We start from the raw sequence: 139,536 nt of genomic DNA on the forward strand, positions 1-139,536 counted from the left end.
TCTCAGCCCAAATCTGTAGTGGAAGGATAAGAAGAGGTTGGTGCAATAAACAACAAAAAGAAAAACCCCCAAAAATTTCAGCAATGCAAGATCAAACAAACAAAAAAATCCCCTGCTCTGCCATGCGGCTGCGACTCTCCCACCGTGTTACACGCCAGCCCAGCAGGGATGAAGGTTCCCTTCCCTGCTTTCCACAGACTTTGTGAATGCTGTTTGCTTCCCAGCTGCTCAGGCAGCAGCATCCACATGGTCCCTGGCTGGCCTGGGCTCCTGGGGAAGAAATGCAAAAGCTGAGGTGCACAAATTAGGACCCTCATCGCTTGCCAGAGTGGAGTTATTGCACCAGTTTCACTGGAGCACAGCTGGGAACAACACTTAACCCCCACACTGGTTTGTAAAGAATATACCATTTTCTGTATACTAGCAAAAAAAAACCCTGCAATTATATTTTTAATAGTCTGGGCTCTAAGACACAGATTAAACCCACAGCAAGTTAAATGGTGCAGCTGGTGCCCTGTGAATGGCCAAAGCCTTTTCTAACCGCTCTGTCCGCTGGGCGGGGCCATCCCAAAAAGCAGAACCTTAGATGTGTCTGTGCAATGGAAAATAACTTTTTTAGTTTATTTTCTCACACCAGGAGTCCATCCGTTTATTCTTTTTTTTTCCCCAGGTTCTGACCCAAGGTGTACAGTTAGCTCCAAAGTGTATCCGTGTTTGTATGTCAAACCCATCTTGCAAAGGAACAAAGGCTTTTAAATTGCAAAAAGGAAAGTGAAGTAATATACTGTACAGATCGCTGTAAAATTGAGCTGTAGTGTAAGACCTTGTGCTTTAGAATTCACTATTGAGGAACTCAAACATGTATCATATTTATTTATTCTGGTAGGTAAAAGAAGAAAAAAAAAAATAAAGAGTTTATATTCATTTCTGAAAAAATGCAGCATGATGCTATGTACCAATTGTGCCAGTCCTGCTTTCTGTAAAATTATTGCCTGTTTTCATACTCCGCTAATAAAAAGGAAAAAAAAAACAAGAAAAATGCATTTTGTGAATCATTCATTAACCTGAGGCTGGGGCCACACAGAAGAAGCTGCACAAAAAGGTGCTGAATGACAGCTTCTTGCTGTTGGGGTGGACATCTCCAGCTGGGGTGGCAGGTGAAAATCCCCCTTGGCCACAGGACACCACTGCAGTGGCTGCAGCACCTCTTGTCACCTTGCTGCACACCCCAGGGAAAAAATTCCTGCCTGGTGAGGTGAAGATAGGAAAGACCTGGCCAGCCAGCACATCTCTAAAGACAGGGGTGCACAATAAATGGGACCACTCTCAAACAACTGGGCTTTCCATGTGATTTTGAGGAAGTTTCTGTTCTTTTGGTGGAGGACTTGTCCCCTTTTCTACACCAAGCCATGGGGGCTGTGCTCCAGGAGATGGCAGAAAAGCTTCTGCAAACTTGTTCCTGCACCTCCTGTTCCTTCAGGGTTACTTTGAACCTAAAAGGTGAAACTACTGGCCCAGTGATTTCGTGAGCTTTTCACCTTGGTATAAGCCCAATTTGATGCCTGGTAAAGCAGATGAAAAAAAAATATTTTTCTGAGTTTATCAATATTTTCCTGAAGTCATCTGATAACCAAGCTCTTGAAAAAAAAACCCAAACTATTCCATTTCAGAATGTCATCCCCCATTAATATGATTTCCCAATTTCTTTTCTCAACTGTAGGAATAATGTAAAGGGAGACACACAGAAGGGAAAAAGTAATCTGGATGGAAATGCAAGTGCTTTTGTAACAGTGATTAATAACATTTTAGACATTCTCAAGAAAAGTGGCTTTTTCTTAAGCCAGGCAGAGAACCAGAACAGTGGGAATGTGGGCAGAGACTGGGAACATCCCTGCCTGCAAAAATTGTAGTGCTGATAGTTGTGACCCAGTTCCATCAGTGCCTTTGAAGACCATTTGATCACATGTACCCAAAATATCAGCCAGCCACAACTGTCCTACACTGCAGCCATTGCCTTTTTTTTTAAATCCACAATAAGGAAAATATTAATCATTAGATCTCCTTTTCCAGTTACAGGTCTGCTTTGAATATTAAAAACCATGTGGGTAGGGAGTGTCTGTGACCATCAAGGACACCAAATTGCTTGGTAAATTCCTGCCTTCACAAAGAGGGGAAGAAATGGGTGAACTGTGATCATGTCCTTGCATGTGGTTATCTTCCATTAATAACTCAATTTTTCCCTCACGCAAGGTTGATGAGGTAAAGTCAGCCAAGTCAGCCACCAGCTAAAACTGAAACCCAAACTTGCAGGAAGTTTAAGGTGGTGCTTTGGCCTTGAAGACCATGTCCTAAAGTTATCAGGAGGTTTGTTCCAGAAAAATACAATGTGAGGGGAAAAATAAGATTTGAAAGAGCTCCAGAGCTCAGTATTAACTGCACATGTGGCATTTTGATCCATTTCCATAAGGCATAACATAATATTTGCTAAAGAAGGAGGAGGAGGAAGGGAAAAAAAAAAAAAAGACCAGAGTTAATATTCTCCTTCGGATTCCCCATTTGCTGATTACTCTGCAAGCTGTGTAATTGGGTGTCTCTGGCAATATGATGAAATGTGCCACAAACATCAAAAAACGGTGCTATATTAAATCTGCTTTTCATAATCTCTTCTCATTTCCCAGACCTGAGACATTTTATTCAATTTTTCCTGACTAAGTTGATATGTAAAGCCATATAAACATATCAATGCAAATAAATACATATATATTTTTCAAATGCTTATCGAAATGCACTCATTACAAAGATTTGCATCAAGGCTCTCTCACATGACTGCTAGCCAAAGAAATCAATTTTTTTTTTTTAACATTGTATTATTTTTAAGAATAGTTTACAAAGGTACGGGCTACTTCTTCGTATTTCATTAACAAACCAAACTCTAGCTATCATGCTTCAGCCTAATCTTACCTGATTAGAAAATCATTTCCCTATTTGCATTAAAGGCAAAAATCTATGCAAAGTCACCATAATGTTATTCAAGCCCCAGAAGAGCAGTGAAGAACCTATTATACACTGGGGCTGCCTCTGTTTTCAGGAGCTGCAAGTCCAGCAGGGACCTCGCTGGTGTTTTATTTTAACCTGCTGCAAGGCACACGTCAGAGAAACCCATCTATTAATAATGCCTAAGTGGCTTAAACACCTGCAGCTTTTGTCTGTATATCACTTGGGGCTCTTGCTTACATTTTAACTGGTGTCTCCATGCTTTGCAGTCCCTTTTTGGATAAAAGCTGGCTTTTAGCTCAGCCCTGGCAAATTCTTCAGTACTGACCTTCCAGTCTCTGCCAGCAGCACCCCCAGGTGAGGATGGGGGATGATGGGGATGGGGATGATGAATCCCAGCCTCTCCACTGTCAGACTGCAGCCTGTTCTTTGCCTTTTGCAGCTGATGAAGGAGGATATTTCCATTCCCGTGGTGCAGGGAGAGTGCCCAGCTGCAGAAATGGAATGCAGGATTGCATCTCGCCTGCACCAGGCTCACCAGATTAGACACAGAGCCTGGAAGGTGTTTAACTCTCTGACTTCCATAAAAATCAGCAGATGTCAGGGAAACAGTTTTCTCCAAGCCCTGATTTACCAAAGACCCATCCAGGTGGCTCAGCCAAGTCCAGTTAGCCCCAGACTCACATCCATGTTGCAGGACTAGGGGCAGGGTGACCCTATTGCCCCCTTGCAGCCCTAATCCCACTCCTCTTTCACAAAGCTGCACCCCAAGTTGTTTTCCTGCTGGGAGCAGAGAAATGCTGGGACAAGGCAAGTCCATTTCTCAGCTGTGCTTTTCCTAGAAGCCACCAGAGCAGAGATCATGTTTACAGACCTTTGAGCTTCCAGCAGCATCCACTCTGCATGGTTTTCCAAATCACCATCCCGACGAGTGCTGAGCAGGGAATGCAGTGGCCTAAAGCAAAGTTAATTCACTCACACACAGAGCAAAAAGCAAGGTACAGTACAGGTTTCCCTCAGCTTGCCTCTCTTTCCAGCACATTCTCTCTGCATTAGTAAGGTGAAATATCAGTGTGGGACTGCACCATGTCCACGAGGAAACACATGGGCAAACTGATACACGGGAGGGTGAGGTGGTTTCAGCAGAACACACCACCATCAGGAAGCCCAGCTGAGACACCTGTGATTCCCAGCTGACTTTTTATCATTTTTGTACAGCAAACTTTACAGCACCCCTTATTTCGAAGGCAGCTGCAAGCAGTTTAGTCTGACATGCAATACTTATGCTAATTTTCAAATTATTTCTTTCTTATGGAGTCAATGGATAGGTCACGAGCATCACAAAGGCTCTGTGAGTTAAGCCAAGTGTCATCTCAGTGGTTTGGTGGCCATGGCCAGTGTGGCTCTTGGGGGCAGGAGACAATCTCTCCAATGACACCATGAAAAGAAGCAGAGGAACACAAAGCAGTTTCAAAGCCACCTCAAAATCTCCATGCAGGTCTCCACAGCTGCACTGGGAAACACGAGGAAAACTGAAATACCCCGTGTTACCCTGGAAAAACCTTTGCTGATGGATTTTCATGTGTACAGTCTCATTCTTTAGTTAAAAAATGAACTCTCCTGTAACAAGATAAATCACTCGCCTGGTGGAAGCAGCTCAGCTCCCTCCAGCTCGGCCTTGTTGAAGAAAAAAAAAATACTCAGAAATTATTTGTCAGCTTCAGTTTTGCTTCATGTCACCAAAAAAAAAAAAAAAAAAATCTTGTCTGATACCTCACGTAATCCAGTCCTCTCTTCCCCAAAGAGAACTGGGAGCTGTTCAGTAAAAACTTCTTGGGATTGCCCTGTGCAGACCACCAGAGGTGAAACTCTTCCCCTGAGAGATTATCTGCTGTAGAGGGACCCACATGTGGAATTAAGGACAAATTTATTGCTGTGTCAAGAGAAGAGAGAAGCATCACAGCTTCCTGAAGACCAGCCCTGCTTCACCCCAGCAAACCAGACAACATATTTGCCTCATCTCCCCAAAACAGGCACCTTAAAGGAGAAAAAAAAAAAAAAAAGGCCTCTGATCCACTCTGATCCACTCTGAAACATGAGCTATCTCTCAAACCCTCAATAACATCTTAATTTCCTTTCCTTGCTCTCTGTGCTGGAGATGATTACACAGGCAGGAATGTTTCTGAAGACAAAAAAAAAATTACATTAGTGGGGAACAATAGAGGGCAGACCTGGTGGAGCAGAAGTGAATTAGTTTTGCCTTCAGAGACACCCATGGAGAAAAGAAAGGTGTCTGAGTTACCTCAAAGTAATTCCTCTGCACACAGAGCTCGTCTAAACAGCTTAAGCAAAGCGAGACGAGAGATGTGCTTTTGATTTCAGCTCCATTTCCCAAATTTTATTTGTTTGCTTTGCTTCCACCTGGGTTTTTAAGTCCCTGCACCTCCCAGGACGTTTGCAGGGCTGTCACCTGCAGGAATGTGTCATGTCTGCATCAGGGCTCAGCACAGGAGCCAGGGGTGGGAGGGGGCCTCCCCTCTGCCCACGTTCCTGCAGCTTTCAGCAAGAACCACTGCACTTTGCAAATAAAATTTAAGGACAAATTTGACCTGGGGTATCCAAAACCAGCAGGGAGGCCTGAAGGGCAAGCAGGGGAAAACTGGAAAGCAAGGAAAGGAGACAAGCCTTTTATACAGAGAATCTGGAAGGGTTGAAATCCCAAATAGTTAGAATTTTATCTAAATGCCTTTTAGCTCCAAACACATTATCACATACTTTTCCCCATTTCACTTCATTTTTAACTTTAAAAAAATCAACCACATACTTCTTTTCAGCCTGAAGTGGAATCTTGCTAGTGGACCAATATTTTTTTGTTGTAATTTCCCAACAATACCTGCAAAAATCTCGCCCCCTCAAAAAAACCCCAAACCCCCAAACCTAACAACTTGCTTTTCATTCATCTTTACTTGAAAAAAATGCTGAGGTTAAGCCCTCAAAGCCTGAATCAGGACCTCGGCCTAGGCCTTCCATTTGGCCTTTAAAACACTGCTTTTTTGGCACATTTCTGGGGGCACGAGGGGCTCCTACCTCTGAACTTTCAGACTGTCAGGCCAAACAAAAGTGAGCACTGCTCTCTTTTTCTCGAGGGTGAAGTGGAACACACACCAGCCAGGACATTGCCTCGTACATTGAAAAATTCCTGTGCTGTCACGCTTAACTAATAAATTATCGAGCTGTGTAAACAGGGCCAGGGATGCTCTTTATTTATTTATTTGTTTGTTTGTTTAAAAGGGGGGGGGGGAAATAAAAGGTAGCTTGTCCATAGGTTGCTTGCAAAATGCGTGTCAAGTGGTGGGGGGAGGAAAAATCAACAACAAAGGAGCTAAAAGAGAAAATATTAAGAACCCCAAATTGGGTGAAAATTGCTTTCTGACAGATATCACCTATTGCAAATGAGACAGAAATACAAGTAATCTTGTAAAATGAAAGCCAAGGACAGACTTGTACCTGCCTTAGATGAATAAGTATCCCATTATCTTGAAGAATGAGGGCCCCAGGCTGTGATTATGCCACTATTGTATTCTAAACAGCATGGTTTGTCAAAGGGAATAAATCCTAGCAAAATCAAATAAAAAAAAAGGGATCCAATTTGAGGGCCAGCACACGATTTATTATTTTGTTTAATGTCGCCCTCTCGATGTTACTGATTATTGGGCAAAAAGCACCGTGTTTAAGCATGTGTTTAGAGCCTCCTGTCCCCCTCACAGGCTCCCAGTTGTCCCCCTGAATGTCACCCAGCACTGGCCAGCTCTTTGCCTCTGCTGATTGCCACCACCCAGCTCAGCAGCCTTAGAATGGCTCTAGATGGCCACGGCCCAGGCCAGCATCGTGGGGAAAGAAAGTCAGTATTTGGGTTTCTGCTTGGATGAGTCTCGTGGTGACACTGAGGGATGGGGGAAGAGCACTTTGCACCATGCTGGCAAAACAAGCAGGAGCTAAAGGCAGATGGTTGCATCAAAAATGTATGGGGTAAAAGGAAATTTCACACCAATCTTCTTGTCCTTAATGGATTTGGGATAACAGTCTATCTCCCAGAGTATCTGGAAAAGGTTTCTCCTCTTCCAAAAGTGCCACTTCTTGTTTTATGATGTCTCAAGCTTGATTAAAAAAAAAAAAAAAAAAGGTGATTAAAAGGACCAAAGAGGTTATATATGTTTTGCAGTGTTCTGTGAAATTCTTGATGTTGCTTTACCTACTTGAGTCACAGGGGAGACTGGACATGAACCTGCCTCTGCACAAGGGGGAGGCTCTGCAAAAATCTCTCAAAAACTGGGATTTTGAGTATTAAGGAGCCAGATCCAGAATCACAGAATCATTTAGGTTGGAAAAGGCCTCTAAGAACACTTGGATCAACCATTGCCAAGTCCAGCCCTGCTTTGCATTCTGATGACTTCCAAAAGTTGGAAAAAGTTTCTGAAAGTTGGAAAATTCCTCAGAAAGCTGACCCTGACATCTCCCACTTGCACTCAGGAGTGGATGTTCAGGAGAAGGTGGTACAATCACAGGCAAGTGCAAACAGAAAAGAGGGAGGCTCTTGGAAATATTTCTGGGCAGCAGTTTGCTGAGGAAGCTGCATTCCTGTAGCCTGGCTCACTTCAGGCAGTTACTGCAATTTCTTGACTTATCTTTGATGGGGCTGTGATTTCCTCAGCTGTGAGAGGAAGGCAATAACACTGCCCTTAACTGGCATAATCTATTCACTGTGTATAAACCCTTGAGTTACATAAAAACCACTGAGCCAGGAGCAGATGGAACATGTAAGTGACCCCTGTGGACATGGACCTCAGAACACCCTTTGCCCAAAGAGCCCTTGTGATGATCCCTTCTCCTCCCATGAACCCTACCTCCTTCAAATCTCCATGAATGAGCAGTGGTTGTTCATATTCTCGTACTTTAAAGGAACAAGGGGGCTTGGAAATGTAAGTTTTAAGTCCAAAAATGCAGCAGTTTGTCAGGCCCTCGGGGTAGGAGCTCTTAGGGTGTGAAAGTAGATTGCCCTCACACAACAAGGGCTGATTCCAGCAATGAGTGAGCTGACAAAGTCTAGGAATAATGGCAAGAAATGATGGATTTAAAGAGTCAAAAATAAAGCGGGCGCATTTTATTTAGGCAAAGTTACAATTGAAATCAATAAGAACTACAGAATGTTGCCTTGTAATTTGACTTGAAAGCATTATTTGTTAAAGACTACGAAAAACAGAGGAATTTTAAAAGTCTTAATTTATTTTACATCATTTTTGTGTGGACTATTTAACTTTCCTGAACCTCATTGCTTCTGGTAATGTCACTCAGTCTCTGTTTCTCTCAGGTTTCATAGTATTGCCAGCCACAAGCATAAGGAAAGTTACTCTCAAGTTTCTAAAATAATTAATGAGACTTTGTCATGTACATAAAGGACAACTTGATTTCTGTAGTCGGCTGTCAAATTTCTGTAAATCTCAAGGGAAAAACTCATTTAAAAGCAGAGTTGTTTTCATATTCACAGGTGTCCAGGAGCTGGATTTTAACCCCTTTGGCTTTCACTCCCCAAACAGTGCAAATTCTGGGCAGCGAGTTCCTCTTGCTGGATTTTTACAGCTTCTGCAAAGTTCTTTCTCATCAGCAGGTCTCCTGACAAAATTTTCCTGATGCTTTCAATCAGGCAAGGGCTCTAGAAAAACCTCATTATAGAATAGCTACAGGTAGTCATGATCCAGAAAGTTAAAAAGACAGAAGTTATTCCTTTCCCCAGCTATTTTGAGCAGCCCAGAAATGACATTACCTGCAGGACTTCCTTTTCCAACACAAACCAGGAGCAATGGCAAGGTTTCTGTTTGCTTTGTGCAGAACAAGTGAAAAACATTCCACATCCACAGAGTCAAACAAAACCCAGATTTTCCTGCAAGAATCTGAATATTTTACCAGAAATGCTGCTTTTCTACTGAAATTTACAGATCTGAGAGTGCTCACACAGGTCCACTCATCATGTTTCAGGTAGGGAAAAGTGAGGACACAGGTCCCTTCAAAATCTTCGCTATCACAAGGTTCTAAACTGTAAAAAGACAAAAGCATCTTCCAGGTGGAAACATCAAAAGCCTGCATGTCCTCAGCTTTCTGAAACGAGCACACAGGGGAATTTGATACTGCCTGATTCCATTCCCCAGGAAAGCTCTGTGTGTTTGTGGTTTTGTTTTATATGAAAGTAGCTTCAAAACTTTCCAATTTTTTTTTTCTCTTTTGCAACTATTTTTGCATCTTGGTTTTCAAAACATGCTTTGAGTTTTCAAAATACACCTTCTGGTTTCCCCCTCCCCTCCTTATTTCAAAATTGTTCTGCTTTTCTGCAACTTCTGTTCCCTATCACCTGGAATGTTCAGAAGGAAGCCCCAAATATTTCCAATTAAGTTTTCACCAGGACTCCAATACCACCTTAAGAAAAGAAGGAGAAAAAGAAAAAACAAAAAACCCCAAAAAAACCCAAAAACAAAACAGCAACTAAAATGCTCAGTGAAAGCCATGAAATCCCATGCTAGGAAAAAAAAAAAAAAGAAAAAGAAAAAAAATAAAGAAATCAAGAAACCGAGCTTGGGACTTTCAAAATTATAGAGATGTGCACCTAAAAATCCTCCAGCCATTTCAGCATGAATTCTGCATCACCACTGCTTTGGGTTTTTTTTAATTTTTTAAAAAAATGTTTCTTATTTTTCCCAGGCTGCCGTGCTGGCTGCCCATGAGACCCGCAGCAATGCCCTGACCCCCTCTCCCGGCTCCTGCGCCGTGGGGCGATGCCCCCCAGAGCCCACCTCCCCATTCAGGGCCACGATTATGCTCTCCCCAGCACGCTGAAAGCCCTGTGAGGAGGGGAGGGGAAGAGGGGAGAGGAATCCAAAGGCATTCTGGCACCCCGGCCCGATAAGAAACTTTAGCCCCATTCAGCGACTGACAGCCGCTTGTAGAATATGATCTTAATCCTGTTTCTAACATTCTCTCGCCCTTCGGCCGCCCTATTCCAGGCTGTATTCTTCCAACCGTCGCTCCAGCAAATCCCCCAAAGAGAATTACTGCGGGGAGATAAACATCAAAGGGAAATTCAAGAAATCTACAGTAGGTTCACACAGTGGGGGAAAGAGGGGCAGGTGGGGGCCGGTGGAGAGGGCTGTCTCTCCCCTCGCCCTGGTTGCATTCCTCTCTGCAGAGCAGCCCCCCAAACCTGCTCAGCAGAGTGCCATTTTTAGGATTTTGGGGGTTTTTTTAGCCCATTTGAGGCTTTTTTCCTTGGGAGTAAGAGAGCCTGGTCATGCAGAGCTCTGTACAATGCGTGTAAGAAAACACCCCTTCCCCAGAGCAGGGCATCACCTAAACGAAGATGGAGGTGGGAGAAGGGAGAGGACATTTTCCTGGCAGGAAGCAGAAATGGGAGAACCAATGGATTTGCCCAGCAGCACTTGAGAAATCTGCTGTAGGAATTAAATGAGTGAACACTATTTGGGAGCTCCCAGTAATTCCCATCAGGTGCAGGAGCCTTCAGCACTCAGAGACACAGTCCCGTGGTCTTCCCTAGAGGACTTCCAGCAGGTTGCCAATGCCAGCCTGGAAGGAGCTTCCCTGTGAGCCTGTGGGAAGCCATTCTATTTATCACAGAACTGTGGGTCTCCTCTGATGTGTAACCTCCAGGACTGAGGAAAAGGTGGGATTTTTACAGCGTCAGTCTTTCCATCCTGTCTCACTTCAGTCCTCCAGAAATCAGGACGCTGCTCTCTGCTTACTGTGCAGCTGGTGGAGAAAGATGAGCTCCTACCACCCCCAACTTCACATGCTGCCTCCCATGACCGAGGTGACACCTGGACCAGACGTCCTCCAAAGATCCCTTCTAACCCAAATTACTGCTGTAAACACTGTGATTCAAGAGGAACTGACTTACAACAGGGCACAAAAAAAAATCAGGCTGTTAAAGAGAGTGCAGAAAATTGAGATGGCTAACTTATTCCCAGCATTGCAAAAGCATCCCCTTACAAACTCTCCTGGGGTCTTTCCTTCCTGCTGGCCCTAGTTCACAGATATGTTCACACCAACTCCACCAGCACTTTCCAGCTGTGAAACTTGGGTAAACACAGCCTTGACCCGGTGTTGGCAACAGCCTGGCTCCAGGCAGGAGGTGGGTTTGAATTGCTCACAGGTCCCCTAACCCCACCCAAACGTGCTCCTCAGTTCCCAAATGTCGAAAAAGAGATTTTATTCTGGGAAGGGAAAAGAAGAAAAAAAAAAAGTGCTGTCTCAAGAGGAGCACTCTGAGACTGTGTAGCAGCTTCCAGGAGGTAAAAATCTGATGAGCTATAAAAGAATAGAGAGACCTAAAAATAGAGCTCCCACCACCCAAGCTAAAGGATTAACTTTCTCTTAGGGAACAGGACAGCCTTGACCTTGAGCAGGGCAGAGATGCCTGGCTTGCTACTGCTGTCTCTGCTCATTACATGAGGTTTGGAGAAAAAGCTTCACATTCTTGGTTCTGGTTTTCCTGTTTGTCAAGGGAGGCTGAATATCGTTGTACATTTATTGGTGCTGTAGATTCACAGCTTGTCACATTTACCCCAGATCTCAAGGGCCTACCTGGACTGTGATGAATCATCTCCAGTTAAAAGGGGAAGAGCAATGGTGGAGTCCTTTCAGCTGTTTTCTCTTGCAATTCTATGTCAAAACCTGTTTTATTTGATGCAGAAAACCTTTAACTATGAAAGAGTGATGAAGACGTCCACCTTACAATAGTTATTTTGCTTTCTTATAACTCATTTTGTGGTTTTGGCATCTCACCTTTGCAGAGAAAGTTGGAGGCGGGGGTGGGTGGGAGGAGACACATTCCTCATTTCCATCACATTCAATAAGAAAGAAAAAGTCACAAAAGAATGTTCCATGTCCAGCCTACACAACCCCTGTCACAGATTTTTGGTGTAACTGCTTGATTAAAGCCATACAACACCCACGAGGTACTCTTACAGTACAACCCTGAGAGAATCCACAGGATATGGGAATGCTTCTTCTTTCTGCTCATCTCTGGTTAAACCTGAGATGGAAAAACATGTCTGGTTTTGAGAACCAGTTCAAGAAAGATATGTATTAGCTGGAGGGAGTCCAGAGAAAAAATAATGAGAATAACAGCATTCATAAAGAAAAATTAAAATTATTGATGTTGTGTAACCTGGAAAGAGAAAGCAAAGGGAATTTCAGATACATGGGTGCTGTAACTACATAAAGGTCTCTTAAGGGCAGGAACTAGTCCCTTTATTATGTTCTCAAAGAACAGGGCAAGATCCAGGCATAGAAATACAATCTTTGAATTTTGCTGGTCAGAATACATCCAGGGCTTTCTGCCCTGTTAGAATTTCCTAGGTCTCATATCTCCCTGGGATGCTCTCTCTCTCCCATGTAATTTGATACATAGGGAATAGTTATTTACTTCTCATATTTTGTGTGGCCTGAGGACTCAGCTATTGCTAGACTGGTCCCCAAACCTTTGTTTCAGCCTCATAATCTAGACTGTCACTCTGCAAGTCACAAACCAAAGGACCTCAGTGAATTGACTCCCCCTTGAAACAGGGAATCCATCCTCCAGTCTAAAGTCTGCCAACAAGGAGGTACCCCCCACCTCACCTTCAGCAAATAATTACTGTGGTTAATTACCCTCTCAGCCCATGTTAATCTCACTATGAGATCCTGTCTCATCCTAAGGCTCATACCTCCTTCTCGGGTTGCTTGAGATTTCACCCCTGATTGCTGATGGCATCCATGGTCCTGATGGATATGAAAAGCTCAGATAGATCAGTTGCACAGGGAGGCTTAAGTGTTTCCAAGACCATAATGAAAATTCCTTTCAGTAGAAACTGTGACCCAGAGATGAAACCCAACCCTCAGTGGGAGACTTCTGATTTCACAGGAGACAAAAGCCAAACATGATAAAAAAAAAATTGTCACTCTCTCAGAGAATGGGAATTTATCATTCAGGTGGGAAGAGCTCCATTAGCCTCCACACATTGGTTTACTTAGGGATGTTTTTCTTGGGATTTATTTTAAATCAACAGAATGGGTTTGGGAATACTTTGTGTTGGGCTCGTGTGGACAACAGAACAACCAAAACCTTGTGCGGTTTTCAGTGTTCAAGGCTCCTTGAGCACAAGGCATCCCAGAAGTGTTTATTTGGACTTGAGGACTAGTTTGTTGAAGATTAGGGAGATGGAGTGGTGGCTACACATCACCCACTGAGATGGTACCACTAGGCAGAGGAAACAAGAGGGGCAAGTTTATCCTGTCCATGGGGATGGGTAATCCATCCACCTCGGCCTTGAACTCCATGGCAACTGCATTCTCCAGAGTCTGCTCTACAAGTCCAAGAACCATATCCATGCCTGCCTTGGTGTCAGAGTGTAGAAGCCCAGATCCAAAAATTCCATCACATGGAAAAGTGTAAAGATATCTGGGTATACACATTGTTATTTGATTTCACCCATGAAAATGTTAGCTCTGATTTAGATTTAATATGCCTACAAAAATCTGTGCTTAAGAGAAAAAGAGTCCATGGAAATCCTCATCCCCACCCCCATGGGCTACCACAGTTTTAACAGAGAGAAGAAGAGCCCAGTCAAGGGCCATGGGGATGCTGTCCCCATATTGGTAGAGCAGCTTTGTGGTTTAGAGTCCCAATTCACTTAATTTCCTTGGATTTGTCTCGTGACATCTCTGCTTTATCCCTCCTCAAGCAGGGCAAGCAGGAATGTGTCCATATTCAAAGTGCTGTAGAAACGGGTTACAAATTTGGGCATTCTCTGTGTCCAGAACAGGAGATGTTTCTGTATGGCCAGGCTCAGGACTGATCCTGCATGCTCAGGCTGAGCATCACTTCCATGGCCAGATGAGTGCCAGGATCCCACCACATTCCCTCCCCTTTCCCAGGGAACAAAGATGAAGAGGAGAGCTGGAGGAGCAGGATTTGTGAGCTGCAAAGTGCCCACATGCCACACAATGTGATCACAGCCACAAGGATTTGCTCATGCTGGGGAGGCTCTTGCCCCTTCTCCATGCCAGACCATTGCAAAATCAGCTTCTGGGAGGATTCTGCTTCTCATTTATTTCTCCTGGGTCTGTCCATGCTTCCCCCCATTAGCTTTGCCAAGTTTTAGCTCATGCTGCATTCTGAAAACAGTTCCAATTAAATGGCTTTTCAATCAGTTTGATCACAAGCACACTTGCCAGAAGTGCGGCACGTCCATGAAATCAGGAATTTCCTGCAGGACAGCTACTCTCTGAAAAAAAAAAAATGGATTTTTTTCTTGGGAAATGATCAGTTCAGAAACTATTTAGCCTTGTAGCCAACATTTTTCTTTTTATTTCTTCCAGAATTTGGAGTAGATTCTCCCCCTCCCCCAAAAATTTTGTTCTCAACAAAATATTTCATGGATAAAAAACAAACCAAAAGCAGTCTGTCCTGGCTTGGAGTTCAAACAGGCAGGACTTTTCACACAGCCCAGACCTGGGGCTTGGAAATACTCTGGCTTCTTGACAAAGCCATTTGGTAAAGTAGCTCAGAGTGCCCATGTTTGTCCAAGGCACACCTCCAACACTGCAGAGGCAAACCCAGTTTGAATAACTCCTAATACAGACCTGCTGAGACTTCTCTTTCCAGTAAATACTTATTTTTGTTAGCAGCAACTATGCAAGACACGTACTTTTGGGACAGGCTCTTTCCCCTTTTCTCAGCTTCTTGAGGACCAAGTCATGCCTTTATGTGTTTTTTTTTCCCTCGTTCCACACTCACCAGTCCAGAGGATGGCTGCGATTTATTCGAGAAACAAGGGTGCACCTGGTGGTTATTCCTCAGACCAGATTGCTGTGAGATAGCAGAGCTGGGCTGTGCTCCCCCCCTGCTCCTGATGAGGAGAGATTAGATGGGGAAGCCTGATAGCCTGGCTCTGGAAGCGAGCAAATGAGCAACCCTAAATACCTTCCTGGACCCAGTGACCGTAAGTCCTTGCTGGTGACTGGTCCTTGTGGGATAATGCCAGGAATAGGCATATTAAGCACATGAATGTCAAGTCCTAATTCATCTCTCTAATGTTGTACAGTAGCAGGACTGTACCCCCCTGCTGTGGTGTAATTTCACGCTGAGGAGTCTGATGGGGCTTCCTGCAGACTGATCCTTTATGGATCAGAAAACTCACTTTCTCTTTGTGTTGGAGGGTCCGCAGATTATCTTATTAACCACATCCATGCCAGCTCTGATAAAACAGGGGCTCTGCCTCTTCTGAGGACTCTTTTTCGTGCTGCTTTTCCCCTCCTGTGGGTTCACATCACAGAGGTGAAGAACATTAAACCCAAGCCTCTACCAGCAGGTTTCACACTTGCATCAGCAAATGGAATATTTCGCATTTTCTCAGTTTAGATGCAACACTGACCCGGCTTGAACCCTAAACCAGTTTAAGGAGCTTGGTGCATCCACATTAGGGCCCCTGTATCCCCTTTCCAGGTTCCTTTCACCTCTCCTTTCCCCAAAAAAAGTCAATGTTTAAACTATTTGGGACGATGCCCTGCAGGTACCACCTGCCCCATAGCAGCAAGTTTGAATGCAGGAGTGGGTCCACCTCAAGTACTGCTTTCTGTAAGACCTGGCCACCTGGAGGAAGGGCTTCTTCTCTTCCACCATCTCAGTCCACCAGACTGCCTCTTCACACACCTCTCCAGACCATGCCATGGGGACAGGAAGACGTGGCAGTGAGCAGTTAGGATGTTCTTGTGGCCTCTGAAGGTGTCAGGCACTGCAGAGAGGTCAGGAAAAGGCTGCAGGAGGGAAGGCAGGACTGCATACATTCTCAGACACTCCTCAGGATGTGGGCTTTTCCAATCTGACAAGACAAAAGCCTTCTGCTTTCAGCACCAGACCACGGCTGCCTCCCCGAATGATGCCAGAGGGCCACCCTGTAGCCACAACCCAGCGTGTAACAGGGGATGATAGTTTATAATCTCATTTTCTGGGCTGGCTGCCCTTCTGGTGCCCCTCATGCTCCATGTAAATCATCTGGAGTCTGATTTCTTTGGCTTGCAGGGCTGCTCTTTCCTTGTCTGCTTCTAAAGGGCTCCTGGCTCAGCAGGGACCTTGTCATTGAGGACAGTACCAGGACAGTCCCACCAGAAAAACTGCAATTCAGTCTTGCTTGGACAAAATGCTGCAGCCAGGGCCAGGCTCCCATCCACATGCAGTTCCAGCAGACTGGGGTAGCTCTGGCATGTTCCCATCTCCTGTTCAATGTGTATGCACTTCCCAATCCAACAGCACCACGTCTTGAATCAGGGTTATCCCACTGTTTTTTGCTTCACCTGATGCACTTTAAAAAGTCAGTTCAACAGAGCCCTCCGTGGATTTCAGTTATTTTTATGATATTGTTCCTATCTAGTCATGTTGTGTTGAGCTACAGACCTGGTGGCAAGTTTGCCACCACCAACAGCCTTTTGCAGCTAATGAAAAATAACCTGCTTCTCATCTGCAGAAAATAGCATCGCCTGGGTCTTACCATGGAAAACTATTTAATGGCTCTCCAAGCAAAAAAGTCCTTCCCTGTCTACAGGGCTGTGCAAGTCTCCTTCCAGCTCTTACCTTGCTGCATTGCCAAGCACCTCAACTTGCAAAGCAGAGCCACAAACTGTCCCATTTCTCGGCAGGGAGGCAGAGTTCCATTTGTTTGTAGAGAAGGGAAAGCCACTGATCCCAGGCCAGCACCTTGCACACAGCCAGAGCATCCTCAGGAGAGCCCAGGGCAGGAGCCCAGCCTGCAGCTGCCTCTCCCTCTGCCACAGTGGCATGGTCAGAAAAAAGGGATCTGTCAGAGGGGTGTTGCTAAGTCAGGGGCTGGCTTTAAGAATTTGATCATTAATAGGGTGTTTGGGTTTTCAAGCAGGGTGAGTAGTGAAGGATTTGTTTAATTTAATTGCAATATTCTTCTTTTTCTTATTTTATTTTCCCATAAGGGAAGAAACAAATCCTTCTTTTCTACCCCAGCTTCCCTTTACAGCAATATGGCAAATGGACAGTAGTAAGAAATATCATCAAATTCTCCAGGAAGACCGAAGTATTCTTTTTTTCCTTATTTTGATTTTGGGGTCTTTTCTTTTCTTTTCTTTTCTTTTCTTTTCTTTTCTTTTCTTTTCTTTTCTTTTCTTTTCTTTTCTTTTCTTTTCTTTTCTTTTCTTTTCTTTCTTTTCTTTTCTTTTCTTTTCTTTTCTTTTCTTTTCTTTTCTTTTCTTTTCTTTTCTTTTCTTTTCTTTTCTTTTCCTTTCTTTTCTTTTCCTTTCTTTTCCTTTCTTTTCTTTCCTTTTCTTGCAAACAACCTACTTAAGAAACACCCTGAGGAAAATGTGTTACTTACTTGAACCCTGTATTTCCACATTAACAATCTGGCAACTCTCCTTTGCCCACAGAAGCTGGGTCAGGTTTGGCTTGGACTTGGGACATTAAGGCTCTTTCCAGATAAGCCTATAAAGGTGATGGGGAAAGGCTTAAGAAGGTGACAGGGAAAGGCTGGGGAAGGTGATGGGAGAAGGCTTATGAGGTGTTTGAGGCTGTGTGGGTCCTGAGACCCCACTGGATGGGAAGCAGCTGGCAGCTACGAGGAAGGGTCCCCAGCCACAGAAGTACAGCTGAAGCCATCACTAGCAGAGATCAGGGCAGATCACAGGTGAAGCTGGAAGGGAGGTCCCCAAAGGACATGCCAGAGTGAAGAGCTGCCCACTTGCTGTGGGACTGGAGCAAAAGCCATGGGAGAACTTTTTCCACTCCGTGCTTTTTCTGCCCACACAGCTGCAGGCAGAGTTAAGGGGACAAGTGGGGATGGAGCATCCCTGTGGCACAGACCAGGAAGAGCCTTCATCCTGCAAAGGGGAAGATTTTCAGCCTGCATAAATGCAAAGCCCCCTATTCTGCCTGGCACAGTAGGTTTCCCTGAGACTCAGCCCATGCCTTACCGAAGGACCTTTTCCAATCCGCGAGCCGACGGATCCCAGAGCAGAAGGGAGGACTGTTTGTTTAGACCTATGTGGGTTAGGCAGCTCAGACTTTATTCTTGCACTTTGATAGGTTCCTAAATGAAAATCCAATAATATTTTAAGCAGAACGAGTTCCCATGAAAGTCATTTCTAAATCGCCCGGCTCATCCTACCTGTCGGCTGGATTCTCCATCCCCACTGGCCTAAGCCCGGTGTAACTGCTGGCCCTGCTGCCAGCACTTTACTCCAGGGGCTGAATCCGGCCCTGCTGCCTTTAATGAACATGTAAATAGACAGGAGGCTGCGGAGCAGAGTCACCCTGCAGTCAGGAAGTTCTCCAAAGCAGCTCGGGAGAAATAATACTTTATTCCTGGCAGTGCAAATAACTGATAGGGACTGGCTAAGAAGGGTTCATGCAAATACTCCTGAATTAAGCTCCGTCTGAAGTTAGAAAGGAAAGATGATAAACACACCCGGCTTTAAAACTGCAAAATATGCTTTGCAGGCATGAAACCGGAGGAGTAACAAAACTATCTGACATCACATTTAACAGCAAAGCATTTCTTATTCTCAGGGATGCAGTTACCTAAACTAGAGTCCCACTGAAGAGTCCTACTTATTATTTACATTTCTAAATCTTAAAACCATTAACAAAAGCCACTTAATTCAATTACTTTCCCTGAGCACTGATGCTATTACATTATTGTCACGAAGACGAGTTTTGGCTCTGATTTTCTCTTTTTTTTTTTTTTTTCTTTCTTTAAATTCATTCCTCTTTTCTCCACGCCGAGTGGCTCCCGCCACCTCCCCGTCTTTCTCTCCCCCGATGTCATTGTGTAGAACTAATGGGGTAAACTGAAATGGTATCTGTCCTCATTGACAGGTTTATGAGAATTTAATAAAGCGTGGCGCGGATAAAATGAGATATTACAAGGCCACACAAAGCTGATTGACTTCTCCACGTCAGCATTTTTATTTGGTTATTTATTTATTTATTTATTTATTTATTTATTTATTTTCAGCACAGGGGTGATCTCACCAGTCCTTTGGTGGTGCTGGCCCAGGAGGGATGAGAGGGGAAGGCAAGATGCAGGCAATGGGAGGGGCTGATCAATCCATGGAAGGTGTTTGCTGTGGGCACGGGCCATGATGCTTTGTGGCTTTCCAATGGCTCTGGGAAGATGACAGGGCAGGAGTCACCAAGGGCCTCCCCACCACTGCCCTGCACATTTCTGCCCTTCAAGCCTCCATGGTGATGGGGTGAACTCACCAAAATCAGCTTGGCATGGGCAGGGCTCCCCAGCACTGCTGCACCAGGGGTCTGAACCAGGGACCAGCTGCTGGTGGTACAGACCCTGCAGAGACTCGGCACAGACAGGGCAGGGGTGCACTCCTGTTGTGCACTGTGTGTCCCTGCAGAGGTGACATCTGTGGTGATGCTCAATGGACCCTCACAGACCACCTGAGGGCCCACCTCAGACCACAGGGATGTTTGCACTGATCAACACAGAGCAACCCCAACCTGCAATAGGGCCCAGGAGGCCATCACAAAGATGCCACCAACCACATCCCTCCAGGCATGGTCCTGCCCCGTGCCTCAGCTTCCCCTCCTGCCCTGTGCCTATCTTGCTTGTGTAAATGTAAATTGCAGGTCAGCTGGGGGGCCTGCACAGATGAAACCTTCTCCCTGGGAAATCAGTGTTTACATCAAAACTGTGCTAGCTTCCATCCCAGGGCAAACAAGGAGAGCTGTAAATCTGGGCTGTGCTGTAACTGGCTGCCTGTCTCCCTCTCCTGGCCTGTTCAGAAAGTAGGGATCTCGAAAAGGAGAGAGAGAGAGAAAGAGGAAAAGGGAAAGAAAGAGGAAAAAGGAAAAGGAGAAGGAAAAGGAGAAGGAAAAGGAAAAGAGAAAAAGGAAGAGGGAAATGAAAAAGGAAGAGGAAAAAGGAAAAGGAAAAACAAGAAAAAGGAAACCTCAATGTTTGTGTGTATTTTTTTTTTTGCCAGGCAAGCAAACCCACAATGCCAGTGGCCAAGGAGGTTTGCATTCAGCCCAGTCACTCAAGGCCCAGGACCCTGCGATGACTCAGGACCCCATTTGAATCCACACTACAGAATAACATCACTTTTGGGGAAGATAGTCAGGTTTAAACTTGGGCCAGCCCCTGTTAGCCTCGAAACCTGGGCCAGGGGGCTTCAAACACAAATATTATCAAGTGTTTCCCCTTCTCTGCAATGTGCATTCAGAGAGGGTGGAGATTGCTCACTCAATTGATTCCAATGTCAAGCACTGGAACAGGCTGCCCGGGGAAGTGGCTGTGTCACAAAAACTGGAGGCCGTTAGGAGATGTGCAGATGTGGCACTTAGGGATGTGGCTTCGTTGTGTACTTGGCAGTGCTGCATTAAGTCTTGGAGTCAGTGACACCAGAGGTCCCTTCCAACCCAAATGATTCTGTGGTTCTCCTGGAAAGGGCAGGCAGCCTGCCAGAGTTGAGGCACGGTCCTGGCCACAGCAACAAATCCTGGCAGCAGCAAAGCTGACAATTTGCAGGATCAAGTTCTGCTGGGATACTCTCCTTAGCAAAAGCAACGTGGTCCCAATGGATGAACAGCAGAACTTCCAGCACTTTATAAGAACACTTAAAACCACCTGAAATCAAAGTGCAGCTCCCCACAAAAGCTCGGGCTGTCTCATCACCCAAATAGCCCGAAAAGGGCTTTCTGCTTCTTGCAGTACTCCAAGTTCAGAGCATATACCACAGGGCTTAGGGCACAGAAGTCTCCGCGTACGAGATTCCTGCCAGGCCAGCAGCTCAATCCCGCTCTCTGGTGGCTACACCCGAAAGGCCAAATGCATGCAGCAGCACAGCAGCGATTTCTCCTCGGTGCTGCAAGGAACGCTCACCTGGTGTTCCCCCAAACGCCCTTTGCCCTTTATTCATTTAGGTCAAGGTTGAGCTCGGAAGGCAGCTGTGCACAAGGAGATGGAGACCACGGAAGGTTTGACATTCCCTGCTCGAGCAGAGCGTGGGTCCATCATTGCAGGGAGCCCATGGGCTCTGTAAAGGGGCTGGAACCATCACACTTCTTTTAAAAGCCCTTCCAAAGCCTTGTATCATGGAAAACATCCTGCTGTTCTGCACGCACTGCCCACAGTCCCTGATACAGCTTTTCCTACAATGCCCCAGCCTGTAAACATTCCCCCCAGTATCGTGTCTCCCTTGAAGGGCCACAGCGTGGGGAGCAAGCTGGGGACAATTTCTTCTGCATTCCTTCACCCCACCCCTGCTGAGATGTGCCCATGCTCCCAGCCCCACAAAAGGGCAGCACAATGGGCTGTTCCAAAGCACATGGCATGAGCAGATGTCCCTTGGGGACAACACCTCTACCCTTCCCACCATCCCCACCGGTTTCCCAGGGCTGGGCAATGACTGCCTGTGACCCCAGGATTGGTTTTATCAATTGATTGCACCTTGAAGCAGCATCCTACAAAGACTGGACTCATCCCTTGATATTCTGAGGAGCATTTAATCATCTTCTCCATACTGGCTTCACCCTATAAAGTTTTAAACAGAGATTACCCCCACTCTTCACTCTGTAATGCACAATAAAGAAAAAGGATGTGTGAAACCTGCCTCCCTGCTCACCAGCTTTGTTGCCCTGGCCCTGCTCCCCCTGCCCGAGCTGCTCAGTGTGTAAGTGTCCGTAAATCTGTGGCAGTACACACAACACCCCCATCTCCTGCTCTCCTCCTCTGAGCAGACAGAGTAATTACAGTGCAGCAGTGCCAGCACGAGGCATTTCTGCTGATGAATGCACTCAATCTAAGCACAGTTTTATGTATCATTAATTCCTTTAGTGTTCAAAAAATAACTTTTTTGATGGCAGATAATACTGTAATCACTCATGATTGCCAATAAAATTATCTTCATTGAGCTGTGTAAAACAACTACAGGAGTAAAACAACTACAGGAGTGATGTTACTCACTTAACTTTTTTTTTCTTATTTATTTTTTAATGCAAAGCTGTTTGGACTCAGATCCCTGTAACACAGACAATGTTAGAAATAAGTCCATACTCCCTCATTTATATAGAAAGGAGCTTTTCAGAGGCTGTTGCTTAAGATGCCTTCAGCAATATCAGGGATCTCCCAAGGGGTCCTTCCCACCCTAGGGATCCCTCTGTTATGATCTCCTCTGTTTTTCCTTCAAACTACCATGCAACAGCTGCTATGTAAACAAGGAGCAAGAGAGTTTTGCAGACGAAAGTTGATGTGCAAGTCCTCTCCCAAGGCAGCTCCTCCTCCACTCTGCTAGTGGAGAAAATGCGTGAGCAGTTCCTAATCTGCTTCAGAACAGAGCCCACAAAGCTGGCAACAAACCATGTGTTCGAACTGATTGTGGTAACTCACACACTCCAGCTTGAAGATTTGGGAGCAACCAGCCCTTGCACTGACAGAGCTCTGGGCAACAGGTAGTGAGGAGGACAAGCACCTTTTCAAGGCAAAAGTGACTACAAAGTGAACAATAAAAGCATCATCGAGTGAACGACTTGGTTGAAACATGCAGTTTTCTGACAGGGACAAAAGAAATCACATGGCACTGCCTCTTGCCCAAGCTGCTGAACAACCTTCTTGCAGGGGTTAAACAGCTCTGAGTGGAGCTGCTTCACCTTCTTGCAGGTCATGTCGACTAACTCCACTCGAGAGTCAGGAACCAACAAGGAGAGGAGAAACAAAGCAAGGAGGACTGCTGGCTGTTGTAAATGTAGTTTGGATCTTCTTCCAGAGAGCCAGATCCCAGGAAGCAGGTGACTGGCAATTGGAGGCAGGAACAGGTTGTTAATTTCTGTGAAACAGTCTAAAAGCAGCAGGGTGAAATGGAAAAACAGAAGTGTAAGATTCTGTTGAATAACAAACAATTTCTTATTTCCTCCTTGGAAATAAGAAGAGTAAATGAAATCAGCTGTGGGAGGCCAACAGGAGATGCTTCTTCCCTACAACACGCAGATAAACCATGGATGTCCCTGCTCCAGGACGCTGGGAGTGCCAGAATCAGATTGCTTCACACAAGAAACATTTGTGTGAGCACACAGCTATTAGTCACTCCAACATAATCCCTAGCCAAAGGAGCTACAGCATTCCAGATGCCAGGAGACAGTGCTAAGGAAAACACCACTGTGTTTATCATGCTCTTAGCACTGCTCTGGTGTCAGGTGAACAGGAACCAGCTGGTCCTTCAGCCCCAGCCAGTCTGGCTGACCATGTGATTTGTCACAGACAGAAGATGACAACTTTATGCCCTTCCTTTGGTAACTGCAGGGTTCCAGCATCTCGGGGGTGTGGTGGCACCCACCCAGTCACAACTCTGTGGACACAGGGAGGTATATGAGCAATGGGAAAAGAAGCCTTCACAGATCCAGCAGATCTTTTCGTCCTCCCTTAGCCACGGGCTCCAGCCCTGCCAGGCAGTGGACGAGGAGCAGGAGTAGGATCAGCCCTCAGTTCCAGCAGTCCAAGATTCAAGTCCCATTTGCAGTAGCATATGGGCAGCCCTATGGACATAACAGCAGGAAAGTGCTCATCTGGCAAGGAGACACCAGTGTCCCAAAGGGACATCAGGGTGTCACTTGGCCACAGGCCAGCAGCTGGCTGCCACCTCAGGCCATGGGGAACAAGACCAGACCCATTTTACCTCACTTAGCCAGTCCCAGCCACCATGTGCACACGCTGGAGCTCCCCGTCCTCTGCTCTGTGTCCTCCACTGGCCCATCTCTGCTGGCAGCTGGGGCACAGCTGGACCTGCTGCATTTTGGGATTTCCCATGCCCTGAGTCATCCTCAGCAGAGACCCAAGCCTTACCACTGCCCTGACTGGTGCTTCAACCCCTCTTATTTGCCTTCAGACATTTCTCCAGGAAAGGGAAGAAGAAGAGTCTCCAGCAGCAGCTCCTGGGGGCGCAGGTGCTCCAGGCATAACTCTCCTACTTCGTTTTCTTCCCTTTCACAAACTGAACTGCAGAAGTTGAAAATTGTTCTTGCACAAGAGATTTAAGCAGGACTTAAATTAGGGGGAAGAAGGCTGGAGAAGTAATTTTGTCTTCCACAAGAACTAGTTTTAATTTCTGTTTCTCCAAAGTCGCCCACCTTTCTTGTTTTCATGTTGAAATAGCTCAGTGGACATGGTTTTACAACCTGCCAGGGAACAGCCCCGTTTTGGCATTGTGCTGCTATGGGGTGAGATCACTGCAGGAGAGTGGAGCCTCCAGAGTGAGAAAGAAGGAAAGGGGAGATTGGGATCACAGGCATCATGTGCTCTGCCAGCTTTGACCTGATTACATCCTCCTGATTCATGGGAAGGGCACTCCTGCCAACCCACTTCTCTCTTGTGAGCCAACTGCAGTGCCTTTGAGAGTTTGCAATCTTGTGTAACTCTCTGAGCCCCATAATCTGAAAAAGGGCAGGGAGGGGGAAAGAAAAAAAGAAGTTAAAGGAAAAAAATCTGCTGGAAAAACTGCTGTTCCAGCATATGATTTCCTTGATGCAGATAACAGGCAGCTGCATATTCTCAGAGCAAGAAGACATGGAGTTCATGAGGACTGAGTACATTTGAGGCTTCAAAACTCTTCAGCAAAGCACCCCAGGACACGGAGTATGTCTGGCACACCCCCGGACACTGTGGATGCACAGCATAGCAGCTCCCTCCAAGGGTGCCAGGTTCCAGAGGAGCCCTGAGATCCTGAAGACTGAAAGAAATAAAGCCTGAGAAATAACACCAGGAAAATCGAGTCTGGGTGCATCTAGCTCCATCACATTTTCTAGCTCAGCATCTGCTCAGGGGTGGCTTGGGAATAGCCCATCCTGCTGGGAAGTGAGAATACAGCCCAGATTCTTCCCAACAGCTTTTTCACAATCCTACGGGCAGTGTCTAAACCGGATAGCTTGAAATATTTTCTGACAGACTTCTGTAAGTCACGGAGGGTTTTTTTTTTAAGGACAGACCCCTTGTGGGGCTGGCAATGAAGAAATTCTTTTGGAGTTTCCCTCAACACGGAGTGCAAGGCCGCAGAAAGCAGGGATGCCAGATAGCGCTGTTCGAAGCTGCGGCACTTTGCACAGCAGAGGCACACCCGTGCTCGGCCAGGGACAAGTGAACTCCGCTGGGCACAGCCTGCGACATTTACTGTTTCTTTTTCCCCACACAGCCGCTTGGCTCCAGGAAATGCACAAGAGTCGGGTACCTTTGGGACTCCCTTCCGTGCTGCCTTGATTCTCCAAGCCAAGACTTTTCAGCCCCAGAGGGGCTGAAAAATTACGGCGAGACCAAAGCCTTCCCGGGCGAACGGAAAAACCCATAAACCTTATAAGATAGAGACCACCCAGCACAGGGAGGAGCGAGCTGTCATCCAGCAGCTTTTCCTGCTCCCGAACCTCCCCCTCCCTGCCCGCGCTGCGCTCGCACGGCAGCAAACTGGTTAAACCCCTGTCCGGCTCGGAATCCCGCCCAGGTTTTGGCTCGCTCTCCCACGGGCGGGTGCCCTTGGCCGGCCGGGCCGGGCGGGGCGGAGCGGGGCGCGGTGGCTCGGGGTGCCGCTGCCGCCGCCGCCGGTGCCGGTGCCGGTACCGCAGCGGCGCCATGCGGGTGCCAATGCCCGCCCTGCTCGGCGGCTCGGTCCTGCTGCTGCTGCTGCTGCGATGGCGGCGGCGCCGGGCGCTCTGGAGGAAGGTGGCGGAGGCGCAGGAGCGGCAGGAGCTCAGCCTGGTGCGGATGGAGGCGGCGGCGCAGCGCTTTCGGGAGCAGGTGAGCGCCGGCAGCCGCGGCCCCCGCTCCATCCCCCGGGGGGGGCTCCTCACCTGGGCCCCCTCCCCATCGCCTAGCCTGCGAGGGGCGGCTGCTCGCCCGCCTGTCAGGTGCTCTCCCGGCTCCTTCTACGGACCCACGGGGATTTAGTGTTGTTATTACTTTCCCTTTCTAAGTCAATGTGTGTGTGTACCCCTCAGCATCGCAGCGATCGCCGCTGTCGCAGGGATGGGGAGGAAACGCTGTGTGGGGCAGCGGGAGATAACCCCGCTGCCGTTATCCCGATAACAGTCACGGGCAGCGAGGAGGGGAAAATCCCTGTCTGAAAGCTCCCCGTCGCCGTGGCGGGAAGCTCAGGCTGGTTGAGGAGGCAGCAGGAAGAGGCGACGGGGGATGTGTTATCAGCAGAGGCCAAAGTGCAGCCGCAGCTGCAGGGGTAGGGCAGGGATGCGATGGTGCCCCGCGGTGCCGGCAGGCAGCCCGGCCTCGGGCTGGAGCAAAGTCGCTCAGGTTCAGAGTCCAGCTCAGACGCGTGAGGTTTGATACATTTTTCATGATGTTTGGTAAGTGGTGAAGAAACTTCTGCTGATCCAAAAATTACCAGCCATGGGGCTCCCTGGTTTTTGCACTTCCACGTGCAAATATCTTACAGTGCCAGGAGAAGAACTGGCTCTGGTTCTGGTTTCATTCCTTGATGGAACTATTTGTATAACCATGACGCCAACTCCCACTGTAATTCAGCAAGAGTGTTGCACTAAGCTGCTCCCCCCAGCCTGGCCGTGACCTGTCTGAACAAGGCCGTGTGAATGGCTTTATTTTAATTAGTAGGTCTTTGGTGTGACTGGTCTGAACAGGAAGAAAGACTGAGAAAGCCAGGGCTAATATTGGCCATGAGGGTTTCACACCATGCCCACAGGTGTCAGGTAGAGCAGGATGTGGTCTTGAGGCAGATACCACCTTCAGTGACTAAATGGCAGATATTTTTTGGGTGAGTTACAGAGGGGACCAAGGAGGAAGGAGGAACCCATCAGCTGAAGTAGAAGTGTGACATTGCCTGTTCAACCTTTCCCGTAGCATCCTTCCGTGAAGGTGGTCTCCGTCCTCTCTCTGCCTCTGCCAGAGCTCTCCAAGAAGCTCCGAGATGGCTCCCTGCCTCTGGACCACGTCTTCTATGCCTACGTGGGCAAGGTGAGGAGCAAGGGCAGCAGGGCAGCATCTCACCCATGGTGGAGATGGCTGTTTTTGGGAGGAGCACAACACAAGGTTCAAACCTGGCTCAAATGCTGCTGAGCTGACACTGCTCACTAGTTAGTGGCTTTCTGTGAGTGGTTAGAGAGCTGGATATCTATCTGGCTGCCATAGCTCTCAGCTTGGTTTGGAGGAAAAAGGAGCAGCAAACAGCACCTGCAGAGCCCATGCCTTCCTGGGAGAGCCCACACCTTCCCTAGGGCAGGTGTACCTGTAGGGAAATGACAGTGTGCTGCTGTTGTCTCCCCTCCATCTCCAAATGGGTTGTTAAACCTCAAAAAGTCAGTTTTCATGTTCATTCTCTACTTTTGCCCTAATGTTATGATCACTTCCTGGGTTCCCTCTTAGGGACTATCATTTATGCCACCCCAGAAGCTCAAACAAGAGAGCAGTCTGTGGTATTCATCTGAGCTGAGTGCCTCCCTTTAGCACACACAAGCTGGTACTATGGCCCCACTGTGTCCATCTTGGAGTTTGGCTTGAAAAGTAGCAGGAAGAGCTGCCCTGATACCACCTGTGCAGATGGGGAGGAGGAAGAGGCGGGTGTCCTTTGCAGAACAGTGGTCACTGTGCAGTGCCATGGGCTGTGACTCACGTGTGGGCTTGTCCTGCTTTCCCCAAGGCCCTCCAAATTGCCACAGAAACCAACTGCATCACAGAGTTTCTGCAGGAAAGCGAGACCCAGCTCCGCAAAGCCAAGCTGATGGAGAAGCAAGGTCTGCTCTATGGCGTGCCTGTCAGCATCAAAGACTCCATCGACTGCCAGGTACCTCCAGCACAATTCCACGGTATCCTGAAATCCCTGTGGGTTCAAGTTTGGGGAGGGGGGAGCTTTGACCTCAGCACCTGGCTTGACTTTGTCATAGCTGATGTGGAATGGGCTGCCTGGACAGGGGAGGGGCTTTGCTGTCTGTCTCCCATGTGAGCCAGAGAAGTATGGTCAGATTTGCCATCAACACACCTTTAAATGTGTGTGTGATGGGTGAGTTGCTGGAGGTGCATTTATGCGCTTAAAAGTGTGGATAAAAGTATGGGGGCAGGGAGAATTGCAGTCCTCCAACTGGAAACCTCATTGTCCTCTGTTCCCAGGGTCATGATTCCACGTTGGGGTTCATAAAAAACCTCAATAAACCCGCAGCAGAGGACAGCGTGGTGGTGCAGGTGCTCAAGAGACAGGGGGCAATTCCATTTGTCAAAACCAATGTCCCCCAGTCCCTCATCAGGTAGGTGGGTGCTCCCTTCCCTCAGCATAGCAGCAGTGCTCTCTTCCTCCTCTCAGGGGAGGGTTTCTATCTGGTCTCATTCTCATTTCCCACTTCTTTTTATATAACAACACCTGGTCTCCATTCTTTGTGTCTATAAATTTCACTTTAAAAAGTAAACACATTTACACCGAGGATAAAAATTATCTCTAGTTCCACATGAAATCAAGAAGCAGAAGAGGAGGAAGAGAGGAGAGAAACTGTTTTTATCTTTTTTAAAAGTAACCTCTCAGAGATGACCCTATTAACTCTAAAATGCAAACACATATTCATGGAAGGGGAAGCCAGTTAAGCTAAAGGCCTTAAATTATTCTGCTCCCAAACCTCCTACTCTATCTGGCAAGACTACCCTTGGTGTCACTGATATGTGGTGTGCTCAGGTGTGCTCTGCTGGATCGACAGCCTTTTAGTGTCCCTGTGTCCTGCCAAGTGAGCTCTGACAAAGCTCCTCTGTGGGTGACCATTGCCCAAGCCCTGTGAAATGCCTTCCTTAAGGTGATGTGGTAATGGCTGGCCACAGTTCAAAAAAGCCACACAAAGACGTTGCCCCAGGGATTATCAGACTTTGCACCACTTTCTGGGGAAGTCCAGTGTCAGATATCTCTGCAGTTGGCATTTGGCCTGTGCTCAAGCAGGGGCTCAGCTTTGGGTGACCTGTGGCACTGGCTACCTGAACAGGAAGACTTCCCAGGAGGGTTGATGTATTTGTGCTGCCAGAGGTTCTCTCTGGGATAGGTTTAATGTCAGTGAAATAATCTGTCAGTGAATTCAGGTCCTGGGATCACCAGGAAAAGGCTCATGGTCTTCATGACCACAGTAAACTATGTCAGTGTAACAACTAGTGAATTACCTGATTGCCTTCTCAAGGTCTCTAAGTGGTGACTGGGCTCCACAGCAGCAGATACCTGAATTCCTCATTTGCAATATGTCTCTCTCTCTTCAGCTATGACTGCAAGAACTTAATCTTTGGTCAGACCCGCAACCCTCTGCTGTACACCAGAACCCCCGGAGGCTCCTCTGGTGGAGAGGGAGCACTTGTAGGAGGCGGTGGGTCCATCTTGGGCATTGGGACAGATGTAGGAGGGAGCCTGCGTTTTCCTGCTGCCTTCTGTGGGATCTGTGCAATCAAACCCACAGGGAAGAGGCTCAGGTACTGTGAGAAATGCAGCGACGTCTCTGGGTGACAGCCACTCTACCAACCACTGTGCTGGGATGCTCCTACTCCTGTGGGCAAGGGAAACTTGGGAAGAACTGGGAAGAGCCTGTTTATCCCTCCTGCCTGGGCAATATCTGAATCCTGTATGGAGGGAAACATTGGTTGCCCCAGAATGGAGGTGGGGAAGCCTCTTCATCTGCATGCTGAGGGGATGGTTCTTCCTCACTGGCATGGCCTAAACCACTCAGGCTTAGACTTTGTCTCTTGAGCTTTCTCTTGGCACTTCCTTCAGCCAATCTTCACATCTGCAATTTTAATTAATACTTGCTACTGCTTAAAGCCTTTTTCTTCAAAGAAAACTACTCAGCTGCTGTATTTTGTTTGTCTCTTTTCTTTACAGCAAGAGAGGAGTAATGGCTGGAGTCGTTGGGCAAAAGGCAGGTAGGAGTTGATGCCCATCCCCCAGCAGCAGGGCAGGGGTGAGGAGGACCCTCAGCTGGTTTTGGGGCACTTTCTCCATCACATTTAGAGAGAAGCAGGTTCCCTCTCAGGGATTTTTTTTTAAATTACGTGAGCTGAGAGGAGTTGTTTGTGTAGCATAAACCACAATGCAACCTGTTACCCACAGGGTGTGGCCTTGTCTGTCACTACTTCATGAGGGTGGGATTAGCAGCCAAAGGGAGTGTCTGATGTTGTCCTCATGTTGTGATTGACAAAGCTTTTTGTTTATTTTTTTTTTTAGTCATGAAATGGAGATGTCAGGGTGCACATTAATGGATGGCAACTCAGTCCATAATGATGGACCTGTGGGTGGGAAGTCACTTGTGGGCTTCCCCTGCCCAGTTCTTAAAGAGGAACTCTTGTCAACACTACACTAAGACAAAACAATGCCAAGAGGTCCTGGTTGTGCAGAACATGCCCTTGAAAGACCCTCAGCCGTGAATGCTCTCTTGTGGTCTCTTCCAGTGGCTGCAGCAGTGGGACCACTGGCAAAAGACGTGGAGAGCCTGGCGCTGTGCCTGCGGGCGCTCCTGTGCGAGGACATGTTCAGCCTGGACAGCACAGTGCCACCCCTCCCCTTCAATGAAGAGGTACAGAGCCTCCAAGGGGCCAGAGATCTCTGGGGAGAGCTGCAGCCTGAAAACACCTGACCCACGGGTGGGCAGCTGGGCAGAGCCAAGTGCTGCTTTCCAAACTCTCCCCGTGGCGTGGGTGTGCTGCTGGCTCCCCTGGCAGCCTTCCAGCCAGCATCTCCCTCTCCCTGCAGGTGTATTCCAGCACAAAGCCCCTCCGCATAGGCTACTATGAGACCGATTTCTTCACCATGCCCAGCCCGGCCATGAGACGCGCCGTCCGTGAGACCAAGCAGCTCTTGGAGGAGGCTGGCCACACGGTAGGGGCTGCTTGGACAGGGGGACAAGCCCATCCCGTGTCTTTTGACTCAGCAGTTGTTGCTCAAAGGGAAAACATTGTTTTCAGGGAAGGATGGAGGTTTTCCTGTGGGCTTGTCAGGAAATCCTCGGCCCGCTTCAAGCCCTCAGTGGCGTCTCCCAAACAGTGCCTGTGCCACTGATACCCTCCTCCATTGTCCCTCCAGCTGGTGCCCTTTGAACTCACAAATGTGGACTACGTGATCTTTAACTACTGCGTCAGGGGAATGTTCGCAGATGGAGGCAGCTCCTTTGTCAGGAAATTGTAAGTGTGGCCTGGAATGGTTTGGTGGGATTGGTGCCTGTCTATAAAAATCCTCCCTAGGGTCTGGCTGGGCTTGGGATACAGGTAGCAGATATAGTGGATGGAGGTAGTGGCTGGTAGGCACTTAACATTAAGTGATTCAGCTGTACCTTGGTTCTCTTTGGGATTGTTACCAGCCTTGGAAGGAGTCTGGGAGCTGATATCCTGTAAATGCTGTGAGAATCAAGTGTTGCCCAGCAGAATACAGCAAACCTCCTTTTGTCACTTAGATACGCTGTTCAGAGGGGTTGCCCTGGGAAAAGCTGATCTGCTGTGATTGCTTCCTACCACTGCTCAGCTAAACCCCCCCTCTCCCTTTCAGCAAAGGGGAGATGGAGAAAGGCGGCATGGGGCTGTTCTTCTGGCTGGCAAAGGCACCACACTGGCTGAAAACTCTCCTCTCCTGGATTTCCAAACCTTTCGTAAGGTCCATTTCTTTCTAGTGTAGACAGAGTTAAGCTGTATGTGAATAACTTGTCTCCCTTTGCAGTAAGGTTTTCTCATAAAGAAGTCTCTGGGCATTGTTACCTGGCTGTGGTCAGACACATCTCCAAACTGGAGTGATGCTATTTCTGTTCCTTTTCTCCCCACTTTGGGGAAAATCCACAAGTCTGGCCTGAACACTGAGGAAACAGCTTCTGTTTGTGACTGAGCTGTCTCAGAGGACACAGCTGGGATTCATTTTTTTTTTTCACTTTCTCCTGCTTAGGTGCCTCGATTTTCAAGTATCATAAGAAGTATGAAAGAAAAGTGAGTAAATCTGAGCCTGAGCAAATGTGTGAAGATTTGTTTTGCAGCAGTGTTTGCTACATTATTGATGCTGCTGCAGCTGCATGTGTCTGAGAGAATGCAAGGCAGAAAATGCAAGGGTGGGAGCAAACAGAGCAATTTGTGTCAACACCATAACCCTGCTGGGTGTGGAAAACTGTTTGGAAATTGAGAGTGGGAATGAGAGCAGGGTCATAGCCTTTTGCTTAGGAAGAAGATGAAGCTTGTGGGAATGAAATATGGTGTTGGCTTCAGCCTTGGTTAATGCATCCATCATCCCAAGAGGTAGGGATGCCATAAGGCAGAAAGAAGGTGTGAAAGAAGCCTTTCATTGGGTTTGTTTCCTTTTACAGCACAGTGGATGAAGTCTGGAGCCTTCATCATGAAATCGAGGTAAAGTATTACAGTTTGGGGTTAAATGGTTTTTGTTTGATTTCTCTTTGGGAAGAGGCAGATTCAGCACTCACCAAGGACAGGAGATGATCAGGTCTCTGGTGATGTAAGGAGGGAACACATCACTCCTCAACAGATCTCACTTGGATGTGCAAGTTCTCAGCACATTTAAACACACAGACAAGTTCATGATGCCAAATCACACCTGAATTTTTGACACCTGCATATAAAAATGTAGGTCATCAGACTTGCCTGTATTTCCTTTCTGGTTTTCCAAAAACAAAAACCCATGAGTCAAGTCACCATGTGCCTGTACAGTCAGTCTTTGCCCACCTCCAGTTTACCAGGGAGAGGGTGCTTTGCAAGCTGGGAGGAATATTGTCCAGGCAGCAAAGCATTGCTGGATTTTACATCAGGATCAGGCCTGACGTAGCCTGTTTGCTGCTCCCAGAGAAGAGCCAAGAGTCCAGCTGAGTGCCCAAGGACAGCCTCAGCCAGCAGCTGTGGGACAGTAATCCACCCCACTGACCACCAGCACATTTCCTCCTCAGGACTTTTGCCACCAGTTCATTTCGCAGTGGAAGAAGCTGAATCTGGATGTCATGCTGTGCCCCATGCTGGGCCCGGCTCTCGGCATCGGCTACCCTGCCAAGCTCTCAGGTAGGGCACTGACAGGGGACCTTTGCTGTGCGCTGTGCCAGTGTCCATGAGCATTCTTCCTGCTTCCCTCACATCCCCAGGGTGCTGCCAGCAGCAGGAAGAGCTCAGCTCTTGGGACAGCTGCGGGCCAGCCCACGGGGTGCACCTGAACAACCCCCCGGTGTAGTGGGAGCCAAAGGGCCGATTTCCATCCCTCAGCCCCTGAGCTCCCAGTACGAGCGCCCCATTAGCTGGAATCCTGCATCCACAGAGGGGTGAAGGCTTTCCCTGTGTGGGCTGGCACTGCAAGCTCCCCCTCTCCCCCAGTGGCAGTCAGCTACACCATGCTCTACAACGCCTTGGACTTCCCTGCTGGCGTTGTCCCTGTCACGCTGGTGACGGATGAGGACGAGGAGCAGCTGAAGGGCTACAAGGGATACTATCAGGACTGGTGGGACCGGACCCTGGCGAAGGTGAGTGGTGCCATGTTCTCCAGGGGCACGAGCTCCCCCTTCCCTTCCTCTGGACATCCCCAGTCCTCTCCCTCTCTCTGTGCCCCAGGCTTTTCGCGGCAGTGTGGGGATGCCCGTGGCCGTGCAGTGCGTGGCCTTGCCGTGGCAGGAGGAGCTGTGCCTGCGCTTCATGAAGGAGGTGGAGACCCTCAGCCTGAAGAAGAACAGTTTCTTCTGAGCCCCGGGTGCTCAGCTGGAGCAGGATCCCAGCTAACGGCAGCGTGGACCGTCCTTTGGTGTGGCCCACAGGACTCTTGTTCCCCTCAGTGAGGATGCAGTGGTGGCTGGGCTGGCTGCTGGATTTGGGAGCAAGGGGAAAGCAAGGCGAGCTCTGATGTGGTGGAGCTCTTCCAATCATTGTCCTAACACAGTACTTTTTATTATCTGAGTTATGTCTGTTATTTCAAGTCTGTGTTTGTGTGGGGTTGGGGTGGATTTTAATCACCCCAGGGAAATACAAGAACGTGAACTTTCTCTTACAAATGGGGAAACTGGGGCACAGGCACTGGTTCTGTCTGAGATGCTCAGACTACTACTTGGAGTGCTGTGGGAACAGGGATTTTCCCCTCTGTTCTCACTTCCCTGAGGATGAAATCTAGCATTTTCCCTAGCACAGACCAGTAGTCAGAAGGGAAAGCTGAGCCTCCATGCAGACTCTGGCAAGCAGGGATGGAGCTGGCCCACTTCCCACAGGGCTGCTGGCACCCTGCACAGCATGAAGGAGAAATCATGGAATTGCAGAACAGTTTGTGTTGGAAGGGCCCTTAGAGATATCTCCTTCCAATTCCCTTCCACTAGAACAGGTTGCTCAGATGAGGCTCTTTGTCCAGCTCTTCAGCTGGCCAACCCCACCCACTCGGGTCTTGAGCACTGCCAGGAATGAGACATCCACAGCTTCTCTGGGCAACCTGTGCCAGGGCCTCACCACCCCCAAGGAAAGAATTTCTTACATCTCACCTAAATCCACCCCCTTGCAGTTTGAAGCCTGCATTGAGCAGCGTGCCACAGCAGACAGCCTGCCCTGCACATCTTCTCCTCCCGTTTGGCCCATGCCAGGTTTTCCAGCAGGATTTTCCAGCCACTGGCAGCCCCTATCGCTGGGGTTGGCAGCACAGGCTGCTCCCAGCAGGTTTCCAAGGATGTTCCAAAAGGAATACCACAATGCAAAAGTGTTTTCCCAATGCGGGAATGCCAAAAACAAATTGTAAAAAAGCTCTGGCAGGATTAATGTTTGGGTTTTTAATGTATTATCATAGTTTAAACCATGCAAAAGCATGAAGTGTTTTCAAGGGCTTGGGATAGTGTTTATCACAGCCAAGGAGAAAGCAGCCCCCAAGGACCCCCCAGTTCTTTATCAGCAGGCTTAGGAGGGAGGGAGCTCCAGGCATCCCATGACTGAATGCAATGTAAAGCCAAGCCCAGAAGAGCCTGGCTGGGGTTAGAGGTGCTTTCTTCCCACACAAAAAATGCTGGATATGTTTGTTTTAAAATTCAAGCCTGGAGGACTTGTCCCAGGAAAGGCATTGCCACCTGCACCCCTGCTCTCAGAGCCAAGCACCACATCACTGCTGGTTTAACCACTCTCTCCCTGGCGTGGAGGTGAGCAGGGTGCAGAAGTCCAAACCATGGAGCCACCAGTGAACCTGGACCTGTAATTATTCCTCACTGGAAGCCCTGAGGGAAGACCTCCAGCAAGCCATGCCCATGACCATGGGACAGTGCACCAGGTGAGGCTGGAGCTGCTGGGTGGCCTTGGGGACTTGAAGCTGCCACAAGGGCCAGCTGCAGGCTGCTCCCAGCCCAGCCTGGGCAGCAAGAGGTTGGTGTGAGTGGCAGCACTGAAGGCTGGGATGGGGCAATGAAGACCAGTCAGGGGGGAGAGGTTGGTGACATCCTCACTGAGCTGTTTGGCTCATTTTGCTGCCCGCCCTGTCCAAATAGGGAGGATCCTCCTCAGTTTTCCTGTCAGCAGTTTCTCTGCAAGGTCTCACGTCTTCCTCAAGCTTGCTCCCTGCTGCCACAGGAATAATCCCACAGGACATGTCTGTAACAGGCAAGAAGGTAACACGATACAGCAGCACAACCACTGGCTTCAGTTCCCAAACGAGACCCCTCCACCAGAGAGCAATGGTTACTCTGGACACTCTCCCCTTACAAGCTGTGCTGACTGGAGCAGAGCCAGCATCTCTCCAGAAGTTAGGGGGGTTGCCTTGCCTCTTGGCAATGAGCTCTCAGAGGCATCCCCTGTCCCTTCCCTGCAGGCTTGCAGGTGCTTGAGAATTGAGAGAAGCTTAATTTTTTCAGCCTCTCCTTTTTACACTAAGCCACAGAACAGTCCTGGGCAAGGGGCAGCTGGTACAACTACATGGTCCAGCTCCTTTGCATTCTGCTGGCTGGAGGATGGGTTAGAAACAGGAGAGCAGACTCTGGATCCATCAGAGGGGATTTTCCAAAAGTGCTCGCCCTCTGATTCAGGTTGCCAAAATGCTTTTTAAAGGGGCTTTTCTTGAAAATGATACAGAGCAGTTACTCCTTGAAGGCACCTTCAGAGAGTTCCTCCCACACTGCATTTCCAGAGTCACTGTTGCACCTTCATTCTCTTGATTTTCCTGAGCTCCCATCTCTCCACAGGAACACCTTGACTCCCTACATGAGGATCCCCAGGACAAGCAGAATTAAGTTTTCCCAGGTGGTGCTGCCTGAGGGACAGGGATGATGGCTGAGCACTGCTTGCTAATGGGCTTAAGTGTTCATTAATTACTACACGTGGGTATAGCAGGGCCAGCCCAGAGCTGGGCTTTGCTGGCATTCAGCTCTGTGTGAAGCCAGGTACAGCCACAGCCACTGGCTGGGGGAGACACAGCCTTGGGGACACCCCTGCCTTGGGGACACCCCCCAGGCTGAGGAAGCTGAGCACTCTGCTTTGCAGCCTGACTCACAGTGCTGCTCCAGCAGCCAGACCCTTTCAAAGTCCACGGTCTGCAAAGTCCATTCCTGGGCTTTGTTAAAGCAACTCTGCTTCAGAGCTGATCCTGCACAGTAGGCAAGAGCAGAGTCTGCATTCATCAGCAGTCCGAGGAGTAGGTGGAGAGCCAGGTGTCTGCAGCTGGGCTTAAGAGACAGAAGTCATGACCCAAGAGCAACTGTGGCAGGTCCTGGATCCATCCTGGGGAGACGTTCGTGCCCTCTGGGCTCTGCTGTGCAGCTCAGCTGCAGCTGTGGTGCTTCTGAAATGGCTGGGAAGGAGGCAGGTCCAGCAGAAGATGGATGAGGCAAGGAAGTCTTGGCAGCTGGCCCTGGAGAGAATGGAGAAGGCAGCTCACAGGCTTAAACAAGAGGTAAATTTGGGGTAGTACAAGGAAGGGATTATAATTCAGATAACCAAAGAAATGGGGGACATCTGATCAATCCCTCTGTGAATGGTGGCTGGGGCACGGGCATGTTTTGGAGCATCACCAGCCCAAGGTTTTGTGAGGGTCATCACCTTCCATTGCCTCAAAAGGCCCTCCCACAAAAGACAGTGTAAATTAAGTATTTCTTAGTACAGTCCCATTGAGGAAATCCTGAGGATGAAAGAAAAATTTGAGCTTGGGACTTTCTCAATCAGGTCACCACCCCACACCTCCCACACCCATTCTCCTCATCCATCCCTACTGCCAAGCCTTTCCTCTCCCATCCTCTTTCCTCTGCCCCTCCATAGGGATCTGTCTGCCCCATCATCCTCAAAGTACAAGGGGTTCCACATCCTTCCAACATCTGCACATCAGTGACCAAAAGCCATTTCCTCCTGCCCATGTCCAGGTAAAGAAGCACCTGGATTTTAGGAGGTCAGGCCTTTAGAATTATCTTAAACCTAGAAGAAATACCTCCTGCTATTCTTTTCTTGGAAGGGAGGTTGCAAACAGCCCACATGCTTTTTTTCCCCGTTGATAATGATAAATTTTGTAGAACTTTAGCTGGTTGAACTGCTATTCCGTGAGTTAGAGTTAGAAGGGGAGTGAAGGCCTGTAAGAGAGTAAACAGAGACAGGTCTAACCACCCTTACAGGTTCATGCAACTCTCCAGTCAAGGTGCAGCTTTCTGCCTGTTTTGGTTCTGGTTTTATGAACTAAGACTCAGCAAATTCCCCATCTGTAAATTCTCCACTCCAGCACACACAGTGCTCTGTGGGAGGTCTGCATGTCTACAGGGCATATATCCTAGAATTTTCCACTCAAAGTGATTGCTGGGCAGATGTTAGAATTGAGTATTTGCAGCCTTAACCAACCTTTTCTGTGGGTTTTTTTTTTTCCCTCTGTACCCAATTCTCCACCCTTTGCAGAACCCAGACACCCAGACCTCGCAAATCCTCTCGTTGACAATGGTGGAGCTGGCAGAGAAGCTGAAGGAGGGGTCCCTGTCCCCAGAAAGGGTCCTCTACTCCTACATGGACAAGGTGAATGATACCTCCAGCATGGCAGAGATGCTGCAGGGCTCTCCTACAGTGGGATTTCCAAATTAAAATCAGCTCATTTGCTGAGAGAAGCAGCAGTGCTGGGGATTACAATTTTTGGTACTGTTATGTCTGAAGGGTGCCTTACAGTCAAATAAGCAGGACAGAATCCAGGGCAGAAAAGCATCTCAGAAATAAACATATAAATTTTATAGGTAAGATCTCAGTAACACTGAAATTTTGAGAAGGTTGAAAATTCAGCTTGAAAACTCAATATGTAATGTCTCCTTCCATGCATTCATCTGTGTTGCTGCTCTTCTCTGTTCTGGAGAGGCTTTGGAGGTGAATCAGGAGGTGAACTGTGTGACAGACTTCATTCATGGATGTGAGGATCAGCTCCAGAAACTGAAGAAGCAAAAGGAGAAGGGGCTGCTCTATGGCATTCCCATCAGCATCAAGGACCACATTAACTGCAAGGTACATCCCCAGTTCCTCTGCCTTTTGCCGTGGGTCTGGGAACAGGCCAGGATGTCCCATCCTCATCAGGACTGGCTAAGAGTTCCCTCAGACAAGGATGTTCTGAATCCAATAGTGTGGGACCAGCAAACCTGCCCTTCTTATGATTAAAATTTTGGGTTCTGCAGCAACTTGTAACTTGTTCTGATCTGGTTTTTCCTGGGATAGTCACATCCTGTTTTGCCTCTGAGAAAAGTTAGGTGGGAGCTTTGCCACAAGAGGCATGACAAATTAGGTCTGGTTTTGTCACAGCTCCAAACAGCATCTCTCCTGCACTAAAAAGAACTTTGTTTCCCATCCCCAAGGGCCACATCTCCTCTGGAGGGATGGTGAAATTTCTGGGCCAGGTGAAGGAAGAAGACAGCGTCATTGTCCAAGTTCTAAAGTACCAGGGGGGAATCCCATTTGTGAAAACCAACATCCCACAGACCATGATAAAGTAATGCCATGTTTGCCTTCATGGAAACACCGTGACACGTGCCTCTTGCTATCCAAGCTAATCGAGCATGTTAATTGCCTCCTTACTTTGATCTAAAATGATTTATCTCATATTTGATGCCTCTTCCTTCTTAAATTCAGCTGTCTCAACAAATCTACTTCATGCCAATTCTACCTTAATTCCACACCCATCCCTGCACGGTGCTCTATGCCCTGCATTTATGGTTTGCAAAGGCACAAGTACCTCACTCACCTGCTGATCTTTCCCCAGCTACGACTGCAGCAACCCCATCTTTGGGCAGACATTGAACCCTCTCAACCCCCAGAAGAGCCCCGGGGGCTCCTCGGGAGGGGAGGCAGCTCTGATCACAGGGGGAGGCTCCATCCTGGGCATGGGCTGACATGTGGCTGGCAGCATCTGCCTGCCCTCCAGCTTTTGCGGGCTCTGCAGCCTCAAACCCACAGGCAACGGGATCAGGTGCATCCCAGCTCCTGTCCTCTTCTTCCACACACTGTGGAGGCTGCAAGGTGTCCCCCACAGTGCATCAAACTGTATTAGTGCCCGTGGTTTCCTCCAGGGTTAAGTTAGCATTGAACTTGCTCTGTTAATAACACGAGATGACTTCAGTCTGTATCACAGCAGCTGAAAGCAAATACTACAGGATGATCTCCTTTTCAGATGTTTGCCAGCCCTTGCTTTGCTTGTAAGAGTTTTCTGTTTATCAGAGGCGGTTTGCCCATAGATAAGGAGTTAGTTGCAGCAGGGAAATGAGATTAATAAATACTGTCCCTAGCATCTTCCAGACCATGTAGGTCTTCTTCATAGCCTAGAAGGTGTTGAGTCTTTGCAGGAACTTTTGCCTTCCTAGATTTGGTTGAGGGCAAGTGGGAAGTTTGCACCTCAGCATGGTGACCTGCCCCACAGCCTGCTGCTAATCTGCTTCTCCCATTATGCTCCCAGCACACAGGGAGTCATTGGTGCTCTCATAGGAATGCAATCAGGTAAGTCCATGATGATGTTACTATGCCAAACCTTTGCCTCTTCCATCTCCAACCACTGAAATGCCAGCAAGCGTGCTTGCTCTGCTCTGTGCCTCACGGCCAGCCAAAGCAGTGACCTATTAAAACAGCAATGATAGAATGGAATCAGGACTGCAATACGTGGCAGGAGAGGTGTGAGATGTGCATGCCAAAGGCCTGGGATGTCTCACTGGAGATGCTGCCAGGAGAGTGCCAGGCAGCATTGGTGGGAAGGCTGCAGCCCTCTCTGCTCGGGATTGCAGAAGCCTGGCCCAGGAGGTCATTAGGCTCGTTAGGCTGCCTCTGCTCTGAGACAGATCATTCCTGCTGGACCTCCTTGCTTATTACACTCATGCACTTCTTCTCCCTGACCTGAAACTCCCCCATGCTGGAGCCCCACCAGTAGCTCTGTGCCAGCACCAGCCCACGTGGCTGCAGCGACAGGCCCTTTGTGCTCACAGTGATGGGCATGCTGGGGCCCCTGGTGAGGGACGTGGACAGCCTGGCCCTGTGCATGAAGGCTCTGCTCTGCCAGGACATGTTCCAGCTGGACCCCACCGTGCCCCCCATCCCCTTCAAGGAGCAGGTAAGGCTCAGAGGCGCCCCCATGTCTCCACCTGCCCAGCAACAAAGAACAATCTCTGGAAATTCCTAACCCGGTTTCATGTCCAAGATAGCAGAGGACACAGGGAAGCACACAGCTTGGTGGGCAGAGCACACCCAGCACGAGTGACCCCAAGAAGCAGCCACACAGCAGGGTTGGCAGGCAGGAGGTGCTGTGGAAAAGACCATACCAAGAATCACTGCTGCAGACCTGTGTTCTGGACAGCACTGCTTCTCACCAGCCCTGTTCCTCCCATCATTCCCCCAACCCAGGAGAGCTCAGCTGGCGCCTCCCTGAGCCCTGGGAGCAGCCCAGTCTTGCTCTTCTCCTGGATGCAATCATGGCTCCTCTGCTCACAGGATTACACCAGCTCAAAGCCTCTTTGCATCGGGTATTACGAAGGAGATGGTTACTTCCAGCCCTCACCTAGCATGAAACAGCCCGTCCAGCACACGAGGAAGCTCCTCCAGGATGCAGGGCATACGGTGGGATTCCATGCCTGTGGTTTCCTGGAGCTGTTACCCTGCTCCTAACAAAGTCTGGATAAATCACTTTCCATCTCCACTTTTGCTCCCTGTAAAAGGGAAAGGCAATTCAACAGCTTGTTTTCTAAACTGGAGTGATCTTGCTTGTATTTCTGGCCTAGCAGATGTGATAATTATGCTCGGATATCTCCATGTCACCCCAAACACTGTTGTTTCCATCGTGCTTGGTGTTCCCATAAATACCAAATTCAAAACAGTTTCAGTGATCCCTCAGCTGTTAAACACAGCTTGTAGATTTCTTAGTGGGTAAGTGGGAAGGAGGTTGGAGCAGTTGACCCTCCAGGGACTTATTTTAGCCTACATTTTTCTGTGGTTCCACCAGTGGAAATTTCTATATGGTAGCTGCTCCAATGATGCAAAATAATTTGAAGATTTAAAATTGGTGGTTTGAAGTTTCTAAGAATTCTTTTCTAAGAATGTGGAGGAGTGGAGCCTCTGCCAGGTCCCAGAATGTATTAATGCCTTGCATAGGGCTAATGGGAAAGGACAGCAGGCAGATGAAAATGAGGCCTTGCTGTCCTAGAGCAGCAATGGAAGGTGTAAGTTTCCCACCACTTCCCACTGACCTCTGGTGACCACTGATGAGGCAGGGAGGCTCACAGAGGGCTCTCTGAGTCTTTCACCTTTGCTGCCTCTTGGACAGGGATGGTTTTCTTGCAGCTTGCTCCCTTTGCCCCGCCAAAGATTGACTACATGGTGGATGAGCTGTTCACCAGAGGGATTTTCTCAGATGGGGCCGCCCACCTGGTGGACTGCTTGTGAGTAAAACCCCATTGCTGTGTGGGCTGTGAAACCTGCAACTGTGAGGCCAGTGGCTGCATGCAGAGCACACAAAGTGAATAATGAGCAGCAGAGGAGCAGTTTCTGGCAGGGTGGCTCTAGCACGAGCAGCAGGCAGCTCACACACACAGCTAACATGCTGGGTGCCCACCCAGCCACTCTCTCACCTCAGCATGCCCAGGGCTGTGCGTGGCCCCACACTGCAAAGCCTCTCAGAACTTTTATGGCCCTGATGACACAGGCAGTGAAGTACTGATTTATCTGTCCCTTTTACCATGAGCATTTATACCTCAGCATTTATTGCTCAGTGTTTTCTGTTGAAACTGGCAGATTTTTTCTTCTAGCAACTCCCCTCCAAGACAAACCCTGCCTTGGGAGCAGCGCTGTTGCTCCTATTGCTCTGTGACTTGTCTACAGGTGACTTGTCCTCACTTTTTCACTCTCTGCTCTTCCAGCAAAGGAGACATTGTAGATCCCAACCTGAAATTCCAGTACAATACTTACAGGCTTCCTGCTCTGGTGAAATCCTGGCTATCATTTTGAAACCCATAGTAAGTGTGTGGATGTGTCTCACAAGGTGGGGAGGTTTCCACATGCAGGGAGGTAAGTTTTACCACCCAGGAATGCTCGGCTGCTTCATGTTAATTGCCTGATGGGCTTCATAATGAAATACATTTGATTTTTAAACCCAAGCTGAACTTATCAAGTGAGTCTGACAGCCTTTTGTGGGAGTTTTGCGTGGGGCGGTTGAAATATGATCCTTTCTCAGAAAACCTGTGAGCATACAGCCCTTCCAGCAATGAGCTCCAGGAGAATGGATATCACTAGCGAGGATCTAAACAGCATTCCCACATCCAGAAGATGATTTCCAGGACTAGTAGTGTGGTCTAGTGCCTTATTTGTATGAGTTGTAGTGATTAAATGTGTAAATTATTGTGGGAGTAAACCCTCTTCACTGGAACTGGCCTGTCCTTCAGAGCCACTTCTGCTAGGCTGCCCAAAATGCAGTCACAGGGTAACCAGCTATTCCAGCTGCATTGTTGTTGACTAATCCCAAGGTTTTCTCTTTCCTCCAAAAGTACCCACGAATTGCTCGGGATGTCAGCGCTCTCTGTGGAGTGGGGTAAGACACACTGGGGTAGCTGTGGAGAAAGGGGATGTGCTTGGCTGTGCCCACCCACTCACGCAGGTCGATGCCAGCTGGCTGTGCAGAGCCCTGCCACGGGGCTGTGTGGCACAGGCTGAGCCAGGTGGGTGTGTGCTGCCTCTGCACCGCCTGGGCTCAGCACTGGCTTATCCAGGGCTTCTCAGCCAGATGGTGCTTTAAGAGCTTAAGGATCCTCAGAGTCACAGGGCTAGGATGATTCCCTGGAGATCAGCACAGGGAGATAAGGGCTGTTTTCCCTATCTGGGTGGTACCCAGAGCATCACATGCCAAGTTAATGCAGAGGTCTCTGCCTGCATGTGCAGCGTGGTGTGAGGTGCCTGCACCTCCAAAAGAGGCACAGACAGACCAAACTGGTAGCAAATGAATTTAGAATACTGATTTTTATCCAGCTCTTCTGGCATGCTTTAACAAAAGCTCTTTTGGTGTACCTGTAAGCATGTGTGCACCAGGGGATCATGGGTGGTACCATTGCTTGTTCCCAGAAGGATCATGCAGTTACCTTAAAAATGGGCTGTCTGTGCATTTTCTTAGTTGTTTTCTGTTGCTACAGTCACAAAGCCCATTAATTCTGCCACCTTTCCAGATCTGCCAAAAACCTCTGGGATCAGCATGGAGCAGTGGCAGTAATGTGACTTTATTTTTCTTACTATACTGAGAGGTCTCCAAAGTTTCTAAGCAATTGCTTTGCACTCAGTGATGGATTTGGGGTTAGAAATTATTCACTATAGTTTGCCCTGCACTGTCTAAGCAAAAACAGCATAGGAACAAGCCACTAAAGATGAGCCTTCACTTTGTCTTTTCTGTCTCTTGTTGTGAATTCTTCATATCAGGTATTATTACTGTCCTGACCTAAGGCCATGCTTGAACTATCAAGCAGAGATATTAGAAGTCAAAAATTTTGTATATGAACTCTGTGACTTAGGTAGCTTCCTTATGAACTCATTTGAGATCAGGAACCTCAGACAGGAAGCTTTTTCCTGGACAACTGCATCCAGTGCTGCCACAAGCTGACCAGGTTCCTCTTTTAAACCAGCTGAGTTTTATGCTTCAATTTGGTTTTATTGACTGCCTCCTCTTATCTCTGCTCTGATGGTTGGAAACCATCTTGTTTCCTTTGCTCTTTACTCCCTTCCAGTTTATCCTTATTTTATTTTTGTCCTTGGATTTAAATAGCACCTCTCCTCTCTGGTATTTTCCGCTGTCTCTGTCTATTTATAGAGAGTATCCTCTTTCAGCTGGTGTTTTGCAATGCTGAAGAGGCTGTTTTGGTGTCCTCCCACAAGCCAGGATCTGTGTTCCCTGGGACACCCTCTCAATCCTCCCCGAGGAGAAGCATCCCCCCAGCCTGCACCACCAGCCTCTGTCAGTGCCACTCACTCCATGGATGTGCACTGTGGTCTGACAAATTATAGGGCAGAGGGAAAACTCCTAAAAAGCTGGCTGGTCACTGGTAGGAGTGCTTGAAAATGAAATGGGAGTCGGGTTTTTTTAAGGTGAAAACAGATTCCTCTCCCATTTCTGAAAAAAAAACCCCAGAAAGCCAAACCCAACAAATAAATATAAAAAAACCAAGACAAATCAACAAAACACACAAAAAGAGCCACCACAAAAACAAACAAACAAACAAAAACCAAACCAAAAAAAAAGGAAAAAAGAAAACATTTTAGAAGATTTGATGGCTTCAGAGATATTTTGAATTGTTGCAGTTCAATGAAATCATATTCACTTGTTTTCATCTACTGCAAACAAGAGCTGATTCAAAACTTTGGCTAGTGACCAGCTTTTCTCTCAGGGAAAAAAAAAAATCAGGTTAGCTGCAGTGACTGTATTTCCTGGAAACACATCTCGTTTGTTGAACTTTCAGCAGGAAGGATCTCAGACTGCAGGTGGAAATTGAGGTCAGACTAAAAAATAGCCCCAAGGCCAGGCCTTTTGTGAGAGAGCTGGAAGACTCTTGTACAGAAAACTTGCTGTGAAAGGGTTGTGCAGGACAGGGGCTGGGCCATGGCACAGATGTGTGCCTGCAGCCAGAAAACGGCTGCAGAAACAACTGTGGGTCCATCTGTGTCCCTTTGCTAAGACAAAGTGGGGCATTGCTTTGGGGATGGATTCACTCATTGCCTGATGCTCAGCAAAGCTGTGGTAAACCAGACGACAAATCTGGGTCTCTCTTGGAGCTGCAGTACAATTCTGAAGCTGTGCCTCCTGTGTTGTTGGGGATATCCTGGGGCTTGCCCAAATGTCTCTTGCTGCTTCCTTTCCTTACCTGTATCCTCATGCAGAATGAAAGAAGGTTTTGTGGAAGTATTTTGGCATCGTGTTTTTTAATATTTATACCAGAATAACCAAAGCTTTTAGGAAATGTGACTTTTTAGTCATCCAAACAAACTGCTGTTGATCTCTATTCAATATAATTCTAAAACAAAGCTGTTCTTGGAAAGGATTGGGTTAATACTCAAATAAATCAGTCCTGAAACACACACCTAGCATTAATGTCTAGGTCTGGGCAGCACATGGTATTCTGACAGGAAACCTAAAAATGGAAGAACAAGCTCCCTTGACCCTTTCAAAGCACCGTTCAGATTTTATCTTAAGCAATGTTTTTGTTGTATCCAGGAAGGCTTTCTCCCTCCTTTTCCTCTGTGTCAGCATTGATCTGCCACTGCTGTCCAACAGACACATCTGTCATCTTCTGTGCCTTTCCTTGCAGGCTTACCACACTGAGTTCATGGCCAAGCAGAGGCAGCTGAGGCTGGATGTGATCCTTTGTCCCGTGCTGGGCCAGCCTTCAACCAGGCTACGCTGGGAAGCTCTTTGGTAATGTCTCCTGAGGAGCCTCTGCACACGCCCACGGTTGTGTTTGTGGGCAGAGCTGCAGCAGGACACTTCAGTCCCGTGGACATTCCCCAAACCATGCACAGTGCTGGCTCTTCCCTCTTGGAGAAAGCAAAGGAGAGGCCTCTGGGTGGGTCTTCTCACACCTCCACCTCATCTGAGCTGAAGATGCTTGGATAATTCTGGGGCAGCACTAAGTGGTCCCTCTGTCCCAGGTGTTTATTGGTGAGTTTTCCCTGTTTTTCTGCTGCAGAAAGCCCCAGAGCTGCTCCTGCAGCAGAGAGTGGCAGCAAGGACAGCTGTGGTAGATTTTGGTACAGGACCAGGCTCTTTTGGATGCAGCTGTCTCACATTTCCCAAGACTCTGCAGACAGCAGGAAGGCTCAGTGTGTGTGACATGCAGAAAAAGGCCTTTTTTAGAGCTTCCAGCAAACAGTCAGGGTCCTCCATCCCTCTAGCAATGATCTTTTGGGATCCAAAATCCCCATGGTGATGTTACATAACTGGACATCAGGAATATCTTGAAAAGATAGCTGGGATTTTCCCCCAGGGACAGATGCAGACTCTGAACTGGTCCCTCGCAGAGCACATCTGATCTCCACACAAGTGCCAGGTGAAGGCACAGGTCACTCTGCTCTCTGTCACTCAAACCTCTCCATCAAAAGTCCCTTTGAGGCAGCATGTTTTCAGGGCCTCCTCTGGACCAGCAACTCCAGTCTGCAATTCCTGCAACTCAGGTTACCATCTGAAGGTCATTGCTGGCCCAGCACATTAAATTTTGCCATTTTGCACGCTCTGCTCCAGCTGCAAGCTCCTACACCAATCTGTACAATGTGCTGAACTTCCCTGCTGGGGTGGTGCCGGTCAGCACGGTCACGAGAGCCGACAAAGAAGAACTGAAGCACCACCGAGGGCACCACGGAGACCCCTGGGACAAGAGGCTGAGAGAGGTCAGCAGGAAAAGAGCTCAAGTCTTAGAACCTGCAGAGAGACACCTCTGGGACATGGTCCCAAGGCTTGTCTACATCTCCAGTGAGAGCGCAGACGAGCTAGAGCTTGTTTAGCAGCGCAGTTTGCATCCGCTGTTTCAGCAGCCCGTGGTGCAGCAGGGCTGGTGTTTGTCAGCCTGGCAGCTGTGCCCTCGCTTGCCTTCCTCTGCCCTCCCTTCCTGCAGTGTCCCGTGCCTGCCCGGTGCCCTGACTCAGCACAGTCCTGAACTTTTGCAGGCTGTGCAAGGAGCCGTGGGGCTGCCCCTGGCCGTGCAGCGCGTGGCTCTGCCGTGGCAGGAGGAGCTGTGCCTGCGCTTCATGAAGGAGGTGGAGGCTCTTGCCCGTGGCATGAAGAGAAACCTGTGATTTCTGGGAGCCAGCCTCCAGTGTGATGGCTTTTCATTCCCTGCCCTTCACTCCAGCCACCTTTTACTTGATATGAAGCAAAGTAGATAGTGAGTTGAAAACTCTAAATTAATGTTTTAATAAAGTGGCACTAAATTCTGTTTAAAAATAGTCAGCAAAAATCTCGTCTCAGCCTAAATTGTCCTTCATTGTTAGAGTTAAATTGAGTCAAAAAAAAAAACAAAAGAAAGGAGTTAATGCTGCACCAAAGAGATCCAATAACAACAGTTTAATATTATTTGTTGTATGGTGTGAGACCAAAGAGCTTTTTATTGCAATATTTTACTTCCAGCTGTGGGCAGGAGATGTTTGTGGGAGAGTATAACCTGGTAAATGCAGGATTCCCTCTCTGGCTGTGCCATTGTTTGGCCAAGAGACTTTTTGGCAAAGACTTGCAGTCAGTCAGCCCATGGGTTTAAATAGCTGCCAAGAGAGCTCTCCTTCACAAACTTGTCCCCTTGCTGGACTCATTTGCTGTCTAGATCTCCACACCATCCAGCACTTTAGCTGTGCAGAGTTGTACTGTAAAGCTTGATGTTCTCTGTTTAACCAAAAGCTGAGAGAAATGTTAACTGGTCTGTCATCACTCCTGTTCCTCATTATTTCTTCCAGTTAAGCAATGGGAAAAGGTGGGGATTTATTGCCTACAAACACTTCAGGGAAAATGAGAAAGCATTTCTGTGGCTACACTTAGGCCACTCCACTGTTTGGTGCTTCCAGCAGCATTATGACAATAATATGCTGTTTCTTGACTCATCCTTCTCTCTCAAGGTGGAAGAAGAGGCTGGAGGACAAAGGGGGAATGATGAAGGAAATGCTTTGAATAAGCAAATGTGTGTTGAAATAAGGCACGATCATTAGCAATGATCATTAAGGTGACTCCTTCCCCAAGCCTGCCGGAACAGAGAAGGGGTGACACTGCCCTTGGTATTCATCTGCCTGCCTGGGGCTGTGCAGGGATGCTGCAGTCATCCAGCTGCCTCCCGTGGCCAGCAGCAGGTCTGAGTCAGGCAGGGAGCAGACAGTCACGCAGCCTGAGTCACCACCCTCTGACCCGTGCGGGGCCGGGAGAAGCTCCGTGGCACACCCTGCTCCGAGGAGATGCCCTGCCTCTGCAGGATTGCTGCTGGGGGCACCAGCCACGGAGCCCCGGCCTGGGGGCAGCCTGTGGAGTGACCGTGACCCTCTCAGGCCAGGAGCAAAGGGTCTTTAGCTGTCCTCTCAAAGGGCAGATGGGAGTTCTCCATTAAATAAGAAATCTGGCCAGGTAGCATCCCTGGCTAGACCTGAGCATGCACAGACCTTGTTTTGCAAGGAAAGGTCTGTGTCCTTCACTGCTGTATCCCTCCATATCTTTGCAAGGCTGAACCAAGTGAAAAAGTCCTGTTTCTAAAAGGAATTTCTCCAGGCATACTTGTGCTCTGCATTCCAGCTGCTCCTTGTGGATGGCTCTAGAAGGGGTTTGCTGTTCCTCCAGCCAGTCACTAGATCTCAGGATCCTGCAGCACTCACTCCCAGACCCAGCAGCCAAAGGGAATTTCTCCCTGTGATCCAGCAGATGCTGAAGTAGAGAGCATGGATGCTTAGATAACACTCACCTGGCACTGAAATGGATGAGGTAGAGAAGACATCCAGAAGAATGTTGAAAAAGTGTGAGGGAAATAAGATACATGTTTGGACGTGTCTTAGTGGTCTGTTGAGTAATTTACAGATGAGGTAAATGCCTCAGCTGGGCAGACAGCAAAGCACCTTCCTGGGTAAAATGTAAGGCCCTTCTCCTGCCAGGCTGTTCATGCCATCAGTTGCCATTGCTGCATAAATGTAGGGGAAAGTGGGGAGGGTGATGCTGACAGCAGTATGGTGAAGTCAGGTGCTGAAACACTAGCAGAGAAAGGCCTTTAGCAGGGCATAACTTCAAGTTTTCAAGAGAGTTCTTCCTCCAGGCCTCCTCTAAGCTGGAAAAAGAATGTCAGCCCCTTCCACACCCACCAGCACAGTGCTGCTGCTGCAGCTCCTTCACCAGGAGCTGTTGGCTCGGGCTGTGCAGCCCTTGCAGCCCTGCACCGTGTGTTTGCAGAGTGCTTGTCCAGCTGCCTAGCACCGACCAAAGTCCAGGCTTTGGTCTGTCCCAGAGAGTTGTGTACAAATGCTGCCTGGGCCAAAAGGGCTTTGCTTTTACTAGTTTCTTTCATCTTCAGCACAATATCCTGGTTGTGGTGTTTGATCCTTTTTTCTCCTCCCTCTTGATTTTAATAATTTAAATCTGCCCTCCTTGATCCACATTTCATTCTGTGGCCAGATAAATAACCAAGCAAGGCTGAGAGATTGAGGCATCAGAAAATCCAGGTTTTTTATTTGGTTTTACTTTATTTTGCAGGACTTTTTCTTTAGTTTGCAGTTCACATTGTTGCATAATCACAATACCAGGAGCAAATAAAACGCCCTAGAAGGACTTATACCAACAGAACAAGAGTGGTTAGAAGGGGTCAGTTGTCCCCTTAAAGTATCCAAAGTACACAGAGCTCTCTATGTAGTAGGCAGTGGCAGAGAAAATTAGGGACACAAACATTCCCAGGATCCCAAATATTCACTTCAAAGCAGTTTCAAGGAAGGTGGTAGTTGAAGCAGCTTAAAGCAAATGTTCAAAAAGCAGGTGAAACAAAACGCCTGAACATAACAATGCTCACCCTTGAAACACACAAAAAAAGCAAGAAATATGGTTGGTAAATCTTTCACTCTGAAACAGCTGTTTACTGCACAAATCCTCACCCCTCCAAGTAGGGTCTCAATCTGCTTGCTCTTTGTTGTGTTTCCTTTCCTGTTACAGTTCACCAGCTTCCTACACTCCCTGCTTGCCCATGGGAGACCAGTGAAAGCCCAGCTTCCTGCTGTAAGATTTGTGCCCAGTCACGGAGCAGCTGGGAACATCCCAGTCCCTCACCATCAGGGCACTGCTGTCACTCAGTGGGGACAGACCTGTGCAAGACACCAGACATGATGGAAGAAATAGGAATGCTCCTGGACTTCTGGTGAACGACTAACAGCTCTCTGCAGCACCTTTCTGATCATGTCTCTGCCCTGCTGGATAAGTTCTAAGTAGGATTCATACAGCTTGGCTATGGAAAATCTGAGGGAAAATAGTGCAATACCCATAAAAGTGGGGAAAATGTAGGGATGGTCAGAAGAGAAAGCAGCCCCTGCTGTTGGAGGTCTGAGGGTTGCCATGGGAGTTCTCTCTTCCCATCCTATCACAGTTTATTCAGGAAAAGCCAAGAGGGTCCTGGCTGAGCAACATGAAAAAGGGTTATTAGGACAGACCCTCACCTCTCAACTGATGACCTTGGTGTTTGGAAAGTTGCAGCTTTGGTAGGGGAGAGTTTCCTAGCAGCTGTTATGTTCTGTGAGTGCTGGTGGAGTTGGACTGGAACTGAGGAAAGTGTTATGCTTCCAATGGATATTCCAGGCTGAAATGAGTCAGAAACTGGAGCGTTCCCAGAAAACATTTATTCAGCCCTCTGAGCCAACTTGAACAAATTCCCCAGAGGGGTCCAGCCCATTTCACTATGATTTCGGTATTTTGTAAAATACCTTCAAAATTCTTTCAGAGCAGCATAGTTAACGTGCCTCATTTTGCAAATAGTTCTAAAAAGAGCATCAGAGTGTTTGGTTGCAAATACATGAACACAAGACACAGCTGTCAGGATTTATTCTTTGTCATTTCAATCAAAAGGGGGTCAAAGCTAACAAAAATGTTTCTTACCAATTTAGGGAAAAACCAGTTCAGTTATAAGAATTTCGGAAAAGACCCAGCCTGCTTGAGAGCTGAACCTGCTGAGAGTGAATCAGTGCAGTTTGGCTCTTGCAAGCAAAGATGGTGCAGGTCTTGCTGGGGACAGGAGGGGACTCTCTGACTTGGTTTAACTGCCTTTTTTCAGGGATGGTCAAAGTGAAGGGCATGTTGTGGATGCCACAGTGAAATCCCAGACCAGCTCTTACAGGCCGACTCTCCTCGTGAAAAGGGTCATGGCTTTCATCTGAACTCCACTTGTGGGTTTGATCTTGGTCTTGGATCAATTCAGGTGACAAAATCAACATGGAGAAGTGAATATTGACCTGCGAGTCAGGCTGGTCTGTCTCCTCTGCTGTGGACTTGAGATTTGACTTGGGGCATGCCTCTACTTCCCTCCTTTAGGTTCCCTCGGATTTGTGGCCTTGTGGTTGCAGGAGGAGCCACACCTCGGACTCAAGAAGGATGTGGAGATGCTGGCACATTGATAGGAGAAGGGTTTTCCCCAGCAGCATCCGGCCATCTGGAAGTGCAGCTGTGCCTGCTGAAAAATGTGCCCTTTGAAATGCCAAGGCAGTCCAGACACAGCTGTGTCTGTCTGTGTTAAACATTTACCAAGTGTCTAAAGGGCAGGGTCAGGGCACACATCCCAGAGCACAGGTGGATGTGGGAAGCAGATGCCCTGACACTTGCCAGCACAGGGAGAAAACCCTCCCACATCTACTCAGCCCATCACAGAGGTTGTGGTGCTGTCACACAGGCAAAGAATTAACCTCTGGCACAGATTCCTGGAGGCTGGATGAGGACTGGGACAGGGCTGGGCACTGCTACTGCTACATGCTCTGCTCACATCATCACTCTGCACCTTCTGGAAGCTCCTGCTGCAGCCAGCACCATGGAGCAGGAGCAGGATGAGCTGCAGGCATGTCCCCAAGCCCCAGCTCTTTCCACACCAGCTGTGCCAGAGCTGAAGGGGTATCCCCCAAGGAAGGGTGCCACTGGAATGGACACAGGAAAAGACAGCTCAATTTGTTACCACATTGCTGCCAGCTCCAGAAAGTTTCCCCTTGAGGACACCGAAGCCAGATTTGTTCAGAGTCCATAAATTTCTCTAGTTAAGAACTGAGATAAGAACATTCCCAGCTGACACAAATTGTGACAGAAAACAGCAGTAAACTCTTACAACTGCTAAAAACAGACATGACAATGGAAAACTGAGCACTAGAGTTCCACTTAGCCCTGAAGGGAGAGGGCTCTTCAGCCTCCATTCCATATCCAGTTCCACACTCTGCTGGAAGCTTGCAAAGCTCTGTAATGCACAATCCATAGCTGCCCAAACACTTTTCCCAAGGAGGGGACCAATAGGGAGGATCCACCATCCAAAAGCAACAGAGGAGATTGCAGACAGACCACGGCTGATGTTGTCTGGGCTGTTGCCTTCAGCTCAGGGTGTTGTTCTTGGTGCTTGTAGTAAGAGGCATCTGTGCTGGAAAGATGTCACAACCAGCCTTTCCAATATCTGGTGGAAATAGTTTGCTTCTGGCCTGCAAGCCTGTGGGATTTTCCACTCCTAAGGCAATAGCAACGTGCTTTGTCACAGGGTGGGACAGCCTTTCCTTCTGGTGCATGAGGACACCACAGCAGTGCCAAAACATCCTCTGGTCACCGTGGCAGCAGCAGAAGGGACTTGGTGAGCCCAGGGTACCCCACAGCTAAGCATTCCCTCAGCATACCACTCCCCAGCCCTGTGCAGGGAAGCCTTGCTATGTCAAGCTGGTTTTCCTCTTCTCCCATTGTCCTCTCAGGCTACACAGGAAACAGGAGAGCTGCAATTTCCTTGCTGCATTTGTTCAATTGATCCTACAGTCCTCCCCAGCAGAGAACTTCCCACAGTCCAGAAAGCCCCTATAAACCCAACACCCCAATGAACACAAGGTTCATTGGCCACACTTTACCTTCTCCATTTCGTGGTTAATCATTTTCACTGCACACTCCACCTACAGTAGCTTTGCAGGGGCCAGCTTTAGACTGAGCTATCTGAACTGTTTGCTGACCCAGGATAGTGATGCTGGGGGGAGGGATGGACCTGGGGAGTCAGGGAAGGTCTCCTGCACCTGCCTTGCTTTTCTTCCTCACTGCATCCTCGGAGAGCAGAAGTGCACATGATGATCCAGCAGCAGCTGAGCCAGCTCCTGCCAGAGGGGAAGGTGAACACTTCTGCTGCCCTCACCCTGCTCGGCAGCTCCGTGGCAGCCCTGGTGGTCTGGAAATGGCTGGGCAAAAAGATGATCCAGAAGAAAATGGAAGAGGCTCGGAGAACCCGGGATGAGGGTATGAAGAAAATGGCAAAGGCTGTCCAGCAGTTCAGGGAGCAGGTAAGCCATCCTCCTCGGGGGGCTGAGTCCCACTGGGGTGTCTGCTGATGCTGGCCTTCAGCTCCTCCTTCCAGCTCATGGCCCCATAGCTTTTGTAAAGAGATGTGCCAGCAGCCCTCAACAAGAGGAAAGGCTGCCTTGGGAGAAAGGGAGATCACTGCCCTCCTCAAGCTGGATGAGTGTGGTGGGAGTCTACAGCTTGGGGAATGTGAATTACTCACTGAGAAGAGGTTTCTGAACAGCACAGGTGATGATGCACTGGATCTTCATTGATCCAAACCCCAATTCTTTAATGATCTGGAAATGTCTCTTTCCAGTTATGGGTAGAAGCAAGAAAGCTTTTTCCTCTGCTTAACTCTAAGTTAGCACATCTGTTCACACCCCTCTACCCTTGGCTCTAAAACTTGGCTTCTGGACAGCTCCAGGGGTGTCTCCAAAAGCAGCATTCTCAGTCAGTGGCACCTCCCATCAGGCTGCCCAGAAGGTGCCTGGTCTAACTTTACACTAATGAAACACAGGGTTTTCAGTGTCCCCTGGGAGCAACCAGGACATGACCTGGGGGTGAACGAGCCAGGCATCCACCCAGCATAGCCCTGAGTTCTAGTGCAACATCATTTCTAACCACCTTTCCTTTCTGCTCCATTCACTTCTCAATACACACTGGGTAAGCCAGCTCATGTTTATGCAGGTAACACACCAGGAGATAAAGCATACCAGCTACAAGTGATACATATATCTACAACCTTTTTTCTAAAATATATGATATAAAACCTCTAAAAACCTGGTGGCACTGAGAACTGCCAGTCTTCTTTACCTGAGTAAAGACACCTGTGAGTTCCTGCTGACTTTCTTTTTTTGGTCAAACAGTTTGATGGTCTTGAGCTGTTAAATGTTTGCTCTCAGCCCCGGCTCTCCAGCACTGCCTGTACCTGTTCTGAGGGATGAAAGGACAGCCTGAGACTTGTGTGCAAGGACTTTGGTACCTTCTGTCCCGGGCAGTGTTTGTTCAGCTGAGGTTATGTCTTTGTCAGTGGCTAGGTCCCACTGTGCCAGGAGGAAGGCACTGCCATGTCCTCTGCTGCAGTGGATGGACGAAGCCCTTCGACACCTGGGACCTGGGTTCCTGTGTTTGCATCCTGTTTGTGATATCCAAACTCAGGATAAAACAATTGGCAGCTCAAGGTCTGAATCCCCACATGCAGGATCTGCCTTTCCAGCAAACTCTGTTGATAATGTTGACAAAACTTAACAGCCTTATCCCCTGAGCCAAAGGGTAACTTGGGGGAGGCCTTTGAGCCTATTAGGAGAACTTCTAGGGTAATGTCCTGCAAGAATTTGCCACAGGTTTAGAGTATGTCTCACTGCTTGGGGTGAGCAAAAGGGGTTTCTCCCATGGTACTCTGCAGCCCTGTGTTAATCTGCCCTTTCCCTATAGTCACTGCCCTTTGCCCTGCCCTTGTACTGCCCCTGTGCCCACAGACCATTGGCCCTTGACCCCATACTTAACCCAGGACATTGCACTGTTTTCTCATCTTCTGTCCCCGGACTCCTTCAGCGTGGCTCTACAATAAACCTTGCTGGAACTCTTACAGACACCCTTTCTGTCCTTCTTTGCTGACCTAGCTGTGGTGTGAGTGTGGATTGAGTGACTGCCTGTGCCTGCCCGAGCAGCTTTCTCAGAAGACGCTTTCGGGAGGTAGCAGCAAACACCATCCTTTTTCCATGCTGCTACATAACTGGAGTTGCTGCCCTGGATCCTCCTCATCTCCCCTCTGCAGGTCCCCAGTGTCCAGACAGATGCCATTCTGTCCCTGCCCCTGCTGGAACTCACTAGAAGACTCCAGGAAGGGTCTCTGTCCCCCAGGACTGTCCTCTACACCTACTTAGAGAAGGTGAGTGTCCATCCACAGTGAAATGGACAAAGCAAATCTTTTACATTCTCCATGCCATGGTGTGTGTGCTGGTGGCTGAAAAGGCTCATTGGAGCTGGATTATGACCAGCCTTTAATATAGCAGATATTAAGAGAAAAACATGCTCTGTCTCCTGGGTCAGATCCTTTGAGATGGCTTGAGCTGGGCTTCTCTGGGGAGGGGGTTATTCAGGCTGTATTTTGTAGACCAAGGCAGCTGCTGAATGCAGCTGTGTGATGATGCTGTTCTTACCCATCACCTGTTCCTCCACACGCCCAACAAAGGCCCTGGAAGTGACCCAGCAGACAAACTGCTTGCGACACTTTATCCCAGAGTGTGAGGAGCAGCTCCAGGAAATAGAAGGGCACAAGGAGAAAGGGCTGCTCTACGGCATCCCCGTCAGCATCAAGGACCACATCGGCCACAAGGTTCTTCCCTTCATGTTTGTGGATGTCCCAGCGTGGGCCGGGCTGGGTGGTGAAGTGCTGGGAGATGGAGAATGGGGAAGGGGCCCAATTCTTCCCTGCTTGCACCACAGGAAACCTGCTGTCTCTGAGGCAGCTGCAACCCAGTGGGCACTCACTCACTCACTCACTCACTCACTCACTCACTCACTCCCCACACACCCAGTGGGATGTGGGAGAGAGAATAGAAAGGGTAAAAGTGGGTTGAGATAAAGAGAGTTTATTAGGTAAACTCTGCACACAAGGAAAGCAAAGCAAGTAACTCGCTCACCACATGCCATGGGCAGGCAGGTGTTCAGCCACCCCCAGGAGAGCAGGGCTCCATCATGTGTGATGGTAACTGGGAAAGGCAAATGCCATCACCCCAAACATCTCCCCTTCCTTCCTCTCCCCCCAGGTTAAATGTTGAGCATGACTCCATATGGCATGGAATGTCCCTCTGGTCACCTGGGGTCAGCTGTCCTGACTGTCCCCTCCCAGCTGTGCACCCCCAGCCTGCTCACTGGTGAGGCAGTGTGAGCTCTGTCCAAGTCCTGCTTAGTGATAACAATAACATCCCTGTGTTATCAACACTGTTTACAGCACAAAATCCAAAACACAGCCCTGTAGTAGCTACTGTGAAGAAAATAAACTCTACCCCAGCCAAAAGCAGCAAAAACCTCCATGAGCAGAGAAAATCCAGGGATGAATAGTTACAGACACAAATGAGTTCTCCTCTGATACACGACACAGTACAAGCTGCACTAAAGTTGAGGGCTCTAAGCCCAAAGCAAGCCCCAAATACCAAGGCTAACTGAAAAAGTCTCATATATTTTGTTTACCTGGGCTTATTCCTTCCCTGAACATCCACTGGTGGATTCACTTGGACAGCAGGATGCTGGGTTTGATCCTGAGCTAGTGCACCTATGGAGTATGGAGCTGCATTTGGGTCAGGGGAGAAAAGGAGCAAGGAAAAGAGCAAGGCCAGCTTCAGGAGAAGCTTTAACCCAGTGAGTGCTTGGCAGCCCTCTGCCAAGAATGGAAGGAGAGGGAATCCTTCCAGCAAGGGCTCTCAAGGGAGCGGGTTGGTACCATACACACAACCCCTGAAGGAATGCCAGAGGACCCTTCCAAAACACCAGGGGAACTGCACTGATTGTGTCCCTTGTCACTTCTCTGCAGGGGCACTTGGCAACCTGTGGGCTTGTGCAGTGCCTGGGCACTCTGATGGACGAGGACAGTGTCCTGGTCAAGGTCCTGAAGAGACAAGGGGCCATCCCATTTGCAATGACCAATGTGCCACAATCCCTCTTCAGGTGACGTACATCATTAAAAATCTGGCCGTGCTTCTGAAGGAAAATCCCAGCCTGTAGGTCCCTGAACAGGCTCCTCCCTGGCTCCTGAGACGTGTCCTGGAGAGTCCCTTTTCCATTATCTGGCAACAATCTCAACTGAAAAAGCTGTCAGATAAGATGAAGAGGGGTAAAAATCTACAGTGAGTTAAGACAAATTGAGTGCACTTGTGCATGGGAGGGAGAGCAGGGGCTCGTGGCAATGAGCTGTGTCCTGAGGGATTTATAGGATGAAAGGATGGGGTTGGCTATGCCACACAGGCTCTCTGCAAAGGAAAACAAACAAAGCCAAGGCATTTGGCTGTTCCTCACAGCCTCTTTCCTGGATTTCTTCTCCCCAGCTACGACTGCAGCAACCCCATCTTTGGGCAGACCTTGAACCCTCTCAACCCCCAGAAGAGCCCTGGGGGCTCCTCGGGAGGGGAGGCAGCTCTGATCACAGGGGGAGGCTCCATCCTGGGCATGGGCTCCGACATGGGCGGCAGCATCCGCCTGCCCTCCAGCTTCTGCGGGCTCTGTGGCCTCAAACCCACGGCTGAGAGGCTCAGGTGGGTGCTGGGGCTGCCCTTCCAACCCTGCTCGTGGTCAAGCTGGGCTGAAGGGGAAAAGTGCTGGGTGACTACTTGGAGGGAGGAGAGAGGGTGGCTTGCTTTGCTCAAAAACTCTCCCAGGAGGCAGCATGGGCGTGTTTTCATTGTAAATCTAGCCTGGAGTTAAAAGTAAAAGGGTGTTAAAGTGGTTAAATAATGCCAAAATGGAACAGTTTTGGTTAAGCCAAAACTAAGATCTGTTGAGGTTTAAGTTTGTTTGTTTTATTTTGGCAAAAAAAAAAAATGTTTTGCACTACTCAATTCAAATTTTTCAAATAATTTCCTTCTGTTTCTGGTCCTGAGCTGGAGACCCCACATGCTTTTCAAACATATTGTGAATATTTCCCCATTACTGAAATCACAATATACTTCTTTTCCCATAGCCTGTCTGGAGTGACTGGCCCTGTCAATGGCATCCTGGCAGGTACATGAATTTTAAATTCCTTTTCCCTATGTCCTGTGAGGAGCCTGATGTTCTCCTGCAGGCCAGAAGAAAACCTGAGACAACAAAGGCCTGTCTGGAGTCCATCTGAAAGTTCCCTCATTGCCTGCTCACCCTGACATGGCTGTGCAGAGGGGTGGGCTGGTGTTTTGGCACATGCCTCTGCTCAGTGTGACTGTTTGCTCTTGTCCCATCCAGTCCCTTGTGCCCTGGGGCCCATGGCAAGGGATGTGGACAGCCTGGCCCTGTGCATGAAGGCTCTGCTCTGCCAGGACATGTTCCAGCTGGACCCCACCGTGCCCCCCATCCCCTTCAATGAGGAGGTGAGGCCTTCACTCAGCAAGCCCTGGTTCCTTCCAGAGTGCCACACGCCCTCCTGAAGGGTCCAGTTATCTTTACAGTACTGGTTTTCAGTAAAACAGCTCTCTTTGAGGGCACAATTCATAATTCTCATTTTAAAAAAATAGGCAAATCAGTAGTTATCCTGTCTATCTTCTCAGCTGGAATGCAGCTTATTGAATTGAGAGGATCCAGGGAAAAGCAGGGAAGAAGGTGACACTGGGAGCAAATAGCTGGAGATCTTTAGGGGAAGATGAGACAGGATCAGGAACTGCTGCAGCAAATCTCTTAACTGAGGGTGTTCCCTCTCTCTCTGCAGCAGACCAGCTTCAGGAGGTTTTTCCACCTCCATGCTTTTTAGCAGTGGTTGAATCCACTTGTCTGGAATGGCTGTCCTCCTCCTAAAGGAAGGCCAGGAGAAAAAGGCAGGGGTACACATTTGGAAAGGGTAACTGTAAACAGCAAACCAGAATATTAGTCACTCCTTGGCATTTGGAGCTCTTGCCCCCTTCTGCAGTGGGTGTCAGCGTGGGAGCAGACCTACCCCCAGCAGGGTGGGTGTCACGAAAGAATCACTGTCAAAGGCACTGGAGAAAGCAGGTTTTAATACAAATTTGCAAAAGTGTGACAAAGTTCAATGACAGGGTTCGTTCCATTACTTATTCTGAAGATGGAGCATACAAAGGAAAATCAGCTTAGTGTCACTTTGGAATGATTTGCCTGGAGACTGGGAATGCAAAGGACAAGGGTGCAAAGGGCAGGGAGGACCCTCCCATTGAGTCACAAGGTTCAGAAAGGACCCCCTTGCTTTCTTGATGTAGTGTGGGTGTGGCTGGATCCAGTCTTAGTCCCAGACCTGGTCAATGGTGTATGTGTAAAGGATTTTCACAGCAATCCCATTAGGAATTGGAATGCTGAACTGGGTCTCTTTGCTCCAGGTGTACTCCAGCTCCACTCCCCTGCGGGTGGGGTACTACGACACCGACGGATACTTCCCGCTGCCCCCCTGCATGAGGAGGGCAGTGAAGAAAACCAGGCGTGCTCTGCAGGCAGCTGGGCACCAGGTGAGCACCACCACCCCCTGCTCTTCTCCCCAGGGTGTCCCCAGCCTCGCTCCTCGCTGAGGACATCACCCTTCAGAAACCAGACACTGCTCCCAAGCACATCTGTGGGAAAAATGACCTGGCTGAGGTATGGGATTATGTTACTCCAGCCACATAACACCAGGCAGAGACCCCTCTGCCTAAGGGAGCAGTGCATCTCATGGGCAATCAGCAGGAATAATCTCATGGGGAGGTGCCTGCATGGAAAATGGTCGAACCAGGGCTTCTCTTGGCACATGGAGCCCAGAGAGGTGCTTCTCTGCCTTTGAGGATTATCCACATTTGGATCTTGGAAACTATTCACATCCCCAGGCTGCCACATAATCTTGTGTTTTGGTGCAGCTGGTGCCCTTCTCTCCTCCCCGGATCCCCTATGTCATGACTGAACTGTTTTTGAAGACCTTTTTTGCTGATGGAGGCCGTACCTGGTTGGATGTGTTGTAAGTAGGATCCCTCTGGCAGCAGTGCTGCCAACACCTCCATCCCCATGCCATGAGCATGGCACAGGCACAACTCAAGTCTCTGAGAAAGGGCAAACAGCTTCTCTGGCGTGACCCCATCCTCTTGTCATCCCTCAGCACAGGAAATATTGTAGATCCAGGCTTGAAACCACAGGTGAATTTCTGCAAGATCCCAAGGTTGGTGAAGAAGCTGCTGGCTCTGCTTCTTAAACCTCTGGTGAGTCCCTGTCCCTCAGGACAGGAACGGGAGCTTCCTGGGGTGGCACAAGTTACTGCGGCCCCGTGCCATGTCCCTAAGGAACCTCGTGCCTTTCCAGTTCCCCCGCCTGGCTGAGTACCTGAGCGCCATGGCTGGAATGAGGTAAGATGGAATTGTCCCCAGGGATGTCCGTGGAAATGGGTGATACCTTCTCCTCTAGGTGTCCATGGACTGGATTCACAACAGGCTGTGATCTGCTCTCTGCAGGGGCTGTCCTTCATTCCTGGACATGGCTCTACTGCCCCTAGCAATATCCTGACAGGAATGGGGCACTTGAATGAATAAGGTCATTACAGGAAGCCTGTGGAAGAGATGAGTATTAAATCCAGACCCATCAGGGAAACCTCTCCAGCACTTCCAGACATTTGCTGCTTAATTGCTTGGCCAGATGCCAAAGGAAACTTTAGGAAGATTGTGAAAGCTGAATTGTTTTAAGCAATTGCTAAAATCACCAGGGCTTATCAACCCAGAGGACTATTTAAGCAATTCCTCCTCCTCTAAAAGCTTAAAGATGTTGTTATGATTTCCACTTGCAGGTCAGTGAAGGAGATGTGGAATCATCACCATCAAATACAGGTTTGTTTTGAGGACTTTCCTCTTTGGCATCATGCTACAAGTTGAGGTTTTGTGGCAAGCACCAGGTCAGAGTCATCCGTTTGGAAAGGGATTGTGCAGGGGAGAGGTTGCTGGGGAGGAGACAGGATGGAGGGAAAGGCACAAAGAACGATAGGAATGGGGTGGATGGGCTTTTGAGCCAGCCCAGACAGAACTTCATTGGTTGCCTGCAGTGCTCATGCCCAGGCACAGTGAAGGCTGTCGTGGGAGTGCGGATGGCCACAGTGGGACCTTTCAAATTCCTGGCCACATGCAATGGAGGCAAACACACGCTCCTCTGCCTCATCCCTTGAGCACCACTGCCTGCTGCTGCCTCCTCAGTTGTGCCTGGAGAGGCTGAGAGGCTCCAGGCATGGACATGGCTCCACGACACGTCCCTCTCCTCCCCCAGATGTACCGCTCCCAGTTCATCAGCCAGTGGAAGGAACTCCAGCTGGACGTTGTGCTGTGCCCTGTCCTGGGGCCTGCCTTCACCACGGGATACCCCGGGAATCTCCTCAGTAAGTGAGTCTGGGGCCTTCCCAGGAGGGCAAAGAACCACAGCAGCCAAGACTGGAGGGAAACACCCTCTACCATGGAGCTTCACTGCCTGCCCAAGCATTTCATGGGAATTAGGAAGGAAAAGTAACTACATAGAGCTCTCTGAGCAGGTGGAGACAGTTTTCAGGGGCTTCAGTGAATATGGGATGTGTAAGTTTGAAGACAGGAGGCTGTGACTGCCTGCATCCTCTCCTGCTTCCCTCAGCTGCCATCTCCTCCACAATGCTGTACAACGTCCTGAACTTCCCCGCTGGGGTTGTCCCCGTCAGCACCGTGACAGAGGCTGATGAGGAAGAGCTAAAGCTTTACAAAGGATGCTGTGATGACCCCTGGGACAGGACACTGAAACAGGTATGGCAAGTGGAGCAGAGACTGCTGATGTGTGTTCAGGAAACAGTTTTGGTGATATCAGGGGCTCCTAAATATCCTCCATCAGTATGGGCACAGCACAAAAAAATTCCTGTCTTCTTTATACGTCCCTTGCTAATTCCCAAACCCATCTTGAACACAATCCTTGCTGCTCTCCCAAGCCCTCAACAGGTAAATCACTAAGTTTTGGGAGGACTAAAGGATGTCCTACAGGCTGGGTAGGCTGAAGCCAGCAAGGAGTCCTGCAGCAAAGCTTCTGGGAGCAGGTCCTTGCAACAGCCACAGCCCACAGCACTGCACTGCACTCTCCTGCTCCATGCTGCCTTCAACCAGGCCCAGGCTGTCAGAGGAGCATGGATCAGGAATGCTGAAGGAAAAGGGATCTGCCTACAAGAGAGCTCAAAGCAGAGCTAGCTGGGGTGTGTGTGGGGGAAGGCATCTCAAACACGTTACCCAAGATTTGGCATCCATTTCTATCAGAGAAGAGCAAGAGCCTTCCCTCTGCCCAGCACACTAACAAGGCTCAAACTCCAACCTCCCCACTCTGCGGGATGAGCCACAGGCCTCAACCAAGCTCCCAAAATCTGCTGGGGGTCCAAGTCCCAGTGATCCCTCACTGTTGTCCCGCTGCAGGCTGTGTCAGGAGCCGTGGGGCTGCCCGTGGCCGTGCAGTGCGTGGCCTTGCCGTGGCAGGAGGAGCTGTGCCTGCGCTTCATGAAGGAGGTGGAGACCCTCAGCCGTGACAAGAGGGTGGCATAGTCACCATGGTCCCCCAGGAGAAGGGACAGTGCTGCACGACTGCCACCAGCTGTGCAGAGACTGCACTGAGGAGGGGAGGAGGAAGGAAACGCCACCTCCTGACCCCCTCCTTGCCAATAACCACAGATCCTGTAAGGAACCCAGATGCCCTGCACGACTGGCTTAAGATAGGTTCAAACAGTGGTAAATCGAGGAACTGCACTTCCAGCAAGGATGGATGGCCGTGGATGTGGGTTCACCCCTATTCCCATCAGTGCTGCCCCCTGCAGAGGCAGGGCGGTGCTGAGAGGAAAGGATTACAGAATTTTAATGGTATTTTCTTGCTGGCAGTGGAGTAACTTCATATGGATGGAACTATGGGCTGCCCCATGAGGAATACAGCCGTGTCCATCACTTCCCACCACTGTAATTTGCTCACAAAAATAAAAATGTAACTATTAAGCAACTCTATGATAAATTCCAGTAATCCTTCACTAATGGTGATGATTCTAGAAACAAAGTTGCTACTTAAAATCATACAAACACCTGCCCACTGGACATTAAATGGCATCTAGCATGGGAACATTTACACTTATCCACAGCCTTCCTAGCTGTGAGGGATAGCAACAGTCACTGGCCTCTCCACAGCACCAGATCTCCAGCATCCCAAGCACACTTTGAACCCCACAGGAGGGGCACTCTTAGGAGCCTCTGGTTTCAGGACCTCAGGCTGCTCTCTCTGAAGGCAGGAGATAAGCATAGACAGATGCGACGCATTTATGCAGATGGTGAGATCTGGCACAGAAAGGCTGAGATCCCCAGATGGTGTCTGTTAACCCAAACCTGCTCATGCAGGATCAAAGCAGTCAGGCAGGAGGAAGAGAGCAGGGCCATTTATCCCGTCCCACACAGATGGATAAATTGCTCCCTCTGATAAGACCTCTCTCTCTTTCCTAGATTAAACACCTCAGTCTCAAACAGATAAGTGTTCAGGAAACACCACAGCAGGTCTTTCTCATTTATTCTCTATCTGCAGTAAGAAAGCACGCTTCCTTTGGGACATTTTAGAAAGAAAAATAAATATAAAGCAGTTCTGCTTTCCCTTAATTATTGGGCTATTTCCTGACAGTAGACAGACAGATTTTGTTGCCCCTTCTACATCCGACGTAACTTGCAGAAATACATCGGCCCAAAGTTGGCTGTGAGGTGAGGCAGGACAAGCTCCCCGAGCCGGCAGTCCGAGAAGGAAAACGTGTCCTGGAAGAGCGTCCGGAAGTGGCTCAAGTCCTCCACTTGCACACTGATGTTGAACTGGGCTTCTGCAACGTCCAGCGCCCTCTCCACCACACACTCGTTCTGCAGCAGGGACAGGGAGCACGTGGAATACACCACAGCCCCTCCCGGCCTCGCCGCGAGGATCCCAGCCCTGCAGCAAGGTGAGCACACACAAGGTCACGAGGAGGACTCTGAGGGAGGGACACTGAGGGGCATTCCCACCCACTGAAACTGGGAAGCCAACAGGGGACTCATAGGAAGTGACAGACAAACCCCACTGAACTCCACAGGCCCGGCAGTCTGTGTCACTGCAACATGAGGAGTGTTTTGGGCCAGGGCAAAGAGTCAAACAGTACTTATATTGATAAAGAATTTAACAGCTGGAAGGTGTAATCCTGCAGTCACATCCAAAGGAACAGGAGATATGTACAGGGGAAGAGATTGCAGTTCAAGTGCCACCATGGGACTCTCTAATCTGCCTCCTTATTGCCACAGCACACAGTGACAAGCTGTGGCCCTTCCTAGCACCACATGTCCTCCCGTGTGCTGGGATAGGTGGGCACTCAGGAATCCTCCAGGACTGACGGCCGGGACCCAGGAGATCACCACCCAAAACAACTGTACCCATCCTGTTCCTTAGCCCTTCTCCCTATATCCTACCACTACTGCTGGGGACAGAAGGACAGTGATCTGACCAAGAACATCTGCACCTCCTTACACTTACTGTGATTTCACGTGTTCCAACTACTGCCAGAAAACTACATGTGGTTTCCACATTTCCCAGTTGGGGACAGAGTAAGAAGAAGTTTCAGGGAACACAACTGAGCTCACTCACATCAGCAGCTGCAGCTGCAGCATGGGCAACATCTGACGCTCTTTGGTTCGCCTCTTGTGGAAGATGTTGTTGTCCTCCTCCATGGCAGAGTGTCTGTCTGTCGTGCAGGGCACATCCACCAGCACCTGCAGCAGCAGAGGTTTCACCTCAGCCCCGTGCACAGGTCAAGCTCAGCGAGTCCCCTCCTGCAGCCAGCCCCATGTGCACCTCCTCCACCCCTGCCAACAGCTCTCAGAGCCTGAACACAGGTGTGCATCACACTGAACTGTAATCATCTGGCTGCTTTGGCATTTTGGGAACGTGCAAAAATGGTGGAAAACATCCTGCACTAACTCATGTCCTCATTTAATGTCCCTGCTCTGTGTGCGTCCCTGGCAATGTTCCTGCACCACACACAGGCATTGCTGCTGCAGCCTCCTAGAGTACCCAACCCAGCCCCTGGAATACCAAACCCAGCCCCTGTGGCTGGACATGGCTGAGAAGCCAGAATTATCTAATCTTCACATTTAACCCCTTCCAGGTGATGGACAAGAACAGGATTTCTAAAGGGTTTTACACAGGCAACTGAAGTTACAACTCTAGATGCACAAATGCACCAGATCCTGCAGGAAGGGATAGCAGAAGGAAATCTTACTCCTGATGTCTTGATCTTCTCTCTTTCTCTGCATTTATGATTACAGAAAACTACACAGTTATATGGAAGGATAAGCTGCTGTCTTCCTCAAGAAGAGGAGAGAAGTGAATTTGATGGGTTTATCTTCACTGGTTCCCAAACACATACCTTATGGAAAGTGCCTCCTTTCATCTGGTCCCAGTCCCTTCCATCGTAGGATGTGACACTCACAGTATCCCTGACTTCTTTGGGGACATAGCTATGGAGAATGTGGTACAGCCTCTTTGTCCGGGAAACAGAGACGTCGTTGGCTGCCAGATGCCCTGACAGGACAGAACAGGCACAGTGGGAATGTCACTTTTGCAGAAACACACCTGATTCCCAGCTCTTACACACAGAAATTATTAATGATCAGACATGAATGGATGCAGTACACTGCTCCAGCCATGTTTTACACACAGGAACAAGGAACACCCATCCCCACTCACCACAAAACCCAGTCTGCAGCAGAGCCAGAGTCTTCCCACCCGGAGCCGCACAGAGGTCGAGGACAAAGTCGTCTGGCTGCACGTTGAGAGCCAGGACAGGCAGGAGAGATGCTGCATCCATGAGGTAATAGTCGAGGAGCCCCAGAGCATCCGGCCTGGAAATCATCAGTTTGCATAACAAAAGCAAAAGTTGGAGGGGAAAAGAAAGTAAAAGAGCAGTTGGAAGTGAGGATGGCATGAGCCATGCCCCTGAGGCAGGCAAAGACCAGGGCGGTCTGTCAGGGATGCCTCACCGTGCAGGACGAAAGCGTGTGATGTCACCCCTGGGGAAGGTGTAACACTTGATTTTGGAGGAGGTGCAAAGTGGTGGGGACATCTCTGCCTGTGTCACCATTTCTGCCTGCATCCCAGTCCTCCTCTCACCAGGGCCCTCCTGGCACCCTGTGGCCGCTTCCCCCACAGCTGCGCCCTGCTGCCATTGCTGCACCTTTTGGGGGGCCTGGGAAACGAAATCGGTGGCGTTGAGCAGCTCCAGCTCTTGGGGAACGTGGTGAGCAGCAGCGAAGTTGTTGAGGAGGGCCCCGTACTTCTGCTCGCAGAGCAGGCCAGCGCGGACCGAGGGCCACAGGGCCCCCAGGTGCAGGCCGTAGCTCGTGTCGAAGTGGTGCAGCGCCAGCCGTGTGGCCGGGATGCGTGGGGCCGTGGCAGCCTTGTGGGGAAAAATAACAGAAGTGTTAAAAGACAAAACACCTCGATACCCCCATACCCAGCCCCCCCACCCAGCCTTCGTGTTCTTCTGGGAGAGTCCAGCACTGATTCTCTGCTGCCAGAAGTCCACGAGGCCTTTCTGGAGTGTGAGTGTGACAGGACCAGAGGGAATGGCATGAAGCTGTGACGGGGGGGCTTCTGTGGTATAACAGGAAAACACTTTTCACCCACGGGGTGGTTGGGCACCGAAGGAGGCTCCCCAGGGAAGGGGTCCCAGCACCAAGCCTGTCTGAGTTCAAGAGGCATTTGGACAATGCTCTCGGGCACAGGGCGGGACTGTTGGGAGTGTCCCGTGCAGGGCCAGGAGCTGCATCCTGATGCATCCCTTCCAACTCAGCACATGCAGTGATTCCAGGACTCTGTGGAAGGCCGGATGTGGCTGGGAACCCGGGGCGGGCACGGCTGCACGCAGAGCGGCGGCAGGAGGGTGCAGCGAGAGGTGAAATGGGGGGGTGAGAGAGAAGGGGATTAGTGGGATCAAGAGCGAGGTGCAAGCAGCGCCGTGGGGCGCCGTGCTCCGGTCCCGCCCGGGCCCAGCTCACCCACTTCTCCTTGTGCCGGTGCCGGCGCGGCCCGGCTCCCGGTGCCGTCCCCGGTGCCCGGCGCAGCAGCGCGGCCGCCGCCCGCCCGCGCCCGCCCAGCGCCGCCATCGCCGCTCGCCTTCCGGGGCGGGACCGGGGAGTGCTCGGGGCGCGGCTGGAAAGGCACCGCGCAAAAGGACCGTCAACTACTACATGGATAAAGAACAGCTAGATTTATAATAAGGTGGTGGGTTTCGTTCCACTTTGAAGAATAGCCGTGAGATACCCTAGTTTTCCTCCTACCAAACATTGTCTCTCGCGAAAGGAGCAGGCAGAGCACGGACAGGACAGTCCCAGGGCTGGTAATTCACACAGAAAGGCTTTAGCTCCCCCCAGGTGACCCTGACCGGGGCTTGAGTAGGTGAACCACCCCCATGCACCTCCACAGCCACGTGGTTGGTTTCGTGGGCAAGCAGGCAGAGCTGGCTGCTGCCAGGAGGCTCTTCCAGCCACTGCCAGAAGCATGAGACAGTGAGGGACAGGTGACAGCTTTCCCCTGAGCGTGGAAGCTTTTTTCTCCTAGAAAAGCGTCACTCCCTTTAGTCTAATTTAATCAGAACATACTGTGTGAACAACACTGGTCTTCAGGGGCTCAGGAATAATCATTGTGGTTCCAACAGACAAATTCTTCCCCCCTGGGATTGGGCTGCAGCAGCTGTCCATCTTGGCAGCACAAAAATTACATTCCCACAAGTGAGGAAAACTCTCCTGCCCTTAACTGGGCTCTGACACTCACCGATTTCATCTTAACCCAGTACAAGTCAGAAGCACAAGAACTAGGAAATAAACACAGGACACTTCCACAGGAACTCTCAATGTTTAATATGGAAAATTACAGAACATCAACACTTTTTTTTTTTTTTTTTTTGCACAGCTGCACATCTTCCAGGAGCACAGAGGCAGTGACAGGCTACCAGGAAGCCGTTTCGTTCATGCTCAGCAAGGAGGATGGACTGCAGGAAACAGAACTGTGACCCAGGAACCGCTGGTACCGGCTGTGGAAGCAGATGGTCAACCATGCCCCCTTCACTTCAGCTTACTGAAGAGCTTGTGAGCAACCTGGAAAGAAAGAGAGCCCTCAGTAACTCATGGCTTAGGGATGGAAATCAGCAAGGTGTCGCCTACTGGTTTTCTGGGCCAACAATGCACACCTCCACAGCTGCAAAAAGTCATTCAAGAAAGCCATTGAGGTGCCTTACAAAGCTTCAGCTCAGGTTCAAAAGGCTTAACTTTAAAATGGCAAGTACAAGACAGAAATAGCTAAGTGGTATTTGCAGGGTACAAACACTGGGTTTGAATTATTTAATTGTTTAGTAACGTACCGAATCCCAGCTAGATCTGTTGCAACAAGGAGGAAGCAAACATTAAAGAAGAAAGCAGAACTGAACAGGTACCACAGCTCCCACTGAACCTGGCAGCACTGCCAGCAGCGTGGCTGAAGGCAGCTCTGCTCAGAGCCGCAGCAGGGCCGCTGCACTTACACAGTGGTCCCTGGCGTGCAGGAAGTCGAAGAGCTCCTCTGTGCACTGCTCCTCTGTCTCGGAGCGGGAGGACACCCGCTCGTTACACAGCTCCAGCCGCTCCCGCGCCTTCACGCATTTCTCTATCTGCTCGCACTGCTCCCGCAGCGTGGTCAGGGGGTCCTGCGGACACGGGGCCGCGGTGAGCACAGGGACAGCCCCGCACGCCGCTTCCCCCCGAGCCCCAGCGCTTCAAGAGGGAGCCCCGCATGCACACCGCAGCCCGGCCTCCCCACGGAGCTCTGCATCGCGGGCACAGCGCGGCCCCGCCCGAGCCTGTTCGTCGGCGCCGACGGCCCCGGGCAGCCGCCCGTGGCAGCTGCGAGTCCCCGCCGCGGCTCCCAGTCTTACCACGAGCTCTTCCTCTTCCTCCTGCGGAAAGAAAAGAGAGCACAGCGTTACCGCCCGCCTGCCCGCCCGGGGTGCCGTGCGGGCCCCGCGCCGCCCCGCGCTCACCTCGGGCTCGCCGCGCTGCCCCATCGCGCTCCCGCCGCACAGAAGGACTCGCCAGGGTCACCCGCCGGAACCGCCGCTGCCCGCGCCGGAAGCGGAAGCGGTCCCTCCGCAGGGCGGTGCTTCGGCCCGGGGCGCGGCCCTTCCAAACATGGCAGCTGGCAGCGGCCGCGCGTGTGGCCGCGCCAAGACGGCCATTGCTGCGCTCCCGCCTTCCCTCTCCCTTTTTCCTGTGTGTCTCGGCCTCGGAGCCGGCTCGGCCGGGCTGCTACCGCCGGCCTGTCCGCCCCGCTGCTCGGCACGACCTCCCCAACATGGCCGCCCGCTCTAGCCGCTTCCCAAGATGGCGGCGCGGTGCGGGCGGTCCGTGCCGGAGGCGGTGATGGCGGCCGAGCGGCCGCGCAGCCTGTTCGCGCTGAGCGCGGCCGCCGTGAGCCGCAGCATGGCCGCCCTGGAGCGGGACGTCTGGGGTAAGGCGCGGGCGGCGCGGGGCGGCGGGGCGCGGGGCCCGGGCCTGCCCGCACCCTGCCGCCCTCTCCCTCTGGCTCTCCGCAGCGCTGCCCGGGCACCTCCTGCGGGGACTCCTGCCGCTCCTCACCATCTTCCATCTCGAGCGGGCCGAGGACGCCGCGCGGAGAGCAGGTGACACCGGCGGGGACGCCGAGGAACCCGTGGGGACACCCCCGGGCGGGAGGGACGGGCCCCTCGAACTGATGGGGTGAGAGACTGGAGGGATGCCCCCAAAGCCGGCGGGAGGAGCCCACAGCGCAGGGACCCTCAGCTGGAGAGAGGAGCCCCTCCAGGCTGGAAATGGGAGCCCCGACCCAGAGGGGTCCCAGGGACACCGCGCTGTATCCCACACCCGGACGGGCTCGGGCTGTGCCCCCGGCATCCATCCCCTCGAGCTCCGGAGCAGGACACCGGGAGAGGGGTGAAAGCGCCCGGTTGATGATTCTCCCCCCAGGCCTCTCGACACAGCCCATCTGGCGCAAGCTGTGGGACGATGTGATGAAAACCAGGCCGCCCAACTCGGAGGTGAGGAAACGCTCTGGTGGGAGAAGGGGCTCGACACAGGAGCCCTATTTCTGCTGTTTTCCATGAGGTTTTTCTGGCTGCCTCCAATCAGTTCCTGGCACCTGTTTATAAGCGTTCGTAGAGCTCCGGACCAAGGCATGACCCTGGTAATACAAACATTTTGGGAAATGGGATTTATAAAGGGAGCATAGTGCCCAGCCACACCCTGCATCTCCCAACACTGAGTTTGCCAAAAGAGCAAATCTTTGTCTTCAGAGATTCTCACTGAAACAGAGGATAAAAACAGTATCTTCTATCATGTTTACACCTACACTGGCAAAAAAAATAAGAAAGCATGAGAAAAATAGAGAAGACAGTGAGTTTGGAGAATGGCTTTATGTAGAAAAACTGAAGCAGCTTCATTGCTTCATCATCATAGAAGAATCATTAACAGACAACTTAATGACAGCCAGTAAATAGATGCTAGAAGAAAATTGCTGGTGACGTGGTTTTAATAGGCAAAAAAAAAAAAAAAAAATGGCCCAGCTCCAAACCACTGAGTGTTTAAATTAGGCCAGGAGGAGGATGAAGAGAGCAATGGGATTCACTCAGGTTTTCAAGGAACACACTGAGGAAGGACACTGATGAGAACTAGAGAGGTGGTCTCAGTGGAGGTAGCAGGAGGGGTTTTTAGACACCAGTTAGCAGACAGCAATAATTTAACTTAAAAAGAACAAGAAAAATGGATGCTGACTTTTTATTCCTACGGCCTGTTGTTCACTTGCAGAGCATAACATGCTGGAGAAAGAAGTTCCTTGAAACATTCTTCTCCAACGTCCTCCATGGTGTCTTGGATGTTTCCTCTGACTGGCGCCTCCACGACAGTCACTTTTCGCCGCTGCTGCACAGCTCCCCGCACGTTTCCCAGCTCACCCTCTGCAACATGCTCCAGGGAGCTGTGGAACTCGCTGCCGAGCACAACCACAAAGTGCTTGAAAACCTGGCTGGCTCCCTGCGGGTCCTGAAGTTCCAGCACCTCCTCTCCTGTGACCAGTCCATCAGGCGCTCGCTGGCTTTGCTCCTTCACCGGCTGATCCACCACGGCTCTGTCAGCCAGGTGTCCATGTGCTCCTGGCCTGTTCCCGACAGAGTTCTTCTCGTTCTCATCCTGACCATGAGCGCTGGGTTTTGGCGCTCAGGAAATGCCCTCGCCTATCACGGCAGCCCGTGTGGCCTTTGCAGAGAGGAGGACAAAGCCCAAAGCCAGGAGTCAACACAGGAGGGAGCAGAGAGGGACTGCAATGCTGAGCAGGAGGGGAGTGGTGGTGAGAACCAGAAGAGATCCCCAAAAGAGGCTGATGCTTGCATGACCTCTGTCCTCTCTGGCCCCAGAAGTCCTCCCCTGCAAAGCCCAGCCTGTGAAGAGACAAGCAGCGAGGTGCCCTGTGGCCACACCAGCATTCAGGGGGGTTCTTCCCCTCATTTCAGCTCAGAGCACCTGTCTTGTCACCCCGTTCCTCGAAAGACACGCAGACGGCAGAAACCTGCAGTGGGGAGGAAACGCCGCTGCCTCAGACAGAGCAGGGGACACTATGCTGACCCAGAAGATCTCTATGATTTTGTTTTTACTGTTGCTAGAGAGGATAATTCAGGGTTACTGGACAAAACTAGGACCACAGAGGGAGAGACCACTGAGAACTGGACTAGTTCCTCCCCAGGATCTCCATGCACTGGTCATGCTGCCTGTAAGAAAAGAGGAGGACCTGCTGGACTCCTTTCTCTGAAAGCTGCTCACCGCTTCCGAAGTGTCTCCACGCTGGAATTGTTCTCCATTCCTTTGACTGGGGAGACGTGTCGGACTCTGAGTAATCTGCTGAGCTCCTGGGTGTCTTTAGAAAACCTGGTTCTGTCCTACAATGGTCAGTGCTGTGACTAGGACACTTTCTTCTAACCCTGCTCTAATGGTCTGGCTTGGGTTTACCCTGTATTAATTTTCATGGGAAGGGGCATTGTAGGAGTGTCAGTGCCCCATCTTGAGAAAGGTGTTTGGTGAGATGTTTAATGAGTGTGAGGACTTAAGGGAGAGAATGGGATCCCTCTGTCCCAGAGCAGCCCCTGACTTTGTGCTTAAACGCCCTTCAGAGAGGGCAAAGGGAAGAGCCAGATCTGCATCTGCTGTGCACAGAGCATAGCTTCAGGATGCGTGGATAAAGCTGTCTGTGAGTTCAGCCTTTGACTCGGGCTGCCGTTGCTGCAGCTCCAGCTCTGTACACGCACAGCTGACACTTTTCTGTACAAATGCTGTTCCAGGCCTGAATGCCAACATCTCCTGCATCCTCTCTGGGCTCCGGGCCCTGTCCCGCCACCCAGAGTGCCGCTTCCGCGTGCTCCGCGTGAGCGACATGTTCTCCCACATGCCTTGCATGGAGCTCGTCTGCTGCATCCTGAGCGCCCTTCCCCAGCTCCACACGCTCTCGGTCAGCTTCGACCTCAAAAACCAGCTGGAGGGCAGCAGGCCAGAGGCGAGTCCAAGCTGCAGTCAGGCAGAAATTCCAGGTAGGAATCATCATTCTGAGTGATGGCCAGGACTTGGCAGGCAGGTAGAGCTGTAAAGGCTTGGTCCAGGCTTCACTCAATACTATTTTGGTGGTTTGTTGTTAGGCAGTTACAGCCTTACCTTTCTGATTTAGTTGTTTTTGCAGTTTGTCCCTTCCAATCTAAGGTGTTCTGTGGAGCCAGAATCTTGGAGAAAATGTTTTATTGGTATCCCAGCATGTTGCAACATCAGCTTTGTACAGGGCCAGTCACAACCTGCTACCAGTGACTACCATGGGGATTCTATCCCACCAGATCTGTAAATTGACTGTGAGGCTGTAAGCTTTAGACACACCCTTAAGCAGAGGGAAAGCACCCTTTGATCATCACAGTACCACAGGAGATGGCAAAACACTGCTGAAGCCTTTGGATTACAGCCTGGGAGATACAGCAGTGGGTGCTCAGCTCACAGGTCTCCCATCACCCTTATTAGCCCTTGAATTGCCAGAAAAGCAGTGAGCAAAGCCTAAGTGAGTTTGGAGTGGGGTCAGGAAAGACCTGTGCTCTGGGAAGACACTGACTGGCTCATGCCTTAAAGGGTGACTTTTTCTCAAGCATTGATGAGCACAGTAGGAATTGGTGGCCCTGTGGTCTGGCAGGAATCCTGGAGTGAACTGATTGACTTACCCCAGGTCTGAGTTGCCAGAGTGCCTCAGGGCAGGGCATGGTGCATAGGCAGTTTCTACCAACCTAAAGGATGGTGGTGTTGGGCATAGAGGCTTCCTGCTTGCTGTAGCTACACTGAAGACAGGCACTTCAGAGCAAACTCTTTCATTGTTTTTCTTCCCCTAGAAAGCCGCCTGGAGGTGCTGGAGATCCGATTCCCCAGGGAACCTCTGCACACTGCGTTCCTGCTGCCGGTGCTCAAGGCGTCCAAGTCCCTCCAGCAGCTATCCTTTGACAGTGCCACACTGCCCTGCCCCCAGGAATTTGGGCTCCTTTTGGAGGTGCTCAAAGGTACTCTGCTAACCCATAGGTAGCATCACTTGGGCACACACACTGTAGCTTTCATGCTGTGGTCTTGCATCCTCTAGCATGAAGCCAGCTTAGGTGGGTCCATCTCTTCAGCGTGGACATCCTTGAAGTCTCCCAAGAAAAGGAAATGGGTGTCAACCATCCCACATGCTGTGTTGTGTGGATGATCCTGCACAGCACAACGGTTCCTTTTTAATTATCCACAATCCAGCACAAATTACCCACAGTCTAAGTCAGTTTCTGGGTGTTAAGCTGGTAGCTGGATCAGGGTCTTTTTACCCCAAGGATGTGCAGTGCTTTACTTGAGAACTTGTTTTGCTTTTAGAGTGTACTTCAAATTTGAAGAAACTGAGCTTTCATGATGTGAACCTGGCTGAGCACCAGAAAGAAGTTCTGCTTTTGCTTCAGGATCCTGGCCTACAAGGTACAGCCAGCTCCTGGGTACTATTGCTTGGAAAGGTGCTGTGGGTGCTTTTGGCTTGCTGGTATTTAAGAGGGGATCTTTGAATGTGTAACGTTAAGCTGTATGTCACAAATATTTGGAGCAGACCTACAGGTGTTGTCAGAGTGGGAACATGCCTGTCTTTGTGCCAGTGGAGCAGAGGAGCTGCTGGAAAATCCTGCAGGGAAGCGTCTGCAGTCTCAGCAATAAAACAAAGATTTTTAAACTGCAGAGCACATCAGCCTTTAACTGGGTGAGCTGGCAGATCCACTTGCCTGGGTGTAATCTCTGCTCTCTTCCTGACACAGCAGAAGTGCTGTTTTATGCAATCCACTGCTGGGGGAGCTTTGTTCTTGCATGTGGATTAGGGGCTGCAGCTGTCTGCAGAATGTAATTATGGAATAATGAAGTACACGGAGTACTCATATGCACTGTAAATCCATTTCTTCATAGAAATCACGTTTTCCTTCTGCCGGCTGTTTGAAAGCTCTACTGCTGAGTTTTTGTCAGAAATAATCAACACAGTGAAAAGAAATTCATCACTCAAGAGCCTCAAACTGCCCGGGAACCGCCTTGGTGTGTATGCTGTGTGTGGCTTTGGGACCTCAGAGCAGCTCTCTGGAGGGAACTCTGGGGCTGGAGTCAGCACCACTGAGAGCTGCTGACCACAGTGCTGAACTTCCCCTATGCAGGAACAGTGGGATTTAGCTCACAAAATTAGGAGCACTGGATCCATTTTTAAAGGCAGAATTTCAGTTGCATTCAGCAGTGTACCAAGGTACTGTGCAAGAATTATGGCTGCTTTTCTCTGCAGCAAATGCAAGTTCCAGCAGATCTCCATGTTTGACTGAACACTGATCTGCTTCAGACTTTAACAGGAACAGATCCAGAATCAGATGCACTGCCTCTGATTCAGAGGCACAGATTTTGCCCAAGTTTGGGCAGTTTGTGTCTCAACAGCTGTTGGCAGCCACTGGAGGGATGAGAACAAGTAAAGGAAGATTTGTGTCTAAGAAGTGGATCTGAATTTACAGAAGTGATAGGCTTTTTGAATCACAGACCAAGTAGAAATGTTTGAGAAATTAATTGCTGATAAATCCAGAATATTGTTTTCTGTTATTTTAACAAAGTAAAACAGGAAAGCTTGGGATAACCTGAATATTTGTGATTTCTAAAACAAAGCTGCATCTGGACTTCTCAAACAAAATCGTTATTTTTCGAGGGAAACAAACTACCCTATCTGCAAATGTTTTCATTGCCTCCAACACTGTGCTCAGGGGGATGAATGCACTCGATGTCACTGAGGGGGACACACTGAGGGTCCAGAGGTGGGCTCTTTGTGTTGCATTCACATTCTTACAGACTCCTTTTCTGGACTATTATCCCAGTCCTATGGCAACTTAAATTTTAAGACTGTTTCCAATAGTGCATTTCTCCCTTTCAGGGAATCAAAGGCTGGTTGCCCTTGCAGACATTTTCTCTGAAGATTCCTCCTCTTCTCTCTGCCAGCTGGATGTCAGGTATTCTGCTGCTCTAAACACTGAATTCCTTGTTTTGGGAGGGAGAGAGCTGAACTGGGCTCTGACAGCAGGAGAACCTGAGCATGGCTTTGTTCCTTGAGGGAACATGTACCCAAGAAAAGCTCAGAGAATGCTGCAATGGGCACATACACCCTCAGGGAGCTCCAGGATCTTGGAGACATTTCATCTTTAGAAGGAGTCAAGCTCCATCTTTAAAGCAGCTTTGGTTTGCTGCTCCCTTGGGAGCCTCATGCAGGCCCTCCCTGAGCTGTAGGTTGGGACTAACATCCCTACATACTTTTATTCTTGGGTATCAGTGTGAGCAGCTCTGTTCCCACTGTCCCTTCATAGCAAAGGAATGCTGTCACTGTTCCTGGCACATCCTGAGAATGCCTCTGCATTCCTTTCCTCAGCATTGGGCTTCAGTGAGAACTGTTGCTCTCTTCTTGACCCTGAATGGCCTTACAGATAGACAGCAACCTTCACGAAGCACATAGGGGTGGCATTTCTGCAGTACTACCAACTGCTTTGCTTGATTCTGCCCCCTCTTCTTTACATCCTCGTGGCACAGGTTGTTCAGAGTACATAGGGCTTGACAGTTTATTCAACCATGGCCACACTCCTTCAGCGGGCTTGAAGCTTGATTGTTACTGTGCCTCTGACAAGATTTAAATCCTGCATGCAACTTGATATTTATGTACACATCTCTGCATGGGAATTGACCTTTTAATCTCCTAGAAATAACAGGATCTGACACATGCCCTTCAGATTTTCTCAGCAGGAAGAGATAAATGATCACTTACTGCTGAGTCTTGCACTGGGACCTGTAGGTTGGGCCAGATCCCTTAGTCCAGAGAGTTGACAGCTGCAACATTTTAAGGCCACAGCTAGGTCTACTTAAGTCAGTAGTAAGAGTCTGGATAATGAGTTTAACTTGGCACTTGTTACCACTTTGGTTTAAAGAGGTTTCCAGCCCTTCATACTCAGTTTTGGTTTTCATGAGAAACACTTAGATTTTGTACTGCTGAAAAAAAGGTGCAGCTGGCCTTGAAACATCCTCAGGTACCTGCACTGGCAGTTACTAGAAGGAACAGTAATTTAAATTGCTTCAATTATAGCCTAGACTCTTAATATTTTTTTTCTTTTTCTTCTTTCCCTGGAAAGCTCAAATTGCATCAAACCTGATGGGCTCCTGGAGTTCACAAAGAAGCTGGAAGGCCACATCCAGCAGAGAGGGGGACAGCTTCCATTCACACACCTCCGCCTCTTCCAGAACTGGCTGGACCAGGATGCAGAGACAGCGCAAGAGGCGCTGCGGCGTCTCAAAGCCGTGTGCAGTGTAGTCAACGACGCGTGGGACTCCTCCCAGGCCTTCGCTGACTACATCAGTGTCATGTGAGGGACACAGGGGCAGGAGGAAACCCATCACCTCCTGATTGCACAGCAGAGCACAGGTGGGGGGTTCTTCCCCAGTTCAAGCAGGACAGAGTTGTTCTTGTCACAGTGCTGTTCATTTGAAGAAGGGGTGTGACACTGCCATGACACACCAGACCACATGGGCCGACAGCTGTATTTCCAGGTGACCTAACTCTGCCATCTTTTCAAGTATTATAAATGGGACATACATCAAACGAGCTTGAGCAAACAGTTGTTTACGTCACTGGGTGTTGTGACAAATTCATGTTGTTTCACCTAATGTCTCACCAATAACCATGTCCAGTGTGGGAGAGACTCAATTGCCATCAGGTTGTGGTTCTTGGCAACCAGGTCTAGGTGATCCTGTTTCTGAGGAGAGGTATTGGACACTATCACCTGACATCCTTTCCAACTTCATCATTCTGTGGTCTGTGAAGTAAGAACTCCTCCCTCCACTAAAGGGAGTAGAAAACAAGCTAACAAAGCCCCTAGGCTTGACCTTTTTCCATTTGGAAAGTTGTACTTCGCACCAAAAAATTCTTTATGTACCAAGTAGCTTGCTGGTTATTTGCAATCACACTTCCCTTTTCCAGTGTCTGCAGTCATTTTACAGAGGTTTTGAATAGTTTGTTATTTTGTAACATTTTTATAATAAAATTATAATTAAGACCCATAATGTACCAAAGTGAATTTTATTACTGTCATGTAATGTGATGTCATTAAAACACTGCTAGATCAGGGAATCCTGCCCATAACAAAGCAAGTGGTTTTAGAAATTGAGTTACTGGAATAGAGCCTGATTTACTACTGCTTGCATGATCTTTCAGGCCAGATGTTCAACATATGAGCTAAAATTTTTTCCCCCTTTACAAAATCCTCTTGTTTCCAAGTAATCAGCAAGGTTCACATTTCACAGCAAAAATGGATCCTGCAAGTTTTGATCAGCAACTGTAAGCCAGAGCTGTCAAAGGAAGAAACCTGACTGCACATCAAGTGCTATAAAACTCCTGGCTCAACTTAAACCTGAAGACAAAATCTGCCTGAGTAGAAGGCACAAGCACCAAAGGCAGGAGAACCAGTGCCAAATCTGATGAAGCATGCAAGGTCCCATTATTCCCAGTTCCCAAGGGGCTGTTTTTCAGGCACACAATACAAAGAAAAAGTCACGGACTCCTTGCTGCAGCAGACTGAGCACTTCAAGGGCCTTGCAGCCACTCCAGAGCCACGCTGTTCTGCTATCCCACAGCGACACAACCGTCCAGCAGGCACAGCTGCCCACAGCCCCTTTCCTTGAAAGGGATCAAAGTGGGGCAGGCTGCCACAGAGCCTGCCCTTGCCCCCACAGGGGACAGTAACCTGTTAGGGAATCCCTCGCTGCTCCTCGTGGGAGTGATGATGGAAAGTGAAGGTGACAGCAGCGTCCCACGCTGCCTTCAGCACAGAGTCCTGCAGCCCCCGCCTGTCCGCGCAGTGGTGCCACTGGGACAGGTCCGAGGTGCAGTCAGAGCCGTCGGGAGGGGGCCGCACCTGGTGCCCGTTCACACAGCGGCGACACTTGATCCTGCCACAAGGTCAGTGCAAGATCAGTGCAAGGCTCCTCTGCTGGTTCTGCCCATGGGCTGTTCAAAACTGCAGCCCAGTAACAACTGGATTAACTCCCCTGGATTTTCAGTTTCTGAATTACTACTGCATTTCATTTAAACAGATAACTACCTTCTGGTGTGTGTGACAGGTAATCAATGACTCACACATTTTGAAACCTGGGGGCTCTGTTTCAAATGGCAGTCCCTCTTCATGTTTAACCATTTGGGAATGGTCCAGCAAAACCCAGAGGAAATTCAGGAGGAGTTTCTCTTGAAAGGTGTGGGATCTTGCTTAAGGCAGATCTCAAGTGACTGCTGCTAACACCTTACTAGTATTGCATCAGGACTCCTAAATTCAAAGAGCACACCATGCTCCAAAACACTCCATCCTGGCTCCCACCACAGCCACCAGGTTGTGCTCAGGCTGTTTTGGAGATGCCCCACTGAGCTGTCATTTAAGGAGACAAAGAGCAGCAGCAGCCAGGCCAGCAAGGGCTGTTGCCATGCAGAATGGATACCTACACTGAGCTAAGCCTTGATACAGCTTAAAACTAATCTTCTTCACTTCTTGCCTGAATTAAGAGTCTTAATTTTTCACAGTGAAGCATTTTTCATGCACTCCCTGTCCTCTTTCTGGTGGCTGTAATACCACAGGTCTGTGGGCTGGCAGAGAAGGGCAGACAATGGAGAAGAGTATTCTTTTAGCTGCCAGAACAGCACTTGGGCTGGCTTCATGAATTCTTAGCCAAAGGAGAATCCCTAATATGGAAGCAGTTCAGCATTTGTTCACCAGGAAGAGAGCAGTAAGGAATGACCAAGTTAGGCTCCACCTTGAACAGCTCTGATCAGTTTCTCTCTTTCCATTAGCTGCAGTGTTTCAGTCTCCAAACCAGGCAGCTACAAGATAGTCTGCTCACTTGTCCAGCCAGCAAAGCTTTTCTGGATAACAAAAAGGGAGGACAGCAAGGAAGTGCTTATGTCTAGGTAGTTAACAGCTTCAGAAGCAGAAACACTTGAGGCTCACTCTCTGGACTTCCTCCTGCTGCCTGGCAGACCCCTGAACTACACAACTAAACTTTTGCTATCCCAGCCACGAGTCATTCAGAATACTCACTTGTCATGGGTGTCACTGGTGGTGGTCTCATTCAATGTGAAGAGCTCCTTCAGCTCCCCAAGGGAGAAATGTCTTTCTACATCCTGCTCTTCATCCACCACGCAGCTGCTCAGGGCTTTCTTGTGGGTCTGGCGCTGGAATATCTTCTCCTCTATGGTCCCTGTCTACAGGCAAGTCAGAGATGAAGCACAGATGGAACACTGGTGTTACAGGAGCTCTACATGGGAAAAGCGTCACAGATAAATGGCACTAAGCTGTTGGGACCACTCAGTGCCTCACCAGTACAGGTGACAGGTAAGTTTTAGTAGCTGCACTCCAACTACATGTCTTTTGTTGCAGATCTAACTCAACTCTGCTTCTCTTGCCCTGTGGAGTGAATCCAGTGGAGATACAGATAAGGAAGAGGTGGAACTGCCATTCATGGCTAAAGCCCATACACTGCACCAGGATGTGCTGACAGGAAGGAAAGGAGCTGAGCAGCTACAGCTGCTCCCTGACAAAAAATCCCAACTACAATCTCCCCAAGAAGCAGAAACAAGGTCTAGCCCTGGGTGACACGAGCATCAGCACTATTTTCTGGTTCACCCACACACAGATCAATCACATCCTGCCTGGAGGGAGATGTCTGCTTCCAGAACAGAAGTGCAGAAAGCCCAGCATGCTGTATTTCTAAGGCAAAAACCTAAGAGCAAAATGTCTATTTTGCAAACAAATTTAACACCAAGGAGGGGGGTGATTAGTCATGATTTGCAGACTGATTTCCTATTTCTAAAAGCAAAAGAGCTCCCTGCTTCCAAGTGCAGCAAGGTCAAAGAATTCCATTAAGAAAAGATGGGCAAAGAATGTTTTCTCAAAGTAAAAAATAATAATTGACCAAGGAACCTAAGCTTACACAAAAACCCCCAACCAAAACAAAAAAAAACACACACAGAAAAACCACCCAACAACTTCCCCCCACCCCAACCAAAACAAAAAGCCCCACAGTCTGAACTAATGGGCAGAGGAGACACTTCTAAGCAGTAATCACAGCTGGCACTGCTGGACAAAGTGCTAGAGTAGCCTGAAAAGAGCAGTCTCCTTCATTGTTTTCCTCTACAGAGCAGCTATCCCATCTGCTCACAGGCAGCTCCATCCCAAATGCTGCTGGTAATTCCAGGAACATACTTGCTGTTTCTAAAGCACACGTACATCCAACTAAAACAGAATGCAGCCTGACTGAAAAACAGCAACTTCTGCATCAGACACCCCATGAAATTAAAGAAGTCAAATGCCTAAAAGACTTCAAAGGAGCATCTTATCTGCAAAGCCACAGTTGTTTCTATTTCTCAGAAGCCAGCCACTGCTAGAAACCAAGGGCTGCAGTAATGACCCTCCAGCTAGAACCTTCATGGTTTTCCATGGCAACACATCTAAGGGTAGGAAGCAATTAAGTTCCAATCAATTCTGGTCACCAACACAGAAGAGTTCTTTCTCTTCTGGCCCCAATCACAGCAGCTGCAGTCTGGGCTGGCACCCAGAGCTTCATGCTGAGGAAGGGAGAGGAGTTTTCCTCACCGAGAGCAGTCGGTAGATGTAGCACATCTTCTTCTGGCCGTCCCGCCACACGCGAGCCATGGCCTGCTCGTCGTTGGCCGGGTTCCAGTCGGGGTCGAACATCACCAGCCTGTTGGCCCCAATCAGGTTCAAACCACAGCCACCTGCTTTGCTGCTTAACATGAAGATGAACTCAGGGCTCTGGAAAAAGGCAGGCTTGGATTAGACTGCAGAGGCAGCCATGCTTTTACTCCCAGCACTCAGAGCTGGCAGGAGAGCTGCTCACATCTGGCAGGCTCTACTCACCGAAGGGCTGTTGAACCGCTCCACGATCTTCGCTCTCTTTTTAATGGACATGGTGCCGTCCAGCCGGACATACAGATACCTGGAACATACAGCATTTACTACAACCAGACTGCTCCCATCTTTAGAACATCCTACTTAAAAGAGAAAAATCTGTCACTATCAGACTTGTAACAACAGAATGGGCTTTAGAAATGTTAGCAGAGGGCCACAGATTTTCTGCTGAGTGACCCCAGCAGACAAAGCACAAGCTACATTGGTTCCAATTCAGGAACACCTGAACTAAAAGACAGATCACAAGTTCCTGCTGAGAGAAAGTGTAGGAATAGCCAGTTCTTTTGCAGCATAGGCAACAGTCTAGCAGGATTAAAGCAGTGAAACCCAAAGACAAACCTTCTGCTCCGGCAGAGCTTTTCAAATAGATCCAGTGTCTGAGTATAGTTAGACACTAAAACCACCTTGTCATTACTGGTGCTTTTGGTAACAGCAAGGATGTAATCCAAAACCAGCATCTTTCCTGGAAAAAAAGGAAAGAAAGAAAAAGCTAGAGCAGAATTCCCAAATTGCAGACCCTGGAGGGGCACTTGGTAAGATGCTAAATACAGTGTCATGGTTGCCTATGTTAGGCAGGACATCTGTACTGCTGAGTTCCACCATACCTGAAAGCTGGGGCTCTACAGATTTGGTGCTGTAGCCAGAAGGGAACAAGCCCAGGGCTCCCATAAATCCTTCTTCCTCTTCTACACACTTTTCATAGATAAGAGCAGGATCTGAAGAATAAACAGAGCTCAGAGACTGTTTAGAGTGCACAAGGGAGACCTAAAAAAGCTCCACCAACAGTGCAAAACCCAAACCCATGTGAACAACTCACGATTACAGAGCTTCTTCAAGGACGTGATGGAAGAGAGAGATGAAACACTGATTTTGCCCTCCTTCAGCTCCTCCACTGGCTTGGCTTGCTTCAGGAAGTTCTTGTACAGCTCAGTCTGCAGAGGTGTCAGTCTGAAACACAACAGGAGCTCTGCAGTCCCAGCCTGCAGTCAAACAAATGCAAACAAACCCTGCTCCATCTACACAGAGTGTTCCTTTCAGCTCGGTTTTCCTGAGCTGTCTGCTCAGACAGCCTAGAACTGCCCCCAGGGCTGCTGGTAGAGTATTACTATCTTCCAGAGCTGAAGTGAAGCTTGCAGAGACTGCACAGCTTCCCAGAGCTCACCAGCTGGTTGGCAGAACCACCAGTTGTGGGTTGTGGCTTCAGGAGGAAAAGCAACATACTGCCAATGGCTACAACTTCATTCCTAGAGGGAAGCAGTCACCACAAGAATTGAAGGGCTTATTGCAATTTTTCAGTCCTTATTGCAATTTTTCAGTCCTTCCTGCTGCTTCCAGTGTTTCCCAGACACAGCAGATGCTTTTTGGTACCTGCAGCAGACCACCTGTTCAATCTTCACTGGCAGGTATTTGGACAGGATGTCTGAAGTTCTCCGAATTAAACACCTGCAGAGAGAGAAATTAAGATCAGATGCTTGAATGACTCTTGGATCACTTTTACTAATAAAATTCTGTTTTATCACTATGATTCCTCATGTGGTCAACAGACAGACCCTTTGATATTTTCTCTCCAATGGTCTGTGACAGTCCAACACATGGCAGAGGTCAGACACCCACAATCCACATTGTGTACAGAGCCCCATATAAGCCATTGTCTTTGCAAGGCTTCCAATGTGGTTCATGAGATGTAGAGGAATCAGACATGATGCCACCTACACAGAGAGAGCTCACTCACAAGAGAAACTCTGCTCTCCCTCAAATTACCAGCAGTATTTGCATTTTGAGCTACAACAGACCAGCAGCATGGACAGCAAACGAGTACAGGGACCAACCACCACAAACTGTGGGCATAACTGAAAGTACAGGCAGGCAACTCCCCATTTAGTAACTCAGTAGCCATCCTCACCCAAGATGGGCTCATGGCCTGGCCCAAGATTCCAGCAAAGGACATATCCTTTGGCCTCTGGAAATGCCCCATGGAGCAGTTTTGCCACACTTTAGAAAAGGTGGAATGGACTAGAAAAAGTGCTGAGCTGAGCAACCAGAGTTAAGAGGTGCAGAAACCCAGTTCTGCCAGGAAGCATCAAAAATATGTTACAAAACCTATAGAAGAAAGACAGCAGGGATATATGACAACCCCAAAATCAGTCAAAGGCTGGTAAATAAAAGAATAATCTGGTCTCTGAACCCATAAGCAGCAGGATGAAAAGTAATAGGCTTAAACTGCAGTAAGAAAGATTTATGTTACACATTAAGAACCTTTTCTAACTGCAAAGACAGCGGTGCCCTGGAAAAGGTGTCCTAGGAAAATTGCAAGGTCTTCAGCGCTGGGTGGGGGTTAAGAGATGGTTTGGGTCTTCAGTTCTAACACCTTCTACCTCAGGACAGCAAGACTGATTAGATGCCTCCTCCAGGGCCCTTCCAGCCTTACCTCTATGATTCCATGTCTTTGCATCACTGTCCCATTTGCAATTCCTACCAAATTCAACAGATTCATCTGTTACTATTCTTTTGCTTTCTCTTCCCTATTTGTGTATCATGACTGTTTCACAACAAAAAAAGGACAAAGACCTCAACAGAGCCAGGCACAGGTATTCCCAAACACACTTTTACATCCATTTTTCATCAACTATAAAAAGAAATAAATGCACCTCAAGAAGGAATAAGCTTTTCTCCTCCCAGCCTTTCCTTTTTCTCAGGCTTCTGCAAGCTGATCTGAGTCAAGGTCAGGACTGTCTCTATGGACTCTACTTAGTGTGAAATTTAATTTATCATTACTGTGAACTGCAGGATTGTATTTGTGATAGCTGCAAAAGATCAGATTAAAAAACCAAAACAAACCAAGCAACCTAAAACCACCAAACAAAACCCACAAACAATCAGAAAAAAACCCTGAAGACACCAGCAATGCTGAGAATTCAAGAGTCTTTTCTAGAAAGTTTTTAAAGAGAGCCAAGCAATTGCCAGCAGATACGGATAAACTGGTTGTATTCATGAAGAGAAAACAGGTACCACAAATCAACCAAAGATAAAGAAGACAGCCATTCACATCACAGAGGTGCTTCTTGGGGATCAGAAGTCCCATCTCTGACACTTATAGTCTGTCCTACCAGCCCTACAGAGCCAACAAAACTGTGTAAGTGTGAGCTGGGCTATTCTGTGACTTGGGCAATCAACAGCAGAATTGAGTGACATTCCTTATACTCCTCCTGCTCCTCAACATCTGGGCCAGATGAATCTCAAGTCTGATCCAGCCCACATTGTAGATAACATATAAAAGGATGGTGCCTGATTTTTCAGATCCCAGGAGAAAACAAACATAGGAGTCAAATAATAATTCAGTATCTGAGAGTACTGCTTGGGGGTGATTGCAGCTGACTGTGCCGTGTCAGTTCCATTTATCAGACTAAAGCTCCATCATATGTAGACTTCTTTGGCAATAAATACTTGCACAATCACTTGTTGAATAGACGTAACAGGCAAGAGAATTCATTACAGCTACAACTGTAATTTGGAAATATAGCAGGGCTTATGCAAAAGCTCTGCAAAGCGAAGAGGGATGAAGTTCACCTGTTCACAATACTGATCAGCTCTTTAAGCCTCTCTTCTCCCTTGTGTCGCTCAGCTTCACTTGCATCTGCATCTCTTCCTTTCAAGATGGGCATTTCAAAATGTCTTTTAAATTCTTGTGCAGTTCCTGTATAAAACAGAAGTGAAAAGGTGATAACTACTACCAGAGAACCTTTGATCAGCATCCCACAGCCACCACACTCCAAATGCCAGGCCCAGCAGATAAAACAAACCCTCATCCCATCCATAAGATTGGGTTTTTTTTCTAGCCAATAAAGACTCACACAAGGCAGACAAATCAATTTAACAGATAATCATTTTGTACTCCAACAACAGTGCAAAGCCAAAGGTCACAGAGTTTTACTTAAACAGTCACACACATACTGCTTTTGCTCACATTGCAGTTATACTTTTATTCCCCGATTTTGTCCTTGCAAACAACAGCACAGGCACTATCTGTGCCTAGTCCAAAATTATCTGTAATCAGTTGCTTATTACTGGCCACAGGCTGAAAAGTGGGAAAAATGCCTACTGAGTGCATGCAGCTTTGCTGCAGTAGTTACACCATTAACCTCATCTCAGAAAGAACGAACTGCAAGTACAGGGAGAGTAATCTTGCCCAAAGTACAGGTCAAGGGGGGCAGGTGAAAATCCCATCAGCTCCCTGTAATTACTACCCAAAATTGAAGCACACAGAAAAAGCAGATGTAGAACATCTACCATCTCATTCCATCCTTTCCTTGAGAACTCTGGGGGCAAAACAGCTGAACAGAAAAAGACACAGCTCAAATTCTGCTTGCAAGACTAAGAATCTGATTAATTGCATTTAACTAGAGTTGGGCATGTGCTAGAATTAATGAGAAGCCTCTTGGGCTGGATGCCCAACAACCTGAGACAATCATGGGTGATGAAAAAAGAAATAATTTACAGTAGCACTCAGTTTCACATATTCATTTTACCTTAATTGATTCTCCTTTCAAAATACCTGTTAGACTGGTTTACTTTGCATTAGAATCTTGTTTAAACACAGCTCAGATGATACATACCCTCGAGGACAGGGCACCATGACCTAGGCTTTCTGGATACAAACTGAAAGAGACTAAGTCTCACAGAATCACAGAATGGTTTGAGGTGGGAAAGACCTTAAGAGATCATCCAGTTGGAAGCCCCTGACATGATTTTTCAACAACATGTCAGTTGTTGCTTTTGCTGGCATTGAGGGAAGCCTGGCCACCTTCCCCTCCCTCCCATCTCCCACACATTCATCTCTTACCCAGGATGCCCGAATTGACAAAGTGCACCAGGCTGAAATACTCCAGCAGGTCATTCTGAATAGGGGTGCCCGAGATAAGGACTCGTCGAGGTGTGTTTAAGCTGTTGAGAGCCTGGTAAGTTTGGTTTTCAGAGTTCTTCAGTCTGTGGCCCTGTAAAAAAAACAGAGAAAAGGAATAAGGCTTATAAATCCAGTGGCCCTTTTAGGAAGCAGCTTGGAGAGCCATATCAGCACTGATAAAATGCATCCCACCACTTTTCCCGTTCCTGGTAGTGGAGTAAGTGTTGCAACAGACTCGTTTCAAGGACAAGGATCAAGTGAAAAACCTGTAGCCATTATGTGAGGAAACAAAACATTACAAGCTTTCCAGACCAAGAATATCTGAGCTCCACCCAGGCAAGAAAGTCTACCATGAAAATAACAACCATCACACAATATAACTCTAAGAACTGTTTCCTGTTCTAAGATGGGAATGTTTTCAGCTATCAACACAAGCACTGAACTCTGGACCAGTAAAATTGTTTCACTCAAGGTCAAGACCACAAACCACTCAGACCACCTCTACAGAGGATTGCCAGACCTTTGCACACTAATAAGAAGAGGTTCTTCACCTCTTACAGTGGTAGTCTGAATACAGGCCCCATTTCTAATGCCTGGGAAAAGCAACTTTATTAGCATCTGAGTGCTGAGTAGGACAAAACACAAGTGACAAGATGCTTTTCATGAGTGCCAGACTGCAGAGGTGAGTACATTTTGGAAATGTATAGAAGCCACAAGGCCAAGGACATGGGCTCCCAGATTCCCTAGGTGCTAGCCTCATTCCAGGGGCACTGAGAGGTGTGGGCAGTCATGGACTCGTAGATAAAAGGTTTATGGGAGCTACACTCATGAGGACACTCACTCTTTTTAAGCCTCTCTCGGCACTGCTCTGGCAAATACAAAGCCAAACCACTGGGTGGCATCCCTCTTTAATAAATTCCTTCTACCCTGCAACAGAGGAGACCTCAACCCCTGCCAGGCCCCAGCCTGGTCATTTCAAGGAGGCAGAGGCCACTTCTTTTATTTTGTCCTTCAAAGCATCTCTGGTTCTCACTACCTATAACCACAAATAGGGAATGACAAATGAAAAAACAACTCAATTTTGGCCATGTGAAAGCAGGGCTTGACACACACCAATGCATGAAAACCAGTAAGCCAACAGAGACAGGCATGGACCTCCCTTCTGGTACATATTTCACATGGAGAGGGCCCTAGTAGGGACCCATGAGGGACCCACAAGTGGATGCAGTTATCACCAGCTGGATTTTCTTCACATCTTGGCTCATGAAGACACCTCTCCCATCCAGGCTCACACAGTATGCTTGTTCTTAGAGCCTCTGAAACACCAGAATGGGTGCTGTCCATAGCTAAGTCTTGTATCCCACTGTCCACTCTCCTTTTAAGAAAGCAGATCCAGTTTCACCCAGATGTTGAGAAAACACCAGGAATGGACTCCCCTTAAAGGTGCCCCCATACCTCATCACATATGACCAGCCCAACGCTGCCCTTCTGCAGCACCTCGGCGTGCAGTCGGAAGGTCTCATAGGAGATAATCAGGATGGGTGAAGGCACTCGCAGGCCATGCTGGCTCATAAAGCCAGCTGCACATGGGAAGGGGAAAAAGGAAAAGAAAGAAAAAAAAAGGATGAGCAAAACTATCAGAAAACAGGTTAAATGGTCAAAACATTTGCCTTAAAAATTTATGAAAACCCTTCTACCCATATATACCCGTTCTCCTTTCCCCACAACTATTCCCATTTCCATGTCCCTTCTGCCTTGTTTCCTGGTACATTGGGACTACCTTAACACCTGACTAGATTTGGATTATGGCAAAAGATCAACCATTACCAAACACACAAGGGTCAGATCTAAACATGTTAGTGGAGAGACAGCCATCAGTCTGCAGAGATCTGGTGACTGCTCAGAGATGTTTGCATGAGCTGCTGCAGCCTTCTTCCAATGCAAGATTTTGACCCCAACCAGCCAAACACCCAGACTGCAAACATTTCTGTACCTAGTTTACGGTCAATCTCTTCTTTGGAGCCTCCATCAATGGCCAGTGGCTGGATCCTTCCCCCCAGCCATTTCTCTACTTCATTGTACCAGTTTCTCACCAGGCTGGAGGGAGACACCACCACAGCTTTCTCAATTTCAGGCTTGCAGTCCGGGCTTTGCCGGAGAAGCGTCCACATGAGTGTGATGCACTGGAGAGTTTTGCCCAGCCCCATTTCGTCTGCCATGATACAGCCATGGCTCCCAGGGATCCGCCGGCTCGTCACACAGTCCCAGAGGAATTTCACCCCCTGCCAAAAAATTGTTCTCTCAGAGCATGATGGGGACATCAGCAGAGTGACAACTTCATTACCACAATGCACAGGACTGATAGCACAACAAACAGCAGTCCTGTGTAGCACACACGTCCCTGGGGACATGCAGTGCTCTACTGAGACAGAGGGAAACCACCCGAGGCACAGCTAAAATGCTGCCACATCTGGAGTGAAACAGCACTGCTGGTGCCAACATGTACCTCACAACATGCATAAAATCCTGCTACATTTTTCTTGTACAATTCTAACCAGCTTCTGAACATGAATTCCCAGAAATTTCTACCCTTGGCTGCATTAGGCAGGGCTTGGCCATGAACTAACATGCATCAATAATTTCAAAGAGGTTTATCACCTTAACACCACCAAATCAGGTAATTTTAAAGAATCTGAGTGAGGAGAGCTGTTTCTGCAGCCTGAATAATTCCCAGAACACCATCATCAGCCCTCATCATTTCTGCCTAGAAGCAGTGACTCACCTGGGGGCTCAAGGTCCAAAGCAGATTTAGCTTTAGAGAAGACACAGGGCTGAGGTTTTAACCCATGTCACATGGTGGGAGAAGAGCTCAGCCCTGCATTAGGCCCTGACACATCACTGAGAGAGATAAAGGGGGGATGGAGGGGAAGAGACAAACTTCAAAATGTTCCTGTACCATGTGATAAGAGAGTCAAAGAAAACCAGGGCATTGTGCTGGCAATGTACAAGCTAAACACACCTGCAAGGATTCATCCTCTCTACTCCACTACTTAGGACTTGAAGATGGAGCACCCTGACCTGCACTTTCAAGTCCTTTTCTTTCTTTCTTAGACTTTTAGTAACAGGCTAATGGAATTTATTTAAGCCAGTTGAACAATTATGAACTACATTACTGACTATAAGACTGCATTTTGCTGCAGACCCAGCACTTGGGCAGAAGTCACAACAAAGCTGGAGTAGAGCTGTACAGCTACGTAGGAGCACCAGCTGAACGCAGCAGCATAGGAATCTTAGCAGGCCTCTCAGAGGATGCTTAAAACAAATGCTTCACTTGGTATTTGCAACAGACTAGAGTCTGTTAGACTGTCAGTCTGTGAGGTCTATGCAGACTTGTAACAACTCCAGCAGTGGGAATGTGGCTTTTTGAAATGGAACAAATCCTCCAGCCACACCCTCAGGTCCCAATGGAAAACTTACTTCTCTCTGATGGGGTCGTAAAACACGGCTGAGGACAGGATCCACCACAACATGGACAGGTGCCTTGTCCCTGCAGGAGGAAGTCAAGGAAGAAGAGAATGTGATTGAGGAATTTGGCACAGGTTTAGGTTTTGTTAAATCTCACTGCTATACTGAGGACTCTCCTGTGGCACAGGGGAAGCAACTTCAAACAAGAAAGTGAAAAATTGATTAATTCAGCTTTGAGAATGAAGTTTTAGAGACCTGCCCACAGTCTGGAACATCAGTGAAACCATGTATGTGGGCTGTGGTTAAAACAAGGGCAGAATGTGATTCAGAGACACAGTTAAAAAGTCAGTATTGTTTTTCTTGTTTCTATAACAATATCGTAACTAAATTTCTGGAGAGAGAAACCCCTTCCTCTGTCCCTGAAGATCCAGTTGACAGCCTTTTTAAGTTATAACAATAGCACAAAAGAAACTACTTCAGAATAAAAACCAGTAGGCAGCCTAACATTTGACAGTCATCTCCCTTTGCTTGTCCTTAGACGCTGATGTTTCCTGACTAATGACTAAGCCATGAGATTTTCTAAGCAACTTCTCCATGCATGTATGCTCATTCCCTGCAACAGGTTCAAATTTTTGATGCATGAGAGATGGAACAGTCAGTGAAAGAACACAAACAATCCAGCATGGGTACATTCCTTCTTTGACTGTAACCATACCTGAACCAATCCAGACAGAATACATGGAATCTAAATCTCCTTGATGGTCAAACCCCAGCTGAACACACTTGGGAGAAAAGCACATAAACCTACACGCAGAAAGAGGCCAGAGCTGCAACATTCATGCCAGGTGATGACTCACTTGTCTATTTTCAGCTGGTCATGGGCACTCAGCACCGGGGGCTCGTACAGAACCAGAGCTCCCTCCTCAAATGGGTCATGGAGAGGACCCCTCAGTCCTGCCCGTTTGACTCCCAGCGAGCGCAAGCCCAGGGGCCCTGAAATTGAACAAAGGCACAGCTCAAACAACAACATCTTCCTGGAAGCAAGCAGAGCCTGGCAGCAGAGTCTGATTACACTTAGGAACAGTGAATTAATTGGGTGCTGGAGTGGAGGTGCACACACAGCTGGTGCAGAAAGCAAACCCAAGTGGGGCCATTGTTTGGCAGCACTCTGGCAGCACACAGTGGGAAGCTCTGTGGCAGGAAAAAACAGAATGAAGGAACAATGGCAATGAAGGAGCAATGACACTGCTGACCCAAGGTGGTTGTTCCTAGTTTTTTGAAAGCCAAGGAGGGTTCCAGAATGTACATCTCAACAGCCCAAAAAATACACTTCTACATATAGAATGTGCTGGGTGAAATTCTCTTTTGGGGTCACCTAACCCAGACTTAGCTAGAGTTCTATCTTTGATGCAAGGTCAGGAACTGATCTTTAACAGTGATGAAGTTCTACAGCACCACAGCCAGCATCATATTGTCACTACCTGCTCTGGGGTATTATTTTCTCTCTGCTCAGCAATAGTAGATGTTTGGCCTTGGAGCCAACTTCTGTGAAAAGCAGAAACCAAGCATGAGTCCCTTTTCCTAGTACTGTATTTTGATGTCACAGTTTTGAAATGGAGATGAACACAAGGAACATGCATAAAAATCCCTTTTCCCATCAAAACTCAGGCAACCGTGCTCCCAGAATTGATTTTGCTTGAAAAAGATTCAATCAGCCTTTTTGTCCACTGTTTACTAAATCTCCTTGCAAAACAGGAGCTGAGGCAGCAATGCACACACAACAAGAAAGAAAGAGCACAAGAAACAGCCCCTTTTCCCAATTAAGAGAGCAAGGTAACAGCCACAGAAAGCAGCTTTTTCCCAGTTACAGTTCTGTTTGAGCTTCCTGACAAATCCACTCCTCCAGAAGCGAGCTTTGCCAAACTCTGTCGGGGCTTGTCACTCCATATTCAGTGGCTGCTTACAGGCATTTTTATAACTAAAGTTCGAGTGAAATTGGTTGATCTGCATTTGAGTTTTTCAGCTGGAGGGTGAAGGGGAAGCAGGGGACATGAACAGGCCCATTTGTTTCTGAGATCTTATGTTTCACTGATTCAAACCAGCTGAGGCTTTGAACTTCAAAATGATCTCATTTTGAAGATCACCTTGAGGCTCAACACTCCAAGCCAAGTAGAAATAAAACTGGCACATACAATCTTTTTCACCACAGCCTTCTGTCTGTTAGCATCATTATTTAAATGATAAACCTTCATGGCTTGGAACTCATTTTGCTTTTGTATTTGTGATACAGTGTAAAATCTCCTGGCACTACATCAAATACAAGCAGTAAGACTATAAAATCCAATTCTGAAATGTAGGATTATCCAAACTAAACACTAGTAAGAAATATGAAGACTTTGCTAATATGCCAGTATTTTTCTTTCAAAATTAAGTCAGGATTTCTGGAACATATGCATCAGTGCAAAAAATAACAATAATCCCCACAGATATATTTGACAGGCCTAAGCATCATCTGCTTTACCCAAGTCAGCCAATCTAGACAATCCTTAAACCTCCTCATCTTACCTTTATAATTTGGAATGGGGACTTTGAAGGGTTTGGACAAAATACTGCGGATAAAAGCCTCCTAGGAATTCAGAAAGAAAACACATTTCAGAAGTCTGAAATCAGAGATTCCTCAAGAAAGCAAGTCCAGGACATTTTTTGAGAACTCAGTTTTGCCAAGTACTCAAGAGTCCCTCTATTTAATCTACTCAAGCTTCAACTCCAACTACTTTCAAGACTATCCAAAAGGAAGAAAGTAACAAGTCAGCACAATTTCCTTCACCACTTCTGCTTTTCAAAACTATTTTCCTTTGGGTTTTCTAATACATGAAATTGATTTTTCTTCCTAAATACACTGGCTTTATTCACTTATTTAAAACTCATTGCTGCCCCCTGCCTTGGTAATTTAATCAGGCAACTAATTTCCTGTGAAGGAGCTGGGCTACCACTGCAGGAACATCCATGCTGGATCAGCAAGCACCCAGTTAGTCCAGCATCTGGTCTCCAGCAGTGGAAGCCCAGAGAAAACTGGGCAGGCAGTCAGCATTTGACCCACCTGGGTGGAAAGCAACTCACACCTCTGGGTACTGTCCTTCACCTGGGCCTCACAGAACTCCCTCATTCAGGATTTCCACCCCAGCAAGTTCCCCCACCACAGCTCCTTCAACATTAAAGGGCTGGAGCTGGCCAAAAGCCTCTCCCAAAAGACTTTGTGTCTGCATGACGCCTCAGTTTAAAAGGGGCCATGGAGGCACTGGGAATTCCTTGCTGAGTGAGCTGTGTGTGTAGCAGCAGCAACCCCACTCACGTGCTGACTGCTGTCCAGGCAGTGGGGTCTGTTGGTCAGCTGAGCCAAGGGTTTGCGGAAAGGTGACCGGTAGCATTCTCCACTCTCTGTCTCAGCAGCTGCCTTCTGCCTCTTCCGGCCCTGGAAAACAGAACCAGAACCAAACACCTCAGGGGCAGCTGGGGAGAGCAGAGATGCTCTGCAGCCACCCTCAGAAGATGCTCTGCAGCCACCCTCAGTAAACAGCAAAGCACACAGACCGTCACCCAGGCAGCCGAGCAGCTCTGAGCACACACAGCCATCACTCACCCCCGCTGCCACAGGACTCACACAGCAAGGCTGCTGAACCTGAAAGTTTCATTTACATGAAGCTTAAAACATCCTCCTAGTTAAGAAAATAACTACTACTTTCTAACCTGTAAAAGGCTTGTGCATGCTAAGATTTGTCCTGTCCCGCCACTCAAATGCAAAAGCAGAATTAAGAAAAGGAAGGGTCAGTAGCATGGAACAAACTACATCAAAGTCCCCAGAGGCTCCACGGCACCTGGTGTTATGCAGGTGGAAGGCCTTGCACTGAACCCTACATTTCAAACACTTAGAAAATCATGAAAATAGATAAGTTATTGATCCGTTTCCTGATGTAACACAGTCTTCTCCAGCGTGAGGCAAGGTTTTGACCACCTGCTGGCACAGAAAAATAGATCTGACACAGAAAACATTACGTGAGACTCTTTAACCTGTATGACATAGAACATTACTGTAAATTAGGATTAGGGCTGGGATTTGTGTCATTACGAATGCCTAAACGAGGTCTTTACCGCCTCTTACAGATAATCGGTGAAACTGATCCTCCCCATCCTGTTACAAAAATATGTAACATTCTGTCACAAACAGCCGAGTTATCCAGTCACCCTTCCTTTCACACAGCACTCGAAGCTCTGACAGGGATAAGTTTTTCCATAACCACGAAGCACCATCTGTACACAATGAAGTTCTTCCACCAACCGCATGCCGAGAAACAAAGTTTAACGGCAGCACAAACCGGGGGCGCGATGCCCAGAGGACGGGGAGGCTCAGGCACCGGGGAGTGACCTGGACGCGTCCAAGTCTGCCCATGGCCGCGGGGTCACACGGGGCCACGTCCCGGGACCCCTCGCTCACCGTCGGGGGCTGCCAGTCCTCCTCCTCCTCTTCCTCATCTCCATCGCCCGCCTTCCTCTTGGCCAGCTGGCTGGGGGCCAGGCTCCTCCTCTGGAATAGAGGCACAACGCACACAGTGAGGGGCCGGGAGGTTCCTGGCACAGACACAGACACAAACACAAACACAAACACAAACACAGACCCCCGGTCCGGTCCCTCCCCCCCCCCCCGCACCCACCATCGCCTCACGGGAGCGCGCGGACGCGGTAACGGCCCGCGCGCGCCGCTGGCGGGAAAACCGCCGGGCCGGCTCCGCCCCGCGCCCGCAGGCGTGGCCAAGCGAGCGCCGAGCAGCACCAGAGCCGCATCGACCCGCTCGGGGCTCCGCGGAGGGAGCGTACGGCAAAGAAACGCAATCCACTGCTTATATATATATGTGAAAAACACCAATCACTTGGTTTTTAAAATTTGTAAAGTTTAATAATAATAACATGGTTATAAAAATAGTAATACAATTAGAGTAATAAAAATTTAGAGTTAGGACAATTACAAGACAATAAAAAGCAAAGAATTCCGGACGTCCGGATGCTCTCGGGCTCTTAAGCCACGACAAGCATGCCTTGTGAGCAAAGGAATCACCTTAAAAGCAATAGCCTATTGCATATACAAAACACTTCATGATTATGCATATATTTTATTTAAAACAAGAACTTCGTCTGGTACTTGTCAAAAAGTTTCTGTTAATTCCCAGTTGCCTTTGAGTCTCAGTCAGGCTTGAAGAAGTTCGTTTCTGTTGATAAGGAAAGCCCTAAATTCCTCTCCTCTGGAAAATTTAGGGGTTTCTGTAATTGTTATCCTTGTGCGAAGAATTCCTTGATTATCTCATCTCTTTCTTGAGATAGTTAAAAAGTATCTTACATAGTATAGTTTCTATTTTAACATTATGTTATAACCTAAAAATACATTCAACACACTACTTGAGAGAATTAATACAGCATAACTTTCCAACATTACACATATAATATTCATTGTAACTATTGCGTAAAGCCAATCATAAAATATGCATTTTTCACACATATATATATAGCAATGAGAGGACTTGAGATGTATCATGAATTTCTGTGTCAAGTAGGGGTGTTCAAAAAGGAGAGAAAAAAGGGAAAAAAAAAATAAAAAGTGACTTTTTTTCTGTCCAAAGAAAGATCGTGCCGGGTCTGCTCCCTTCAGGCTGGAGCAGTGCTGGCCCACAGAGGCTGCGCCACAGAAGAGTCAGGGTGTGAGACTGGAGCAGGGAAATAGAACGAGGGAATCAGCAATGGAGCCATTCCTTCAGGCTCCCCAGCAGCTCGGGCGCTGGCAGTGAGGTGAAGGGAGCCACCTGCACACAAAGGGGTGAAGATGAGAGCGGGGCCATGGCTGCAGTGAATCCTGGCAGCAGGAATTACAGCCCTGGCTGTTGTCATGGGCAGGCAGGAAAGAGCGCCCAGGAAAGACCAGTGCAGAGGGGGAAGCTGTCCCTTTGCAATTTTGCCTCAGTTTGGCACAATCTTAGGTTATTTTGCGAGCTTCCCTGTTCTGACAGGTTTGACATTACCTAGACTGTGTATGACATTATGGCTGACCCAAAATCTCTGATTATGGGCCAGCATCATTTTCTGTACCCATGGAACAAAGAGCCCAAAGGGGATTTGTGAGGGTTCAGGGCAAAAAAAAGCAAACTCAGGGCAGCAGCAATTTTGGTGTAGATTTGTTTTCCTTCCAAGAGAAGGGCAGCTAGCCCTCAGGAAGGAGCGGGGCTGTTGCTGTTGCAGGGATCACAGCTGACATGATAAATGAGGGCTGGTGCTCAGCAAGCAATTTAAAGGACAGACATTTTACAGGGTGCAAGCCTGCAGCATTTTGGAGACACACAGCTAAATTATCCTTCTGGCTACACAGGGAAAACCCCATACAACTCGGCGAGATGAGCCAAGTCCTCTGACACATGCAGTTAACCCTTCCATTGCCGGATAGGAAAGGCATCCTCCTCAGGATGAGATTCCACAGAGCTTGTGGGGAAGAGGTGCTGCTCGCAGGCCTTGGAGCACATCCCCCAGAGCCTGTGGGCTCCTGGAGCAGCTGACAGCATTAATAGATCTTGGGAAACCTGACAAATCTCCAGGCACTGTCCATGGATCACAGGGAGTGAAACGTGGCCTTTAGTGCAGTCCAGCAGAGCAAACATATTCAACGCCCTGCAGCTCTTGACAGGACTTTGTCTTTTCTTCCTCCTCCAAGGAGGAAAAGAAGAAAGGGGAAGATGGATTTCCCCTTTGTTGGTTGTTTCACTGGTAAACCTGGGAAATAAATGCAAGAACTTGCTGGTGTCACAGCTGCCCAGCTGACCTTAAACATCACGAAAGCACCTTTGGCAGTGTCCCCAGCTCAGTTACATCCTATTTCACTATTCAGTTTATTAAACATCTACACTAATACAGTTACGTACCTTTAAAACATAAAGTGAATAATATAAGACAAAGCCAAATTCTTGCATCTGTAGGACTTGAGGTGTAAGTGGGCATAGATCACACCCTGAATATCTAGTGCCTTAACTTTACTTTTTCCCCTGTCTTTTTCAACTCCATCCATTTGCCAAATGGACTTTTTGGGCTTTTATTCCCAAAGCTCTTTCAGAGTTCCATGATGAATGTCAGATATTGCAATTACTGGCTCACTGCACAGAGAGTGGTTTTATAGGAAGGTAATTGGCTATTTTTCCTGGCATGAATAATATTCACAATAATAGCCTCCCTCTCCGTGGCTCTGAGAGCAGTTCTACTGTGTGCTTCTTTTCCCTGCAATGGCAACCGACACACTTTATGGCCCAGGCCAGGCTGGGTCAATAATAAAGGGAAGGGGAGGCAAAATTCCTGCTCCATGTAGAGCAGCTGGAAAGATCTTAGTCATCTTATACCCAACATAGAACTGCTGTGCGTTCCATCCTGCAATGGCTTTTCTCTTCTAACCATTCATGACAAGTCCCAGAGGGAAATCTGGGGTGATGCCAATGTCTGAGTGCAGCCAGTCCTCTCATAAGGCAACCACTCTGCAGACCTGGGGCAAGGTGGACATGCAAGAGGGACTTTCTTCACAAATAAACTGGTCAAGTGTTCCAGCAGAAAAAAATATTGTGTTCTTTGTCCAGAAGGGAAGATTGAAGGGCTTGCACAAAGCAACAGGAGCAGCCAGGGACCAGGTCAGCCTTTTCCAGGGCTGTGGGTCTCAGGACAGCCACTGCTCAGCGTTCTCTTTTCCACTCTCCTCTCCAAACCAGCACCTTCAGGCAGAGGCTAAGTCCTCCCCTCTTCCCGCTCTCTAATTACACAATTTACTCCTTTTCTACTGTAATCAGCTCCTATTTATAAAGCCCTGAGAGATCACAGGATAATCACCATGGGGAATAATCCTGTCATTTCCCTTGCTGTCTCTGCAGGGTACTGAGTCCCTCCAGTACAAGCAAGGAGAGGGGAGGATACCAAATATCTTCCTCAGGGACTCTAGAATTAGGCAAAAAAGCAGTCCAAAAATATGTATTGTTTATATTGTTTGTCCACAACAAACAGAGCCTGTCTTCCAGTCACCACCGTGCTATGAGCTTGTGGCACTCCCTGGGTGCCAAGCACCACCCCATTTCCCTGGGACCACTGTTGCACTCAGACCCTGTGGATGCTGTGGTGCTGCACTGACCTCCCTGACCTGTGGGATGACCCTTCTTTTACACCCTTCCCCCTTTTTTCCTTTCTTTTTGAGGCTCCTTTTTTGGTAGAATGCAGGCCTTCCCCAGTTCCTCACAGAAACTTTTAAGAAATGTTTTGGAAGAACTGGGACCTCTTACCCAGTTCTTCACAAGCAAGAGGACTTTGTAGCAGGCAGAAAACAGCACAAGGGAGAGATAATACAAGAAAATATTCCCTAATGGAAGAACACCTCAGACCTTGTCTAACAGCTCCAGCCATTCTGCAATGGAAAGGAGAGGCGAAAATCTGTAATTATGACCAGAAGGGCAGAGCTACAGCTTTAACAATATTCAGCAGTGCCACCTGGATCTTCTCAGGTGAAGCTTTGAAGGCACCAGGACTGCAGGATGCACCAGCATGGCTTGACCATATTCACTTGAGAAAGTAATTAACTATCCTTCCAGTTAATTCCTTTGCAAACCACGAGAGGGAAACTGACTATGATCATACCGAGTTCCTGCCAGCTGGAGTTGTGATCCCATCTCATCACCACCAGAGACAGCTCATCTGCCCTTCCAACAGAGCCGCTTGCTGAGAGGGAAAACCTCGAGTGCTTTGAAAATATTAACTTCAGGGAGAAAAATCCTTTTCCTTTCTGGAGGCCAGGTGCCATTCTACACGCAGGCAGGTCACAGGCTGGAAGGAGACAGGAGATCCCAGCACTGCTGCTGCTCCTGGCACGATGGCACCTTCCCACCCGAGAGCCCAGAGCGGTGTGAGTCAGCGGCTGATCCACTCCCACCCCCGGCCCCGTCTGGATGCTGAGCTGGCACAGCCTCCAGCTCTTACAGCTGTGCCTGGCAGGGAAGGGCTGACCTTCATCCCACCTCTCACCCCCTCCATCACCCACTGCAGCCTGAGCGCAGCCAGGGCACAGCTCTGTGTCCCCCGGCAGGGTGGCACAGCTGGGTGACCCTGTCCCAGTCACTCTGGGGGCCCTTCACCTTCAAACATTACATACCAGATTTCACTGTTTCTTTTGGCTCGTTGACTGCTGTCCCTTTAGCTCCTGTGGTACCTAATCCTTATTACTGTTAGAAGAGAAAAAAATATATCTTTGCTAATTGTGTTTATTTACAAAAAAGGCAGGCAGGAAGGAAGATATGCAAAATCCTCTTCCCTTAAAGCAGCAAAGGCAAAAGGAGCAGGGAAAAAGCTCTCTAGTGAGCTCTGAGCCCAGAAATGCTGCAAGCTCACTTTCTTCCTCATAGGTTTGCTGCATCCCTCTCCAAATACCTCCTTGTCCCTGTGCAGTAAATCGAGGACAGAGACCTGCACACCATGCTGAGCCACAGGCCATGGCTTGAGAGTCATGAGATGGAAAAGGGACCAGTGGCACGGAGGCAGGAGGAGAATGTGGGATCAGTGGGGTAGAAGGAAGAGATGGCCTCCAGGTAATGCAACAGCTTCCTCCAGAGGCTTCCTACTCCACTGTTCCTGCATCCACCATTAATCACAGTCCCTGGCTCTAATTTCACATTAATCAGCTGATTCCTCTTCAGGCTCTGGCACTGGCTGAAAAGTACCCATAAACAGAAGCTCACCCACCAAGTGATATCCCCTCACTCTGAGAAAAACCATCAGCAGCTTGAGTGCTTCAGGCATTTTCCCACTAGCCAGGACTGCTTTCAGGAGCCAGCCCTTCATTCAAGAGGAAGGCAATCCCCACAGGGTATTTTCTGCTGCACCACCTTTGTGTCTAGTTTAATTTTTTTTTTTTTTTTTTTTGCCAGAATGTTTTTAAACATGTATAAATCTGACTCAGCAACCCAAAATACTTCATTTGATGCAAAGCAAAATGTTCTATTTTGTTTACAAGCTAATTAGCTGGTCTTATCTTGCTCACCTTTATAAGCACATGCAAGCCAACAACACAACCTGTGAATATGAAAAAGCCTGGATTTAGGAAACATCAGAATCGATCTATATTGGCACTTCCAAAAACACATCCCCCCTTTCTTACGGAGAGGATGGGAGGCTGAAATTATTCCCAAATTCAGCTTGATTTTGCAAATTGGTTTAGCCCTGCTGAAGGTCCATTTTTGCAAGAAATTTACAATCAGTTACAATGTTCCTTGCCAAGCTCAGACACTTAGAGAGCACTCAGAGAGCTGCAGAGCAAATCCAAGGGCAGATCTCAGCCTTATGGACCATGGACAGCCCCTGATCCTGCTGGGTCCTCACCAGGTAATAAGGGATGTGTCACATCTAACCACGTGGGTTAGAGGTGCTGCTGTCCCAAACCCCTTTGTCTTTGTTTAGAGAGCCCTCCCTCTGGCAGGAGGCAAAATATTATTCTCTCTGCCACTCATTAAATCTCAATATAAAAATAAAAAAAATCTGTCTTCTATAAGTAATGGCTCAGGACAGAGGAAACATCATTTCACTGAGGCAATTAGAGCAGTCTAATTAAACCCAAGTCTTCCGATCAGGCTCTGCTGATTAAGTGGGTTACAGGCACTCTGGATTGTATTAACGAAATGAATCAGTTAATTATATGACAATCAATAAGAAGCAAAAAGTAGGACAAGCAATTTGCCTTTAAATGACCATCTAAATCCATCAACATGATACATGTTTGTAAGTGTTAAGGGAAGGGGCAGACATGACAGATCTCTTAGGCACTAAGACAGTCATTTCTGATAGCTGCAATTCCTGAAAAGCAAAGAACTGACAGCATCTCCCTGAAGAAAAACAATTGCTTTTTTATAATAGCTTGCAAAACAAACAGGGCATCAGTGAACAAAGCTACTGGGAAAAAAAAAACCCAAACAAACAAACAAAAAAAAACACCATCAGACTTAGGGCTTTAATAAACTGAAAGTCTTAGTTTAGAGTTGTGAGCTCAAATAGTCAGCACTGCTTTGAACCAGAGACATTGTGGTCTTGAATGATTATCTGACTTAGAGCTCCCATCCAAATTGAAAACCTTGGTGAAGTGGGAACTGGAAAATGACATTGTTAAAGAGGCAATTTTTGCCCTGAAAAGCTCACAGCCTGAATGGAAAGACTTAAAAAAATACAGAGGAAGAACTATTTTGTGAAAAATACAGAACTATCTGTTGTTCTCATTTTGCTGGGTTCAAAAGAGACAGACTGTGAGGGTTTTTTCAGCATTTGTAATGAGGGCTTTTAATCATTTGGGGTTTTTAAAAAAACAACATCAAGATGGCTGTTGAGAAGTTCTCTCTGAAAGGAGGGTTTTCAGTCAAACTAAAAAGCAATAACATTTTCAGGAAAAAAAAAATCAGTGAAAATGTCAAAAAAAATGAAATGTCTGACAAGCACAACAATCTTTCCAGCCTTGAAAAAAGGGATTGGGTATTTTATTTTTGACTTTCCGCTTTATGATTTCAGCTGGATGGGTAATGCAGAATCAGGAAGGTGACTTTCCCTCCACTGGAGATGGAGACCTCAGGACCAGAAGGATGAGTTTTACCCTAAACCATGCCTGCATTCACAGACTCATTTAGGTAAGGAGGGACCTCTGGCAGTCTCTGGTCCAACTTCATGTTCCAGTTTCCAAGGACCAGCTTCAAAGATTAAATCAGTTTGCTCTGGGCATTTTCTGGACGAGCTTTGAAGATCTCTGAGGATGGGCACCCCAACCCCCTGTCCCACTCACACTCACTCAAGTTTTCAGCCTTCTGGTTCAGTGCCCTGATGAAAAATGTCCTAATGCTTCTCAGTGCCCTGGGATTATCATGGAGGGAGATCTGGGATGTGCAGTGGCATCTACAGTCATGGGGGAAGTAGCCTCTGAAAAGAAGAAATGTGAGCCAGAACTTTTTGAAACCTTCAGGCTCTGTGCACAGCAGGGGCATGAATAATTGGCTGTGGGTGCCTCATCCAAGGCAGCCATGCTGGACACACTGAGCCCCACCACAACACAGACCTCTGACACCTTGTTTTCTCCTCCTGTATGAGAATGTTTATGTCTCTGCAGGACAAAAAAAAAAAAAAAAAAAAAAAAAAAACAAACAAAAAAAACAAACCACAAAAACACCACCCACAAAACTAAAAAGGAAGAACCTCAGTGCCACAGCCTGGACTGCCAGGCAAGGAATTGACTTGCCAGTTATGGGCAATCACTTGCCATCTTGCACAGGAAGTGGATCAAGCTACTGGGGAACTTTCATCTCAGAGAAAACACTATAAAAAAGCTGAAACAGCCAGGAAGCAGAGGAAAGCGGATTGCAGTGAGATGGCTCTGCTGTCCCAGTGGCAGGTTTTACTGACAGTAAGAGCTCTGGGCTCCTGGAATTGCTTTCCCAAATTCTCTCCAGCTGGCTGCCGTGTTAGAGCCTACAGAGAGTGAAGGCAAATACCTTTCATCTTTTTTAAGCTTTATTTTTTAAGGAAGCAGAATTATTCTGCTGTTCTCTCTCTCTTTTTTTTTTTTTTTTTCTTTTTCCTAATAACTTTTAAATCCTTTGGCTGCTTGCACCAAATTTTTCACAGGGGAACCAGACATGCCATTCTGACAGGTCTGGAGTAAACAGGCAGCTGGGGAGAGGAGAGAGAAACTCTGCTAGTGCAAAATGCCTCTTGACAGCCACACCAGAGCATGAAACATCTCATTTACAGGACACCACAGACTCCAAGCAGAACTCAGCCTTCAGGAACAGCTCCATGGGAAACGGGCTGTGCTCAGATCAGCCCACATGTCTCCCAAGTAACTTGTCTGCTTTACAGCAGGGTTTTGCAGTTTGCTCTGAGCAATGTCTGTGTGTAAGCAGCAATAATTTCCAGCATGGATGGAGGTTGTGCTCAGGCCTCCTTTAGTCCTCAGCTGCTGGAACCACCACATGTGCAGCTGCTGAAGAGCTCTGCTGCATCCTGAACTGTATCATCAGGCATAAACCATCAGATGCCACACAGCATCCTTTCCCTCAACACTGCAATTCCATGGCCAGTTTTGGGTACCCAGTCTCAGTGTGTTAGGAGGTGAGAAGTGACCAGCATTATCAAAACCCTTGAAAATAGGAAGTGCAGAGGGAAACTGAAAAGGATGTGATTGTTTTAAACTCAGGAAAGGGATAATGAGATCAATCTGCAAATTTATAGGAAGTTCTTGCAAAGTAGGGCATCTTCTCTGTGATGGGAAGTAAGAAAAGAAAGTGGTAGGCTCCAGTAGCAGCTCAAGAGGATATGGATGGGTCAGAAATTAGGGAAAATCTTGTCTGGACAGGGATGGCCTTCCACTGCTGCAGTTTTTAAGAGCAGGCAGTACACCCTTCAGCTGGCTTTATGCTTTGGACCCCTAGACCTCCCTCTTGATTTAATTTCTAGTTTTCCATAAGAAACCACCATCTCTGAGGAGATCACCAGCAGCTTAATGCTCTGCTTGAAATAGATGGGCAGGACACAAGTCTTAGAAGAGAGGATGTCATTTTTTCAGCTTGCCTGTTGTGCTCAGTGCTGCACAAAGCCCAAGGACAACTCCTGCCCTGTTGCTTCAGACAATAAGGATGCTGCAAATTCCAGACTATCATTCATGCCTAAATGTCTTATGTGTGCTCAGGAAAACCTTAGGACTTCCCTCCATGCCACAACTAAACTACAGTGAATTGGCATTTTAAAAGCTCCACTGAATTCATATTCGGTAAAAGCAATGTGATTTTTGCCAATTTAAACTCTGTCAAACCACTGTCCCACTATGTAGTGGTCTGGATCTTGACATTGGCATTTCTATCCAGGACATTTAACTGTCTGCAGTAAATCAGCCCTTGCAGCTTGAATTGCAAAATGTCACTCACATAGGAGGCACCCATCACACCTAAATCCCTCTGCTTGCAGGAGCAAAGAAGCCACTGCACACATCCAGGATAGATGTGCAGTGCATGTGGGTGCTCATGCTGGACACTGCTGATGCCCCTCTGAAGATTAGGAAGAAGGCTTTTCCCCTTCAAAGGCCACTCACTAACTTGTTCTTCTTGGAGGGTCTCTTTGAAGGCACAAGGGCTCTGATTGTGCCACACACAGTCTAATCAGCAAACCTGGCACGTCTCTGTGCAGGAAAGGAAATAAAAATCACCTTGATCACTACTTGCCTTTTACCTTAACCAAGCCTGCCTTGATCTCACAAAACCCAGGGTGCTTGGAGTACAGAGGCACAAGTTCAAAGAGACAGCAAGAAGTTAATCTGAAAGCAAAAGGTGCTCTTCAGGCAGGTGGGAAGAAGTAATTAGAAAGCACAGCTATTCCAAAGCTTCAATAAATGACATCAAGGCAGCCATTATACACTCACTAAAGCACGAGGGTCCTTCACTCTTGTCAGTCAAGGAAAAAGAAATGCACACGACTGTAGACATTTGGGCCAGACTGCAAAGGCAGGAGCTCCAGGGCTCCTCATCACCCTGCTCTGCTCGAGGCAGAGACTGCAGGAAACAAGCAGTGTCGGGAGGCCCACACCTTCAAAACACTATTTTTGTTTAGTTATGCTTCTCCTGTCACTCTACCATCAATATTTATTCCGCTTTGTGAGTTCTGTGGCATTCCATGAGGTTCAGCTTTCCATGGGCGATGTCCCATTTGGTGTTACCCATCAAAATGTACTGTTTTTTTACTTCAGCATTTTAGCTATTATTTCATTTACCTTCAGAAAGTGTAGCCTGTCCCACTCTGAAGCCTGGTGGCAAATCAAAGGGCACTTATACTTCTGAGACTCCCAGCCCCAGGCAAATGTAGCCCTGGATTCAGGATTCTGTTGCTTCAAAACTGTAGTTGCAGAGGGAGATTCCTTCCTTCCTAGTTCTTCCATCTCTAGCTCCTTGTCTATAAAACACAGCTGATCACTGCACAGTCTGTGTGGGCTGTGAGCTTTTGGGGGCTGTCCAAGGACACCACAGGCGAGCAGTCCCTCTGTCAGACAACAATGACCTGCATGAGCTGAACACAGGCAGGTTGGCAGAGAGAGATTGCATCTTTTATCAGAAAAATTGATTCACAAAAGCCGAGAGGAGCAGTTTTCTCTCTGTGAGCAACATCAATACACACATATGGATCCACAGTTAGTGTTTTTCCAAAGCATTTCACCACCCTGTTCCAACATCACTTTCTATCCCTGACTGACATTCAGACAACTGCTTCCCAACTCAAGCTTTTCACACCCCACAGCTAGGCCTGAATCACCACGTGGCAGTGATGCAGACCCAAACCCTCTGTTCTACACCAGATGTGTGCCAGCTGCAGCAGAGCAGCATGAGCTGCAATCCTCTGCTCAGCTGCCCCCGGCTGAAGGAGCAGGTGGAGGTTGTGGTACCCGGGAAGGGAAGTGGTGCCAGTGGGCAGCACAGCACATCCCTTCTGCAGGCAGCAGCTCCTCCCTCCTTCTCCCCCAGGCCCAGGAGGCACCAGCTACATTATACAGCACGATGATGCTTCTGATCCTTGAGGGCTCAGGGAACTGCCTGGACACTGAGTCCTGCTGGACTTGGGAAGGTGCCTGTGTGAGTCTGTGATTTCACCCTCTGCTGTCAGCTCTGCTCACAGGGGCTGCTGGCAGCAGTAGGAGCCCTTTCCCGTGCTGTAAGCACTGATCCCTCCTAAAACCTGAAGCGATCACATTAATCAGTTTGCTTCAAAGTAGGCCATGTGAAATGTGTTTGAGCCTGGCTGATAAAATGGGGAGAGGAAGAAGTGCAAGGAGATTAGAAAGAAATCATGCTTAATTTGGGAACATCTCTGAAGATTTATTCCAAAGCATGAAAGCCATGGAGAATGCTCCCGCCCAGAGATTAAAGATGCTGTGACTCACATCTCTGAGGCCTGACAATAGCTTATTCAGGAGAGCTGCCTGTAGCCACGAGACAGAGGATACTGTTTTCCCAAGGCATTTCAATTTTCAAGAGGAAAAAAAAAAAAGATATTAGACTTCATTAATTTCACCAAATAACATGAGACATCATTGGCCCCATCTCTCCCAAATGGGCTGTAGATCTCCAAGCTTTTGTCAGTCTGAGAAAAACCAGAGCCACCAGTTGGAGACAACTTCCACCTTCTGGTATTTCCTATTGCATTTGGCCTCCAAACAAAAGCAGAGAGAAGAAGCCAATGCAAAGCCCTTGCTGCTCATGGGGACAACCATTGCTTGCCTATGTCTCCTTCTTGCACAGAAGTTAAATCCAGGGGCCAAAGGTGTTCAGCTGTTTTATCATGTTCTACCTGCTGCACATCCAACTGTGTGAGGATCACACAACTCCTGAGCAGGTGTCCCCATTCTGTGGGGAGGCCCACTAAACACTGGCTGAGTGGATGGTGCCAGAACCTCAGCATCTCTTTCCCCACAAGCTCATGATGGTCCCACTGTCCATGCCAACTCCAGGTGAGCCTTCAAAGGAAAGAAGGTGGCACCTGCAAGAGGGTGTGTGTAGGAATTAGTCTTGTGGTTTCTGCTTTGCTTCTCTCATTAGGTGCAGAAGGGAAGGGGATGGGGAGTTTGGGAGAGGGGAGATGGCCGGCATAGGGACGGGTGGCAGAGCAGCCATGGCACTGCATTGCTGGTGCACAAAAGGTTCTCCTGCATCACTGTGCAGCAGATCATCCTTGGCACAGCATTACAGATGGTCCTTGCTGAGTAGCTGCCACTGCTGCTCCTTGTTCTGTTCTCCTACATAGGAGGAGCAGAGACAAGCCCAGCCCCTTAAGAGGCTTTGGAGATTTTGTTTTAATATTCCTGCTGATGGGAAAGGACAGCCAGAGTCTGCTGAACCTAAAAGGCTGTGTACCAGCTTTAGGCATGCAGGTAATTGTACTCATCTCCCATACATCATTCTGGGAACAGCAGCCTCTCTTGCCAGATCTAATGCCCTTTATGCCACTTCTTTTGTGGAACCAGCTTGAAATTGATTTTGAAACAGAAGCAAGAGGCTATATCAGTTTTCCCCTTGGAGGTGTGACAGCCTGCCTGCTTTCTGCCAGGTTAGGTTATTTCTGTTCTCTGCTCTGTGTGTGTGTGTTCCCCTGGCTCTGTTCAGGATCCCATCTTCCCCAAGTCAGGCTGGTGGGGAGAGGAGATGACTGATGACATGACGTAGCAGAATGACAGCCACCCCCACACTTCACACTGTGTCCATCTCCTGCATTTTGTTTGACAGGAGAGGAGTTCAAGGCAGAGATCTGAGGGACATCCATTTTCTACAGCTTATTCAGACCTTCCCAAATCATGAAATCCATCTGCCAAGCTGTGGAAGAAAACTGAGCTTAAGGGCTAATGCACAAGGTTGCCTCACTTGTGGCAAGAGGATGCCATCAAAAGGCATCCTCAGATTTCTAAGCAGTGCAAGGTCATAGGATTGCTTCTTTATGTCTTTTTTTTTTTTTTTTTTTTTTTTTTTTTTTTTTTTTTTGAGATTCCTGCTTGAGAATTTGTCTAACTCAAACCTGTAGCACAAAGAACACGCAAAAAGGTGACAGCCATGCCCACAGGTGCCCCTCTTCTTCTGTAGCTGTGCAGCAACCTCACTATCTTCTGACTGGAGATGGAGTTGCAGAAGAAAACCCAAAATCAGAAAGAGTGTGGAATGGCTTTTTTTCCCCCACACAGCTTTGAGTTAAAATATTAAAAAAGCAGTCAAGATTTCCCCTATTCTTTAGCAAAATTCTTCTAGCACCATCTGTTCTTGAAGATTCCTGTTAACAGCACAGTGTCACTGAGCAAACGCAGCTGCTGGATGTGGGCCGGTGGCAGTCACAGACACTGCCAGCTGGTGTAGACCTGGTGTGAAGATCCTCTCAACCCCAGCCAGAACCTAGGCAGGACTGGGGGAGCCTTCACAAGGTTAGTCCATCCTCCCAAAAAGAGTCTGAACACATATTTGTTCAACCTCCCCTTTAAAACCTCCTCAGATTAGCAGAGTTACAGAATGGTCGAGGCTGACAGGGCCTGAAGGTCAGCTGGTCTGCATGGCTCAAGCAGGGCCACCTAGAGCTGTTTGCCCAGGACCATGTCCAGTCAACTTTGGAATATCTCCAAGGATGGAGACTCTACTCTGGGCAACCTGTACCAGTGCTGAACCACCAGAGTGTACTGGTGGTGCCTGGGGCAGTTCCTGAGGTGCAGGACTATTCATTCTTGCTGAATTTCACGAGGTTCCTGTCAGCCCATTTCTCCAGCATGTCAAGGTCCCTCTGGATGGCAGCAAGACCCTTGGGTGTATCAGCCACTCCTCCTGTCCTGTATGATCAGCAAACTTACTGGGGATAAGCAGACTGGCACTCTTACCCCATCATCCACACCGTTAATAAAGATGTTGAACAGGGTTGGGTCCAGTACTGACCCCTCAGACACACTGTTACCTGCTGGACTCCAGCTAGACCTTGTGCTGGTGATGAGCACCCCCTGGAATGGCCCTTCAGACAGTTTTCAATGTGTTTCACTCTCTGTTCAACACAGAGGTCTTGCTTTTGTCTGCAAATCTGTTGTTATGCTTCACTATTCTTCCTCCTGGGACTTTTTTGCTTCCTCAATGCCTTTTGAAGCTGACTTTCAAACAGTGCCTCCTAGCACCTGGCTAAGACACATCCAGGGGCAGGTAGGAGAGGTGCAGGTGGAAGAGCACTTCACAATGTGCTCTGTCACTGGGGTGGCCCTGGTTTGTAGCACAGGCTCATCCAGCAGTGTTTCATGTCTGTGCATCTGAGCCTCTTGTTTTCAGATTACTCCGGGGCTGGTTTTATTAGGTTGATTGAGTGGTCTCAGCATGGTTCTTGTGGAATACCCACATTTTCCACTCGCCATGGAGCAGATGGAAATGTTCTCAGTGAGACACTCATACATGTGCATTATCTACAGAGGAAATATCCACATCTCAGGTCTTATTGCTGCTGCCAACCATGCCCCCTGTCAGCTTCTGGGGAAATTTGACTGATATTTATTTGGGCACTATCAGAACAGAGCACTGACAGAAAATTCCCCAAGTCATGTAAAAATGCCATTGATTCTCCTGGTAGAAAATCTTCAAGTGCTGTAAATACCCTATTGAAATTGCTTTTTTTGTCACTGTCTGTTGAAGTCTTGACAAAAAGCCAGGGAAAAAAAAGTTCCTTATGAATGTTTTGACCACTGTTTCAAAAAGAGTGTGATTAATAAACACAATGGGCACTTTTTTTCCACTTGACCAGCTCTATATACCTGCTGGAGACTTCTGGATGAACAAGATTAAGGTATGAAAGACTTCAGGAAGCAAAATCATCAACAGATCTGGAAAAGACAGAGAATTAAAAAAAAGCACCAGACACTCCCATTTAGGGATATTCTGGAACTGACATTAAGCCATTTTTGTGCTGCCCAGGGGTTATATGACTAAAAAAAGGACACACAAAGCAGCCCTATGATTGGAATTGTAACTTTGGCACCCTCATGTTAGGAGGAACAAGGGAGCAAGGAAACAAGTGGAACTGTGCTCTCAGCAGCTGGAAATGGATGCTGTGGTTGATGCACCTGCACAGCACTAACACTTTCAGATTTATATGATGGCTGAATGAATGATGACCCTGCATATTCCTGTTTGTCTGCAGTACAGCAGACCATCTTTCCTCTCCCACCTACCATTCTTAATAATTGTTGGTTTAGGATTTTTAATGTTACAAAGAATCATGTTTTCCATCAGTCATGCCTATTCTCTAACCATCATCCTGGATCCAGACTGTCCCTCTGTGGATATTCTCAGTTCAGTCAGAGAGAAAAAGAGAAAGATTTCTGCCAGGCTAAGCCTGGGAAAAAGTCTGAGAGGAATGTAAACAATTTATTATCTTGCTTTCTGTTCATATTGTTTATACCACACTGACCTAAGTCCATTTCACCATCAGGTGAAATGTTTTTACTTTAAGACCAATGGAATTAATGTTCACGATGTTCTCTAGAAAAGAGAGAAGTGCTTTTGAATAAACACTCATTTTGCCTTCTGAAATCATGCGAGTCATTTTGCCCGTCCCTGGCTCAACAGCATCACCCCTCCACTGGCCACACATATCCTACAGTCAAAACTTCAATGTTCTCAACAAAACACAAAAGGTATAATTGTATATAAAGGTATAAATATTAGTAGAAACTGAGCTTTTCTTGATCCTTCACATGTAGAGACATGTTTCTGTAAATTCTCTTCTGGATCCTGTGAAATGCTGAGTGGCAGAAACAGTGAGGTACCAGGTTCAGGCCATGCTTGCATCCATTAGCTGAGCCCAAACTGATGTGTGGATGTTTTATGCTTTGTTCACTAATGTGCCTTCAGCAGCACTAATAAAATTTCCTTTGAACAAGAGGGAACAGGTGATCATACAATTATGTGTGTCTTGTCTGTCTGGATGATTCAGTCTCATGTTGTTGTCATAGCAGCATGTCCCCATCAGGGGCTCACACATCGAGGTAGGTCTGGTTTGCGACTTCCAAATAATAAACAAAGCCTGGTGCCCTGACTTGATAGAAGAGAATTTGTTGTGGTGTTGGGACTGTGACTGTGGGAGGAAAAGTGGAGCTGATTGTCAACACCCTTAGGACAGCCCTGTAAGGAGTTCCAAGGATGCAAACTCAGCCCCAACTGGGACACAGCACCAGGCTATGACAGTGCATGGGAAGGACTTAAATGAGTGTCACACACATGTCCTGAGAGCCAGCAGATCCTTGGGGTCACAGAGAGAGCACTTCTGCTAGGCAAGTCTCTTGTTACTGCTTTTGAAGGAGCAGCTCTCCTTGCAGCTGATCGCTGCAAGTTCAAAGTGACAAACACAGAGGCAGATTCTCAGTACGGGTGGATCACCCTCTGACTAATTCAACTTGTTTCATACAGAGAGGGCCTGAGCAACTGCAAGTCCATTGAAATCAACTGGTTGATTTCAACCAGTTGTGGTTTGGGGCATATGTTCAAACAGTACAAAAAGCCAACACACTTGCACATAGGTGAGAAAGAGGAGAGAGGAGATCCTGAAAGAACCCTGCCTAGGACCAGTCTGAGCATCTCTAATTTTCTTTCTTTTTTTTTTTTTTTCCTCTGGCAGACAGAGCACAACATGATTCAAGTGCCTAAGGAAATTTTCAATCACACTGAGAGAGAGAGGAAACTACAAAATGGAATGGGATTGCTCTGCGATGCTGTGACCCGTGTGCACCCAGAGCTCTGCCTCAAATTGGAAGAAAAGTGCCAATTAATCTGACACTGAAGAAGGCATAGGCAACAAAACCATTTCATGTCTGCTCATTTCTCCCCATGACATATAGTACTCTCCACCTTGCTAATTGGAGAAAGCTTGCTAACAGCAATCTTATGTGGGTTTAATTAAATATCGTTTGAATGCCTCTCAGCGGTGGGAAGAGCTGGTGGAGTCATTCCAGGTTTGACACACTTAGGAAGGGTTTCAAATCTGGAGCTCGTTGTTTCATCAATGAAAAAATGCAGAGGCTGTGGGAGCACTGGAGGATCTCTAATAACTACAAGCTGACAACATCTGGCTACAAAAAGCAGGATCTTCCATATCCTGCAGCTCTCACAGTACTGCAGAGAAGATGCTTGGTCATCCTGCGGCAAAAGAAGGGCACTGAGGGAGGGAGACACCTCTGCAGGGGACATGTGCAGGGTGAGGATGCTGCTGTTGTGTCCTGAGGAGAAGGGCTGCAGGCCCATAAAGGGGGTGAAGCAGTGAAGGGTGCAGGAGAAGAGAGGAAGATGTGCTCTGGGAAGGGGACAGCTAGAGAGAGGAGCAGCAAGCACCAGATGTGTTGGGGCACAGCTCTGTCCTAAGTCCACAAGAAACACTTTGTCAGGGCTGTTCAGTGGGTGTTGAGTGCTCCAGGTGAAGAGAAGGATTCCTGCCTGGGAGAAGGGGCTGACATGTGATCAGACCATTTGTACCCTAAATAGGAGAAGTAATTTTATGAAGGGGGAATTTGGGCATGTGTGGATAAAGAAGGAGCATGCCATGGGTATCAGGTAGGCTGTGGGCAGGTAGATGCCCTTGTAGAAGAGTCAGACCTCAAGCCAAAGCCTCAGCTATGCCACAACTTTTCCCATTTCTTAAAAAAAAACATATTCCATCTCCCCTTCCTAGGAGGAGGCTGGGAGTGCTGCATACAGGCTGAGTGCTGCAGGAGAGAGCTTGCAAATAATCTGAAAGCAACAGAAAAAAATTCAACAAGACCTTGAAAGAGTCTATTTAGCTTATCAGAAAGGAGGTCAAGAGGTGATTTGATTACAGTGCCTAAGTGCCGTCAGCAGAAGAAAACACCAGTTTCTAAAGAGCTTTTTAATCTATCAGAGAAAGCCGGAACAAGAGCCAGTGGCTGAGAGATGAAGGCAGACAAATGCAAATAAGACATGGGGAGCATATCTTTAGCAGAGGGGAGATAAACGGGAAGAGCAAACTCAAGGAGAACGACCTCAGTATCCCTGGGTGCCTTCAAGTGGGAGCTGGATCACATGGTCAAGCCAGAGAGGAGCCACGTTGGTTCCAAGGTGGCATTTAGAAGCCTGTGGTACGTGGGTACTGTGCTCTGGCACTTCTTTGTCTCCTAATTGCAAGAAAATCCAAGTTCCTTGGTCTTGTCAGGACTGAAAAATGTTTGAGCACAGGCTTTGGGCACAGCCTGGTTTGGTCACCAGGAAGAACTCAGCTCAGCGTTCATGGTTTTGAAGTCAAACTGAATCCTGGGAGCCTGGGCTTCCAAAGGCTTGATGGGCTGCTCCCGTTCCTCCTGGCATTGGTCCAGCCATATGCTGGTGAGAAATTCCAGTCTAGTGGAAGGAAAAGCAGTCATAGGTAGGAATTAAGACATTGCCAATGAAAAGCATGCACCAAAAAAAGATTACCAGAAGTCCATATGATCCTGCACCTGTATCTGACACTGGTAGGGAATTCTAGCAGAGAGTTGTTTAAAATAAAAAAACCCTCAAGTTTGGAGTGATTTTTCCTTGGAATTTCATCCTTCTTTCAAGCAGTTTATGACTGATGGACTCCTGAAGTGAATGTTGACACAGGGCTATTAAAGGCCCTGGTGCTTCTCCCATGAAAACTTCAGGCTGTTTTTGGATCTATTATATTTTTGCCTGGAGCAATAACATTCATCACTAAATAATGTGGGGAAACTTTTTTTTTTTTTTTGCTTATCTCAAATCCTCTGATTCTTACTGGTACCATTTATTTTTTATGTGAGGACCATGATATATTTACTAATTGCCATTTCTTTGTGCTATTCAATATTGTTGAGGCTTCTCTCCCACCATTTTGTATATACAAATACTATGTGAGAAAATGCTATTATTTGTGATTTGCTTTATTTTGGATTGGCCAGGAAAATTCTTACTTTTTAATTTTAATTTGACCTATTTCTAACTCAAACATCTTTGTGCATCTCTGGAGAACAGACACTAAGCTCAAGCAAAAGAACTTCTAAGCACTAATTTCTGTGTTTCTCATCTGAATCCCTCCTGTTTGGTGATAAGAGAAGGTTTCTAAGTCTGGATTCTCCTGGGATGTCTGGGCAGCTCCCTCTTTAGTATTGCTGTGTTTTCTCCTTTTTTTTTCTCTGAACAGCTGTGTTCAATAAAAGAAAACTATTAACAAATAAATAAACCGAGCAAGTCCTTTCTGGCCCAGGGGCTGTTTGCTGGTGAAACCAGTATTTAAATATTTGACACTTGAATGTGAAGGAATTTCCTGGGTTCTGCTGTCTGATAAATAAGGCAGATTATTCAACATACAGTTAAAGTCCTGGTGAAGTGTGGGAGATCATTTCCTGTCAGTAATGGGTGTTTACCAGCGAGTAATTGAGTCCTACTGTGACTGGTCCCATCTTCTTTCTCCTTAACTCCATGAGCTGTTGTAGTGAGGTTCCATGGGAAAAATGGGCCAAAGATGGGTCACCCTGCCAAGTGTTTGCTAAACCCTGCTGAAGGCAGCTATTTTTTCTGAAACAAGCAAACAAAAAAATCCAACCAGCTAGCCAACCAAACAAACAACCAAAAAAAAAACAAAACAAAACAAAAACCCAAAAACCAAACCAAAAAAGCACTCTGATTCATTCCACATTCTTTCTTCATATGGCTATGCAAATAAGAAAAATCCACTTTCAGACATCAGCTTTTAAAAAAATATTCATCTTTTCAACTTAATTAATTTAATTTATAAATTAAAAGTTCAAGTAAAATTTAACTATCAAAAAAAAATATATCAGAGTATCTAAAAGAAATATATTATTTGACCCATGCTGAGGGTTAAGTAGTTTGGTAGTGTAACAAAAGTCAATGTTCAGCTTTCCAATCCAGTCCATGCTTGGAAAGATTTTTTCAGCTCTTGAAAGGTATTTTAGTTGTGACAGCTGTTTCCTCTGTTTGTTTGGGTGGGAAACCTGAGTGAATAATCATGCCTATTTGAGTCATTAGGGATAGATGGGAATTCTCTTCACTGTTTGCTACAAAACAAATGTGCCCAGTTTCCATCTGAAAATTAGACCAACAATTCCCAGCTGGACAAGCTAGGAGGAAATCTTGATGTGGAAGTGTTTGCAGTGTAAATACACAAACCACAGATTGTTAGCCCTGCTTTACCAAGTCCATAATAAAGGCCAGAGCTTTAAAATCTGGAATTTGATAATTCCAGTAAGGGCTAGAGAGTCTGCACAGAGCTTAACTTTGATTTTCCGAATCTGTTCCTTGTTTTGAGTTGATAACCCTTCCTGCACATGGGAAAAAACTTGCCCAAAACATCCCTTAACAGCATGAACTTTTTTTCTCAAGTACCTACTTAGGGATGAGGGAAACACAGGCTAAATGTGGCTTTTCCAGTTGTGTTTAATCACTCTTATTGCTTGGAAGTCACGTGAGGATATAACATATGACAGCAGCCATCTGGAGATGATTCTGGTCCAGCCAGACTGTCCCTGTTGTCACTCACAGCTGTGCCACCCTTCCCAAGAGTGTGGCAGGGATGGTGTGAGGTGCTGAGCACGCACTGGAGTCATTCCATGGGATGCACATCAGGCTGTTTGCTCAGCATCATCAGCGCTGCTTTTCTGGAAGCAGGAGTGACAAACCCTGCCCTCATACACATTCACAGCACCCCAGCCCCACAGCACTTGTGACAGGGAGACCATCCCTGTGGGCAGTGGCAGGATGATTAAGTAAACAATATTTTGTATTAAAGCCCCCAAGCCTTGTCCTTCTCTGACTAAAGGAATGAACCAGTCTCAAGTTCACCCTCTTTCCTTACCCCAGGCAGTGAAATTCAAAGGTTCAAAATGCACATGCATGGCTTCAAAACATAATAATCCACTTTGCTCATTTTTTTTTCTGAGTCTTTTGGGACCATCTGACTACCTTTCTCAATTTGGGATTCCATTTCATCACTGCAAAGCTCCCAAGTAAAAAGGCAAGGTGGAAGCCTCATCTCACCCTGTGGCTCCTCAAGGCTTTACCCCAAGCACTGGATTTTAGGAGGCTCATGCTACAGCTCTCAAGGAAGACAGTGCCAGTAGCCACAACATGACAGCATCCAAATGCCATTCATCAAGCCAGCATGGTTTGCTTTCAGCTGCTTTTAATCTTTCCCAGGCTCTCTGAGGGAACAGCTTAGATCCTCCTGTGAATTGGAGAGTTCAGTCTCCCTCAGCAGACCCCAGACATGGGCAGTTAACAGCAACAGGCTTTTCAGCAGCCACAAAATAAAGGGCTGGATTTTTTTTTTTCTTTTTTAATGGATGCTGTTAGTCTGTTAGTGTTCTGGGAAGAGCCTGGACTCATGCTCATTAAGTCAGCAGTTTCCAAAGTATTTCTAGAAAGGAAAAGAGCATAACTGGTTGAAATTCTTATTGTTGTGGCAAATGATCAATGCACTTACTCACAGTGCCTCAGTGGCTGTGATTAATTCATAGCCAGAAATAACAGTGGAGGACCTGCTGCGATGCCATTACCTTATCTCTGCCTCACTAGTTGATTCTCAGGTACAACTGAAAACAACCCTTAATTACTTGGCTAAAACCCGTCGGCCACTGGAGAACAAATGAACTGATGCAGCCACCTCTGCCACCACCCTCCAGAGCTCCCAGAGATAATTGAATGGATGGAAATGCACTTCAAAGTCCTCCAAGAGGAGGACTGAGAGGAAATAACTGGGTGTGCCCAGTGGAACAACCAGGGAATGGCCAGCTGCAGGGATGAGCTGCCCTGAGAGCACACTCCCAGTGCTGGAGGGCTGGCTTATTCCTGTGGTGCTTTCAGGGGCACCTTCACCATCCCATCCTGGTGCCTCTCACCAGTTTTGCAGTCATCAGTGCTGTTCCCTTTTTTTAGAGAGAAATTGATGCCTTCAGGCCTATAACCCAGACAGCAAAGCTCAAAGGTGGCCATCTAGCACCCCTCTTGTACTGGCTAGGGGCAGCTTTGTCCAGTCAAGGCTTGAATATCTCTAAAGGCTGAGACTCACCACCTTCCTGGACACCTGTCCCAGTGTCTGACCATCCCGAGGGTGAGTTTCTCTCCTAATGTCTAATTGGAATTTCACTGGCCACAAATTGCATCTATTGTTCTCTTCCTTTCACTTGGGATCTCCAAGAAGAATTTCACCCCACCTTCTCACCCCAATCAGTGGCCCTGTTCTCTAAATTAATTTTCATCCTCGTTCCCTTGCTGCCTTGCTGGCTATGCCAGCAGCAGAAAAGCCATCTCATATGGAGATGTGCCTGCACTGTGGTTCTTCAGGTGGGTTCTTTAGGGCATCCTCCTAGAGTCCAGGCTTCCAGGGCTGTGGAAATACGAAGCAGAGATTCAGATGTCCTTGACAGGGGCAAGCAGACGGGCTTGTTCCTGCTGCAGGAGGATGGATGAGCCGCTCTCTTTAAGGACACAGGCAAATAAAAATGCAGGAGAAAATCCTCCACTTTACATGGTGATGCTTTTAATTGCCTTGGCTAAATGGGAAATTAAACACTGGAAACTTCAAGTCCTGTTTGATGTTTAGCATCCCTACTCCAAGAGCACGGGTTCTCAGGGCACAGCTTTGGTACGCCCAGGGAGCGTGAAATCGCTCCCAAATTGCTCGACGTGTCAGGTAATTGGCCTCCATTGCCTGAAACATCCCAGCTGCAGGCTCGGGGGGCAGGCACCACCTCCCAGGTGGAACAAACGCTGAGATCCCTCCGAGGCTGTGTACGTGCCATGGAGAGCTGCTTGTCTGACTGCTGCAGGGACCATCTCCTGCCTCTCTGGAGGAGCTCGGTGCATGGCAATGTTGGGAAAATCATCCAGAGACAGAGCAAGAGAGACGTGTCCTATCATCAGCCCTGTGCATTTTCCATTTTCTCCTTGTTTTGCTCAATCAAGGCATTTGCTTCCATATTAGGAGCATCAGGAAAGAGAAAAGATTATATGTTAAAGCCTGTTTCTGCTCCAAGACTAAAGAGTCCTGCCTCCTTTGTCCTCTGCACAGACACCTCACACACTGGTGGCCATCCTTGCTGCCTCTCCCAGTCCTGCCATGCCTTTGGAGTTGAGGATGTTGGGTGTGAGGAGGAAACCCAATCTTCAAGATTCTTGTACAGTGGCTCAGAGACATTCCCTGCTCTCCTTTGTCCTTTCCTAATAACTCCTTGCAGCAACAGGAGAGGTCAGAAGAGTGCTTTGCAAACCTGTGCAACCCTCCAGGACCATGGAGCGGGGCTCAGATCCAGTTCCAAGCTCATGACCAAGCTTCAGAAGAAATTCCACCCTTTCAGGATCTTCTCCACACAGCTCCTGTAATCTCCAGAAGCCCAGACACCCCCACAGGGAATGCGCAGCAACTCCCAAATTTCCACACTTCTAAAAGCAATAAAAAGCTACCTTTCATTAGCAATATTTCTGGGTATGATCTGCTGCCAGACTGCAGGAAATCTTGGCAGGCTCGTGGGATGTCAGGGCTTGGGAACCAGCACCACAATTCCTTTCCATACACATCATCCCTATGGTCTGATGCTTGGAAGTTAGGACCAGAGGATCAGAAGACAGCCTGCAAGATTCATGTGCAGCTCTGAGTCTTTTGGCAGAGAAAGGGGCTGGTGGCCTTGAGAGGAGTTATCCTCCTCCAACTGAAGGAAAATGTGGTATTTGCAATCTTGGGGTTTTGTGGGTTTTTTTTGTTTTGTTTTGGTTGGTTGGGGGTTTTTTGTTGGTTTTGTTTTGGGTTTTTTTGTTGGTTTTTTGGGGTTTGTTTGTTTGTTTATTTGTTTTAGGGTTTTGGTCGGTTGGTTGGGGTTTTTGGGGGTTTTTTGGGTTTTTTTTTTTTGTGTTTTGGGTCAGTTGTTGTTGGTTTTTTGGGGTTTTTTTGTTGGTTTTTCTGTTCCTAATCTTTTTTTTTTTGCCCACTCCAGACACAAAAGGCCAAACCAGTGTAAATAGTTGAAGCTATGTAAAAACCTATTTATAGCTACTGAAAAATTTCATGTCTTCAGATTATTGCTTTTAAGGGTTGATTATTGGTCATGTGGGGAACAGGGGGAGGATCTTTGTATCACTACACTGAAGAAAGCGAGAGGGGAAAACATCCTGAGAGATCACCTGACCAAAACCAAGTTCCAAAACTTTTAGAGAAGGCATTTCCACCTCTTCCCCCAGGAGATAAGAGGCATCAGTATCACAGTGCTGGTGGGAAAATACAGGTTAACAGGGAAAAATAAAACCCTGCTGCCAAGGGAGGTGGACAGCCACTGGCAGCACGAGGGGGGCATCAGGAGCAGAGATGCTTCTCCAGACACCAACATCATGCACTCGATGTGTGAATTGTTTTTGCTGGCCAGCAGGAGAAGCAGGTGGGTTTGCCCAGTTTTTCTCCTCCACGAGGGATAGACCCAGCTGATTTCAGCACTGATAAAGATCACCTCATTATCTCCTAGGAAGACCACACAATTGCAGAGTGTCTCTGATGGGAGTGATGATAAACACTAGCATGAGCTCACCTCCTCCATTCACTCACTCATTTGTTTAGGAGGTTTCTTAATATGCCAAGAGGCAGTGAGACCACTGCTAATCTACCCCCAGAAGGATCTTGGCCAGGAAAGAGGAGCTGTCATCACCACCACATCCTCTCAGGCAGACACTAGAGATCAACAGCTGTGATAATGCCCTGAAACTCCCAAGAGCAGCTCCCAGCATCCATGTCTCCTCCCTGCAGTCCTGGTCCTTCCCTGACCCCCCATAACCAAAGAGTCTCAGTCCCTTCCTGTCAGTGAGTGCCACGAGCAACCTCAAGGACTGGCAGGTCCTGGAAGGGCTCTGGTGACACCAGTGCTTGGTGCTGTCCTCTCCACCCACTCTGCTCTCTCTTCCCAAACTTAATCCTTTCAAGAACAGGTGGGTGGATCTTCTCAAAGCCCCCAGGATTTACACAGCTGATCCAGCACACAGCTGGCAGGGGGCACATCCATCACATATTTCCAAAAGCCCACGGAGCTTTTCTTCTCCCTGCTTTCTTCCTCCTCTTCCTTTTATTTTTTATATTCTCAGGTGAACACAGAATATTTCAAAGAGATTTCTGCCAGCATTGAAGCTTTGAAGCCAGCTGGTAGAGCAACCTCAGGTGACATGGAGAAGGAGCAGGGCCCAGCTGGGTGTCTTCCCAGGAGAACTGAATCAAAGCCAGAAGAAATGACAGCACAAGCTGATCCGACTCAGTCTGTCTGGGCTTTCTCCCTCCTTCCATTACTGAGCCCAGCCCAATAGCCCTTCCAGGTTTAAAATTAGCAAAACCTTTGCTAAGCTTCAGATTAAGTTCCTGGGTCACCAGCAGAGATAGCCCGTAGCAAAGCCCTGGATTTTATCTTTAATTATCGGCAGGAATATTATATTCTTGCAGAAACTGAGCTGAGAAGAAGCCAGCATCTGTGATCCCTGCTGCAGAGCTGAGCATCTGCTCAAGGGAGGGCTGGTAATCAGGAGGAGAGGGGTCAACAGAAGATGATCTCCTAAGTCCTCCTCTATAGACCGAATCTCTAATATGTTTACTTAGCCAGATGCAAATCCTTTTCATAAACTCATGGCACTGCTGAGTACAAGCACGCACAGAAAATTAACAAAGCTGGAGCATCAATTCCTCATCTCTCGCCAGTATAAGACTCCTGGTGACTGCATGGGAAGAAAGAAAACTCTTTCCAGTGTCTGGGGAAATGGAGCTGAGTTTCCAACAGGATTCTCCAACCAAGAAAGCTTGTCCAGCACCTCACAGCTTCCCTGCCTGTCCTGGCTGCTCTCCTTCCCTGGCTCCCCAGGGCTTGAGTCTTGCCCTTGTCCACATCCAGCAGCAGACTTTGCCCGTGGCCAGTGAACTAAGACAAGGAGAGCCTCAAAACACAGGAATGGCATGAAGTGCAAAACCATTGCAGGGCCAGCAGTTGGACTTCAGTGATCCTTGTGGGTCCCTTTCAACTCAGGATATTCTATGGTTATATGGTCTCCAGGTGTGCTCAGAAGCAGATGAAAGAGCTACAGCAGCCTGGGATATAGACCCCTCACCTGGGCATCTTGTGCCTGCTGGAGACAATCCAGCTTCCTCCTGCCTGCTGGTTGGAGTTATTTTCCTTGATGAGAACTAGAAAAGCATCCTAGTGACCACTCTGCTGGAGTAGAAACCACTCATGGCCACCTCATTTCTTGCTGGGGCAAGGACAAAGTGTCACTTGGAGAGTGGGGACACTGACTGCATTTGTCTGTTCACATATGTCTGATCAGTGCTGGAGGAGCAGGAAGAACTGGAGGCCAAGCTATGAATTACTACATGGTTGTGGAGCCACCAGAAATTCCCTGTATAGCATCCTGGACTGGAAAGGGTGCGCTGGCTGGAGAGGAGGCATGCAGGAAAGGCCAGGAAGGCAGCACAGCGTGGGCTGAGCTCCTCACAGCATGGATGGCCCTGGCTTGGGGCAGGTCAGTGTATCTGCAGCTCATCTTTTCACAATTCCTTCTCCTCTCTACTCTTAACAAAACATGCTCAGGTGTATGTGTGGTGTGCCTAAGGTCAAGGTCACCTTGTATTCAGCCCAACACAATGAAATCTTAAAAGAACGGGGTATAACAAAAGAGCTGGGTGGCTTTGAGCCTCTCAGGGAGTGAAGGGACTTGAAATAGATCACAGCTACCTGGAGATTAGAAAGCCCTCTGTCCACTGCCTTCACTGACCGCTTCGTGATACATCCTGCTCCTGTAGTGCAGAGGTCTGGGGATCCCCTCTGAGCTGCTGCTGACAGCTGAGGAGGAATGAGGCTGGCTGCAGCAGAGCCTCTGTAATGCCATTCCAACCCAGCCAGGTCAATTAAAAAATAAAGACAAAGGCTCTTGGTGCGGGTCTGCCGTCCCTATCGAATTCATTATCTCCCCCCACCAAAAGAAAGAGGGCAACTGTTCACGTAAGGCACAGCTAATAATATCTGAGTACAGGACATTGCTGCTAAATTATAGGGAGGGCTTGGGAAGGGAAATTAGTGTCATTTGCAAGCCCAATAATAGGGGCTGTGCAGCATGAATGCCGATGCGGGAGCGGGCGGGAGGACAGAGAGTGGCTTATGCAACCGTCCCTGTCCTCCCGTGGTGGCACAGCCAGGCTGGCAGCAGGCACAGCGTGGGGCTCAGGAGCAGGAGAGCACAGGAGAAGTGGGCTTGAAAGCCAAAGGCAGGTAAAAACAGAGGGCAAAGCAGATGCCTGTGTGTGAGGGTGAAGGCATCAGAAGCTTCTCTTAGGGAAGAAGGCTCAGCCCTTCCCTTCCAGCTGAGCTGTGGCACAAAAGACCCAGAGCAGAGTTTAGGGGCCTCACAGTTTAGGGTTAGTTTGGGATAAAAGCATCATACAGTCAACCTAGGACACCCCCCAGGGCACCAGCTACAAGGGGTGGAAGGTCTGGTGTTTTCAAATGAAGGGGCACTTTCTGGGGAACTTCTAGGAGCAATCAAGTCCAGTGGGGGAACTGAGGCACAGAGAGACTGCACAGTCTGTGCTGTGCCTTGAATCCTAAGGCAGTTCTTGAGCACTTCTCAGTGATGTGAAATGTAGTGCTGCTCCCTGGGACAGTTGCATTTCTGCAGCAAGCAAAGCATTTCCCATTTCTGACTACAAACATATCTTGAGCAAAAATCATAGAATCATTGAATGGTTTGGGTTGGAAGGGACCTTAAATCTCATCCAGTTCAAATTCCCAGGCCATGGACAGAAACACCTTCCACTTGACCAGGTTGCCCAGAGCCCCATCCAGTGCAGCCTTGAACACTGCCAGGGATGGGGAATCCACAACTTCTCTGGGCAGCCTGTTCCAGTGCCTCACCACCCTCACAGTGAAGAACTTCTTAATATCTGATCTAAACCTCCTCTCTGTCAGTTTGAAGCCATTCCCCTTTGTCCTGTCACTCCAGACCCTTGTAAATTGTCCCTCTCCATCTTCCTTGTTGGCTCCCCTCAGGTACTGGAAGGCTGCAGTTAGGTTACCCTGAAGCCTTCTCTTCTCCAGCCTGAACAATCCCAATTCTCTCAGCCTTCCCTCACAGCAGAGGTTCTCATCCATCAACAACCCCAAGCCCTTCTCAGCAGGGCTGCTCTCAACCTCTTCTTCCACCAGCCTGGATTTACATCAGGCATTGCCCCCACCCATATGCAGCACCCTGCACTTGGTCTTGTTAAACCTCATGAGATTCCCATGATCCCTGTGGATGCCACCCCATCCTTCAGGTGTGTCACCCACACCACTCAGCTTGGTGTCCCCTGCAAACTTGCTGAGGGTGCACTCAATCCCTTCATCTGTGTCACTAAAGAAGATATTAAATAACACCAACCCCCGAGGGACGCCACTTGTCACTGATGTCCAGAGCCATTGACCTCTGGATGTGACCTCCAGCCAATGTGTTACAGAGAAACAGAAATGCTCTCTGACCAAATGATCTCAGGCTGCTACCAAACATAAAGGGTACTTAAAAAAAAGGATATGGAGCTGTGTCCAACTCCTGCCAAGACCAGTGACCCCTTTCTGCCTGCTGAGCTATTTTTCAAATTCCTTGACCTTGGACCCCTCTCGGGGCCCCTCCTGTAGCTGATTAGGAAATGCTCCATTCCTGATGAACAGGTGAAGCTGTGATTATATTAATCAGCTGCTCATTAGGGTTGCTTGGCTTCAGCTGATAAAACACCAGCCCCATGGTGTATGGCCAACTCTGTCATCTGGGGATGTCAAAGATCCTCAGCTTTGTTGTTGTCCCCACTTGGTTTTGCTCACAGATGGGAAGGGCTGTCCAGGACACAGCTGGGATCTGGCAAGCAAATCTCATCCCGCAGGTGTGAGCCTCCTTCAGGCTGTGGATTGATCACCACAGAGCTCTCTGTGCCTCTGACTCTCACACAGGGAATTTTGGACACTGAGAGACCTGACCCCTCAGGTGGAGGTAGCAGGAACCCTCAGTGCTGGAGCCAGCACTGGTTCAAACTCCTTTCCATGTTCCTGTGGATGTGGTAGCTCCAAGAGTCAGGCCCTAGGCAGGCAGAAGAGTCACTACTGATCTTATCCCACCTCCTTCACAACTGTGACATGGGACAGAAACCCCCTGGGCTACCTGCAGACCCTGAAGACTTCCTGAAGAAGCTACTGCTCTTCTTTTTGTGTCTGTCATCCTGACAGCTGTCCCCAAGGAGATCGCAAAACCAAGACCCCAGCACAGCAGAGTGCCAGAGAAACACACACCACTGTGCTCTGGCAAATCTCAGCCTCCTCCAGCCCTCCTCATCAAATGTTGGGGACACAGCCGTGCTCTTCCCCTTCTCTTTCTTCCTTTGTTCCATCCTTTCAATCAGGCTCTGGCTCAGAAAGGTTTCATTGCACAACAGCTACACGGGCTTTAGAAAGATGCAATTAAGATGAAACCCACTTATTTAAAGCAGCTCGTCTCCCAGCACTGCTCTAATGTCACCTTTGATCGCTGAAACCAGCCCAGCTCACAGAGTGCCAGGGACACGTCCTTTCCTTTCTCCCTTTCCTCCTCGCTCCATTCAGACAAAACTGGTTTCTTTCTTCCTGCTGGTGCTCTGAGCATTTTGCAGAGCAAAGGACAGTCGTTTTTGCATTGGCCAGCAGGAAAAAAAAAGAATGAAATGCCCTGGCTGTGGGCCATGAAGGCTGGAAAGGTCACATAGATCATGCTGCATTTCGGGCTCAGACAGCTTGGCCTGGGCACTGGGGCAGTGCTGCAAATAAGGGTGGGCTTGGGATGGGCAGGAACCCCTCTACTAATGAATGTGAAAGGAATTATCCTGAATTTATTGGGGAAGGCTGGACCATTTCCCCCATTTATAAGAGTCAGTTCAGCTCAAACCATCACTTAGGCATGGCTTAGCTTTAAACTCCCTGGCAGATCCTGTTTTCACCTGCACACAGGAGCTGCTGGATCAAGACTCTGCTCAGCAGCCTCCATCCATACCCACTCACTGGTTTGATTGTCAGGCATTGAACCCCAGATTTCCTTGTCATTAATGCATCCATCAGGTAGCATTTTCCATTAGACTGGAGGTTTCCTGGTTGTCAGCGCTTCCACCCACACAGGCAGGTCTCTTCTGAACTCCATCTCTCTGCCTCCAAACCTCACTGCGTCTCATTTTCTTTGGAAATGGAGAGAAAATACATGTGTATTCCTCTGTTCTCTCAGGGAGATGGCAGAGCAATTTGCAGGGTTCCCTGGGTGGACAGGTTCCTTCATCTGAACTGTTACTTCAATCTATTTTGTTTTGATCTGCAGCAGAGTTATCTCTTCCTGAGGGTGGAGAGAAGAGCAAGAAGCTGCCCTGTTACAAAACACCAGTGATTTGCAATTCATCACGAGCCCAGGGCCAGGTGCACTCCCCACTGCCATCTCAGGGGACATTTTTTTCTAATTCTTAGAAGTGGACGTTGGCATGCCAAAAGTCTCAGCACTGGCATTACAGATTCCTTCTGATCTCTCCAAGTATCTCTGATTTAGCAGCTTCTGAGGCTTTCTGAGCACAGAGCAGATTTCCACTCCACAAGGTGACAGCCCATGGGCCACATTCTGTGTATCAGTGAGTGTTGGAGTGACACTACAGTGAGGGACCCCAGCCCCTCACTCAGCTAAATCATTTGGTCATCCGCAACAGGGGGAAATTTGTCAACTCTCAGCAAAAGATACAGTTTTAGAGGCATCCTACTCCATCAGACTGCTGGGGGGACTGCACACTCCATTCCTACTTTGGTTAGGAGCTGGGGCAGCAGGGCTTGGATGCACCCTCAACCCCTCCTGCTCTCTGATGGCAGCTGAGCTGAAGCTGGCTGCCAAGATCCTGGTGCTTCAAGAGAGAGGTGTCAGTGATGGCTCTGGGCAGGACAGCGAAGAAACCAGCCCAGGTGCTCCTTCTGCCTGCGAATCAGTGCAGATGGGCCATTGCTGGCCTGCTGAGAGCAGAGTGCTCTTCAGGCAGCTTGGACACAGATGGGGCACCAAGCATGGCAGGGCTCCCACAGCACACCCTGTCAGAGCAGCCAGGCAGGGTGAAGCACAAAGCAAGTGGTTTCTTGGGAACACTGACATCTGCACAGCATGTCCCGCTCTGCCCACAGCCACGGAGCTTAAACAGCCACTGCCTGAGAGGCTGTGCCTGTGCCTGTGCCTGCCTCCTCCAGGTTGCTCCTCCTGCCTTCCCCCTCCATGGAGACAGGCTTTTGGCACTTAAAGGTGTGATCAGGAAATGGAGGGCTTTTAAAAACACTGCTGTTAAGAGCAATAAAAATAATAGAGCAGGAACATATGTCTCTCCACAGGGCCATCACCTTCTGCTCACTTGGATTGAAGTGTTTTACCATCAGAGCATGACAGCACGCTGGTACCCCACCAGAGCAACAAAGCTGAAGGCTTTATTACTGTTATTAACCTGGTTTTCTGAAGAAAAGCAAGAGAACACCACGTGTACCCATCAGTGTGTCAGCCCACCCCCGTAACTCCTTCATCGGTCAGCTAATTTCAACCCACAGGGCTCGAAAGGTAGAGGCTGCCAGAAGCCTCAGCCTGTGCACGTGCCACTGGGACAGGCAGAGGGACAGGCAGAGCTGCAGGACAGCCTGTGGGGACAGATCAGCCCCTCACCAGATACCAGAGAGCACCCTGAGAAAGCATGCAATCCCCACCCCATACCTTTTAAACCCCAGAGAAACATAGAAAGACAGGGTGAGGGAAGGCTTTTTAAAGCCCTTGTTGGTTCCCTGGTCCAGGATGGAGCCAGCACCAAGGTACAGGAGCCAGCACCAAGGTACAGGACCCAGGGGAAGCAGGGCCTGAGCTCTTTGTCCCCATTTGTCCTGTCACTACAAGCAGGCAGTTCCCAAAGCCTTGGTTTGATATAAGCACTCACACATCCCATGTCCCAGAGAGACTCCCAAGGGGTTTTCAGGCCCTCCAGGCTGGGCTGGCTGGACAGGGATAGCTGGACACCCCAACCCAAGTTCAGCAGCTGCACAGGGCTCCTCTCGAGGGTCCCAGACCTGGTTTGAGCAACAGACCATCCCTCCTCATGGTCATTCCTGCAACAGCCCCACTGCTAACACCACAATTCCCAGTCACCTGTTTGGGCAGTTTGGGCACTGGCTCTCAAAGGCTTCCCATTTCATCCCTCCACAATCCTCCAGAGAGGTCAGAGCTGCCCATGTCCTTCAGGAGTCATGGGGAGGAGCAGGGAATTTGAGTCTCCACACACAGCCACAGGCAATGCCACATGTCCAGGAGCACAACAGCAAGGTTTTGTTGCCTGGGTGACATCCAAGCCACCATCCATCAGCCAGGCACACAGCCAGGCAAGCAGCCAGACTGGCAAGGACAGGGAGGGTTTCCCATGGAAAGCTGAAGTCAGTCCAAGCCACGGGCACAATTCAGCTGTGAGTGCTCACTCCTCACTCTCCCTGAGGAGCAGGGAGAGCTCTCCATCCATTACCTCATGTTTTGGTCTGTCACTTGTGCCCACTCCCACACAGCTGTGACCAGCCTGCTCACTCTGTTTAGCCACACGTGCACAGGCTAAACAGCAGGTCTGGAGCAGTTTGGTTTTGCTCATATTTTCTTCCTTCATTACTGAGGCAAATACTCTGTTTCAGTAGGAAGAGGGGCATTGCTCTTGCAGCTTTACACGCTGCTTGTTGAAAGCAAGGTTGCCCCGATGTCAGTCTGAGCGAGGCAGATTGAGGCCTCCATAACTGCCCTTCTTCTAGTAAAATCTCAGTTGTTGCTGCCATGTCTGAAGTTCTCCTGTCTGCTCAGTGGTGGCAGGAAGGAGCAACCTCCCCCTGCCCAGCAGTTTAATCCCTCACCCACACCAAATTGCTGAGTGCTGTGCACAAACAACATTGTTCAAGGGGTGACCAACTTTCTTATAGTGAGAGACCCCGAGGGCCTAAATCACCTCTGGGGTGAAGCAGGTCTCAGCACCAAGCTGTTTGCATTGGCAATAAACAACTGTAAAGAAGAAGAAGGAGTGGGAACTAAAGGTCAGTCTACACCAAGGGCTTAAAACCGAGCTGAACTTCTGGCCAGGGTTTAAGCTGCACAGCAGCACACCCTTGGAGTAAAGCAGCAAAATAAATGAAGTCACCGAAACAATCACACTCTGCATCTTTAAGGTCAGGCTTTTCACACCACCCTCTCTCCTGTGTTTTGGCTTGCAGAGTCTGTTCTTCACAGGTACAGAGAGTCGCAAATCTGCAAGGGGGGAAAAAAACACAACAAAACCAACAAACCAGGGAAGTGACTTTTACCGTTGTCATTTTCCCTGTCTCCCAGCAACAACCGTGTCTTCTCCACCTTGCTCCCCTTCCAGCACCTCACAGCTGGCAGAGATCTTAGGAACAAACAAGGCTCCCTGCAGCGAGGGCTGCCTGGCAGGGGCTGATGCTTCAGTCTAGCATGAGGACGATCTTTTCCCCTGCAGAGGTGACAGCTCTTGGTTTTTGTCTAACCATCAGCTCTCATCTTCCATCTGCGAAGATTCCCAACCCCATTCCAGGGCTGAACAGATGGTGACAGTGTCTGGGCTGATGCCCAAGTGTCAACAAGACAGCTTCTTGTTTCCACACAGACTTATCCCTGGGAAGGGAAGTGGAAAAAAAGCATGTGATAAGACACTGCCACCTCACCCTGTCTAAACAGTCACACTAAGCCCAGGACAAGTTCTCTGGGTTTGTATTATTAATGTTCCTCCTCTTAGGCTGAGGGAGGGCTTCCCAGGGGGTGGATTTTGCTCCAAGAGACCTTTCTGTGCCTGTCTCAGGAGGGGAATTAGCAATCGGAGCCTCCTCCAGAGCTTGTCTTTTTTCCAATTAATACATGAATAATCAGCATAATTTCATGCCAATTGTTTTGTGTTTTGACACCACAGATATTCTGTGTTCTTCTGCTACCCAACTCCTCTGCTCCTTTTAATGGAATTGATTAAGTGCTAAACTACGATTTCCACATCCTCAGAATCATTCACACGACTGGTGTTGTGACAGAGCTGGGCACAGGCAGAAGCACATCCTCAGAAGGATGTAGCATTGGCACATAAAAAGTCAAGCACAATCAGTGTTTGAGGACTTTGAGGACAAAGTTGTTGAGAAGAGGTTGTGGCTGGGTGTCTCTTCTGAGGTGGCTCTGAAAGGAACCCATCAGCTTACCCACATGTGTGGTCAACCATGCCTGCCTGGGGATGGCAGAATTTGACACCTCTATAGATGTGCTTTCCTGACATTTTCATCATCAAACACTGATTTCAGCTTCCAGATGGCTTGCAATGCCTACATGCTGGGCAAAATCCATTGCTCTGCACAGCCTCATGAAATCCATTCTGGAAACACATATTGGGTGTCCATCCACTGCCTACTGGTCTTAGTGGTGATGGGGGACCAGGAAACTTTCTTTCAGAGCACTCATGAGGAATTTATGCCACCCCTTTATCTATCCCAGGCAGGACATAGGACGATGTGCTCTCTATGCCATGAGATTTCCTCTAGAAAATTTCAGCACAAAAATCCACAGGGGAGGGTAGAAAAATGTCCTTGAGAAGATAAAAGTCCATAGGGCCATTTAGGAGCTCAAGGATCCCAAATGGATCCAAAGTCAAGATGAAGCTCTGTACACTGAGGGCTGACCTGTCTGATCTGCTGTTCATACTGCCACCAACCTTGGTGCCTTTTTGTGCCATCACAGACAAATTAATACAGTAACTATGAGCAAGTGCATTCAGCACACATTGGTCAGGCAGTGTTCAGCCAGATTTAGGATCAATGGGGAGATTGGAAGCACCAGCAAAGTTATATTCAAAGGAATTGTGATCTATGCTGGATTTATCCAGGGGAGCAACAAGGATTTATGGTCCATCACAAATATAGGACCATATTTGAATTCACTAATGCTGTTTCCATTCCAATGGCACATTGTGCTTGGATTCACAATCTCCCAGGCATATCAGGCTAGGCCCTGCTCGTATTACGTGTGGGCTATCCCTGTGAAATTCAAGGGAATCTCTTCTGTGCTGTCCAGGGATGCTGGATCAAGGCTTCCTTACATGCAGGGCTGCCAGGAGGAGACCAAGGGCTGTGAGCCACGAAGGTCTTCTGGTAGCCCAGAGCCACAGCCACTTACAGGTATCACAGGCCTCCTCCTGACCCTTTTCCTCTGAAAGCAGAGCAGCAGCAGAGTTATTAAAGCACCAGCTGGGCTGGCAAAAATAAATCTTTCCAATCTGCCTGCAAAACCAGAGTGGCACAAGATGACTCTTGACTTCCTCTTGGGTGCCCCTCTAGGCTCTGGGGCACCTGCCATGATCCCTCCCGCAGGTTTGTGGGCACATCCTCAAGCTGTGTTTACAAAGGGATTTCAGGCTCCTTTAGGATAAGACGTTGCTATAGAAACAGCAGAAAGGAGACTGAGCTCACTGGGAGAAGGCCTGGACTCTATTGGCTTGAACAATAGGAAAGCCCATGAGGGGAACGCAACTGTCTGGAGCCTGAGCAGGAAGCACAGCCTGTTTTAATGAACACATCCTCCTTTTGGGAAACGTAGGAAACTGAGTTTCCACAGCCCTCTACAAGACCAAAAAGTTTGCAGTGCACGAAGAATGTGTCTGACACAGGGAACACCAAGAGACATTTTCCAGCCTGGAGGTGGGATCTCGAGCTCAACCACCCTGCCAGAAAACGTCTACCCAGCTGGAGCTTGAGCTCATGCCTCACCACTGCTGTCATCACTGCGTGGTGACAGTTCTGCGTGGCAGATGGGAGAATGACTGGTACAGGAAATGCAGAGGACCAGAGGCAAGATGCAGATGGATAATTGAAACCTCTGAATAAACCTGCAACAGAATCATTAAAAAGGTAACCAACTCTGATCCAGGTGAGAGCCATTTCAAAATGCAAAGTTCAAACCAAGAAAACAGCAAGTCAGCCCCAGACTCACCATCTTCCAAAAGGAAGACTCTGACCATGGAAATCAAGCTAAGGTATTTGGCTGCAGGTCAAATATTTTTCTTGTTTCCTCTTGCAGCCTCAGACAGGAGAGGGAATAGAAAAATACATACTACATACACACACACACCAGAAAAAAATCCAAAACAAAACAACAAAAACCAAAAAACACCGACCCAAACCACCTGGCAAAAAAAACCTTCCAAAGAAAAACCTCCATGCAGACCTGAGCCAGGTCTCATCAGCAAAGGGCCATCATTAACTGCTGAAGTAGCAGGGCGTTTCCTCTTCCAGAGGCTGAGCTGCCACACAACCCTGAGAACACCTCTTCACAATCAGCCTGTGTTGAAACAAACCCAATCAGTGAGACACTGAGAATGAGTGTCCCTCCATGGATCCCTGCAGGGAGCTGATCTGATTACAGAGCGAGCTGGGGAAGGACCAGAAAGCACCCAGTGGGGGGTTGTGGAGAGGAAAATCAGAGCACAGTCTCAGAGCTGAGAGCCTGTGAGTAATAAACTCCACTGGGTGCAAATAAGAGACACTGGGGGAGAGTCTGCCTTGAAAAAGTTGCAGCTCCACAGCTGTACCAGCCTCTAAAGTGGTCAGCTGGGACAGGAGAGGAGAGAGTGTGATTTCCACACTGGCTTGAGTGGCCTGAACAGCTGAGAACCCAAGGGAGGAAAGCTCCAGCCCTGTTAAAGCCTGGTGATCAGGAAGAGAAACTTTCTGCGCCTACAAGTCACACCAGAAAGGCTGCAGAGCCAAGAAGCACACCCTGGATGGCTGGAGCCTTGGCATGGGCACAGGGTGGAGGTGACATGTCCTCACCCCCATGAGTAGGCTTGGTAGGGCTAACAGCTGTTCCCTGGGGACTCTGTCCTCACTCAGGCTGGGAGGTCATCCCACTCCAGGGCTCAGATGTAGTGCCAGCAGTCCCTGCCTCACGAGCATCTCTGCTGTCAGCTCCAAGGAGATGCTTTCAGAATGAATTTGGCCCCACGATGCACAGAAACCAGCATGCCACCAGCTGCCCCTAGGATGAACACCGTGGCACTTTGTGTGTGCTGTCATTTGTCATATGCCTCTCCCCAGAATTGTTTCTCAGAATTTGCCTTCCCCAACAACTGGGTCACCTAAACCCTGCCAAAAGTCCTATTTCTCCTCCCCCAAATCAAAACCTGCTGGCAGTGAGGTCTGAGCTCAAACTCCCAGGAGATGCCTAGGTCTCCTCAAAAGCTTTTGGAACCACTGCCTAGAGCTAAGCTCCAGCATGAGACTGGTGCTTAGGATCATTCCTGTCTTTCCCTGTGTCAGACACTCCAAACAGCAGAAAGGGCCTGGAGCTGGTGACCCCAAGCCCCCTGACTGTCGGGTGGCACCACAGAGTGCACGGTCCCTCCTGTCACGCTGTGAGCTGGGGGCTGTGAAGAACCTTCTGAGACAGGCACCAGAGGGAGGATGTACAAAATCATCTGCAAACCAGATGCAAATCTAATAATATTGCCAGCTCCCCAAAGGGAATGAGGAAGTGAAGCAACCTGGAACAACTGTCAAAATAATACACTCCCCAGTGTGGATGGGAATGGGTTTCTCACTAGGTGCCAGAGTCACTGGTTTAACCTTTCTGCTCACCCCTGTCTTCTCACTTTAAAAATGCTTATTTAACACTGAGTAAAAAAAAAAAAAAGGAAAGCAGAAAACAGAGTCAGATCATCCCCTGGAAGTGGGGATGAAAGGACACTGGAGGACAGAAATAGACCTGAGAGAAAGGCAGGTGCTTTGGGGAGGAATGTGTGCTCTGCTCGGGGTCAGAACAGCCTCCCTTTGGCCAGATCCTATTACAGGCAGCAGGATTTGGATATACACAGAGAAATTCAGAGATACAGTGATGGTAGCTGAACAAATCCTCCTGGAGTCAAGCAGGAGCTTTTCCCCCTGTTACTTCTGGAGTCTCGGACAAAGTCCAGCCAGCAGACTCTTAAGTGGAGCAAGAGACCCTGTAACACATTGAAAGACTTTGGTATGTCTACACCACACTCATCTTTCTACTGATGCATCCACCCTTCCATTCATCTTTCAACTCCTTTATTCCTACCCCATCTCTCTGATTTGCACACCCATGCATTCAGAGCAGCACTGGAGCTGTTTGGCACAGTTAAGACCAAAACTCAGGAAGAATTCCTTTCTGAGCCAAGAAGACCCATCCAGCCCCCAGACATTTAGGGGACAAGGCATTCCAATTTCCCAAGTCCTGCATTTGGAAAAAAAACAACTTTCCTAGAGAAGAAATCAATGTCAGGACCCTTGGGGAAATGTCTATGGCCTTCCCTAGGATCATCTGTCTGCAGGCCATGGGAGCATGAGCCTGCTGTAATTAAGGATATTCTTCAAAGCTAATGGCACCAACAGGACACAGATGGAAGAAGCTCTGTTATATTGACACCAGTCCACCAGGAGAATCTCTTGGCTGAGACCAGCTCAGTTGCTTTTCACACAGGGGACAGTTTCATGCAGTTTGAGAAGTTTTATTTGAGGAAAAAGACAATTCAGGCTTGTATCAGGAGGAAGATAAGAACACACTTGTTCTTTCAGCTCCCAAGGAAGAATAACCAGCTCTGAAGTTCAAGGTCCAGGTCCTGCTCTCAGGTGAGGGGCAGGACAGCACCCATTTAACTGGCGACAGGGGCTTAACTAGAGCTATATCAGGTAATGGGATAGAATTAACAAAAAAAGAGGAGGTGGAAGGACACTTAATCCCTTCAGTAAATAGTCACGCTAACACCTATATTTGTGCATTTGCTGATCACAATTCAGCTGGAAACAAAAGGAGACTGGGTGGCAGAAAGCACCAAGAGCTCGGATGCTCCTGAGGGAAAGCAAGCTGGGAGCAGAGGTGGAGGGAGCCCCAGCACCTGAGCAGGAGGAGCAGAGCAGGTGCTGATGTCAGGTCCAGAGAAACAAGTAAAAATAAATCTAAAGTAGCAAGGGGTGTTTCCAGATTTTCTTTTTTATATCTTATTGCCTGCCAGAAATAAGAGCGAGGGAAGAATTCACTTCTTATCATACCTTCTCAGAGGTGCTGAGTAGGGTAATGAAATAGAAAATCTGTTTCCAAGGTACATTCAGCCCGGAAATGTGAACATATTTCCCTAGATGGTTGGAAAGGGGAAAAGAAATAAATTAAAACTGCAGTCTCCCAAAATCATGGCAAAAATGGAGGTGTTCACTTAAAAAAAAAGAAAGGGGAGGATATGTTTCTGGAAGAATATCTCAAGAGAACTGGTCATTCTGATTATTGCCAGGCAAATTCAGCCTGGGGGATGCCACGACAATGAGTAACTAGACATTCACTGTGGCTTGGCCACTGTTTGAAACAAAACACTGGATTTGGGGATTCAGGGCAACACTTTCTCTCAGCTGCATTAAAAGCCAATGTTCAGATGCTCCCAGTGGGCCCTATCTTGGACAGCCTGTATAGACAAACCACGCTGCTTGTCTGCTGAGCATGGTACAAGCAGCAAACACAGCATCTGACTGGGACTATCCAGGGAACTTTGTCTTCACAGTTCTCTTGCCTTACACCTCACAGCTGAGACTATGGATTAGGGAAGCAGGTGCAGACCCTGAGAACACCTTACATTGCACTGTAAGGACACTTCAGAACTGGAGCTTGGGGTGCAAGATCCTCAAAGCCACCCAGACCTGCAGACTGGAGCAAAGCTCCCAAAGGAGCACCTGAAGCTAAGGAAGGTATTACTGAGCCTATGTGGGAGTGAGTTAATCCCAGTCCTCTTGCTGGCTATGTAAAAAAGGTCCCAATAGCAAGAAACCAAGATATTCATGAGCAGATCTTCACACTGTGAAATTCCCCTCCTGCTACCCCTGTTGCCAAAGACGGAGGCTCTGTACCCCAGCCCAGAAGCACTGCTCAAACATCCTCACTCTCCTTACACAAACCTAGCTAAAATTTATCATTATTTGGCCTCCATCCAGCCCAGTTCCTGCCAATCTTTTCATAAGAAGAGATCAAACAGCCTCTTTAAGCCCCTATTGACTGCAGGGGCACTGTGGTAGCCTGTCCCCCTTGGACAGGTCTTCACCCTTTGGTTCTTCTCTCCCCTTTCATGCCATATTGCAGGTTACTCGCCTGATGAAACGTGCTGAAAAGCCCATCTGTCTGCCTGCAGGACAGGCAGCTCCTGACAGATGTGTTGCCAGTGTCCCCACTTTTCCATCACTTTCCTGTCTGCCACTGCCTCTTGGATATTAAAAATCACCTGGAGCGATGATTCCTCGTTGCTCCGTGCTCCCTCCTCCAGTCTGTCACCGTGTAAGCCACTTGACAGGTGATTATTCGGTCACTGAAGCCAGGGAAGCCGGGCTGAAGGAAATTAGTGTCTCCTTAAATAAACACGGGGCCGATTTGGAGAGCGTTTCTCGCCGGACAAGCAGGCTATTTTGGGATGGCACCACTAAGCTGCATTATGGCTTTGTGGACAGACTGGCTCGGAGCAGCTGCCCTGCTGGCCTTTGCACCCCCTGTTCCTCCCCTGAGGCGCTGCTTAGCCTGAGCCATGGCCCATGTCCATGGTTTTTCCGTGCTTCTTGGTCAGACTGGGCTCTTCTCCCTGCACAGTCACTTCCAGGAAGCACCACTGTCCCCTCCGTTCTAGAAGATGAATAGTAAACAGCTTCATTTCCTTGGGCATGCATGGTGTTGCTCTAATTAAGGCAATGCACTTTTTGGCTTTAGGAACTGATTTGTGCGGCGTTAGTCTCTGGTCATCTGCCATCCCAGCTGGAGACATCTCTGCTCCCTGGCTTAGGTTGAGTTTACACCTGAGCGCAAGATCCCTAGATCAAAAGCAGTGTGGAGCCATCCCTATGGCTGGTGAGTGCATCATCTTCTTCAAAACAGCCATGAGGACCCATGCAAAAGTCATGTCTCCCTCCAGTTCTTTGCTTAATGACCCCTCCAAACAAGGTTTCAGTGGGAGACAAATACTGATTATGCTTCATACAAGCCCCTCTACATTCCTGGCTGTCTTTGCTTTGGGGTAGGGCACCATCTTCATCACCATCCCTCAGAAAAGCAGTGGGATGAAAGTAAAAAGATTACTTATAACACTCCAGGTGAACACAGGGTGGTTGCATTCAAATGATCATCCCCTTTTGCATTCAATTTCCACCCATACTTTTATTTGGTAGTTGGAGAGCCAGTCTACACTTTTCACGAGCTGAACCTCCCAATTCCTTGGGCTCCCATTTGCTGGAAGCACCTGGCACAGCTTGAGGCATTTCCTCTCATTCTGTCACTTATTACTTGGAAAGGGAGATCAACACCAACCTCACCCTCTTTCAGGGAAAAAAAAAAAAGAGGATATTTTGCATGATGTGAATGTTAGAGCCAGGGGTTGATTTTCTTGCTTACCAACACCAACCCATTCATTTTCCTGAGATCAAACCTCCCAGGAACTGCTGGGAGATAACCTCTGTCCTTCAGCATGAGCATAAGGCAAAGCCTGGGCATAGTCAGAGCCCTGCAAGCCCCCTTTGAGCTGTTTAATCCCTGCCCACCGTGGCTCCTCTGCCAGGTGAGCACCCTCCCTCAGTCTGTCATGGCCCAGCTCCTGGAACCACTCGTGTGTCAGCTTTCCCACTAAATGTGTACAGAACACCTTCAGCTGTACTTTCCCTCATGTCTGCATCTGGAGTATTTGCTCTCCCTGCAGATAGAGTCTTGTGAGCAGTTCAAAGAGGATTTGCTCTGGCTACAGGAGTTGCTGTGTGCATGGAGTCAGGATGGATTTCTGCTCTGCCCGCAGCTGCCACTTCTGCAAAAATATATTAAAAATTACATGAAAGTGAACTTCTGATTTGAAAGCCCTTTCCACAGAGACACTGTGGTGTGCCACCAGAGTTCAGCTCAAATGGGATCTATTTTCAAGTGGAAAAGATGGCTCTTTTGCTCATATTGCTGATCACACTGGGCTCCTCTTGGGTCAGGTGTCACTGAATTCTGCTCATTCCCATGACCCAGATGGCTGCAAAAGTTTGCATTGTTTGTAAATGAAGGGAGACACTGGCACTGCAGCTGAAGCTTCTTGAACAACTGGGCTGAACATTTCCACAGCAGTCACAGTCAACAACCAGTTGCTTTTCACTCACCATCTGCCTGCTGTCAACCAAGGCAAAAAGGAAACAAGCCCACCCCCATTCATCACCTTAATAAAACCCATCACTTACCATCACCCCTGACACAAAGATCTTCTCATCCCAGAGCTGATCTCCACGCAAGCTGCAGGAGCAATGCTGTCAGCAGCAGCAGTGGGAGATTTTGAAGTTGGGTGTGAGCTGGGCATCCAGGCATGAAGCACACCAGCAAGTCCCCTGATCTCACTCTGTGTCTCATCACTCCCCAATACTCTCAGCTTGCTTGAACCTGACAAGTTGGTTCCACTCTTTCCTGTGCTGTTCACATGTTCACATATTTCATGCTCTTCTTATGAGCATTTCCCTGTTTGATGAAAATATTTTGCTCCTTTCCATATGACTGGGTTTTTTGGAAATAATCACCTGTGGCCCAGACAGAAGAACTAATAGCCAGGATTAAGGTACAGGGAAGGGAAAAAAAAAGCCAAGGTCATTCACAGTTTGATACTCTGACCTGCTTCTCCTCAGCTGTCTGCCTGTCATCGTCCTCCTGGCTTCCTGAGTTAGATAAACTTTGCCCTGCTGCTGCTACACAGTCAAAAAAAGTCTTTATTTCCTCTGTCAAATTTACCTGGTAATTTAAACTGGTAGAAATCAGCCAGGAAATCAGAGGAAAGGGGAATAATCAGCACTTGATTTTCAGGGGAAATCAAGGCTCAGAAAATGGAAAGTGAGTTTCCAGAGGTCACAGGGACTGTCAGTGGCAGAGAGGAAAGGGGCCATGGGACTGTGTTCTTCTAACACCTTGGCTGTATCTCACAGCCTCTAGAGACAGACTTAGAGCAGAACATATTTCTCTGGCCCTCTTACAAAGCACTTCCCTGCCAGCAGCTCACTTCTAGGGGAGGGAGTCCCGAGATGGACCCACAGAGCACTGGGAAGCTGTGTGACAGCAGGACTGGTTCACTGCCCCACGGTGTAGCCAGTCCCTGGGGACAGGTTCCCCTGAGACAGCACACAGCCCTCCCTCTCCTCCTTCATTCCTGCTCTGATCTTCCCATTCATCTTCCCTCTCCCTCTTCATCCCCAGATAATGCCATTACTTAAGCTGATATCAAACTTCTGCTAAGCACTGTCACCTCTGCCCTTGCCTGGGCTACAAAGCTGCCCCAAGCATGGCACACTCAAGAGGATGCTCATACTGGCATGGGCATTGCTGGAGTCAGTCATTTGGCTTGGAAGCTTCCCTCTGGGGCCACAAGGGTTTGAAAGCATGACCTTGAGTTGTTACCTCACAGAGAGATCCCAAAAATTTGAAAGAGATTGTCTGAAAGCGACCGATGAAATACAAAGCTCTGCTTCAAGGAGAAAGCCCTCTGGGGTCAGGGCAGTTTGGTCTCAGCTGAAGGGCAGATTCATGAGGACCACTAGTTTTTAATGGGACAGGGGTCCTGTGCCAGGTTTCTGGCTGTGAGCTTCTGGCCCACAAGCTGCAAGCTCACATGCTGCCCACAGCCCCTCCCCAGCCAACTGCACATCCCCAGGCCAGTGCCAGTTCCCTGAGCAGACCTGGAAGAGAAGAGGCACTACATAAAAGGCAGAAAGGGCTACAGGGGGAGAACATTAAAATGAAACATTTAGAGCTGCCTCTTTCTGTTGTGTCTTCCCCCACACTGTCAGCCTGGCCTTTCCTTGCTCAGCGCTGTGGGGGTGACTGGCTCTGATCAATTGCCCTTTATTTCCATACTAAGTGAAGCAGTTGGGGGATGAATATCTCCCTCTGCCATGCAGCCCTGTGCATAATTTTTGTTAAGATGTTGTTAAGTTGCCCTTTTTATTATTATTATTTCCTCCTTCCAAAGTCATTGTTTCTACATGCCATTTAGAGAACCATAGGAAAGAATTTTAAGAGTTATGAAATGCCAAATTATGCTAAATAGATTCTGGAATATCCTTAGGAGAAAGCTGGCATGTTGACAGACCTGCTGTACCACCCATTATGTCCAATATCAAGTCAAAGTCCTATTTGAATCTCCTCCAGGAGTGCCACCAGGTCAAGGAATGGTCCCACCTGATATTCCCCAGTGGATATCCCAGTGCACTGCCAAGATCAGGTGCTCAAAGAACCAGAAACCTCCCTGCTGCAGTTACCCAGCTCTCCTGACACTCCAGCACAGGACATCTGCACCAAACACTGCTCTGCAGACCTGACTTTCACCAGTCAGGTGTCTGTTCACATGCTGGGGCTGGTGGGCTTTCCCTCCAGAGTATCAGGCAGCTTCCCTCCCTGGAAAGAGCTGCACCTTGTACCACCCCATGGCAGAGCAGTGCGAGACAGCACAGAGCTCATGAGACTGCTTCTAAGGAAGATCCCTTCACCACCATCTCCCTGGCTAATTTGAAAGCTCAGGGTGGGCTGTGGCAAACAAATATCTGCCCCTTAGCATGCCTGAGTGCTGTCCCTCATCAGGGAAGGCTCAGCATTCAGATGAGCTGAATGTTGACATCTGCCACGCTCGCCCCGAGAGCTGTGCTGCACACACTTGGCTGGGCACAACAAAAGCTCATCGGGTCCCACTGCACGGGAACTCTGCACTCCCTCATGAGTGAGCCTGCCAGGGAGCTGGACAGGCACCTGCAGGG

At 48.3% G+C, this 139,536-nt stretch overlaps 7 protein-coding genes across 10 annotated transcripts; 4 read left to right on the forward strand and 3 right to left on the reverse strand.

The window, feature by feature from the left end:
• Positions 1-25,579: 25,579 nt before the first annotated feature.
• LOC128792525 (fatty-acid amide hydrolase 1-like) lies at positions 25,580-33,953 on the forward strand. The gene is made up of 15 exons (XM_053951005.1): positions 25,580-25,853; positions 26,928-27,041; positions 27,724-27,867; positions 28,191-28,324; positions 29,307-29,513; positions 29,920-29,960; positions 30,486-30,610; positions 30,787-30,912; positions 31,117-31,214; positions 31,576-31,675; positions 31,963-32,003; positions 32,375-32,414; positions 32,966-33,074; positions 33,381-33,526; positions 33,615-33,953. The coding sequence occupies exons 1-15, from the start codon at positions 25,689-25,691 to the stop codon at positions 33,741-33,743; spliced, it is 1,719 nt and encodes a 572-aa protein (XP_053806980.1). The 5' UTR covers positions 25,580-25,688; the 3' UTR covers positions 33,744-33,953.
• A 2,682-nt stretch (positions 33,954-36,635) lies between these two features.
• On the forward strand, positions 36,636-47,258 carry LOC128792285 (vitamin D3 hydroxylase-associated protein-like). Its single transcript, XM_053950556.1, is given in 17 exon segments — positions 36,636-36,903; positions 37,887-38,000; positions 38,331-38,474; positions 38,819-38,952; positions 39,223-39,429; positions 39,913-39,953; positions 40,433-40,557; positions 40,935-41,060; positions 41,781-41,878; positions 42,356-42,423; positions 42,426-42,451; positions 42,980-43,023; positions 43,652-43,691; positions 45,779-45,849; positions 45,851-45,885; positions 46,708-46,853; positions 47,130-47,258. Coding segments are annotated over 17 exon segments (1,758 nt in total). The 5' UTR covers positions 36,636-36,693.
• A 5,905-nt stretch (positions 47,259-53,163) lies between these two features.
• Positions 53,164-63,092, forward strand: LOC128792425 (vitamin D3 hydroxylase-associated protein-like). Of its 2 annotated transcripts, XM_053950843.1 has the most exons (15): positions 53,164-53,459; positions 55,238-55,351; positions 55,655-55,798; positions 56,996-57,129; positions 57,507-57,713; positions 58,139-58,179; positions 58,396-58,520; positions 59,475-59,600; positions 59,982-60,079; positions 60,218-60,317; positions 60,418-60,461; positions 60,896-60,935; positions 61,366-61,474; positions 61,720-61,865; positions 62,517-63,092. In XM_053950843.1, the coding sequence occupies exons 1-15, from the start codon at positions 53,247-53,249 to the stop codon at positions 62,640-62,642; spliced, it is 1,767 nt and encodes a 588-aa protein (XP_053806818.1). In that variant the 5' UTR covers positions 53,164-53,246; the 3' UTR covers positions 62,643-63,092. The 2 variants fall into 2 exon arrangements, with proteins under 2 accessions (XP_053806818.1, XP_053806819.1); XM_053950844.1 differs by lacking the exon at positions 57,507-57,713.
• A 511-nt stretch (positions 63,093-63,603) lies between these two features.
• NSUN4 (NOP2/Sun RNA methyltransferase 4) lies at positions 63,604-67,250 on the reverse strand. Its single transcript, XM_053950845.1, has 6 exons — positions 67,143-67,250; positions 66,126-66,541; positions 65,833-65,987; positions 65,513-65,667; positions 64,732-64,856; positions 63,604-64,047 (listed from the first exon to the last, which is right to left on the reverse strand). Exons 1-6 carry the CDS (start codon positions 67,248-67,250, stop codon positions 63,777-63,779), a joined length of 1,230 nt encoding a protein of 409 aa, XP_053806820.1. The 3' UTR covers positions 63,604-63,776.
• A 729-nt stretch (positions 67,251-67,979) lies between these two features.
• On the reverse strand, positions 67,980-69,245 carry LOC128792066 (cytochrome b-c1 complex subunit 6, mitochondrial). The gene is made up of 4 exons (XM_053950165.1): positions 69,158-69,245; positions 69,053-69,073; positions 68,663-68,824; positions 67,980-68,240 (listed from the first exon to the last, which is right to left on the reverse strand). The coding sequence occupies exons 1-4, from the start codon at positions 69,179-69,181 to the stop codon at positions 68,208-68,210; spliced, it is 240 nt and encodes a 79-aa protein (XP_053806140.1). The 5' UTR covers positions 69,182-69,245; the 3' UTR covers positions 67,980-68,207.
• Positions 69,235-77,792, forward strand: LRRC41 (leucine rich repeat containing 41). Of its 2 annotated transcripts, XM_053950161.1 has the most exons (10): positions 69,245-69,624; positions 69,710-69,796; positions 70,119-70,189; positions 70,956-72,087; positions 72,479-72,724; positions 73,556-73,720; positions 74,064-74,162; positions 74,634-74,756; positions 75,625-75,700; positions 76,865-77,792. In XM_053950161.1, the coding sequence occupies exons 1-10, from the start codon at positions 69,498-69,500 to the stop codon at positions 77,097-77,099; spliced, it is 2,361 nt and encodes a 786-aa protein (XP_053806136.1). In that variant the 5' UTR covers positions 69,245-69,497; the 3' UTR covers positions 77,100-77,792. The 2 variants fall into 2 exon arrangements, with proteins under 2 accessions (XP_053806137.1, XP_053806136.1); XM_053950162.1 differs by lacking the exons at positions 75,625-75,700; positions 76,865-77,792 and having other exon boundaries at positions 69,235-69,624; positions 74,287-74,726.
• RAD54L (RAD54 like) lies at positions 77,790-94,839 on the reverse strand. Of its 2 annotated transcripts, none has more exons than XM_053950163.1 (18): positions 94,778-94,839; positions 94,561-94,650; positions 93,421-93,540; positions 92,634-92,694; positions 90,926-91,061; positions 90,081-90,150; positions 88,597-88,885; positions 88,059-88,183; positions 86,544-86,694; positions 85,271-85,397; positions 83,072-83,146; positions 82,521-82,651; positions 82,309-82,419; positions 82,043-82,166; positions 81,653-81,731; positions 81,368-81,547; positions 79,814-79,977; positions 77,790-78,677 (listed from the first exon to the last, which is right to left on the reverse strand). In XM_053950163.1, exons 1-18 carry the CDS (start codon positions 94,778-94,780, stop codon positions 78,476-78,478), a joined length of 2,238 nt encoding a protein of 745 aa, XP_053806138.1. In that variant the 5' UTR covers positions 94,781-94,839; the 3' UTR covers positions 77,790-78,475. The 2 variants fall into 2 exon arrangements, with proteins under 2 accessions (XP_053806138.1, XP_053806139.1); XM_053950164.1 differs by lacking the exon at positions 77,790-78,677 and adding an exon at positions 78,701-79,638.
• Positions 94,840-139,536: the final 44,697 nt, after the last annotated feature.

The sequence above is a fragment of the Vidua chalybeata genome, chromosome 9 (assembly GCF_026979565.1).
Source record: "Vidua chalybeata isolate OUT-0048 chromosome 9, bVidCha1 merged haplotype, whole genome shotgun sequence".
NCBI classification, from domain to species: domain Eukaryota; kingdom Metazoa; phylum Chordata; class Aves; order Passeriformes; family Viduidae; genus Vidua; species Vidua chalybeata.

Coding starts and splice junctions, on each gene's coding strand:
- RAD54L (XM_053950163.1), bottom strand. Junction 91,062..92,633: donor CCCCATTCCAAATTATAAAG/GTAAGATGAGGA, acceptor GTTCAATTTCAG/GGCCCCTGGGCTTGCGCTCG. Junction 82,652..83,071: donor GAACAGGTGGTCTGCTGCAG/GTACCAAAAAGC, acceptor GTTGTGTTTCAG/ACTGACACCTCTGCAGACTG.
- LOC128792525 (XM_053951005.1), top strand. CDS start 25,689: ATGCGGGTGCCAATGCCCGCCCTGCTCGGCGGCTCGGTCCTGCTGCTG. Junction 25,854..26,927: donor CGCAGCGCTTTCGGGAGCAG/GTGAGCGCCGGC, acceptor CCTTTCCCGTAG/CATCCTTCCGTGAAGGTGGT. Junction 27,042..27,723: donor TCTATGCCTACGTGGGCAAG/GTGAGGAGCAAG, acceptor GCTTTCCCCAAG/GCCCTCCAAATTGCCACAGA.
- LOC128792066 (XM_053950165.1), bottom strand. CDS start 69,181: ATGGGGCAGCGCGGCGAGCCCGAG. Junction 69,074..69,157: donor GGCAGCGCGGCGAGCCCGAG/GTGAGCGCGGGG, acceptor TTCTTTCCGCAG/GAGGAAGAGGAAGAGCTCGT. Junction 68,241..68,662: donor TGCACGCCAGGGACCACTGT/GTAAGTGCAGCG, acceptor CTTTCTTTCCAG/GTTGCTCACAAGCTCTTCAG.
- LRRC41 (XM_053950161.1), top strand. CDS start 69,498: ATGGCGGCGCGGTGCGGGCGGTCCGTGCCGGAGGCGGTGATGGCGGCC. Junction 72,088..72,478: donor CCTGGTTCTGTCCTACAATG/GTCAGTGCTGTG, acceptor ATGCTGTTCCAG/GCCTGAATGCCAACATCTCC. Junction 72,725..73,555: donor CAGTCAGGCAGAAATTCCAG/GTAGGAATCATC, acceptor TTCTTCCCCTAG/AAAGCCGCCTGGAGGTGCTG.
- LOC128792425 (XM_053950843.1), top strand. CDS start 53,247: ATGATGATCCAGCAGCAGCTGAGCCAGCTCCTGCCAGAGGGGAAGGTG. Junction 57,714..58,138: donor CCCACGGCTGAGAGGCTCAG/GTGGGTGCTGGG, acceptor CTTTTCCCATAG/CCTGTCTGGAGTGACTGGCC. Junction 60,318..60,417: donor CTCTGCTTCTTAAACCTCTG/GTGAGTCCCTGT, acceptor GTGCCTTTCCAG/TTCCCCCGCCTGGCTGAGTA.
- NSUN4 (XM_053950845.1), bottom strand. CDS start 67,250: ATGGCGGCGCTGGGCGGGCGCGGGCGGGCGGCGGCCGCGCTGCTGCGC. Junction 66,542..67,142: donor ACCGGCACAAGGAGAAGTGG/GTGAGCTGGGCC, acceptor TTTCCCCACAAG/GCTGCCACGGCCCCACGCAT. Junction 65,668..65,832: donor GCTGCAGACTGGGTTTTGTG/GTGAGTGGGGAT, acceptor CTGTCCTGTCAG/GGCATCTGGCAGCCAACGAC.